Here is a 118,135-nt window from a genome sequence, read left to right as displayed (position 1 = left end):
ATGTATATACAAACTGAAACTTGTTTTTTTGCAAAAGAAACATTTTGATTTGTGTGATATCCTTCTGTCTCTGCAAGGGTTTGTCAAACTTTTTTTTTTTTTATTATTATTTTTATTTTTAATGTATGGAATTTTATTTGTGTATTTTGCACTTTAAGGCCTGTAGGTAGGTACGAGAGGATGCCATAAAGTATACAACGCTTTATGTATTAGTTTTCTGGTTGCCAATGAATGTGTTAATAAACTTTTTCCCATGTTACCTCCTTGGAGATTTTTTTTTAGTTGTGTACGTTCTTCCACATCTTGGTTTTATCAGTTTTCTAGGAAAATAGGATGGTAATACTGACGAGATATCCCTATATGTGGCCAGCATGTCATAGAGTGGGACGTATTAGGGGCAAGGAAACCCCTACTGTTGTCCCAAATAAAGGGACCCCCAAGGATTTAAAGGGGTATCTGAGATAATTACTTATCTTGAACAACCCTTAAAACCCCCTGCAGCCAATCACTGTCCTTGGTGAGGGTTTTCAGCTTTTTATTTTTTTTCTTCATCGTGTTTTTGCTGTGTTTTTAGGTAAAAATACTGGTTGCAGATATTGGCTTAAAGTCTATAGGAATTATAGAATGCAAACATGCATTTATTATGTAGTGCCCGTCTTCATTTGCAGTGCTTTCTTGGGAGGTTGTGACAGTTTTTTTGAAAATCCCAATATGCTGTGGCTATAGGAGAATGAATGCTGGTACCCAGAGGGTATGTTCACACTCTGCTGAAAAAAACCCTGTTCAGGATTCCTCATGTCTTTTTTTAGGATGTGGTTTTTCATCCTGCTAATTTCAATGGGCAGAATTATGGACCAAAAATGGACACAACTTTATTTTTTTTTTTTCGCGGCATGGTTTTTAAAGTCGCAAGTGAAAGAAAAAGCACCATATATATTAACAAGCAGTTTCCCCATTTAATTCAATGGAGATGAACTGCGAGCGTTTTCAGCATGGTCTTTGGGTATCAGACTTGGCTCCAAAATCCACGTTGGAAAAACTCTGTGAAAATACCCTTAATCAGAAGTAATCCTACTGGCTCGTAAGTAACGTGGCCATAAATTACAAAAGTAATAATTTAATTGTTTAAAGGGGTTGTCCGGGTTCAGAGCTGAACCTGGACATGTCCCCATTTCCACCTCTCCATGCCCTGATGCTCTCCCTTGCCCTGTGCTGAATTGCGCAGGACAATGGCTTTTTTGTTTTATGTTTTTAGACTGCTAGGCGGAGACTTTCGCCCAGTGTTCCCGATGACGTCACTGGTTCTGATGGGCCGTCTGTAGCACTGCCCTGCCCATTAGTGCTGGTGACGTCACCGAATATACCGCTGGGCATAAGTCTCTGTCTACCATTCTAAAAACATAAAGAAGCCCTAGCCCTGCGCGATACAGCGCAGAGCAAGGGAGAGCATCCGCGCATGAAATGCTCCGATGCTCATATCAAGGGGTCTGAGGGATGAAAATGGGGATATGTCCTAATGAGATACTGCAAGACTAGGGTCAGGTGTGAGTACGTCTTCACTACTTGGCCCTGTCAGTCAAAGTGGTGGGAACGCAGCCGTAAAAGAAGAGCGGAGCCTCCGAGTGCAATGAGGTGCAAGGGCATATTATTAAAAGGCTAAATTCTATGAATTGGGGGAACGAGTTGAGATGGGGCAAGAGCATTAGAATGTGCTCAGAAGTGCACATCCATCATGTGAGATGGATTTATATGAGGGGACAGATTCCCTTGAATTTGTGACTAATATTACTTCTATTGTCTGACAGTGTTTGCTGTCCGCATCTTTTGCATCCCCATTGAAATGAATGCAGATGAGATGTGAACTGAAAATACGGTCATGTGCATGGGGCCTTAAATTAATAAAATACATCGGCCCACATTTACTAATGTGAGTGAACGTAGAGGTTGTCATAAATTGTACAATGTAAAACATTGTTGGCGCATCTAGTTTTAGAATATCCACAGGGCCACAGTTTTGCTGTAAAATTACATTGAAGGGAACCTGTCGCCTCCCAAATACATCTCCACCTGCCAGCAGTACCTCATAGGAGCCCGCAGCCTGTTAATCATATGTTTCATCCTGTTGTCCGCTGCTGCACAAATAATCAACGCTGTATTGGCAGCAAGCTTGAAGTCTAGGGGACAGCGGCCTCCTTGCTTCAAGTCAAGGTAACCACGCCCCCTAACCGTCCCCTCTTGCCTGAGAGTGACAGCCTGCACTGCGGCCGCGTGTCTCTCAAGTTCCGCGCATGCGTAATGCGTGATCCCATCTCCTGCTGCCGCTGTTAGCCGGGTTTCAGCGGCACAATGTGCATGCGCGAGACTTGTGGAATCGCGGCCGCACTCCAGGCTGTCACTCTCAGGCAAGAGAGGATGGTTAGGCCCCTTTCACACGAGTGTGACGGATTAGGTCCGGATGCGTTCAGGTTGCGTTCATTGAAACTCGCACTATTTTGCCAGCAAGTTTAGTCAGTTTTGTCTGCGATTGCGTTCAGTTGTTCAGTTTTTTCGGCGCGGGTGCAATGCGTTTTGATGCGTTTTTCACGCGCGTGATAAAAAAAAACTGGAGGTTTACAAACAACATCTCTTAGCAACCATCAGTGAAAAACGCATCGCACCCGCACTTGCTTGCGGATGCAATGCTTCACGCAGCCCCATTCACTTCTATGGGGCCAGGGCTGCGTGAAAAACGCTGAATTTAGAACATGCTGCGATTTTCACGCAACGCAGAACTGATGCGTGAAAAACAACGCTCATGTACACAGACCGATTGAAATGAATAGGTCCGGATTCAGTGCGGGTGCTATGTGTTTACGTCACGCATTGCACCCGCGTGGAAAACTCGCTCGTGTGAAAGGGGCCTTAGGGGGCATGGTTACCTTGACTTGAAGCATGGAGAATAAAACTGTGTTTTTGTTTTTTTAACTTGTGCAGCATCGGACAACAGGATGAAACATGATCATTAATAGGCTGCGGGCTACTATGAGGTACTGCTGGCAGGTGTAGATGCATTTTTGAGGTGACAGGTTCCCTTTAAGAAGAAAGCCAACTGATATAGTAGTAGGTAAAAAGTTAGACACAAGTTTCTATTCATGCACCAAATTTACTATCCAGCCTTGGGCACAGTGATCAATCTGGTGTGGGTCTAGACATCCTAAGACCACCTTAACATGGATGAGGGCGAATGCACATAAGATCTGCCTCTGCCTGAGCCTCCTGGAGGGGGAACCAAGACTCATCAAAGCTGCTGCAGGCTGTATTCACACTCCATGGGCCCTCCAGGCAGTGAATAGGGATGGAACATGGTGGACTTTGTTCCTTACTGCGCAGTGTGCATCATGCTACGTCGTAGATCTCTACTGTGAGACTGGAAGGATACAGTCATTATGTGTTTGGTCAGGACACAGAAACTAGTCTTGCAGTGAATGACTGTGATTCACAGGATAGGGGATGGCTATTAGATCGATGGGGTTCCTACTGCGGGAGCCCCCAAAAATCATGAGAATGAGAACCTGTGAAATGAGTGGCAGGTCAGGCATGCCTATGGGAGTTCTGCAATAGCGCTCGGCTGTTTCCAGAACTTCCTTAGAGATGAATGAAGTGGCCGTGTGCATGCCCGACCTGCCACTCATGATCAGTGGGGGTCCCTGCGGTAGAACACCAACCTATCTAATAGTTAGCCACTATCCTGTGGATAGAGAAGACTTCACAGGCCGGAATACCCATTTAATGAAGGTGAGGAGTGGAATAGGTTGCCATTGGAACTTGAAGAAGTATATTGCTGTATAAATGCATAGTAATATAGCTGTAGCGCGGACTCGGCTCTCCACCATCTAAGGCTACTTTCACACCTGCGTTGGGTGCGGATCCGTCTGGTATCTGCACAGACGGATCCGCACCTATAATGCAAACGCTTAGATCCGTTCAGAACGGATCCGTTTGCATTACCATGAACAAAAAAAAAATATAATAATTTTTTTTTTTTTTGTTCATGATAATGCAAACGGATCCGTTTTGACTTTACATTGAAAGTCAATGGGGGACGGATCCGTTTGAAAATTGAGCCATATTGTGTCAACTTCAAACGGATCCGTCCCCATTGACTTACATTGTAAGCTGCGTTCAGGGGTCCGCCTGCGGAGCGGAGGACAAACGCTGCCAAACTGATGCATTCTGAGCGGATCCGCATCCACTCAGAATGCATTAGGGCTGGACGGATCCGTTCGGGGCCGCTTGTGAGCCCCTTCAAACGGAACTTACAAGCGGAGCCCCGAACGCTAGTGTGAAAGTAGCCTAACAGCTGTGCAGGACTAGTGGCAGGTATGAGGCCGCACAGCCGATCAGGTTTAATGTTTTGCACATAATGGTAGGGGGGCCCTGACAAAGTTTGCACTAAGGTCCACAGGAGTCTAGTGATGCCACTGCACAGACTTTTGGTAGCACTACTGATTGATCCCCTAATATATGAAGCCATAAACATAGTATAGCAGCACAAATACATTCAGACTCCAGAACAGACCCCTAAATAAATTCCCTCCCCTGATCATACCTCTTGAATTTTGCAGACCAGTTGTTAGTTCTCACCACAATCTATTAGTGTTCTGTGGAGGACATTACTGATGGGAAGTCCAGCAAATTGTCTTCCCCTAGAAATACTGCTTTACATCTCATTTTCAGAGACCTCTACATACGTCTTTGAACTAGATGAGCTGCTTGTCTTAAACACTAGTAATATCTGTGACCATATCAAAGAAGGGAGCTCGCTGGAATAAAACTCTGCCTGCTATACCACCTAGCGGCTAGCTGCTCAATAAAATGAATAATAAATGGCAGTTTTTTTTTTTTTTTTCAAAATAACCACATTTATTGTTAACTATTATGATACATATAAAATACTATATATTGTTGTCTGCAGGACCAATTATAGTATTAACAGATACACCACATCTGCTCACAATAATACACTCTATGTCCGCTACAAACATTTTACCCAAACTGAACTCGGCATGAACTCATCTCGGCCTGTTTCAATCCTACAGAAAGATTTTAGACTCTGGTTCAGTCTGACTTTACACTTAAAGGCAATGGACATTGATATTTAGACTATAATATCTTCAGATAAGACTGTACACTTATGAAAATGCATGACAATATAAACACTAACAAATTAAAATAATGTAAAGTCACAGTCCCCCTCTCGCACTATTTAAAAATGAGTACGTCACACAGCGGTATAGGAGGAGTTGATGCAAAGTCCCATTGATACATACTTTCTTATTGTAGCGTTCTTAATTAGTTTAGAATTTCATAATGACCACTCTTTCAAATAGTATCAAACGCAATATACGGTGATTGCGGGGTTTTTGTCTTCATATAGGGATTCACACTCCGTATATGCTGCTGTGTTTTCAACTGCCAAACGCGTTTCAAAACTGCACAGGTTTCTTCTTCAGAGGTGAAAAATATAATGAGCCCCCCGCAATCAAAGAGCAAAGCCAGCGTTACAAAGTGACCAACTCGCATGTGCCAGAGAACAGTACCGGCACTAGCGCATATGTAAGAAACTTGAATACAGCCACGTACGTACCAACCATCACTGAATACAGCGACAGGTCCGGTAAGCAGTGAACAGCATACTCTGCTTAACCATTTCACATAACTGCATTATTTGCTGAATGTGTCGGGTGGCAACAGTAAAACCACCTGAAAATCACTACACACCCTATATCAAGCAGTAAGCAGTCAACATCTTATTCTGCTTAATTATTGTGCAGTACCGCTGGCTGAATATATCAAACAGTGACGATATAACCACCTAATTATCACCGTATATTGCGTTTGATACTATTTGATAGAGTGGTCATTATAAAATTCTAAACTAATTAAAGGGGTTGTCCGGGTTCAGAGGTGAACCCGGACATACCCATATTTTCACCTAGGCAGCCCCCCTGATGTTAGCATCGGAGCGTCTCATGCTCCGATGCTCTCCCTTGCCACACGCTAGATTGCGCAGGGCACGGTCTCTTTTGTTTACAATAACACAGTGCCGGGTGGAGGTTTCCGCCCGTCAGTGTGTTGGGTGATGTCACCGGCTCTGATGGGCATGCTTTAGTGCTGCCCTAGCCGTTTTACTGGATAGGGCAGCGCTAAAGCCCGCCCATCAGTGCCGGTGACGTCACCGGGCTTCCTGGCAGCCCCATGGAGAGCCCGATTCGTAACCGTAACTCCTGAAAATGCCTTTGCCCTGCGCAATTTAGTGCAGGGCAAAAGAGAGCATCGGAGCATGAACTGCTCCAATGCTCAAGTCAGGAGGGGTAGTCGGGGTGAAAATGGAGGTATGTCCAGTTCAGCTCTGAACCCGGACAACCCCTTTAAGAACGCTACAATAAGAAAGTATGTATCAATAGGACTTTGCATCAACTCCTCCTATACTGCTGTGTGACGTACTCATTTTTAAATAGTGCAAGGCTGAGTTCACACGGGCGTTGCAGAAAAAATGTGCGGGTGCGTTGCGGGAACATGCGCGATTTTTCCGCGCGAGTGCAAAACATCGCAATGCGTTTTGCACTCGCGTGAGAAAAATCGCGCATGTTTGGTACCCAAACTTCTTCACAGAAGTTCGGGCTTGGGATCGGTGTTCTGTAGATTGTATTATTTTCCCTTATAACATGGTTATAAGGGAAAATAATAGCATTCTGAATACAGAATGCATAGTACAATAGGGCTGGAGGGGTTAAAAAAAAATAAAACTCACCTTAATCCACTTGATCGTGGAGCCGGCTTCTCTTCTGTCTTCATCTTTGCTGATTGCAGGAAAAGGACCTGTGGTGACGTCACTCCGGTCATCACATGATCCATCATGATGGTAAAAGATCATGTGATGACCGGAGTGACGTCACCACGGGTCCTGTTCCTGCACACTGCTAAGATGAAGACAGAAGAGAAGCCGGGCTCCGCGATCAAGTGGATTAAGGTGAGTTTAATTTTATTTATTTTTTTTAACCCCTCCAGCCCTATTTTACTATGCATTCTGTATTAAGAATGCTATTATTTTCCCTTATAACCATGTTATAAGGCAGGCATCCTCAAACTGCGGCCCTCCAGCTGTTGCAAAACTACAACTCCCAGCATGCCCGAACAGCGTACAGGTATCAGCCTACAGCAGGGCATTGTGGGAGTTGTAGTTTTACAACAGCTGGAGGGCCGCAGTTTGAGGATGCCTGTTATAAGGGAAAATAATAATGATCGGGTCTCCATCCCGATCGTCTCCTAGCAACCGTGCGTGAAAATCGCACCGCATCCGCACTTTTTCATGCAGCCCTATTCACTTCTATGGGGCCTGCGTTGTGTGGAAAACGCAGAATATAGAGCATGCTGCGATTTTCACGCAACGCACAAGTGATGCGTGAAAATCACCGCTCATGTGAACAGCCCCATAGAAATGAATGGGTCCAGGTTCAGTGCGGGTGCAATGCGTTCACCTCCCGCATCGCACCCGCTTGGAATACTCGCCCGTGTGAACTCAGCCCAAGAGGGACCGTGACTGTACATTATTTTAAGCTTATTTTAATTTATTGTGTTTATATATAGTATATGGTATTTTATATGTATCATAATAGGTAACAATAAATGTGGTTATTTTGAAAAAAAAAAAAGGCCATTTATTATTAATATTACTAGTAATATTTGTTCTGTAGGTTTCATATCATTTTGAATAAATATTCCACCACAATGTCTCCTTCCTCTCAATAAACATGTTACATTCTGTGTGGGATTAAAAAAAAAAAAAAAAAAAACTTTTTTGGGCCTCCCCCGAATGTTACCAAGTAACTAAGTTACCAAATAAGTATTGAGGTGGAACTGGTATTTGATGATAAATATGAAGCCGTCTGTAATTTGTATTGCTGATGCGGAAAATAAAACCAGCACACTTACACACGGTCAGTATTTGTAAGCCAAAACCAGGAGGGGGTCAAGAACGCAGAAGAGGCACACATCTTTCCATTATGCGTTTTCTCTAGGTTCCACTCCTGGTTTTGGCTTATAAATAATGACCATGTAACAATGGCTATAAAGGGGTATTCCAGTTGTTACAAGATAGCTACAAGATAAGATCAGTAGGGGTCCTACCGCTGGGACCCCCACCAATAACGAGACCGGGGACCTTTGAATGACTGGAGTGGCAGGTCGAGCTTGCACACTGCTGCTCCATTTATCTCTACAGAGTTCCGGAGGCAGCCGAGTATAGCGTTCGGCTATTTACAAAACTCCCATACAGATGAACAGAAAGGCTGTTCCTATTCTTGTGATGGGCAGGGGTCCCAGCGGTAGGACCCCCACTGATCTAATAGTTATCAATTATCCTGTAGATAGGAATAATGTGTAAAAAACTAAATACTCCTTTAACCACTTCCCATCTGGGCCCTTTGCCCCCTTCCTGACCAGGCCAAATTTTGCAAAACGGACATATCTCACTTTATGTGGTAATAACTTTGGAACGCCTTTATTTATCCAAGTCATTCAGAGATTGTTTTCTCGTGACACATTGTACTTCATGATAGTCATAAATTTGAGTCAAAATATTTCACCTTTATTTATGAAAAAATCCCAAATTTACCCAAAAATTTAAAAAAAATCGCAATTTTCTAAATTTCAATTTCTCTGCTTTTAAAACAGAAAGTGATACCTCATAAAATATTTATTATTTAACATTTCCCATATGTCTACTTTATGTTGGCATCATTTTGGAAATGTCATTTTATTTTTTTAGGACGTTAGAAGGCTTAGAAGTTTAGAAGCAATTCTTCAAATTTTTAAGAAAATTGCCAAAACCCACTTTATAAGGACCAGTTCAGGTCTGAAGTCACTTTGTGGGGCCTACATAGTGGATACCCCCATAAATGACCCCATTGTAGAAACTACACCCCTCAAGGTATTCAAAACCGATTTTACAAACTTTGTTAACCCTTTAGGCGTTCCACAAGAATTAAAGGAAAATGGAGATCAAATTTTTACATTTCACTTTTTGGGCAGATTTTCCATTTTAATCAATTTTTTTCTCTAACACATCGATGGTTAACAGCCAAACAAAACTCAATATTTATTACCCAGATTCTGCGGTTTACAGAAACACCCCACATGTGGTCGTAAACTGCTGTATGGGCACACGGCAGGGCGCAGAAGGAAAGGAACTCCACATGGTTTTTAGATGCCATGTCCCATTTGAAGCCCCCTGATGCACCCTTACAGTAGAAACTCCCAAGAAGTGACCCCATTTTGGAAACTAGGGGATAAGGTGCCAGTTTTATTAGTACTATTTTTGGGTACATATGATTTTTTGATCATTCAATATAACACTTTATGGGGCAAGGTGACCAAAAAATTGGTTGTTTTAGCACAGTTTCTATTTATTTATTTTTACAGCGTTCACCTTAGGGGTTCAGTCAAGTGACATTTTTATAGAGCAGATTGTTACGGACGTTGTGATACCTAATATGTATACTTTTTCTCATTTATTAAAGTTTTACACAATAATAGCATTTTTGAAACCAAAAAATTATGTTTTAATGTGTTCATGTTCTGAGAGCTATAGTTTTTTTATTTTCTGAGAGATTTTCTTATGTAGGGGCTCATTTTTTGCGGGATGAGGTGACGGTTTTATTGGTACCATTTTGTGGGACATACGCGTTTTTGATCACTTGGTGTTGCACCTTTTGTGATGCAAGGTGACAAAAATTGCTTGTTTTGACACAGTTTTTTTTTTTTTTTTTTTACGGTGTTCACCCGAGGGGTTAGCTCATGTGATATTTTTATAGAGCTGGTTTTTACGGACGCGGCAATACCTAATATGTATACTTTTTTTTATTTGTTTCACTTTAACACAATAATAGCATTTTTGAAACCAAAAAAATGATGTTTTAGTGTCTCCATGTTCTAAGAGCTATAGTTTTTTTATTTTTTGAGAGATTCTCTTATGTAGGGGCTCATTTTTTGCGGGATGAGGTGACGGTTTTATTGGTACCATTTTGTGGGACATACGCGTTTTTGATCACTTGGTGTTGCACCTTTTGTGATGCAAGGTGACAAAAATTGCTTGTTTTGACAGTTTTTTTTATTTATTTTTTACGGTGTTCATCCGAGGGGTTAGGTCATGTGATATTTTTATAGAGCTGGTTTTTACGGACGCGGCAATACTAAATATGTCTATTTTACTTTATTTTTTCTATTTTTAATTTTTTTTTTTTTATTCCTAACTTGGGAACTTTTTTTTTTTTTACATGTGAAACTTTATTTTATTTGATTTTTTCAACCCTTTATTTTTTTTATTTTTTTTTACACTTTTCGTCCCCCATAAGGTCATACAAGACCTCTGGGGGACATTTGCTTCACTTTTTCTTTTTTTTTTCACAGTTGATTTCTCCTGTAACTGGGGCTGAGATAGTAGCCCCAGTTACAGGACAAATGCACCCCTATAGAGGCTGTACAGCAGCAATCCAGCGCTGTACAGCCTCACAGCAGGGCTGATCGAGGTCTCTGAGAGACCTCACACAGCCCCTGCACTCTCCGGTCACGGCGGTCACATGACCGCCGGGCCGGAACAGGAAGCGCACAGCGCTTCCTTCTCTGCAGACACAGCGCTCGGTGAGCGCTGTGTCTGCAGCGATCGTGAAGGCAGGGACACCTGGGAACTGTCCCTGCCTTGTCTTAGGGTTGCCCTGCTGTCACTGACAGCGGGCAACCCGATCAGCAGCTGCACGATTAGCGTGCAGCTGCTATTTCTGACAGGACGTTTTAAAACGTGCTGTCAGAAATAGACGTCCACCCATAGGACGTTTATATCCTATGGGCGGACGTGAGGCGGTTAAAGGGGTTTTCCAAGATTGTAATATTGGTGACCTATCCTCAGGACCCCTGCCGATCAGCTATTTGAGTGCTGGTGAGCGCCATGGCCTCCTTGCAGCTTATCAAGCACAGCGCCATCCATTGTATAGTGGCTGTTCTTGGTATTGCAGCCATTTTCACTCTAATGGTACTGAGCTGTGCGTAGGCAACATGACTGATGAACAGGATGTCACTAGCCTAGGAAGCGGCCACTGCACTCACTATAGTGCAGGGGCCTCTTCAAACAGCTGATCAGCAGGGGTGCTAGGAGTCAGAACCCCGCCCCTTCTGATATTGACCTATCGTGAGAATAGGCCATCAATATCAGAATCTTGGAGAGCCGCTTTAACCCATTCTTGACCTCCGTCTTACATGTACAACGGAAGTCTGGTCTTTAAAGGTGGTGCCCACTAGTGAGTGCAGAGGGCGCCATAACCAAAAGGTTTATGCTGTTTTACACAGCAGAGGTCCAGGGCTAATGTAATCAGCGGTAATGCCAATCGTGGACGTTTAACCCCCTCAAATGTGACCACGGCATCTGGGAGTACTAAAACCGGGAGCTGCACGCTTTCTGGCCAGGGCCACCTTCCCTTGGCTGAGATCAGGGAAAGCGGCCCGTACTAGTAATAGGCCTAAGCCTGTACAAGGCTTACAGGCTGATTACTAGTATATTCCAATGCAGGCCTACAGGTGGCAGCACAGCGTTGGAATATAATGAATTCAGTATTCTGTAATGAATAAATATTCATTACAGAATACAAGATGCAATCTAATGATTGCTTGTTATAGTCACCTAGGTTGATTTTAAAAAAAAGTACAAAAAAAATTAAGAAAAGTTTTAAAAAATATTTCAAAAAATGTATAAAAATTCTAATCATTCTTTCCCTAGAATAAAAAATAAACAATAAAAAAATAAAACATTATGGGCATTGCCGCATCCGAAAACGCCTGTACTTTTAAAATAAAAAAAATATTTATCCCATGCGGCGAACAGAAAACAAAATTAAAATGTCCAAGTCACCATTTTTTCACACTTCACCTCTCCAAAAAAATTGAATAAGAAGTGATCAAAAGGTCGTAGACACTTCAAAATGCAACAAAAAAAAAAACACATAAAACTGTAGCGGAATTGCGTTTTCTTTTTCCAGTTTAACCCCATTTGGAAATGTCTTTTTTACTACATTTTATGCAATAGTAAATGGTTCCATTAAAAAGTACAACTTGTCTCGCAAAAAGCAGCCCCTTTTATACATCTATGTGAACAGAAAAATAAAAGCGCTATGGCTCCGGAAAGGCAGGAAGGGAAAAACGAAAACGCGAAAACAGAAAATGGCATGGTCCTGAAGGGGTTAACATCATTTGCTCCATTGAGGAGGGGTGGAGGGTCACCCTCTTGATGACCCCAATAGCTTGAATCGCTGATACATTGTAATACATCTTATTTATTACTTTTTCATGAATACAATTAGAATAACGGCACGCGTTTTCCTTCTTTTACTACACAGATGTCAAAAGAAGAATAACCCGTTTCTGACTCCTAATCATTCATTCATCCGGTCTTCGCGTTAAATCGTGTTTTTTTTTTTTTTTATCAGGCATTTATGGGGCAGCCTAAACTGAAGGCCCCTCTACGCTCTTCCGCAGGCACTTCCTGATAAGCGCAACCTACACTCTGTGCGTGACGTCAGCACACTCCCCTGATTGCTATGCTTATCGACCAATAGAAAATAAAAAAGGGCGGGCTCTGTGGCATAGAGCCTTCTGCCATTGTCCCAGGTCGCCGTGACGTAGGGCGTAGCTGTGCGAGGCTGAGTTGCATCGCGCGGCGCGTCCATGCTCGGCACAGCCGGGACCAGCTCATAAAGGGTCAACAGCGGCCGAGACCCGGACGGTGTGACGTCACAGGTGAGACGGGGGCGTTGACGTCACAGAGTGGGGTCACAGGTGAGACGTGGGGGAGGGGGTATAAGCGGACTACAGTTCACGTACATACATAGCTCACGTACGTGGATGTAGCGTTAGGTGGATGTAGGTCGGGGACGCCTGTGCACTTGTGCCGCACGCGTGTGAATGTGCGCTTGTAGGGTGGCAGGAGGCACCATGGGATCGCCATGTTTGTTTAGGGTTAACGCTGTGAGGCTACATTGTATCTGGGGCCAGTGCCCCTCTCTGTACGTCCTCCCCATATACTGTGAAGGACTGTACCCACTGGCATTGCACTTAGCGTGGGTCTGTGGGCCCCCAACTCTTGGGCGCTTGTGTAACGCCAGCAGGGTTGCCAATAGCGAATTATTCAAACGTGTGATTCGGCTGCTTCGCTGAATGTTACAGCTTCGTGACGAATGACTTTGTCACAAAGTGCACATCTTTGTAGGTAGTGAGTCCTCCTCCTCATTGTACCCCTCAGATGCCGCGTTCATACGTCATCGTGGCATCTGATGTCAATAAAGCATACTTACCTGATCTAGTTACTCGCGCCGCCATCTTTCTTGAAGGTCTGGCGTGAAATCTTGCACGGCCGGTGGTGACCTCAGACGTTGCCCCGCACAGGATTTCATGTGAGATCTGCAAGCAAGGCGACTGCGGCCGGCCCGTCATGAGCAAATAGATCGGGTAAGTATTTATTTACTTTTTATTTTTTTTACACTATTTTGGGTTAAATCTATTCACTTCTACGAAGCACGAGGAAATTTGGCTTCATAGTGAATCAGTCCTGAAAGTTGGATGGAAATCGCTCAACACTAGTGTCCAACCGTCCTGAAATTTCTAGGCAGTCCGTAAAAATAGGCGACTTTTTATTTTTCCTGTGTCTGTGGGGGAAAAAAAGTGTCTGATTCTTTTTTTCCTGTGAGGCTGGTGGTACATGGCTAGATGATTTTGGTGGTAATTCTCCTCACAGTGAAGGCTGGTAATGGGTTCCTCTCAGTAGATCGAGCTGTAGACATGGGTTAGTCAGAATCTTTATTATTCATTATCGTCTTTTAATTTGTCCGTAAAAAGTATTGGCCATCCGTGATTTTGGGTTAAGTTGTCCAGAAAAATTCTGACTGGCAACCCTGAATGCCAGTGAAGTTCCCCTGGTGACAGATGCCTCTAAGGGCACTTTCACACTAGCGTTATTATTTTCCGGTGTTGAGTTCCACCCTACTGACCAGTTTTATCCCCATGCATTCTGAATAGAGAGCAATCCGTTCAGTATGCATCAGTTCAGTCCCTCTTACGTGTTTTTTGGACGGAGAAAATACTGCAACATGCTGCAGTTTTCTGTCTGGCCAAAAATCCTGAACACTTGCATTAATTTCTATTGAAATGCATTAATGCTGGATCTGGTCCCAAGTGTTCCGGCAAAACGGATCCGGTTTTGCGGTCTGCGCATGCTCTGCAAAATAGCCCTTTAAAAATGAGAAAAAAATACCGGATCTGTTTTTCCGGATGACAACCGGATAGACGGATTCGCCTCACAAATGCATCTGTTTGCCTGATCCAGTGACTGAACTGCCTCCCGGAATCCTCTGCTGCAAGTGTGAAAGTACCCTCAGGTGACGGGCACATGGGGCAGCAGATTGCTGCAGATTTTTGAGCATTTCTGCAGCAAGATCCGCGGTGTATCGGTAATAAATCCTGCAGGTTTCAGCCCGTGCACTGAAAAGGGGCAAATCGGCGGCGTAAATCGACATGCTGTAGTTTTACAATTTACGCAACAGGCCGTTGTTTTTTTTTTTTTGCAGTGTTTGAGATTTCCTAAAATGTGCTCCACTTTGCCTGCACTGCTGCGCACATCTGTACGTGCCCGTTCTGTGCTCCTGATATTTACCGTAGAGCTCTGGATCCGGGCTGGAGTCTAAGGCCTCCTGCACACGAACGTGTGTGGCCGCAATGCACGAACACCGTCCGTGGGGCAGCCGCAGCGGATCACGAACCCATTCACTTTAATGGGTACGCGATCCGGCCATTCCGCAAAAAGATAGGACATGTTCTATCTTTTTGCGGAACGGAAGTACGGGACGAAACCCCACGGAAGCACTCTGTACTGGTTCCGTTCCGTGCTTCCGTCCCGCACCATTCCGCATCTCCAGATTTGCGGACCTATTGAAGTGAATGGGTCCGCATCCGTGATGCGGAATGCCCACAGAACAGCACCCGTGTATTGCGGATCCGCAAATGCGGTCTGCAATATTGCAACGGGGTGCACATGTTTGTGTGCAAGAGGCCTAAGGCTGCTTTCACACTTGTGTTGTTAATTCCGGTATTGAGATCCGGCAGAAGATCTCCGTACCGGAATTAAACGGGTCCGTTTAGATTTTTCACATCAGGATGCATCCGATTCATTAAAAAAGCGGTTGTGTGGGATCTAAACGGATCTGTCACTAAATACATTGAAAGACAATGGATGACGGATCCGTTTTTTTTTAGGCTCCATAAAAAACGGATCCATCTCGATTGACTTCCATTGTTTTCAGTGCCGGATCTGTTTTCGTGACTGGACACAAAGCCACAGCTTGCAGCAGTTTTGTGTCCAGTCACCAAACGCAATGCTGCCGGATCGGAAGACGTCCTGATGCATCCTGAACGGAATACAGATCCTCAATACTGGAAAACAACTGCACAAGCGTGAAGGTGTAAATCTACCTCTCCAGTACATTTCTAGGCCTGGCGGTGGTGGGAGGTGGGCTTTGTCCTGCAGTATTGTGTGGTGATAATGATGGCAGTAGGCAGATGTGACACATGGCCACATGACTGACTCCAAAACTACTGCTATACAGTGTGTGTGTGTATGTATATGTATGTATATATATATATATATATATATATATATATATATATATATATATATATATATATAGAGAAAATCCGCAGCACTCCTTGAAAAATAAAATGTGCTCTTTATTGACACATATCAATTGTTGACAACGTTTCGGTTCTCTCACAGAACCTTTCTCAAGTCCTGACACCTAGATGGAAATATTCAGATTCGTGGGGCTCGGAACCACTGTCCGTCCAGAGAAGAAAGGAGCTGAGGTCCACGGTTCCAGTAAGTCAGGCATGCTCAACCTGCGGCCCTCCGGCTGTTGTAAAACTACAACTCCCACAATGCCCTGCTGTAGGCTGTTCGGGCATGCTGGGAGTTGTAGTTTTGCAACAGCTGGAGGGCCGCAGGTTGAGCATGCCTGCAGTAAGTGGATCCGGCTTACTAACGAGTTAGGGCAGGTCATTACTGAAGGGGTTGTGGAACCCACAATCACTTCTCAGATCCCCTGTGTTCCAGGACTGGTCTCTGTCTAGGTGCTGGAATTGCTGCAGCCAGTCACAAGCGGGGGACTACCACAGCCTCTGCAGTGCAGAGCCTTTCACACCTAGAACCTCCTTCATCTGTTGTCCTTTTCTATGTTTTGTGCATTTGCCCTCTTACTGAGGTGTACCTACAGGGGCTTGCACTGCCCTTATATACTCCTACTGGCTTTCTGCTGGGCTCCCACTCATGGCAGGGACCAAGTACAGTATATAGGCAGCCTTCCTATCAGGTCCGCCGTGTCGCGACATTACAGGACACCACAGTATGTCACTATACCTGGTGTCATGAGATGTGTGTGAGTATATAGAATGTGTGTTATATGTTTATTAGATGAATGGGGCTGTGTATATATGCATGTATTAAATTAATGGCGCTGTGTGTATGTGTATATACACAGCACCATTAATTTATTATATATATATTATATACACACTGCACCATTAATTTATTATATATATATATATATATATATATATATTTATTATACACACAGCGCCATTAATTTATAATAATCTATATATTTCTATACACAGCACCATTCTATATTGTATACAGCGTTTGGCATGTGTGTGACTGGGGATAGGTGGCGGTACTAGGCGGAATTCCCCTTCTCCTAGACACCCGCTGTGTTTGCGTCCTGTACACCCGTGGTCACCAAGTAGCCATGCGTCTATTGGCACGGACGGTCCTTGCGTTGCATTGACATTTGCGAGGAAACCTCACTAAATGTGGCGCCCCCGCCCGGTGCAGTGTGGCAGCAGCCGTATCGGCCGTCAGCTTTGACGCTTTCATTCATTCTCTGACGCGAGCCTTCGTGAAATCGAGACTGGCTGCGCTTTTGCCTTGGATACGGCTAGGCCTCAGAGTGATGGGCGGAGCGCAAGTCTCAACCAAACGCAGCGCGGCTTGGCTTCTTTTGATGGACTGGAGAGGTGGCCAATGGCAGCGCGCTGCAGCTATGCGGGGCGGGGCCTGAGGCTGGTTAGGTTGCGCCGTGTGTATCTGTATGGGGAGGAGAACGCTGTGTGTGCAGCGGCAGCATGTGTGTTACCGGGAGATTACATGTGTGCCGCTGTACGCTAGGTAAATACACCAGCTGGAGGGCGTGTAAGTTCCGGGGAGGACGGCCTGCCTGGTGGTCATAGGTGAGTGTCAGACCACCAGTGTTACCAGCGGCTCGTGGACACATGACAGTTCTTCCTGGCTCTGACAGCTGATGTGGTGTCCTAGCTGTGGCTGCTTTGTTTCCTCCCTGTTACTTTGTTGCTGCTCATCCAGAAGGGATGTTTTCCCGTTTGATAAAGGTGCTGTAACTTTCTAATATATAACTTTATGTTTTAGCTTTTCCACCACTTTCAAGATCTCTGCCTGCTGTCAGTGAATGGGATGCTGAAGCCCCATTGCCGCCAAGAGTTTCCTACAGATGAGCTGCGGCACAATTCTTGTCCTGGTCTTCACAGTCGCTGCCGCGTATCCGTATAGTTGAACCGTTTCAGGCTGTTTAACGCGTTGGCAGCAGTCACACGTAGCAAAAATGCCGATTTCTTCTCATCCAATTCCTCGGGTGAAGAATACAGAGCTTTAAGGGGGCATTCCAGCACAGTACAAAAGCGCTGCCATGGCCTGCAAATGGTTAATATATACTCTCCTCGCTGATCCAACTGTGCCCAGGTACATGGTTGGGAATGCCACTCTGCCAGTCGCTAGCTGAGTCAGGTCGTCTGGCCCAAGCTGGAAGTGGAGTGCTGCGGCAGGGAGTTGGTGCGGTGAACATAAGCTCCTTTTTTTTTTTTATTAACCATTTGCTGCCCGTTTGTGTTGTGCTAGAATAGCCATTTAAAAAAAAAAAACGAATACACCTGCCCCATCAAATTTCCATATGTAAAATGACTTGCAGTCTGCCTGCAAAATTCACAGAATGTCGGTTCTTTCTGCAGATTTTCCCCTTTTGCAATGCATAGGATAAAACCTGCAAGAAAATCTTCGGGTAATGTATGTGGATTTTGATGCAGAATTGCGCACCGCCGTGGGGAGGACTAGGTCTGTACAGGTTCCTGACAGCAACCAGAGATTTATTAAAAGTGCACATTTCTTGATTTGGTGCATCTTAGGGCTGACTAACATGACTGGAAAAAGTTGGCCACGGCTCCCTTGACTCGAACTGACTGTATCATAGTGATTTATGATTGTTCCTATCTGCTGGGGGGTCTAATGTACTGTACGCATCTTCAGGTGAGCACAGTACACTAGAGCAGCTATCAGATAGGAACTGACTGATAAATCATTAAGATGCGACCGACACATGGGTAGTGTTTCCTGGACCCAGGACGGTCGTGTCAATCATGCACTCCAGGTTAAAGGGTTTGTCCTACATTTGGGTTTTTTCTTTGAAAGACCAATTTCACACAAGCACCTTAAGTCCAGGACGCACGCTTGTTATGAGAGCAGTATTTCAGCTGACCACCGCTCCTGTGACACAAACCCTCATGCACACGGCCGCGTTCCGCGGCCGAGAGGGGTCCGTGGTAACCCGGCCAGGATTCCTGCTGACAGCAGGAGCGCACGGCGTCATTGGTTGCCATGACGCCGTGCGCTTCATGCCGCTGCACTATAGTAATACACTCGTATAGATCATACCAGTGTATCACTGTACAGCAGCGGCAGCATGAAGCGCACGGCGTCATAGCAACCAATGACGCCGTGCGCTCCTGCTGTCAGCAGGAATCCTGGCCGGGTTACCACGGACCGCTCACGGCCGTGTGCATGAGGCCTTATAATGATTTATAATGCTTTGAATTCCAGTCTGACTGTGGAGGTACTAAATTGTACTTGAAGGATTATGCGAGTACTATTCAGTAGATCTGAGGTCCGGCAGAACATAAAGCATTATACGGAAGTATATAAAGTTTGTTTCACTGGAGCAGTGTTCATCTTGGGAAGGCCACACGGAGCGTGTTTCCTGGACTGAATACCCCTGTGTGGGGTGGTTAAAGGGCTTGTCTCATCATGGACAATGGGGGCATATTGCTAGGGTATTCACCCATTGTCTTATATGTGCGGGTCCCTCCAATGGGAACCGCGCCTATATTGAGAACGGATCCCTGAAAGTGAAGGAGGGTGCACTGCGCATGCGCAGCCGCCCTCCATTAATTTTTTATGGGGACACCGAAAATAGCCGAGCGCTAGCGATATGCCCCCATTGTCTATGATGAGACAACCCTTTTAAGGCCTCATGCACATGACTGTGGTTTGGGTCCGCTTCCGAGCTGCATTTTCCTTTTTTTTTTTGCGGCTCGGATGCGAACCCAATCACTTCAATGGGGCCGCAAAAGATGCAGACAGCACTCCGTGTGCTGTCCACATCCACACATCTGTTCTGGGGCCCCGCAAGTAAGATAGTACTGGTGCTGAAACCCGCACCAATGTCGAACGGAGCCTGGCAAGGTGGTGGCTTGAGGACTCCAGTTCAGCCACCACCTAGCCGGCTCCCTATCGAAGTGAATGGAGCGTGCAGCGCACGCGCTGCTCCCGCTCCCATTCATTTCTATGGGGCCGACGAAAATAGCCAAGCCAGCACTCTTCTTCACTTGTGGGGCTCAGTTCTCGATATAGGTGTGGTTACCAGCGGTGGGACCCACACCTATAAGACAATGGGGGCATATCCTAGCGATATGCCCCCATTGTCCATGATGAGACAAACCCTTTAAGCTCCAAAGTGCGTACTTTTTCCCGCTTCTGTTAGGCTCTATTTATTTTGGGCACTGCTTTTGGCCTGTAAGTCAGGAAATGCAGATAAACCTGTTGTTTAACTTGTTCTTGACCTGGAGTAGTCAGTCTGTGCATGATGGCCTCCTGACTGTATCTGATGTCTGGCATCAGCGACGCCGATTGCTTAGGATGCTTTTCGTGTTTCACCGGCCGTGCCTTCCTTTCCAGAGTGTGGAGTCTGGATCCCATATACTTTCAGAGCCAGTGAAAGCCTGAAGGTGCAGTCCTCTGAGACGTGTAGGGTTCCCTCTGAGATGGAATGGCATGAATGTAGCAAATATAGAAGTGGGATGCTTGTAGGTACAGTTGACCTTACAATGGCATTGAAATTATAGCGATTGTAATATTTTTGGTGGTCGGGAGGGTAAATTTGGCTATTGGTGAGAGGTGTGTTAATGGATTATGAATAGATACAACATTTTGGGGTCTCTTAGACATGATGGGGCGATGTGTGCAGTTCTGTGAGTTTCATATAATTGTTGGTAATGATTTCTCTTTTTTTTTCTCTCCATAGATTACCATCCTGGCTTCTTTCTCTTTCCATTCTCCTGCGACTGAAGTAAGTTTTCGCCTGCTCGGTATTCTCGGGGAAGGCTACTAGCCTTCCCCACAGAGTTTGGTTTAAGAAGAAGTCCAAGATGGCGGACCCTATTATGGACCTTTTTGATGACCCAAATCTATTTGGCCTGGATTCATTAACTAGTGATTCATTTACCCGTGATGGACCTGACACCATGGATGAAGCCCTTGGCCTGGGCAATGTTCTGGAGTCTCTGGAACCGCTCACCACTGATCGAGGTGAACATGCAATTCCAGATGGAATTGAGCAGCGACCAGAGCCACAGATTGTGCAGGACATTCCTGTCCCAGTTGCCGCAGTAGAACCAGTGCTTCCATCCCAGCCAGCTACTATTCCGGAAGCTATAAACCAAGGCAATCCCTTTATGGGAACTTCCACTAGTGGACAAGCAGCTCCTAAAATCATGATTTTGAAAGCGCCACCAGGAATGACAGTGAGTGGTTGTCCTGTGACTCAAATTCAGACACTGGCTCCTGGCCAGACAGCCAATGGAGGCAAAGTGACATTTGCTAAAGTCCTCACAGGGACCCCACTGAGACCTGGGGTATCTATTGTATCTGGGAATACTGTGTTAGCCAAAGTTCCAAACCCATCTGTCACTGGACAGCCAGGAGTGCGACCTGTTCGACAGTTACTACTTCAGCCAGTGCGGACTACAGCGGGCACCGACCCTCACACTGGCACTAAACCTACAGTTACTTTGGCCTCTGCACCTCAGCAGGTAGAGTACTTGAGATTTTTCCATCATTTTATTTCAGTTGATCTCGTTTTTCATGTTTGTGTGAAAATGAAATAAATTTGAGGGTGAGAGCCCTGTAGGCTGGTATCACAGAAGAAGATATCGTCTTATGGATTTATGAGAATTATTAAATAAGGACACCCCCCCCCCCTTAGTATTAGATCTGAAGAGGAATTGGGGGTGGGGTGTGCTCTGCTTTCGTTGGTAGTGCTCTGTATTAGGGCTCATGCACATGAACGTATTTTTTTTTCCGTGTCCATTGCGTTTGTTTTGCAGCCCGTATGTGGAACCATTCACTTCAATGTTGCGCAAAAAAAAAATGGAAATGACTCGGTGTATGTACACATGGCTGATCCGCCGAAAAATAGAACATGTTCACATTACAGACAAGGATAGGACTGTTCTATTAGGGGTTTTCGGTTTGGCAGAATGCACGCTGCCAGTATGCGGACCACAAAATGCATGATATGAAGGCTGCCATATATCCATCACTGGGTGAGCATAGAGCCCTTAGATGGTTAAAATCACAAGATCAATTAGTAATAAAAGTGGTGGACACGGAGGGAATGTAGTGGTGCAAGGACTACTATCTGAAGGAAGCTGTGCCTCACGTTAGATTGGAGAATGACCCTACTACAATAAGGACCAGCCGAGATCCGCCTATGACCACGAATGCACTATTCCATTTCCAAAGTCCTCACCCTACTCATGTAAAAAAGGCTTCACCATATGGCCAAGGCATATAAATGGAGTATGATGGCTTTTTGCGGCAGTCTTTGGAACTAGGTTGAGCGCTAGGGGCTATGAGGAGGTAGTGATTGTAAAGCCTGAACGCAGAAAACAATACTAGATTTGTATTCTTCTTTAAATATAGTCCAGTGTCCGATCACATTAGACAAGTTGTCAGGAAGAATTGGCATATAATCCCGGCAGATGTAGATTTGTCTGACGTGCGGTACAACCAGCTCTGGCGGCGTGCACATTAGTGCGGGGGTCCTTTTCAGACATTAGGAAGGTCTGCACCAGATGTGGTACCTGTACTTACTGTAGACAGATGTGCACAGATGAAGCGTTACGATTGGGAGCTATTCCTCATTCATTACATGCAAAGCAGACTTTATTGTACATGTCATATTTTGTTCTTGCAAATGTTTGTATTAGGGTTGTTTTGGGTATCAAATTTTCGATACTGGACAAAAGTATCGACCTCAATACCGGGATTTGCCATTTATCGATACTAGGCTGTGCTACTGCACAGTCTAGTATCACAGAGCATGGAGCGTGCTGCTATCTGCGTGCGTCATGTTCCCTCAGCAGCACAGGGGAGAAGTAGTCACTATTTCCCTCCCCCCACCCCTGCTGCTGCCACCAATGGGAAGAGAGGGGGGCTGGCGCACGCACTGCGCCACCAATGAAAGTTAACGTTTAATACAAATACAGGAGGCTGGGTGCAGAATCGCCTAGCCGTCGCCCATCCTCTATAAAAAGGAAGCTGCGATCAGTGGCAGTTAATCCGGTGATCACAGCTTCCTGTCATAGAGGCTAGGCGATTCTGCTGCCCGCACCCAGGCTCCTGTATTAAAGGGTTTCTGTCATAAGAAATAACGTTATGTAGCTGACTGACATTAGCGATGTGCTTATGTCAGCAGCACATGACAGTATGCTTTTCAACTCCCTGCCTGCCGCCGTTCTCTTAAAATACTTTTAAAATGTGCTAATGAGCCTCTAGGTGCTATTAGGGCGTTGCTTCAGCACCTAGAGGCTCCGTCTATGCACCCTTTTGGCACGGCCAGGTCCCGTTGATTGACTTTCGAGTTCTCCTCAGTGTCCCGTAAATCCCGCGCCTGCGCCGTCCCGTTTAGTATTCGGCGTAGTGAGTGAAGGATGCGCTCCTGCTGCCAGCTTCCTCACTGCGCCTGCACCGAAGGAAGGAAGCCGGCAGCAGGAGCGCATCCTTCACTCACTGTGCCTGCGCCGAATACTAAACGTGACGGTGCAGGATTTACGGGACGATGAGGAGAACTTTAAAGTCAATCAACTGGACCTGGGAATGCCAAAGGGTGCGTAAAAGCAACGCCCTAATAGAACCTAGAGACTCATTAGCATATTTTAAGTGTTAATTTTAAGAGAACGGCGGCAGGCAGGGATTTATAAAACATACTGTAAGGCTCCATTCACACGTCCGCAAATGGGTCCGCATCCGTTTCCGCAATTTTGGGGACGGAATGGATGCGGACAGCACACAGTGTGCTGTCCGCATTTGCGGAGCACGGCCCCGATCTTCGGGTCCCGCAGCTCCGCAAAAGCTAGAACAAGTCCTATTCTTGTCCACGGCTGCGGACAAGAATAGGTATTTCTATAGGGGTGCTGGGCGGGTGTGTTGTGGATCCGCAATTTGCGGGTCCGCAACACACCACGGACGTGTGAATGCAGCCTTATGCAGGGTGGATAAAAATCAATGATTGTTTTAAAAAAAAAAAAAAAAAAAATCAAAAAAATGCTTTTTGAGGAAAATATATTACCATCCAAAGGTTATTCCATCATGAAATAAAGATTAGTTTTTTAATTATGTAGAATAAGGCTGTATACATTTAATTTTTTTGGTAAATAAATTCCATTAATCCATTCACAATGGGAGGGAAGAAATGGAAATGAGCTCTTAACAAGCTCTGCCTCTAATGCCACCAGATGTAAGGCAGCTATCCTATAAGTCAATGTTCAGCTCTTAAAATAAGCCTTGAGACATTACTTGGATATTAAATAAGCCAGCACCTCATCTGCAGACAGCTGTTTCGGGGTGATTGCCCCTCATCAGTGCAGAGAGTACTGGCTTAACTGGGTAGGAGGCCTGTGTCCGAAACAGCTGTCTGCAGATGAGGTGCTGGCTTACTTAACCGCCTCACGTCCGCCCATAGACTATAAACGTCCTATGGGTGGACGTCTATTTCTGACAGCACGTTTTAAAACGTCCTGTCAGAAATAGCAGCTGCACGCTAATCGTGCAGCTGCTGATCGGGTTGCCCGCTGTCAGTGACAGCAGGGCAACCCTAAGACAAGGCAGGGACAGTTCCCAGGTGTCCCTGCCTTCACGATCGCTGCAGACACAGCGCTCACCGAGCGCTTTGTCTGCAGAGCAGGAAGCGCTATGCGCTTCCTGTTCCGGCCCGGCGGTCATGTGACCGGAGAGTGCAGGGGCTGTGTGAGGTCTCTCAGAGACCTCGATCAGCCCTGCTGTGAGGCTGTACAGCGCTGGATTGCTGCTGTACAGCCTCACTAGGTCAGCCCCAGTTACAGGAGAAATCAACAGCCTCACTATGTCAGCCCCAGTTACAGGAGAAATCAACAGTGAAAAAAAAAAAGAAAAAGTGAAGTAAATGTCCCCCAGAGGTCTTGTATGACCTTATGGGGGATGAAAAGTGTAAAATAAAAATAAAAGGTTGAAAATGAAAAAATAAAAAGTTTCACATGTAAAAAAAAAAAAAGTCCCCAAGTAAGGAATGAAAAAAAAAAGTTAAAAATAGAAAAAATAAAAGTATACATATTAGGTATCGCCGCGTCCGAATAAACCAGCTCTATAAAAATATCACATGACCTAACCCCTCGGGTGAACACCGTAAAAAAAAACTGTGTCAAAACAAGCAATTTTTGTCACCTTGCATCACAAAAGGTGCAACACCAAGTGATCAAAAACGCGTATGTCCCACAAAATAGTACCAATAAAACAGTCACCTCATCCCGCAAAAAATGAGCCCCTACATAAGAAAATCTCTCAAAAAATAAAACTATAGCTCTCAGAACATGGACACATTAAAACATAATTTTTTTGTTTCAAAAATGCTATTATTGTGTAAAACTTTAATAAATGAGAAAAAGTATACATATTAGGTATCGCCACGTCCGTAACAATCTGCTCTATAAAAATGTCACTTGACCTAACCCCTCGGGTGAACACCGTAAAAATAAATAAATAGAAACTGTGCTAAAACAACCAATTTTTTTGGTCACCTTGCCCCATAAAGTGTTATAAGGAATGATCAAAAAATCATATGTACCTAAAAATAGTACTAATAAAACTGGCACCTTATCCCCTAGTTTCCAAAATGGGGTCACTTCTTGGGAGTTTCTACTGTAAGGGTGCATCAGGGGGCTTCAAATGGGACATGGCATCTAAAAACCATGTGGAGTTACTTTTCTTCTGCGCCCTGCCGTGTGCCCATACAGCAGTTTATGACCACATGTGGGGTGTTTCTGTAAACCGCAGAATCTGGGTAATAAATATTGAGTTTTGTTTGGCTGTTAACCATCGATGTGTTAAAGAAAAAAATTGATTAAAATGGAAAATCTGCCAAAAAAGTGAAATTTAAAAATTTGATCTCCATTTTCCTTTAATTCTTGTGGAACGCCTAAAGGGTTAACAAAGTTTGTAAAATCGGTTTTGAATACCTTGAGGGGTGTAGTTTCTACAATGGGGTCATTTATGGGGGTATCCATTATGTAAGCCCCACAAAGTGACTTCATACCTGAACTGGTCCTTAAAAAGTGGGTTTTGGCAATTTTCTTAAAGATTTTAAGAATTGCTTCTAAACTTCTAAGCCTTCTAACGTCCTAAAAAAATAAAATGACATTTCCAAAATGATGCCAACATAAAGTAGACATATGGGGAATGTTAAATAATAAATATTTTATGAGGTATCACTTTCTGTTTTAAAAGCAGAGAAATTGAAATTTAGAAAATTGCGAATTTTTCAAATTTTTGGGTAAATTTGGGATTTTTTTTCATAAATAAAGGTGAAATATTTTGACTCAAATTTATGACTATCATGAAGTACAATGTGTCACGAGAAAACAATCTCTGAATGACTTGGATAAATAAAGGCGTTCCAAAGTTATTACCACATAAAGTGAGATATGTCAGTTTTGCAAAATTTGGCCTGGTCAGGAAGGGGGCAAAGGGCCCAGATGGGAAGTGGTTAATATCCAAGTCATGTCTCAAAGCTTATTTTAAGAGCTGAACACTGACTTACAGGATAGCTGCCTTACATCTGGTGGCATTAGAGGCAGAGCTTGTTAAGAGCTCATTTGCATTTCTTCCCTCCCAGAATTCCAGAGGAGCATGTATGGCCTATAAGTCTCCTCACACTGATTAAGGTGCTCTCTCCCTAAGGAGAGTTAGTTTCCCCCTTTGTCCATTCACAATGTTATGCTCTTCCAAAGGTTTTTGTAAGATTATTGGGCAGTTTCTCTGCCTACAAGATATTATCACAGATGCTTGGTTTACTTTTGCAGTTCTGAAAACTGAATTTGACTCGGCAGAGATCACATGCCTCTTCTTCACAGCAAAAATGTTATAACATGAGTTGAGAAAAAGACCTTTAAAGAGGACCTTTCACCGATTCTTACCCTATGAACTAACTATACAGACATGGAGAGCGGCGCCCGGGGATCTCTCTGCACTTACTATTATCCCCGGGCGCCGCTCCGTTCTCCTGCTATGCCCTCCGGTATCTCCGTTCCCTAAGTTATGGTAGGCGGAGTCTGCCCTAGCGCTGGCCAATCGCATTGCAGAGCTCACAGCCTGGGAGAAAATAACCTCCCAGGCTGTGAGCTCTGCGCTGCGATTGGCCAGCGCTAGGGCAGACTCCGCCTACCATAACTTAGGGACTGGTATCTCCGCCTACTATAACTTAGTGAGCGGAGATACCGGAGGACATAACGGGAGAACGGAGCGGCGCCCGGGGATAATAGTAAGTGCAGTGAGATCCCCGGGCGCCGCTCCACATGTCTGTATAGTTAGTTCATAGGGTAAGAATCGGTGAAAGGTCCTCTTTAAAGGGCTTCTGTCGCCCCACTAAACATTTTTTTTTTTTTTTTTTGTGTGTGTACTTATAATCCCTATCATGCGATATTGCTATACCTTATGTTATTAATAATTTTCGTTCAGTAGATTTTGCAAAAAACGTAATTGTATGATATGCTAATTACCCTTCTACCAGCAAGTAGGGCGTCTACTTGCTGGTAGCAGCCACAGAAAACCGCCCCCTCTTGTTGATTGACAGGGCCAGCCACGATCTCCTCCTCCGCCCAGCCCTGTCAGCATTTCAAAAATCGCGTGCCTGTGTTGATTTGGCGCAGGCGCTCTGAGATAAGGAGGCTCGGCTCCTCAGCACTCCCTCAGTGCGCCTGCACCGATGACGTCTTCTCTTTCGGTGAAGTCATCGGCGCAGGCACGCGGTGACGTCATCGCACAGGCACGCGATTTTTGAAATGCTGACAGGGCTGGCCGGAGGAGATCGCGGCTGGCCCTGTGAATCAACAAGAGGAGGGGGTGGTTTTCTGCGGCTGCTACCAGCAAGTAGACTCCCTACTTGCTTGTAGAAAAGTAATTAGCATATCATAAAAGTACGTTTTTAGCAAAATCTACTGAACGAAAATTATTAATAACATAAGGTATAGCAATATCGCATGATAGGGATTATAAGTACACAAAAAATAAAAATTAAAAATCAGTTTAGTGGGATGAGCCCTTTAATCCTAACTTCTACAAACCTATGAATACAGAATCAAACTAATATGAAAAGTTGTTATTCTAAAAATCTTCATCTACTTGCATATTATAAGTTATACCAGCATGTAGAAAACTATGATTTAAATCAAGCATTACTGACTAGTGATTTAAATCAGTTTGATTTAACTCAAATCCACCCTGCTGTTATGTACTGCTGACATCGGCACATCGCTAACGTCAGTCAGCTACATAACGTTATTTCCCATGACGGAAACCCTTTAAACGTTAATTATTATTGGTGTTGCAGTGCTCCCTCCCCCTCCCCTCCTCCTCATTGGTGGCAGTGGCAGCTTCTGATCCTGGTGGCAGTGTAATCCTGGAGCTCCTATCGGTTACCATGGCAGCCAGGACACTACTGAAGCCCTGGCTGCCATGGTAACCTCCCTGCTGCTGTGTGTACTATGCACAGGGCAGCAGGGAGAGTGCGAAGTCCTATTCACCCTAATAGAGCTCCATCAGGCTGAATAGGAAAAGGGATGAAAAGATCCCAGGATCTAGCCCCTAAGAGGGAAATGGTTATTAAATAAACAGTAAAAAAAAAAAATGAAAACAAAAAGTATAAATCTTACATATTTTACATATAAAATATATAAACAATAAATAAACATATCACATATTGCCACATCCGAAACGTCCAAACTGTTAAAATAAAATAAAAATCTCCTATGTGGTGAATGCTGTAACAGAAAAAGAAGAAATAAAAACTGCGCGATTCGCCATTTTTTTTTATAGGATAGGACTGTTCTATTATGGGCCGGACGTTCCATAAAATGCGGAATGCACGCTGCTTTTTTTTTGGTGTTTTTATTTTTTTCGCGTGGTTTAGAGTATTGCAATACTTTTTTTTATGGTATCGAAACCGAATAAAAAAAATAATAAAATTGGAATCGAAACAACCCTAGTTTGTATATTGAGAAACCAATTGTACAGTATGTTAGAAGTGGTAAAGGACGTTTGAGGCTGACAAATCATGTGGATTCTTCGCACTGGAGCTTTAGGTCCATACGTTTTAAATTAAAGAAATTATCTAATATCCCATCATGCTTTGAAAAAGCGTCCGAGGGCGGGAAACGGATGTAGGCTGTGCTTGTTGGAGCAGTTGATCCGTAAGACAATGGGCGCATATCCTAGCGATATGCCCCCATTGTCTTTGAGACCTTAAGAATTATTAGGAACACCATACTAATACGGTGTTGGCCCCCCTTTTGCCTTCAGAACTGCCTTAATTCTACGTGGCATTGATTCAACAAGGTGCTGATAGCATTCTTTAGAAATGTTGGCCCATATTGATAGGATAGCATCTTGCAGTTGATGAAGATTTGAGGGATGCACATCCAGGGCACGAAGCTCCCGTTCCACCACATCCCAAATATGCTCTATTGGGTTGAGATCTGGTGACTGTGGGGGCCATTTTAGTACAGTAAACTCATTGTCATGTTCAAGAAACCAATTTGAAATGATTCGAGCTTTGTGACATGGTGCATTATCCTGCTGGAAGTAGCCATCAGAGGATGGATACATGTTCTCATTCTGTTTACGCCAAATTCGGACTCTACCATTTGAATGTCTCAACAGAAATCGAGACTCATCAGACCAGGCAACATTTTTCCAGTCTTCAACAGTCCAATTTTGGTGAGCTCGTGCAAATTGTAGCCTCTTTTTCCTATTTGTAGTGGAGATGAGTGGTACCCGGTGGGGTCTTCTGCTGTTGTAGCCCATCCCCCTCAAGGTTGTGCGTGTTGTGGCTTCACAAATGCTTTGCTGCATACCTCGGTTGTAACGAGTGGTTATTTCAGTCAACGTTGCTCTTCTATCAGCTTGAATCAGTCGGCCCATTCTCCTCTGACCTCTAGCATCCACAAGGCATTTTTGCCCACAGGACTGCCGCATACTGGATGTTTTTCCCTTTTCACACCATTCTTTGTAAACCCTAGAAATGGTTGTGCGTGAAAATCCCAGTAACTGAGCAGATTGTGAAATACTCAGACCGGCCCGTCTGGCACCAACAACCATGCCACGCTCAAAATTGCTTAAATCACCTTTCTTTCCCATTCTGACATTCAGTTTGGAGTTCAGGAGATTGTCTTGACCAGGACCACACCCCTAAATGCATTGAAGCAACTGCCATGTGATTGGTTGACTAGATAATTGCATTAATGAGAAATAGAACAGGTGTTCCTAATAATTCTTTAGGTGTGTGTGTGTATATATATATGTGTGTGTGTGTGTGTGTGTGTGTGTATGTGTGTGTATATATATATATATATATATATATATATATATATATATATATATATATATATATATATATATATATATATATATATATATATATAGCGGTGATTGCTGTAGATGTATAGAAAGATACTTTGATACTAAATCGGGGTGGATTTGATTTAAATCACTAGTCACTCAGTAAGGCTTGATTTAAATCCTAGTTTTCTACATAAAGACTAATTCTTGCTGGTATAACTTATAATATGCAAGTAGATGAAGATTTTTAGAATAACAACTTTTCATATTGGTTGATTCTGCATTCATAGGTTTGTAGAAGTTAGGATTAAGGTCTTTTTCTCAACAAAAATGTTTAGTGGGGCGACAGAAGCCCTTTAAGGTCTTTTTCTCAACTCATGTTATAACATTTTTGCTGTGAAGAAGAGGCCTGTGATCTCTGCTGAGTCAAATTCAGTTTTGAGAAATGCAAAAGTAAACCAAGCATCTGTGATAATATCTTCTAGGCAGAGAAACTGCCTAATAATCTTACAAAAACCTCTGGAAGGGCATGACATTGTGAATGGATTAATGGAATTTTTTTACCAAACAAATTTAAACATATACAGCCTTATTCTACATAATTAAAAAACGAATCTTTATTTCATGATGGAATTTATAAAAGCATTATTAAAAAAATTTTTTTTTTTTTTTTTTTTTTTTTTTTTTTTTTTTTATCCACTCTGTATAACTAAATTTGCTTCAGGCTATACTTTTCGTACTTGCTGTTCAGTCCATCTAATCGACCCCCGACTACATCTTCTCGTCATTCTGTTCCCTAACAAATCTGGAGGGGTTTCATTCCCCCCCCCCCTCTCCCCCCTTAATGCCAGAAAGTGGGTCAGAAATCCCAGGAGCTGTACCCGCCCGATCAGCTGCAGGGGTCCGGCTGTCACGGATAGCGGGACCCCTGCTGTATGCGCCGGCATCGGTGAAAACACAGATGCCGGTGCATTAACCCTTGTACTGCTGCGATCAGTACGGGGTGTCCATCGGGATCCTGCGCTGCTGTGATGGGGACCCGATGGCAGGGAAGGCAGCCCGATTCCTTTCTAAGGCTACGTCTACACGACGACATTTGGTTGCACTAATGTCGCACGACAATTTTTATAATGGCAGTCTATGGTGTCTCACTGCAACATACTGCGACGCAACAGTCGCAGAAAATCCATTAGAGATAGATTAGTCGCAGCATGTTGCAGTGCGACACCATAGACTGCCATTATAAAAATTGTCGCGCGACATTGGTGCAACAAAATGTTACGCTACAAATGTTGCAGTGTAGTTGTGCCCTATCTGTCGCGCGACAAATGTCGTTGTGTAGACGTAGCCTTAGTCATCGTGGCTGCCTTCCATGTAACCCTGTGAGATCCAGCCCCCTGGATCTCACAGGCAGGAAGCTGTGAGTGATACACTTACAGCCAATGCATGACAATACAGAAGTATTGTCTTGCATTGTGAAGGGGATCAGACCCCCAGAAGTTTAAGTCCCAGAGTGGGACAAAAAATAAAGTTAAAAAAATTGTACAAAATAGGGGAAAAAAAGAAAAGTAGACATATTAGGTATCACCGTGTCTGTATCAACCGGCTCTATAAAAATATCACACGCTAACACCGAAAAAAAACAAAAAAAAAAACTGTGGTTAAAAAAACACCACTAAACCTTGCATCACTAAAAGTGCAACACCAAGCGATCAAAAATCGTACCAATCTAAGGCTACTTTCACACTTGCGTTTGGGGTTCTGCTTGTGAGATCCGTTTGAAGGCTCTCACAAGCGGCTTCGAACGGAACCGTTCATCCCCAATGCATTCTGAATGGATAAGGATCCGCTCAGAATGCATCAGTTTGGCTCCGTTCCGCCTCCATTCCGCTCAGCAGGCGGACACCAAAACACTGCTTGCAGCGTTTTGGTGTCCACCTGGCCGTGCGGAGCCAAACGGAACCGTCCTGACTTACAATGCAAGTCAATGGGGATGGATCCGTTTGACGTTGACACAATATGGTGCAATTGCAAACGGATCCGTCCCCCATTGACTTTCAATGTAAAGTCAGGACGGATCCGTCTAACAATTAGACTTGGACTTTTTTTTTACATAGAATGCAGACGGATCCGTTCTGAACAGAATATGGAGACACAATTTTATTTTTTTTTTTTTTTCAAAAATGCTTTTTTATGTACCACTAAAACAACCAAAAAAAAAGTCATATTTGGTATTGTCGCGTCCGGAACAACCTGCTCTAGAAAAATAGCACATGATCTAACCTGTCAGATGAACACTGTAAATAACAAAATATAAAAAACGGTGCTAAAACAGCTATTTCTTGTTACCTTGCCTCACAAAAAGTGTACTATAAAGCAACCAAAAATCATATGTACCCTAAAATAGTACCAACAAAACTGCCACCTAATCCCGTAGTTTCCAAAATGGGGTCATTTATTTTGGAGTTTATACTCTAGGGGTGCATCAGGGGGTCTTCAGATGTGACATGGAAACTTAAAATTATCCCTGTGAAACTGCCTTCCAAAAACCATTTGGTGTTCCTTTTCTTCTGCGCCCTGCCGTGTGTCCGTACAGCGGTTACGATCATATGTGGGGTGTTTCTGGTAACTACAGAATCGGGGTAATATTGAGTTTTGTTTGGCTGTTAACCCTTGCTGTATTACTGGATTAAAATGGAAAATCTGTCAAAGTGAATTTCTGAAACGTCATCTACATTTTCCTTTAATTCTTGTGGAACGCCTAAAGGGTTAGGCCTCTTTCACACTTGCGTTGTCCGGATCCGTCGTGTACTCCACTTGCCGGAATTACACGCCGGATCCGGAAAATCGCAAGTGTACTGAAAGCATTTGAAGACGGATCCGTCTTCAAAATGCTTTCAGTGTTACTATGGCAGCCAGGACGCTATTAAAGTCCTGGTTGCCATAGTAGGAGCGGGGAGCGGTATGCTTACAGTCCGCGCGGCTCCCGGGGCGCTCCAGAATGACGTCAGAGCGCCCCATGCGCATTGATGACGTGCCATGCGATCACGTGATCCATGCGCTTGGGGCGCCCTGACGTCACTCTGGAGCCGCACGGACGGTAAGTATGCTGCTCCCCGCTAGGGGTGGGCGATATAGGCGATATGCGATATAAATTTGTGCCATGATATGGATTTTGAGCATATCGCCTATATCGCCGGACCGCGATATGATCCTGAGCCGGCACAGTGGAGAAGGAGAGAGTCCCTCCCCACTGTGCGCGGCTGCCGCTGACCACCAATGACAAAAGAGGAGGAGGGGAGGGACTGACAGTAAATCATTGAGTTTTCACGATCTCAGTGAGCGCGTGAAAACTCAAATCCGATGGTATATTCTAACCCCCGGGCGTTCCCATGGTGACAGGGACGCTTGCCTGGGGGTTAGAATATACAGGGCCACGCCGCTTACAGTAGAACATTTAAAAACTAATCAGTAACTTTAACTTTATTAATTGCTGATCTCTTTACTGTATACCTTACTAGGTCTTGGCTCCGGTAACAACAGGCAGTGCGGGCGGGCGGCGCTCACTCACTGACGCCACGTGTCTGCTCCTCCCACTAGGCGGCGCAGGCGCGTGACGTCAGTGAGTGAGCGCCGCCCCCCGCACTGCCTGCTGTTATCGGAGCTAAGACCTAGTAAGGTATACAGTAAAGAGATCGGCAATTAATAAAGTTACTGATTAGTTTTTAAATGTATTCCTGTGAGCGTCGGGGGGGGGGGGGGGGGGGGGGGTCGGAATCTGTGGATGGCACCGTTTAGGGAGGGGGGGGAATCTGTGGATGGCACCGTTGAGGGAGGGGGGGGGGGGGATCTGTGGATGGCACCGTTGAGGGAGGGGGGGGGGGGGATCTGTGGATGGCACCGTTGGGGGGGGGGGGGGGTCTGTGGATGGCACCGTTGAGGGAGGGGGGGGGGGGGGGGGATCTGTGGATGGCACCGTTGAGGGAGGGGGGGGGGGGGGGCTGTGGATGGCACCATTTAGGGGAGGGGGATCAGCTCCCTGCTGCTGTGTGCACAAAGCACAGGGCAGCAGGGAGAGTGTAAAGTCCTATTCACCCTAATAGAGCTTTATTAGGGTGAATATGACAAGGGTTCTACGTTCTAGCCCTTAAGGAGACTAATAGTTATTGAATAAAAAGTAAAAAAAAGTTTAAACACGCCCCCCCCAAATATAGAAAACAATATATCGCAATATATATCGCATATCGCACATGCTTAAAATTATATCGCAATATAGATTTTAGGCCATATTGCCCACCCCTACTCCCCGCTACACTTTACCATGGCTGCCAGGACTTTAGCGTCCCGGCAGCCATGGTAACCATTCAGAAAAAGCTAAACGTCGGATCCGGTAATGCGCCGAAACGACGTTTAGCTTAAGGCCAGATCCGGATCAATTCCTTTCAATGGGCATTAATTCCGGATCCGGCCTTGCGGCAAGTCTTCAGGATTTTTGGCCGGAGCAAAAAGCGCAGCATGCTGCGGTATTTTCTCCGGCCAAAAAACGTTCCATTCCGGAACTGAAGACATCCTGATGCATCCTGAACGGATTTCACTCCATTCAGAATGCATTAGGATAAAACTGATCAGGATTCTTCCGGCATAGAGCCCCGACGACGGAACTCTATGCCGGAAGAAAAGAACGCAGGTGTAAAAGAGCCCTTAACAAAGTTTGTAAAATTCGTTTTGAATACCTTGAGGGGTGTTTCTAAAATGGGGTCATTTATGGGGGTGTTTCCACTAGGGATCGACCGATATTGATTTTTTTAAGGCCGATAATTTGTGAACTTTCAGGCCGATAGCCGATAATTTATACCGATTAATCTGGGAATTTTCATTTTTTAAGAAAAAAAAATTCCTACACAAATCTGCTGAAAATTAAGGTTTATTGTTAACGTGTATTTTTTTTATAAGAGCTCACATTGTCCCTGCTGCCCTGCGCTTTGTGCACACAGCAGCATGGAGCTGAACATGGCAGCCAGGGCTTCAATATCGTCCTGGCTGCCATGGTAACAGATCGGAGCCCCAGGATTACACTGCTGGGGCAACTATCGGAGGAGCAGGGGAGAGGGGATCCTGTGGCCACTGCCACCAATGATTAATACTGGGGGGGGGGGCTTGGGTGGGGGGTGCACTGCGTCACCAATGAAGATAAATCTCTCATTCATATACAGGAGGCGGGAGCTGGCTGCAGAATCACATAGCCGGCTCCTGACCTCTATGAGCGGTAGCTGCGATCCTCGGCACCTGAGGGGTTAACTCCCGCAGATCGCAGCTATTGCTCATAGAGGTCGGGAGCCGGCTATGTGATTCTGCAGCCAGCTCCCGCCTCCTGTATATGAATGAATGAGAGATTTCTCTTCATTGGTGGCGCAGTGGCCACAGCCCCGCCCCTCCTCTTGTCCTCCTTCCTCTCATTGGCGGCAGCAGCACAGGGGGAGGGAGACACTGCTTCCTTCTCCCCTGTGCTGCTGAGGGAACACTGAGAGCGCTGTCAGCAGAGCGATCTGTGTTCCCCATACGTTATCGGAATATCGGCAAAATAGATACCGATAACGTTCAAAATCCGGAATATCGGCCGATAATATCGATAAAACCGATAATTGGTCGATCCCTAGTTTCCACTATGTAAAGCCTCATGCACACGACAGGTTTTTTTTAGTTTTTTTTTTTTGCGGTCCGCAAAAACGGGTTCCGTAGTTTCGTGATCAGTGTCCGTTTTTTTTCTTCCGTGGGTCTTATATTCTAACACAGAGGCGTTCCCATAGTGATGGGGACGCTTTAAGTTAGAATATACTAAGAACTGTGGACATGACTGCTGCCTGGCAGCACCCGATCTCTTACAGGGGGCTGTGATCCGCACAATTAACCCCTCAGGTGCCGCACCTGAGGGGTTAATTGTGCGGATCATAGCCCCCTGTAAGAGATCAGGTGCTGCCAGGCAGCAGGGGGCAGACCCCCCTCCCTCCCCAGTATTATATTCATTAGTGGCCAGTGCGGCCTCCCCTCTCTTCCCCCCCACCCCCCCATCATTGGTGGCAGCGGAGAGTTCCGATCGGAGTCCCAGTTTAATCGCTGGGGCTCCGATCGGTTACCATGCCAGCCAAGACGCTACTGCAGTCCTGGCTGCCATGGTTACTTAGCAATTTTAGAAGCATTATACTTACCTGCGATGTCTGTGACCGGCCGGGCGCTCCTCCTACTGTTAAGTGAAAGGTCTGTGCGAAAGTAGCCTACGGATCACGGACGCGGATGACAATCTTGTGTGCCTCCGTGTTTTTTCACGGACCCATTGACCTTGAATGGGTCCGTGAACCGTTGTCCGTCAAAAAAATTGACAGACAGCAAACACGGCTCACGGACGCGGATGATAAACTGTGCATTTTCCGAGTTTTCAACGGACCCATTAACAGTCAATGGGTCCGCAGAAAATCACGGAACAACGGACATGGATGCACACGGTCGTGTGCATGAGGCCTAAACCTCACAAAGTGACTTCGTAACTGAACTGGTTCTTTTAAAGTGGGTTTTGGAAATTTTGGGCTTGGATAAGTAAGTGTTCTAAAGTTATTACCACGTAAAGTGACACGTCAGATTTGAAAAAATCGGTCTGGGATTTAAGGTTAAAAGTGGCTCTGTAGTGAAGGTGTCAATGCTGCATGTCTTTTGTCAGTGATATATTTTATTTTATTTTTTTCATTGTCTCATTTCAAGAGCCATAATTTATCTTTCAGTTGCTGTTTGAGGGCTTAGTTTCTGCGAAATACATTGAATTGCGTTTTTAGGAGATATTCTCCATCTCTATTTTGATTAGCCTTAATGCATTTTGTTCTGCTGTTTTATGTTCTTTTGCTTTCCAGCTTACCTCTGTATATATACGTTTCTGTTTTCTCAGGGGGATTCTAAACGTATCACACTTGTGCTTCAGCAACCCGCTCAGACTGCTTCTGGAGCACCGCAGGGTCAACGCCACGTGGTGCTTGGTGGTCTTCCGGGAAAGCTTGTCCTTCAAGGAAACCAGTTGGCTGCTCTGACCCAAGCCAAGACTTCTCAAGGACAACCAGCCAAAGTGGTGACAATTCAGCTGCAAATGCAGCAGCCTGGTGTGGCCGGACAAATGCCACAGAGGTTTCAGATTATTCAGCAGGGACCAGGTGGCCTGACTATTGGAGGACAGCAGGCGCATGTTATAAGTCAGCAAGGTGCTCAGAGGCTTTCAGTACCTCTCAAGGTTCTCTTACAGCCACAGGTGAGTGGAAAAACAGTTTGAACCATAATTCTAAGTGATCCGAAATAAAAGGAGGCAAAGTGGTTTTTATGCATACTGGGTTCAGATGATGGGAATTGTATTAACTGCTACAATTGATGGGACTGATGACTGAAACCAATGGGATCTGTCAGGCACTGTTCATGTTCGTTAGGCTTCAGTGGAAATAACATGATGTTAGGGGTGGGCGATATGGCCTAAAATCTATATTGCAATAGAATTTGAAGCCTGTGCGATATATATTGCGACGTTATTTTCTTTATGTATACAAAAAATTCAAATTGCAAAACTTTTCAAGAAATTTCTAATGTGTATTGTGTAACAGATCTTTTTCCAAACAATGTAAAGATGAAGAATAAGTGTTAGTAAAACACACATCTCATACATGTCCGTCAGAGCCAGTGCCATCAGCCCCATGGCATTTGCCGCCATCATCATACATGTCCCCCAGTGCCATCAGCCCCATGGCATTTGCCATCATCAGACATGTCCTCCAGAGCATGTGCCATCAGATCAGCCCTATGACCATCCTTTGCAAATAGATCTCCAGAAGAATCGCTGTTATTATACTTGCCTTTCCTGCAGGGTGCTTGGCAGCAGCTGGCTGGAGTCCGCAGGTGTTGCGTCTTCTTCCCAGCATGCATTGGGCGGGACCTGACGTCACACACACACACACAGCGTCAACCAGCAGGCTGACGCTGTGTGCACGCCAGGCCCTGACCAGTACAGCGCGGTGCGGAGTCGGGAGGCCACGGAGCGGTGAGTGAGAAGCTTCTTCAATTCACTACCGCTCCGTGGTCATATTGCGGTCCGGCAATATAGACCAAATCGCCCACCCCTACCTGTGACTTAAATTTCTAAAAATGCCACCTGTCTAGGCTTACACAATACACACAGGACTTTGTACTGCCCCAGCTGTGATGTGAAAGCCCCCGACTGCTTCAGTAATGACGGTGTGTATATCGGGCATCCTCCATGGCCATAATATACAAGATGCCTCCAGTACTCTGTTACAGGAGCTCAATCGCCCCTATCGTCCACTTGCTTCTGCACCAGCATCAAAGTACTGGAAGCCAGGAACGGCCTGAAGCAGTCAGATGACCACCTCCATCATTGACGCGGAAGAGGTCTGGGCTGTATGTGTACATCATCTATACCAGGGCAGCCAGAGGCCTGCCCTATCACAGCTAGGTGACCGTCCAAAGTCCTGTATACTTGCATTAAGCAAACATGGCTGCTTAGGCCATTGTTTCAAATTGAAGTCTTAATTGGCCAGTGCAGAAACCATGATTAGGCTTTTTATCAAAGCCATTACCCAGACATTTATCATCTTCCAGATCATAGAGCCAAACAAGTCCTACCAAATACACCACAAACATCGATAAAGTTTACATTTTTAGGACGCTTTCGTACAACCATTTTCAGACCAGAAACCTGGTATCCGCAAAACTGAGGCACCAGCCATATGCACCTCGCATCATGGTGTGAAACCATTGACTTCAGTGGTTCCGCGATCAGTACGATGCGGCCAAAAATAGGACATGTCCTATGGAACTACATGCTAAATCCTAATATTTGCATGTGAAAGTTGGTTGGTGTATTACTACGGTCTTGGCATTTAATTCACATTCTTTGGATTTCTTTAAGGGGTTTGTGTCATTAGCTTCTCTTCATTCTAAAGTTTATTTTCATCAGTTCCTCTTTTTTTATATATTTTTTTTTAATTTACCTCATTTACAGTTCTCTTATTCCCCGTGCTTGAATCCTATTTCCTGGTTTGTCATGCCTTATAGCGGTGAGATGTGTCCTACCATCAGCAGATCACGTGGCCCTAGCCACGCTTCCTACGTTACAGGGCTCCAACAGTGGCTGATTTGTCAGAGGGCGCAGTTGTAGGCTAACTACTTTAGGTAGTATTTAGGGAAAAATGATATAACGGTGATATCCATTGGTTGTGAGAGTGGCACAACCCCTCTAACCTATGCAGCACTGAGCGTAGATGTGTGGTATGTATGAACTCCTCACATCTTAGTTTTTTGCAGACTACATTTTATTGTGCAGAAGAACTTTTGCATTTTAGTCGCAAATTTGAATTGTCCAATTTTTGCTTCTAATCTGTTTGCTGTGGAGTGGGCATTGTAATAAAGTGGTGACATGTCCCCAAGCGGCACAAAACCCAGCGGTGATGTGCTCCTTGTATACACGTGACGTCTGAGGCCAGCGCATGGCTAATGTGGTGCACGGATGAACGGGCCCTCAGCGCAGTAAAAATTCAGGGGGCAGATGAGTGTGGGTTTCTTTTTCTTTAGGTACAACTACAACGGTGTCCTTCCAGTTATTCATACATTTCTAGCAGGAATAGCAGAGTACCGTCACTACACAGACTTGGGAGACGAGTAGTACAAGCCATTTGTTATGTCCAGCTGTATGTAGCGTAGAATCTTTTTCTTATAGGTCCAAATGCCGTATTGGTGAAGATATAGAAAATGTGAATTCTCTGTGGCCTCACTAAGAATCTCCGCAGGTCCACGTCGGTTCTGAACAGGAGTTGAAAGGATATATTTACTTTTGCAAACAATTTATTGCTCCAGTGCATCTTACATGAAAAATGAAACCACTTTGAAATAAGTCTTAATTGTAGGGCTGCAACCATTAATCGACGTTATCGATTGTATTCGATAACTGGATTTGTTGTCAACGAATCCCGTTATCAAATAATCGGCCGATTCGTTGCTATGTGGGAGCGGGCGGTCAGGCGCTATGCCTGCGGGTCCTTGAACTTTAAATCACCGCATCTTTATTACCTTACAATGAAGTTCCAGTAACAGGCAGAGCAGGCGGCGGCATAACATCACTTACTCACGTGACGCGCAATCTCCGCCTGCTCCATGCATAAAGTGGGCAGAGCAGGCGCATCACGTGAGTAAGTGACGTTACACCGCCGCCTGCTCTGCCTGTTACTGGAGCTTCATTGTAAGGTAATAAAGATGCGGTGATCTAAAGTAAAAGTTACTGCCGATTAAGGAATACTGCTGTGAGCGGCGGGGCTGGGGCTGTTATGGGGAGGGGGGATCTGTGGATGACACTGCTATGGGGGAGATCTGTGGATGATACACATAGCATAAGATGCTATATAGTGTCATCCATAGATTCTCCCCCCCCCCCCCCACCAATAGCATGGTCATCCACAGGTGTGTGTCGTCGTCCCCCATAGCATGGTCATCCACAGTTTGTTTTAATATGGCCTTTGAACATAATTTTTCAAGTAAAATCATATAAACCCATTTTTTATTTATTTTTTTGGTGTATTTTTCCCGATTAATTGATTAAATTATCGGCAACTAATCGATTATTCAAATAATCGTTAGCTGCAGCCCTACTTGATTGCAAACTATCCTATCATTGATGCTTCCAGCTTGTCTGCGGAGCTATGGTAGCATCCGAGTAGTCTGGTCCTGCTCCTGCTTCTCTATAACCTCAAGTTTAGCTAAGTGACTGCAGGACAGAGACACAGCATGCTGTTCAAATGGGTCCGCAAATCCGGAGATGCGGAACGGAGCACTACGGAGTGCTTCCTGTGGTTTCCGTTCCGTGCCTACGCACCACAAAAAGATAGAGCAAGTTTTATCTTTTTGCGGAACGGACGGCTCGTGGACCCCATTCAAGTGAATGGGTCCACGATCCGCATGCGGCTGGCCCACTGTCTTTGCCCGTGCATTGCGGACCACAAATCCAGTGATCCTACTTGGGGATTGGCACTTATCACTATGCACAGTCATATAAGGAAGACTGTCAATCAGTGATGGACCAACCACTGGACTCCATTGCATAAGAAGGGATTTTAGTAAATAAATGATGAGTTCTACTGAATCATTTCCTATAAAACTATACAACCATGTGGTCCCCCCCCCCCCCCCCCCCAACTCCTGCTGCTCTATTGCATGAGCCTTCATGATTAGCACTATACAAAATTTCAAAATGACCAACCAATAGGAGGCGCTTGACTGCTTTCTGAAGATGCATTGAGTTCAATGGAAGCCGTATAATCCATGTTTCTGTTCTCCCTAGTGGAGGATGCAGCCAGAACTTCGTTATTTGAAGCGGTTGGCCACTTTAAGATAACTTACACAAATGCGCTGTAAACAATATTATATAACCGCCCACCTCCAGTGTCCTATGCCCCCACAGACTGCACAGTGATCCGACCTTAAACCTGGTAGTCGGGGCACATGCCCTTAGATGTCCAGCAGCAGCCTCCATTGAATAATGCCGCCTTTGGCATTGGAAGCTACTGCATGCAAAGTGTTTTTCAGTGGGTCCTGCAGGTATAGTCTGAGATGATCTGCAGTGTCTGTACTAATACTAATAACTTGTTGTTTAATGAAGGTTTTCTGATGTCTGCCACCAACCTTTGTGTTTCCTTCCAGGCTGGTTCTTCACAAGGTGCTACACAAAGTCTGTCTGTGGTAAAGGTTTTGAACGCAAATGAAGTGGCAAATCTCACAGCTGGCCAATCTATAGTGAAAGTCGGAGGTATGTTCTACAAAGCTAATATCTTTACTTATTTACTGTAGATTCCTGAAATATGACTCCATTCAAAATACATATTTCCCGTATTAAAAAAAAAAAAATGTTTATACACCCTTCACGACAGATGTCAGACGTTTAAAGATGATTGTACCGGCTCGACCTGTGCCATAGCCTGCTGGTCACGTCTGTGTTGCACACCCATAAATAAGTGTCCCTGGTCATAGAGAACTTACACCTAACCCCCTTAGATACCACAGTCAGTAGCAGATGCAGCATCTGAGCAGTTAGTTGGAGTAATTAGGGTCCCCCTGAAACCCCGATTGGCACCACTGCAAATTTGGAAGCCTGGGACCTTGTGAAGGCTCCAAGATCTGCCTCAGCAATTCTTCTATTAAGTCCTATCTGACTTGGTGATACCTATGATGTGTATTTAAAAACTTTTTTTTTTTTTTTTTTTTTTACTTCTCATTTTAGGAAAAGGAGGTGATTTAAACTTTAAATTATTATTATTTTTTTGTTCCGATAGGGAAATATAACAATCAAACATTTGATTGCTATTCTCATATACTCCAATGCACTTGGTACTTTCCTATGGAGCTCCATAAGAAACACTGTGCAGCAGCCTCCTGTCATTGACAGGGGCTGCTGCACACAAGCTCCGGCTTCTCCGATCTCCACTGGAAGCGTGTGCTTCTGGTTTTCAGTGCGCTCAGATGCCGTGGTCAGGTTTGGTAACTTTCATATACTACATATTGGTGAGTTATCCTGGCAGACTTCTCAGTCATGATGGGATATTGTAGTCAGGATCACATCATTACCATCTAATGTAGAGCAGTGTGGATAGGCCCCATCCCCTTGTCCTTCCCTTGGTAGCTCTGCAAATGGTGGCAACCAGTTCTGTTCAGATTGTAGGACAGGTTGATGGTGGCCATTTTAAATCCTTTGTGGAGAACCCCTTTAATACAAAGACGTTATAATTCCGATATACTGCAATAGTAAACTGTTGTAGTCTGTGCTGGAAGTGATCAAACAAGTGAAAAGAAATAAAAAATTTAAAAAATGTCACCCCTTTTCCCAGTTTTACATATAAGAATAAACAATAAAAAAAATTAATCATTTTGTATCGTTGCATCCAAAATTGGCCAAATTAACACATAAATGTTTTTTACCTGTACAGAGGACGCTATAACTGAAAGTCGTCGGTCATATGAACTCCAAAACAGTACCAATAAAAACTGCATTTTGCCCTGCAGAAAACAAACATACATCTCCTTTAGATGGAAATATAAAAAAGTTATGGATGTCAGAATATTGTAAAAGTAGTAAAACAAATATAAAACCTATAAATTTCGTACCGCTGTAAAGGTAAGATGCCAGTTTTTACACAGTGAGCATCTTAAAGGGCACATGTCAGCAGATCTGTACCTATGACACCGACTGACCTGTTGTTACATGTGCACTTGGCAGCTGAAGGCATCTGTGTTGGTCCCATCTTCATATGTGCCCTTATTGCTGAGAAAAATTGTGTTTTAATATATGCAAATGACCCTCTAGGAGCAATGGGCTTAGCTCTCTAAAAAATGACAACATCCCCGTTGCTCTTAGAGGCTCATTTGCATATAATAAAACATAATTTTTCTCAGCAATACGGGCACATATGAACATGGGGCCAACACAGATGCCTTCAGCTGCCAAGTGCACATGTAACAGGTACAAATCTGCTGACAGATGCCCTTTAAACACAAAAGCAATGGCAGAGTTATTTATTTTGTTTCCCCAATTTTTGTCTTCACACCACAATTATTATTTATTTTTTTACCCATTTTTGAATACATACATACAACTAAGGCTACTTTCACACTTGCGTTCAGAGCGGATCCGTCTGGGGTCTGCCCAGACGGATCCGCTCATATAATGCAGACGTTTGGATCCATTCAGAACGGATCCGTCTGCATTATAGTTCAGAAAAAATTCTAAGTGTGAAAGTTGTTCAGACGGATCCGTCCTGACTTTACATTGAAAGTCAATGGGGGACGGATCCGTTTGAAAATTGAGCCATAGTGTCAAATTCAAACGGATCCGTCCCCATTGACTTACATTATAAGTCTGGACGGATCCGCTTGCCTCCGCACGGCCAGACGGACACCCGAACGCTGCAAGCAGCGTTCAGGTGTCCGCCTGCTGAGCGGAGCGGAGGCTGAACGCTGCCAGACTGATGCATTCTGAGCGGATCCTTATCCATTCAGAATGCATTGGTAGCTGGACGGATGCGTTCGGGGCCGCTTGTGAGCCTCTTCAAACGGAGCTCACAAGCGGAGCCCCGACGCTAGTGTGAAAGTAGCCTAAAATGGTGCCATTTCAAAAATACTACTTGTCCTGAAGAAGAAAAAAAAAATCCTTATTCTAACTGAATTAGAACAGGTTGAAATGAGAGCTGCGTATACTGTACTTCCATCTCTGACTTCAGCTTGTGCGGAGCAGTAGGAGAGGGTTTGGAGGAGGACGAGCAGGTAGCTTGCCCAGAGAGGAGTCGTCTCGCAGACCTTCCTCCAGTCCCTGTATGGCTTTAGACATTTAGGCAAGTCCATTGCGGGAATCGCGCTGTGTGTGTGACTTGCAGAAGCGCACCGCATTATCATGATTTATAATGCTGTGCCTCTGCTTGACCTTACTGCTAGAGGATTATACTGACATAAAGCTGTCACTGTGATTCTGTAGAAATAAGGTCAAGCAGAGGAACACAGCATTATAAATCATGATAATGCAGTACTTTCCATTGTCCTCTAAGTGGTTTTTATAGAAAATTTAAAATTTTTAAATAATCTTTCAAAATCCGCTAAGGGCCCATGGACTAGCCAGTTGACCCGGTTAGACGTCAAGGATATACTAGACCATGCTGAAATGAAATTCTGTATTGCTATATGACTCTTATCGGACTGTATTGTTGATGTTTTCTCCATAGGGTTTGCATTATGCAGCTAATACAATCTAACACGTCCTCCTCTACTACATGCCCCTGTCCCCACATAAACCCCTTAATGTAGATCTTTGGGAATGGCCTTGTATTCTAACGGTGTGGGAGGAACTTGAGTAATCTTTCAGTGCGTCACAATCCAATTATCTGCTGCGTGGGGACTGTTTATTATTTCAGATGACCAAACCACTGATAGATTTAGTGCTGCGGAGCGGAAACTGTTCTTTATTTGGGCAGCGGCCATAGTACCCTTCACTGCTGCGTACTACCAGACCCCTCCAACGAGCAATGTGGAATTCTTGTATGTATCTGTACAATACTGGACTGCTTCCAGTTTACATCATGTTGTATTCTGGAGCAGTTGCACAGATGCAAACTTATCCGTCCTAGCATCATATATAATATGTGTTGTATTATTTTTTTATATTGTTTATCAAAACTAAAAAAAATGGTCACATTGGGATTTCTGCTTCACAACGATGATGTACGTTGTCCTTTTGTTTTATGCTTTCGACCTATTGAAATAGATTTAGATAAAAAATATGTTTTCCCATAGACTGTGTCTTATTGAAAATCCAGAATCTATGCTGCATCTGCAACAACTTGTACTATAAGCTTATACATTATCGGTCACAGTGAGGAAAAAATACTGGAACTGCTGTTTTTTTTTATTCCTCTCACCTACCCAAAACTGTATCAATGAGAACTGCAAATTGTAAGGCTGCTGTAAAAATACTAATGTTCTGGGTTTTAGAATGCAGCAACACAAAAAGTATTTAGTAAAAAAAAGACATTGCAAGTTATATACCACAATAAAAAGTATAAAAATTAATATTTCTACCACACAGTGAACAGTCAAAATAAATCTCAAAACTGATGCTGACATTGCTGCCCCCCCCCCCCCCCCCCCCCAAAAAAAAATGCTAAGTTATTTACATTATGCATAATCTCATGACTTTGAAGGGAAAAATGTTTAATGGTCCTTAAAGGGGTTGTGGATGGTTATGATATTGGTGGTCTAGCCTCAGGATAGGCAAGCAGTATGAGATCAGTCGGGGTCCAGCGTCCTACACCTGCCGATCACCACTTTTTTTTTTTTTTTCTCCTGGCTCTGGTGCTGGAACTGCACAGCTCCATCCATTGTGTAGTGGATGTGCTGCTCTCATTCCCTTCAGTGGGGGCAGTGCCGCTGCTACCAGGTCTGTCCTTTTTACACAATGGGCGTAGCTGTGTAGATCCAGCACTGGAGCTACAGAAAAACAGCTGATTGGGGTGTGCAGGGTGTTGGACCCTGTCTGATCTGATGGCCTAGCCTTAGGATAGGCTATCAGAATCCTAGAAAACCCATTTAAGGCTAAAGTTAGTTAAAGGGGTATTCCGGTAGGTACAAGTTATCCCCTATAAATACAATAGGGGATAACTATTAGATCGGTTGGGGTCCTACCACTGGGACCCCCACCGATCACAAAATAGGGCCCCGTACCCCTTGCAGGCCCCTTGCTGTTCCTGAAATGACCCGAGTGGCCGGCCACACATGCACGCGGTTGCTCAATTAATTTCTATGGGAGTCTTGGAGATGGCCAAGTACAGATCTCACAAATCTCTGGAACTACCGTAGAAATGAATGGAGCGACCAGCCGGCTCCGTCATTTTAGGGGTGCAGCAAGGGGCCTGCAGGGGGTATGGGGCCCCCATTCTCGTAATCGGTGAGGTTCCCAGCGGTAGGACCCTCACCGATCTGATAGCTATCCCCGATCCACATGACTTGTACTTACCGGAATACCCCTTTAAGTTGCTAAGAACTTAAAATGTGCCTAAAGAGAACCTGTTACCTCTATTATAATGCCCTTTCTGAGGACAGTATAGTATAGTGACGTACCCACTTTCACAGTACTGACAGGGTGAGCCTCGCAGTGTGTGCCAGACCTGGGAGGAAGGTGTCTAAGATTTGTGGCTCTGCCCTGCCCCATCTCCTGCCCATGATTGGCAGGTTTCTTTCATTTAAGGCTACTTTCACAGTAGCGTTTTTTTGTGGATCTGCAAATCGTGGATCGTCATGAGCGGATCCGGTTGTATTGTGTCTTCTATAGCCATGACGGATTCGTCTTGAACACCATTGAAAGTCAATGGAGGACGGATCCGTTTTCTATTGTGTCAGAGAAAACGGATCTGTCCCCATTGACTTCCATTGTGTGCCTGGACGGATCCATTTGGCTCAGTTTCATCCGATGCAAGCAGCGTTTTGGTGTCTGCCTCCAAAGCGGAACGGAGGCAAACTGATGCATTCTGAGCGGATCCTTTTCCATTCAGAATGCATTAGGGCAAAACTGATCCGTTTTAGACCGCTTGTGAGAGCCCTGAACGGATGTCACAAACTGAAAGCCAAAATGCTATTGTGAAAGTAGCCTTATGCATAGGAGAGTAACCTGCCTGTCATGGGCAGGAGATGGTGGAGGGTGAGGCCATGAGTCTCATCAGACTTGTCTCCGTTGCAGGGCTGGCGCACGCTGTGAGGTTCGCCCTGTCAGTACTGGATTCTAGACAAGAAGCGACAGGCCACAGAAAACAGCGGGTCTGTCACTATACCGGGCATGCTCAACCTGCGGCCCTCCAGTTGTTGCAAAACTACAACTCCCATCATTCCCTGACAGCCTACAGAAGGGCATCGTGGGAGTTGTAGCTGGAGGGCCGCAGGTTGAGCATCCCTGCACTATACTATGCTGCCCTCAGTGAAGCTAGCATAGTAGAGGTGACAGGTTCCTTTTAAAGGGGTATTCCTGTTGTGAGAAGTTGTCCCTACTGACAGAATAGGGGATAATTTATTAGATCAGTGGGGGTCCTACCACTGGCATGCACACTGCTGCTCCATTCATTTCTATGGTCGTTCCATAGAGCTGTACTGTCTCCAGGGCTCCCATAGAGGTAAATGGAGTGGCAATGTGCATGGCTCACCTGCTACTCCGTTCATTTTGAGGTGTGGGGTGCAGGTTCCTGTTCTTGTCATCAGTGGGGGTCCCAGCGGTAAGACCCTCGCCAATGTAATAGTTATCCCCTATCCTGTGGAAAGGGGATAACGTCTCACAACCAGAATACCCTTTAAGTTGTGTGCCATCTATATTTATTTGAGACATAAATTCAAAATCTGCATATGTTTTTCGGAGTTTTTTTTCCAGTTTTAATGTGATTGTTGGGGGGATAAGAGGCACTTTCGAAGTGCTATTAATGCCACATGTCAATAAATACAGATTTTCTCTTTTATTCTAATACTTTGTGCTTATATCTGTGGGTATATACGTTTAATAATCAGTACTGGTGCATTGCATCACGTGCTAACATGTGAACCAGCTCTAAGGTTTGATCCAACTGAAAATGGATGCATGGACCTGGACTAATGGAGGTCCTACAAGCCCAGTACCCAGGAGATGTGTTTCAGGAGGGTTGGCTACCCTGGGGACAAACTGTTGGTTCTACATGTAGCTCATCTGTCCCAGACAGTCCCCTAGTAGTCAATTCAGTGGGGTCAGGCATAGACAGTAGCATAGGGGACCCTGGGGATCTCTGCATTTTCTAACCTTTTAGATTGGGGGGGGGGGGGGGGGGGTTGTTATATTGAAATGTCATTCTGAAAACAATACACGTATCAGTAGTCCGGTAGTTATGACCAGTGAGAACCAGTAGTTGTAGTTCACTTTATTTTTTTATGGTAAAATCTGAAATTATTTTTCCGTCTCTAGCTGGTGAATCGCGTAAACTGGATCATCAGAAGAAACAGGAAAAAGCAAACCGTATTGTGGCAGAGGCCATTGCCAGGGCTCGTGCCCGAGGACAGCAAAATATTCCCCGTGTCTTAAATGAGGATGAACTTCCAAGTGTCCATGCTGATGATGATGATGGAAGTCGGAAAAAGAGGAAGAAAAAAAAGGGTGAACCGGGAGATGGTGCTAACGACAAGTCCAAAAAGTCTAAATCGTGCAGTAGCTCACGGTCTAAGAGCAAATCGAAGCCTAGGTGATTAACCACGCGCTGACATCTTTACCACCATGTCCACACATGGATTTTAGGACTGGCCATATAGCCTAATCTAATTTCATGTCCTGAAGTGTTTTTCTCCTTTAGTAGGCCGCCTAGACAAAGCCTGTAGGGACTTGGGTCTCAGCACAAAGTATGACATAAGCAGAAGGGACGAAACTAGAAATTGCTGCCATCCAAGCCCAATGGCCGTTTACATTGATCGATAATCAGGCCAATTATCGGGGGTGAGCGTTTGTAGAAACACTTGTTCCTGATGATTGGCCTATATAAAAGGAGCTGACGATCACCTGGTGAATGAGAAAACGCTCCTTCATTAGGTGAGCGGTTCTTTCAGTCGCACCAAAATGACCCTTTTGTGCTGCCCAGAAACAATGATTTTCTATGGGAATGAGTAATCCGTGTAATGATCTGTTATCCCCAAATGTAGCCTGCAACCTCCACTGACGATTGGGAAATATCTGTTCATGTGAAAAGACCTTAAGGCTGGTTTCACACGGGCGTTGCGGGAAAATGTGCGGGTGCGTTGCGGGAACACGCACAATTTTTCCGCACGAGTGCAAAACATTGTAATGCGTTTTGCACTCGCGTGAGAAAAATCGCGCATGTTTGGTACCCAAACCCACCCACTTTACAGAAGTTCGGGCTTGGGATCGGTGTTCTGTAGATTGTATTATTTTCCCTTATAAACATGGTTATAAGGGAAAATAGCATTCTGAATACAGAATGCATAGTAAAATGGCGCTGGAGGGGTTAAAAAAAAATAAAATTATTTAACTCCCCTTAATCCACTTGCTCGCGTAGCCCGGCATCTCCTTCTGTCTCCTTCTTTGCTGATTGTAGGAACAGGACCTGTGGTGACGTCACTCCGGTCATCACATGGTCCATCACCATGGTAAAAGATCATGTGATGACCGGAGTGACGTCACCACGGGTCCTGTTCCTGCACACAGCTAAGATAAAGACAGAAGGAGATGCCGGGCTGCGCTATCAAGTGGATTAAGGTGAGTTAAATCATTTTTTATTTTTTAACCCCTCCAGCGCTATTTTACTATGCATTCTGTATACAGAATGCTATTATTTTCCATTATAACCATGTTATAAGGGGAAATAAATAATGATCGGGCCTCCATCCCGATGGTCTCCTAGCAACCGTGCATGAAAATCGTACCGCATCTGCACTTGCTTGCGGATGCTTGCGATTTTCACGCAACCCCATTCACTTCTAGGGGGCCTGCGTTGCGTGAAAAAAGCAGAATATAGAGCATGCTGCGATTTTCACGCAACGCACAAGTGATGCGTGAAAATCACCGCTCATGTGAACAGCCCAATAGAAATAAATGGGTCAGGATTCAGTGCGGGTGCAATGCGTTCAACTCGCGCATCGCATCCGCGCGGAATACTCGCCCGTGTGAAAGGGGCCTAAGGCTTTGTTCACACCTGTCTGTCTTGGAGGCTCACTTAGGAGTTGCAGATTATGTAAAATAAAATAATGCCAGACAGAATAGCACAGTGTTCTGCACTATTTTATCCTGTGAAATGGTGGACGTGGTCTTGTGACATATCCTGTTTGGCTTGTATTCTGTTTTTCTGTGCCTACGAGGAATAGAATTTGTGACACCAATATGAGCAAAGTAGGGTTGTTTCGATGCCATAAAAAAAGTATTGCGATACTCTATCATTCGATACCACGCAAAAAAAATAAAACACCAAAAATTGGGAAAGGGGGAGATTTATACTTAATATTTTGGTGGTTTTTTTAAATTATTTTTTTACTTTTTTATTTAATAACTATTTCCCCCCTTAGGGGCTAGAACCTTGGATCTTTTCTTCCCTTGTCCTATTCAGCCTGATAGAGCTCTATTAGGGTGAATAGGACTTCACACTCTCCCTGCTGCCCTGTGCATAGCATGGCAGCCAGGGCTTCAGTAGTGTCCTGGCTGCCATGGTAACCAATCAGAGCCCCAGGATTACACTGCTGGGGTTCCGATCAGAAGCTGCCACTGTTCCACCGATGGGGGGGGGGGGGGGCCCCTGTGGCCACTGCAACCAATGATTTTAATACTTGGGGGGGGGGGGGGGGGGGGACGCATTGCATCACCAATGATTATAATAGTGGGGGGGTTGAGGGGGGGGGGGTGCACTGCGCCACCATTGATAATTAACATTTAATACAGGAGGCGGGTGCAGCACCTGAGGGGTCAACTGCTGCTGATCGCAGTTCCCCGCCAGCACCCGCCTCCAGGAATTGTATTAAACATTTACTTTCATTGGTGGCGCAGTGCGCCCGCCCCTCTCTCTCCTCATTGATGGCAGCGGCACAGGGGGAGGGAGAGACTGCTTCCTTCTCCCCTGTGCTGCTGAGGAGAACACGGAGCGTGCTGAGAGCAGCGTGCTCCATGTTCTCTGATACTAGACTGCGCAATAGCGAAGCCTAGTATCGAAAAAAAGGCAAATCCCGGTATCAAGGTCGATACCAGACAAAAGTATGGATTCGGTATCGAAAATTTGATACCCGAAACAACCAAAGCCTTTACATTTATCATTTCAGTCAAAACTGCCTCCCCAGCAGCGAGTGTGTGTGTGCCTCACAGTTTAGAACATGAAGTAGGCCTATTTTGCTGTAAAATTTAGCACATCATGGCCCTACATCTTAAAGGGGTTGTGCCACCTTACACATTGGTGCCATATCCCTTTTGGGACCCGCACCAATCTCTAAAACAAAGCCCCCAAAGTGAATGAGAGCGCACCATGCATGCGCTTCATTCATTTCTATGGGAGTTTCAAAAATAGCTGAGCGCATCCTCCTATCCATTCACTTCTATAGGACTGCCCTGTAACCCAGGCAGCGCTCAGCTATTTTTTGGAACTGCCATAGAAATGAATGGAGGGTGTCCGCACATGTTTACTTTGGGGCCTTCGTTACAGAGATAGGTGCAGGTCCCACCTCTGGGACCCACACTTATGTGACATTAGTGGAATATCCTAGTGATATTCCACCAGTGTCATAGATGATGCAACCAGTTTAAGCTAGGTTCACACAGTGATGCAGGTTTTCAACCCCAGTCAGCATAAAGCTATCCATAGTTTACCACAGTGACTCACGCTGGCTTATAAATTTTGGTGCATCTTTAGAGGCTTATTTTTTGGCTACCTTCACACCTGTTGGTTGCTTATAAGCTGCCCCTTTCTCGCTAAACGACGACCCGTTCTAGCTAAACATTGCCCCTTTGTCTATTGAGGAGCAAAAGTGAAGTCCTTTGATTATAAACTGTCTTCATTTTGTTTCCAGTACCATCACTCCTATTGTAAGTAAGAAAAGAAAGCGCAACCCATCATCTGATAACTCTGATGCTGAAGTGGGGGCATCTCAGGCTTCTCCAGCTGAGGATGAAGATAGTGTCCAGGTACTGTGCTCCCAATGCTGAGGCCTCCGTCTGTAAATGGTGTCCAAATGGCTTTTTATGCAGAGATGTCGGTATACAACGCAGAAACGTTCCTCCCAGAATAAGAATTAAGGGGGTGATATATTAAGACCGCAGTTTTAGACGCCTGTCTTAATAAAGCGCTGGCGGTGGATCTCCGAAGTTATGAAATAGCGCCTGCCTCCCCATAACTTCGGCGCATCCAGCGCCGCTTCCAAATGTAAGACAGCTTCCTAGTTTTCTTACTTTTAGACTATTTTCTACGCCTAGGCATAGAAAATGGTGAATGAGACATTCCTGTCCCCTTCTCCACCCACTTTTTTTTAGACCTGGCATGAGCGGGGAGAAGTCTCAGATAGTGGCGCAACTAACCATTGCGGTTATAGGTGTATTTCAGGTTAATAAATGACCCCCTAATTCTTCAGGTCAGAACTCTAACTCTGGTTACAGAAACAACATTGAACACGTAGAAAGGCCTGCGCTGCAGGGCAGGTAGATGGATGGCTGCGAAGGCTGAGTGGCCAAATGACCTCATGACTGGCAGTTTAGGAGGCCAAATAGTGGCTAGGTCATGCACTTGTCGGAAAACTCCCTCGCATCAGATTTACTCTTTCCTTTTTATGCTATTTTATTGCTAACTGTTACATTTCAGGATAAATGTACAGTACTTAAAATAGTTGTCGCATTCATTATTTTTTTTTTTCCTTGACTTCAGAAGAGACGATCAAATCGCCAAGTGAAACGTAAAAAGTACACTGAAGATTTGGACATTAAAATTACCGATGACGAAGATGATGAGGAAGTCGATGTGACTGGTCCTGTCAAAAACGAGCCTGTCCTTCTGCCTGAACCCATCCTGATGCCTGACAATGAAGCTGTCCCTTCCATGCAGTTCTTTGTTGTGAGTATTACAGCTTCCTTTACAAGTATTGTTGCCCCTCCAATATGAAGAAGCATATTCTATACATAGTGTGTGTATAGACCTTCCCCTACACATACTTGTTGCCAAAAAATATTTCAAATCCTTTATGCTTCTCGTTTCTTAGAAAATACTCTAATGGTTGGTCTAGTATAGTATTTAAAGGTGTATTCCGGTTTTGCAGTTTTCAATCGACAGGAAATAACACGTTATCACTAGGGATGAGCGCATCGACTTCGAATGCTTCATCTGAAGTCGATTCGCACAAAACGTTGTTGTAATACTGTACGGAGCGGCTCCAATGAGACTTTGTGTAATAACTTTGTGAATGAATTATTACTGTAAAGAACCTTGATACCGAGCTAGGGTTCAGTTCCAAGGTACCAGTCTCATGACACTTCGCGAAGCAATAACTTTGCCTCATCAGAGCCAATACATTCTAATACTGTTCAGAGCTCCTGCTCCATACAGTATTACAACGGAGTCTTATGCAATGTCAATTCGCTCATCCCTAGTTATCACTTACTAATAGAGATTGTTTATATGTAATCCCCCGTTTTCCTGATCTCCGTCTTAGGCTCCTTTCACATCACCGTTTCTCCTTTCCGTTCTCCGGCTCCATTGACGAGCAGGAGAACGGAAAGGACGGATTCTGCAGATAACTGACGCCTAACTGAGCGTAAAGGAGCCTAAAGACCCCATAGACTATAATGGGGTCCGTTCCGTGTCCGCTCAGAATATGATGCATGCAGGACTTTAGTCTCCGCTCAAAAATCATATTCTGAGCGGACACCGAACGGACCCCATTATAGTCTATGGGGTCTTCAGGCTCCGTTAGGTCTCGGTTATCTGTAGAATCCATCCTTTCCGTTCTCCTGCTCCTCAATGGAGCCGGAGAACGGAAAGGAGAAACTGTGATGTGAAAGGAGCCTTAGTCACATGACACTTCCTACTGTGTTGGTTCCCTGTCCTGATGACCTCATATCTATCTGAGCCGTAGTAAGGCTTGTAAGGCTATGCCCTGTCGACACCGCATCATCAATGACCTTACCTCTGACGGTGGTGTTCTGCGTATTCTTCTGGACCCCACCCCATGGACTTGATGCTGTGTATTAGGGCAGGGCTTCAAGCAGGCTTGGATGTGTAATGTTCAAGCTGGGAGGGGAAGGAGAGGCAGAGACCTGATGCTTCAGACGCTCCCCGTGAGTCGTGTGCAGGGATGTAAACGCAGACCTCAGGCCAAAAATGCACTCAGAAATTCAGCATCTGACTTCTGTATTGCAGTAAAGTTCAATGCTGGTGTTTTATTTATTTTTTAATCTTTTTTTATGAAACCGGAAAAACCCTCTTAAGCTAGGTATCTAAAATAATAATAATTTCTTAAAGGGGTTGTCTGAGATAATTAACCCTTTTTCACCTTCCTGCCCAGGCCATTTTTTGCAAATATGACATGTCACTTTTCGTGGTAATAACTTTTACTTATCCAGGCCATTCTGAGATTGTTACTTATCCAGGCTATTCTGAGATTGTTTTCTCGACACATTGTACTTCATGACGGTGGTAAATTTGAGTCAATATATTTTTCCTTTATTTATAAAAAAAAAAATCCAAAATTTACCAAAGATTTGGAAAAATTCACAATTGTCAATTTTAATTTCTCTACTTTAAGACAGATAGTAATGCCTCATGAAATAGTTATTATTCCCCATATGTCTACTTTATGTTGTCGTCATTTTGTAAATGTCATTTCATTTTTTTAGGACGTTAGAAGGCTTAGAAGTTTAGAAGCCATTTTTTTTAATTTTCAACAATTTCCAAAACCATTTTTTAAGCACCAATTCAGATATAAAGTGATTTTGAGGGGCTTACATAATGGAAACCACCCATAAATGACCCCATTTTAGAAACTACACCCCTCAAATTATTCTAAACTGATTTTACAAACTTTAACCCTTTAGGTGTTCCACAAGAATTAAAGGAAAATGGAGGCGGAATTTCAAAATTTCATTTCTCATTAATGTCATTGGGGGACACAGCACCATGGGTATAGGCCCAGCTACCACTAGGAGGCGACACTAGATATCAAAAAGGTTGGCTCCGCCCAGGTGGGCTATACCCTCTCCACAGCCACTAGGCTAATCAGTTTTAGTCTAGTGTCTGTAGGAGGCAGACATGACCTGCTGTTTTTTTGCAGGTCTTGCTGCTTTTGATTTTTTATTTTATTCTTTTTTCATTTCTTCTGCAGGTCTCTGCCTGCTGCAGGATGGGGCTCCATCGTGGGTATCCACTTTAGTTGCACCCCCTGCAGGCGCGTACTCTGAGTACCTTGCCGGTCACCCAGTCCCCCATTACTGCATCCGCAGTGGTATGCCGGCAATCCCACGCAAGTGTTTGCCGAAGGGGTGACCCTGAAGACGCCGGATAGTATCTCCCCTGTGTCCCTGCCCCAGGGGGTTCCCCCGGGTTAGCCCCCCCCCCCTTCCTTTTTCCTGGCCAGGGGATGGGATTCAACCCATTAGAGGGACCTGGGTAGGTTCCTACTTCCCCTTCCTTCCTTGGATATCCTTCTCCTCCCTGCCCACCCATGCCACTCCCGGCCCTTCCCTCACCTCTTTGGGGACACGGCTACTTTAGTCCCTGGCTTCTGCTGGGACTAGGCCGCATCTTCTCTGGCCTGTCCTCTGGCCCCAGGTGCTCCTTTTGCCTAGTTTCTTCCCTCCCTGAGCGTCGCTCCTCCTCAGGAGGCCCCCACACCCATTTTTTTTTTTTTTTCTGTTCCGGAGGGCCCCTGGTCTCCCGCGGTTCCGTCCCGCCGACGGTGCACCTTTTCCGGCCACTTCATTAATGGAGGCCCTGGCTGCTTCCACGCCTAGGCTGCGTTTTCTCTCACTCACATCCCGGGCTTTTTCCTGGCCCCTCTCGGCTTCTGGGAGGGGTTCCCCCTCCTCCTATGCCAGCCAAGTGTAGGTTTTCACCCTGTGGGTGCTGGTTTTCACCTAACTTCTGTTTCTAGCAGAAAGAGCCTCCATCTTGCCAGCAGGGGGGTCCTTTCTTCCTGCGGAGTGATGATTCCATCCCCAGACGCTGTATTCATCACTCTTGTTCTGGTTATGAGCGGTGTAGAGTTGCAATTGTTAGAACCAGTATATGGCTGGCCTGTTCAGATCTGACACTCGGTGCAGTACCTCCTGAACCCGGCCCCTTGAGTGCACCAAGTCTGGTTGTCCTTGTACCAGGCATGATTTTTACTTTATTGCTTGATGCACTATTTAACAAGACTTCTCAGTCCTATTATGCACCAGACAACCACTCTCCCTCCTGGGCAGGTTGTTGGCTGTAATGCTAAGTTCGTTCTTTGTCAACCCTATAAAGTGTTGTTGTATTCCGCACAGTCACGTTACTCCATTTCACTATGGAGTACTCGTGTTGTTGTTACTGCCTCTCTGCTTTGTTTTCAGAGTTACATGGCCCAGTCCTGGCAGAGTACCTGGATCACCACTGGATGTTCTGTCCTGCAGGGGTACAAAGCATTGCGAACACCAGCCGCTACTGCAGATTTCGGGTCATTGCTGGGCGTCCTCTCTGATATGGCTATGACAGGACTAGTGAGCGCCACTCGCCTACCTAGTGGGTGGAATTTTCCGCTGCTCGCTCTGGTATCTGATATGGTCGCATGGTCCAGGCGTTCTGGTACACCTTTATGCTCTCTGATTAGTGGTGCTACATGACAGAAGTGCCGTTCGCTTGGGCCTTGCCGTTGTCTGCACCGGTCAGTTTCTTCCCCCTTCCTTGGGGGTTATATTGTGCTCTGCTGGTAGCTGGTTTCTACATGTCAGTGTAGTCTCTCCCGGCTTCCCCTGTGTCTTCTGCATACTTGCTGACATATGGGTTTCTGGTGATTCTTTTACAAAATCAGGGTGCTGTACTTGCCCCTTCTGGTACAGTGTTATACAGATTGCTAGTCACTACATTTGGGACGGTTGGTTAACCATGGCCAATGTTTTTTTTTCCCCTAGAGTGGATACATTTTATTTTCCCTTGATTTTCTGGCTATTGTCCTCAGGTGGTCCAGTTCTATGGACCCTTCTTGAGCCTCTGACTGGGTAATCCTGCTTGGAGTCCCTGCCCCAATGATTCTTCCACCATGTAGCTGGCTGGTTCCCTCTGGGGAAGCTACTCACGGCATCTCTGACTGCACATGCTCTGTATGACAGCTGCTTCTTTGGCACCGGTTTGTTTTTTTTCCCTCCTGGGTCCCCATAGGCTTGTTGCCCTATTGAGATTCTAACCTTTCTTACCGTTCCCCCAGGTCAAGTACCTGGTATCTGTGAGTTTATGGCTATGGTTTGCAATTTACATCGTATTGGTCACTTTTGAGATGGAGCTTTCCCTCGTTTTGAGAACTGTTTCTCCTTAGGCTGTTTGGAGTCCTCTCCCTTCTACTCCAATATCTTTCAGACAAGTGTGTCTCTGCTTGTATTACCGGGGCCTGCTACTGGTTTCCTTTTCCCTGACACTTCATGTGACCAGGGATATCTTTGGTTTTACATTTCACAGCAATATTTTGTTTTTCTGAGGCTTGATCCTCGCCTCCTTTTTATGGGAAGCAGGTCTTTACGTTCCCTTCTCCTGGCCTGGCCATTACGTAGGACCCCCTCCTTCCCCAGGGGTTGGCTGCTTTCTCTAGCAGGATGGAGTTTCCACCTTCTCATAAGGTGTTTCTCTTTTCCCACCTGCCTTGCTGTGGAAGGAAGCTTGCTCTCTTCCCATGATTTCTCTCAATCGTTTAGCCTCCAGTGCTTCCTTGTTACCTCTCTACCCTGGCCTTTAAATAGGTTGGCCATGGACTGCTGTGTTTTTAGTCTGAGACAATTTAGAGTTTTTCCTTGCTAGGTCCTATTACTGGCCGGGTCCCTGTGCTTCCAAGCCTTCTGAATCGCCTTTTTTTTGCCGAGGGGTGATCCACAGGGTCTTTTATCCTGTTTCCAGGAAGTTTTTTTCCTTGGTTAAGGACTGCTTCCGTCCTTTTTCCAGGCATTTTCTCTCCTGCCAGGCACTCTCATAGTCTATTTTTTATTTTTGGGTCTGTCCTCTTATGGATTCTCCTCCTGGAGCATACTTCTATATGCAGAGCGCTAGGTCTTTAACAGACGTTGCTGTGCTGCTCTCTTGTTTCTTCAGGGAGAGCCCTGGTTCTTCCGGATCCTTCCTCGGGCTCTCTAGTGCGCCTTTGTTCAGTTCTTGGTCCTAGTGCAGGACATCCAGCCCTGTCCCTATCCTCTAGCGCTTTATTTTTACCTTGTTTCCTTTTTGCAGGCCTGGTTTCCCAGGCACTTGTCATGACTGTCTCCCATATTTTTTCCTTTTCTTTGGAACCATTTCATGCTATGGCCTCTCATGGTCTGGTTGGGTCACGGGGTTCTCCAGCACCTGTGCGTCCAACTTTTTGCATGAGATTTCCTTCCCACCCTCGGGGGACTGCTTTGGGACATCCCATGGTGCTGTGTCCCCCAATGACATTAACGAGAAAATTGGATTTTGGTGCTTACCGTAAAATCCCTTTCTCGTTCAGTTCATTGTGTCCCCCAATGAATTGAACGAGAGAGGGATTTTACGGTAAGCACAAAAATACGATTTCTATGCAGATTTTTTATTTTGATCAATTATTTTCTTGCAACACAGCAAGGGTTAACGGTATGCATTACTCTGATTCTGCAGTTTACAGAAATACTCCATATGTGGTGGTAGACTGCTCTATTGGCACGTGGCAGTGGTTATAAGTAAAGGAGCACCATATGGATTTTGGAGGCACTTTGACCCCCTAAGCGTTTTACGGAATTTGGAAACACTTGGCTGTGAAAATTAAAAGTTTTATTTCTTACAATAAAACGTTGCTTTAGCCCTAAATTTTTCATTTTCTCAAGGGGTCACAGGAGAAAAAGCACCCCATAATTTGTTACCCATTTTCTCCTGAATACAGCAACACCCCATATGTGGTGGTAAACTGCTATGGGGGCACATGGCAGGATTCAGAGCAGAAGGAGCGCCATATGGCTTTTGCAGCGCGGATTTTGATGGATTGGTGTACGGGTGCCATTGGTTTTTATTTTTTGAGTGATTGTCTTATGTGGGGGCTCAAATTTTGCGGGTTGAGATGATTTTTTCATTGGTACCATTTTAGGGTACATCAGACTTTTTGATCACTTGGTATTAAACTTTTTGTGCGGCAAGGTGAAAAAACCTGCTGTTTTGGCTATTATTATTATTTATTATACATTTTTTATTATACTGCGTTCACCTGACAGGCTGGATCATGTGATAATTTTTATAGAGCCGGTCGATACGGATGTGGCGATACCTAATATGTCTAATATTCTTTTACAATTTTATTATTACTTAAAGGGAACCTGTCACCTGGATTTTGGGTATAGAGCTTAGGACATGGGTTGCTAGATGGCCGCTAGCACATCCGCAATACCCAGTCCCCATAGCTCTATGTGCTTTTATTGTGTAAAAAAAAACAACGGTTTGATACATATGCAAATTAACATAAGAGTCATATCTTGTGTGACCAGAGAAGAGTCATATTTTCAAGCTCTGACTCATCACGGGTTAATTTGCATATGTATCAAATCGGTTTTTTTCCACAATAAAAGCACACAGAGCTATGGGGACTGGGTATTGCGGAAGTGCTAGCGGCCATCTAGCAACTCATGTCCTCAGCTCTATACCCAAAATCCAGGTGACAGGTTCCCTTTTAATTATGGGAAAAGAACACTTTTTTTTTTTTTTCTTCTTCCCCTTTTTCCCCCCACACAACTTTTTGGGGTCTGATCCCCTCTCCAATGCATTACAATACTTCTGTGTAATACACTTGAAGCCTTCCTGCCTGTGAGATCCAGGGGAACCAATGGAAACGGGGAGGGAGCTCCCTCCCTCCACACACCCCGCACATGCCACGGTCAGACCTGCGGCATTGCAAGGGTTAGTGCGCCGGCATCTGTGTTTTCACCGATGCTGGTGCATATAGAAGGGGTGCGGCTAACGGGAACAGCCGGTCCACTGCAGCTGGGTGGGCGCAGCTCCTGCACCCTCCCGATCAGAGCGCCGTAGTACTACTCTGCTGGTCGGGAAGTCACTTTCCGCAACGCTGTACTATTACGCCGATGGTCGGGAAGGGGTTAAAAAAATCTTGGACAAGGACTTGAGTGTTCTAAAAAGGATGTCATACTTTGCTATTTCTTTCAGTGTTGTTCTCGCAAAGAGGCAAGTATAGCAGCATCCATTTTACTTTAGACCACCCATGGGGCTTGTCCAAGATATTTAATTATCTCTAACAACCCCTTTCAAGCAGTCTTATGTTCATGCATGCATGCATGCATCTATTTCAGGATAAATCTAAGTCCAAGATCCAGGTGTAAAATGCTATATGACCAGATCAACTTGGTTGAGGGGAATTAACCCCTTCATGACATAGTACATCATAGCGGCAGGTGACTTGCCGCAATTTGACGTACTATTACGTCATGGTGATCGGGTGGGCTGACCGCAGCATAGAAGGTGTTTGCGGTCAGTAAGGGATCTTATTGGGTCCCCACTCTGCGTTGGTACCCGATGGGTGAGAAGGCAACCCGATGCTTTGCAGAGGCATCGGGACCTGCCTTCTACTGAAGCCGAGGAGGTCCAGCCCCAGACTGGGTCTCCTAGGCAACTTGTTAGTGTATTACACTGAGTAATACACTAACAGGCAATGTATGTATTGTAATGCATTACGGAGGGGATCAGACCCCGAAAGTCTCCGAGTGGGACAGAAAGAAAAAAAAAGTTAAAAAAAGTATTTTTAATAATAAAAAAAAAAAAATTGTTTCAAGTAAAAAATAAAAAACAACGCACCTTTCCCCTGATTTTATAATAAAAATATCAAATAAAGAAAAAACGCATATTAGGTATTGCCGCGTCCGTATTGACTGGCTCTATAACTTGCGTTTTGGCTTTCCGTTTGCGAGATCCCTTCAGGGCTCTGACAAGCGGTCCAAAACGGATCAGTTTGCATTCTAATGCATTCTGAATGGAAAAGGATCCGCTAAGAATCCATCAGTTTGCATCAGTTCAGTCTCCATTTCGCTTTGGAGACTGACACCAAAACGCTGCTTGTCCGTCTGATGAAACTGAGCCAAACTGATCCGTCCTGGCATACAATGTAAGTCAATGGGGACGGATCCGTTTTCACTTGCATAATAGAAAACGGATCCGTCCTCCATTGACTTTCAATGGTGTTCAAGACGGATTTGTCTTGGCTATGTTAAACACAATACAAACGGATCCGTCCACAACGGATCCGCACAAAACGCGAGTGTGAAAGTAGCTTAAATGTATCACATAATATACCCTGTCAAATAAACACAGTGGAAAAAAATATAAAAACTGCCAAAAAAGCCCTTTTGTCACCTTACATCAGAAAAAGTGTAATGCCAAGTGATCAAAAAGTCGTATGTCCTCCAAAATGGTACTAATCAAATACTCACCTCATAACACAAAAAATGAGACCCTACTCAAGACAATCGGCCAAAAAAATAAATAAATATGACTGTCAGACTATGAAGACACAAACATAATTTTTTTTTTGTTTCAAGAATGCTCGTATTGTATAAAACTTAAATAAGAACAATAAAAAAAGTACACATTAAGTATTGCCACGTCCGGTGAACACCGTAAAACAAAAACAAAAAAAAACAATTTTGTCACCTTGCCCTATAAAGTGTAATATTGAATGATCAAAAAAATCATATGTACCCAAAAATGGTACCAATAAAAATGGCAACTCTTCCTGCAAAAAACGAGCTCCTGCACAAGATGATCAGCAGAAAAATTTAAAAATATGGCGTTCAGAAAATGAAGACGCAAAAACTATATATTTTTTTTCATAAATGCTTTTATGTAAAACTGAAACAAAGAAAGCAGACCTTTTTGATATTATCGCATCCGTAACAACCTACTCTATATAAAATAGCACATGATCTAACCTGTCAGATGAACACTGTAAAAAAACAAACAATGAAAACTTTGCCAGAACAGCCATTTTTTTGTATTACCTTGCCTCACAAAAAACGGAATATAGAGTGATCAAAAATCATATGTACCCCAAAATAGTACCAATAAAACTGTCACCTCATCCCTTAGTTTCCAAAATAGGGTCACTTTTTGAGAGTTTCTACTCTAGGGGTGCATCAGGGGGGCTTCAAATGGGACATGGTGTCTAAAAAACAGTCCAGCAAAATCTGCCTTCCAAAAACCATATGGCGTTCCTTGCCTTCTGCCCCCTGCAGTGTGCCCATACAGCAGTTTACGACCACATATGGGGTGTTTCTGTGAACCGCAGAATCAGGGTAATAGATATTGAGTTTTGTTTGGCTGTTAACCCTAGATGTGTTGCAGAAAAAAAATGGTTAAAATGGAAAATCTGTCAAAGTAAAATTTTTAATTTTCATCTCCATTTTCCTTTAATTCTTGTGGAGCACCTAAAGGGTTAAAGTTTGTAAAATCTGTTTTGAATGACTTGAGGGTGTAGTTTCTAAAATGGGGTCATTTATGGGTGGTTTCTATTATTATGTAAGCCCCACAAAGTGACTTCAGACCTGAACTGGTCCTTTAAAAAGTGGGTTTTGGAAATTTTCTTAAATTTTAACAATTGCTTCTAAACTTCTAAGCCTTCTAATGTCCTAAAACAATAAAATGACATTTACAAAATGATGCCAACATAAAGTAGACATATGGGGAATAAGTAATATATAAACTACAAATTGGCGTGGTAATGAAAAGCAGAAAGTGCTCAACCTCATATGCAGTGGTGCATCCTGTACTTGTGGTCTGCTGCTAATAGCAAGCCCCAGCAAAATTCATACAATGGAGGATGCCCGCAGCAGACCACAAGTACCACAATAGACATCCTACACAGGATAGCAAACGTGTGGATGTGATAATCAAACAAAATAACAATATCTTTTACAAAGACAGGTGCACTCTGCGGTCTTACTAAGCCCTCATACTGATGTAAAATAGAGAGATTAGCCAACATATCCTACTGTGGAGGACATGTCTCCACAGTAGGATATGTTGGCTAAGCTCTCCATTTTACATCAGTATGAGGGTTTAATAAGACCGCAGAATGTTATAAATATTACATAAATAATTATTTTATGAGGTATCAATTTCTGTTTTAAAGCGGAGATTTTTTTTTTTTTTCATAAATAAAGGTGAAATATATTGACTCCAATTTATGACTCTCATGATGTTCAATGTGTTACGAGAAAATCTCAGAATGGCTTGGATAACTGTTCCAAAGTTATTACCACATAAAGTGACACATGTCAGAAGGTGAAAACTGGCCAACCCTTTAATCTACAAGGTGAAACTCAAAAAAATCTAATATCGTGCAAAAGTCCATTTTATTTCAGTAAAGTAATTTAAAAGGAATTGCATTAATGCAGCTTAAAATTAGAATATTGTGAAAAGGTTCAATATTCTAGGCTCAGTGTCACCCTCTAGTCAGGTAATTAATCCATACCCCCTGAGCAAAGGGGACCTCAAAATTGTGACTTTGGGGTTTCATAAGCTAGAATCCATAATCATCCAAATTATACCAATTAAATGCTTGAAATATCTCGCTTTGCATGTGATGAGTCTCATATGTTAGTTTCACCTTTTAAGTTGCTTTACTGAAATAAATGAACTTTGCACGATATTCAAATTTTTCGAGTTTCACCTGTATACTTATCAAAAAACTAGGATATGCAAGCCTCGACTGTCTCTTGAGGTGTTAAAGGGCTTCTGTCAGCCCAACGGCGTATGCACGAGATTTTGAATGCAGACAGGGCCAGCCAGAGGACGAGCGCGTCCGCTGTCCCTGTCAATCAACATGAGGAGGGGGTGTCATTATGAAAGGAGGATGCGGCTGCTACCAGCAAGTAGCCGCCCTACTTGCTGGTAGAGCGCTCATTTACATATTATAAAAGTAAATTTTTTGAAGAAACTACTGAACGAAAATGAGTAAGAGCACTAAACTGTATATTGATAAATCGCAGCATAAGGATTTTAAGGAGCCAAAAAAAATATGACTTTAGGGGGGTGACAGAAGCCCTTTAACTTCCCCTCAGTAGTCACAATAGAGTTCCCCTAGGCAGCTGTGTATAAATCACGCATGCAGTTTTTACACTTTTTTTTTTTTTTTTTTTTTTTCCGTAAGCAATGGGCTCCTTCCCACAGATTAATTTTCTAGCTTTTTAAGTGGTTGTTAAAAGCTTGCAAAAGTCATACCTAGAACATTCTTAAAAAAAAAAAAAAAACTCCGGAAACCAAAATTCTTTATATCTTCACTTAACACTTTACAGTGACATTTGGCCACAGTAACATAGTAACATAGTGCATAAGGCCGAAAAAATACATCTGTCCATCCAGTTCGGCCTGTTATCCTGCAAGTTGATTCAGAGGAAGGCAAAAAAAAAAAAAAACCCTGTGAGGTAGAAGTCAATTTTCCTCACTTTAGGGGAAAAAATTCCTTCCCGACTCCAATCAGGCAATCAGAATAACTCCCTGGATCAACGACCCCTCTCTAGTAGCCATAGCCTGTAATATTATTACACTCCAGAAATACGTCCAGGCCCCTCTTGAACTCTTTTAGTGAAATCACCATCACCACCTCCTCAGGCAGAGAGTTCCATAGTCTCACTGCTCTTACCGTAAAGAATCGAGTTTTTTTTTTGTTTTTTTTATCTAAAAAGTGGATATGAAAAAAAGAGGAGATCTTTCCTTTACTCGTTTACAATACATGTGTGAATCCATCCAGGTTTGTTAAAACTTGTTTCCTTCACTTCCCCAGACGTCACAGCGGTATCTAACCACTTCCCCAGGTTTTTCTCTCACTCTCACTCTCACTCTCACTCACTCTCTCTCTCTCTCTCTCTCTCATACAATATTTAATAATATGCAGTTTTGATTGTTTAGTAAAAAATAATTTGCATTATATCAAACATTATCGTTCAAATAATTCTTTTTTCAGGAGAACCCAAGTGAAGAAGATGCTGCAATTGTAGACAAAATCCTGTCTATGAGAGTGGTGAAGAAAGAGGTAAGGAAATGTCCATCGTTATTAGATTTACTTTTTTTTTCCTTCCTCTTCTGACGTAGCTTTGATATTTTTCTGTCTTCTCAGCTTCCTACGGGAGTTTATATTGATGCGGAAGAATTTTTTGTCAAATACAAGAATTAGTGAGTATGCCTGAATTCAGCACTTTATAATTGCACACATCTTCCTACTTTTATGCCAACTATATTTCTTTTAGCTCTTATCTGCACTGTGAATGGGCAACAATTCAGCAGCTGGAGAGAGACAAACGCATCCACCAGAAGCTCAAACGTTTCAAGACCAAGATGGCTCAGATGCGCCATTTCATGCCTGAGGATGAGGAGCCCTTTAATCCAGACTATGTTGAGGTTGATCGAATTCTAGATGAATCACATAGTGTTGATAAAGACAATGGGGAGGTATGTTACATTGTTTGAGAATTATTACTTAGGCTGCGTTCATATGAGATTTCCGCACGGGTGCAATGAGGTAGGTGAACGTATTGCACCCGCACTGAATCCCGACCTATTCATTTCAATGGGGCTGTTCAGATGAGCGGTGATTTTCATGCTTCACTTGTGCGTTGCGTGAAAATCGCAGCATGCTCTATATTCTGCGTTTTTCACGCAACGCAGGCCCCATAGAAGTGAATGGGGTTGCGTGAAAATCACAAGCATCCGCAAGCAACTGCGGATGCGGTGCGATTTTCACGCACGGTTGCTAGGAGACGATCGGGATTATTTTCCCTTTTATAACATGATTATAAGGGAAAATAGCATTCTGAATGCGTATTGAAAAACAGCGCTGGAGGGGTTAAAAAAATAATAATAATAATTTAACTCACCTTAGTCCACTTGGTCGCGCAGACCGGCATCTCCTTCTGTCTCCTTTGCTGAACAGGACCTGTGGTGAGCATTCATTACATGAACAGGACCTTTGGTGACGTCACTCTGGTCATCACATGATCCATCACATGATCCATCACATGATCTTTTACCATGGTGATGGATCATGTGATGATGGGAGTGACGTCGCCACAGGTCCTTTTCCTGTAATGAATGCTCACCACAGGTCCTGTTCAGCAAAGGAGACAGAAGAGAAGCCGGACTGCGCGATCAACTGGACTAAGGTGAGTTAAATTATTTATTTATTTTTTTTAACCCCTCCAGCGCTATTTTACTATGCATTCTGTATTCAGAATGCTTTTATTTTCCCTTATAACCATGTTCTAAGGGAAAATAATACAATCTACAGAACACCGATCCCAAGCCCGAACTTCTGTGAAGAAGTTCGGGTTAAGGTACCAAACATGCGCGATTTTTCTCACGCGAGTGCAAAACGCATTACAATGTTTTGCACTCGCGCGGAAAAATCGCGGGTGTTCCCGTAACGCACCCGCACATTTTCCCGCAACGCCCGTGTTTACCCAGCCTTTAAGGGAGTCTCCTCTTTGTACTCTCCCTTTCTATGTGTCCCACTAGAGCTTCTCATTGAGAGTATCTCACTTGTGTACTTTACAAAGCTGAACATTGACTTCGTAACTTTCTCTACATGATCAATACCATTTGCTGAAGACAATCCCTTTAAAAATAAAGATGCCAGATAACATAAAAGCTAAATTTCAGTTGTCTGCACAAGACTTTACCTGCATTGCTGGAATCTCTGAAGCCAGACATTATAGGTTGTGTTCTGTAAAATCTGTACAATAGAACCTCTTGGACAAGACTACCACCTTAGGGCTCATGCACACGACTGTATGTATTTTGCGGTCCGCAAAATAATACTTATGACATCTGTGTGCATTCCGTATTTTGCGGAACGGAACAGCTGGCCCTTCATAGAATAGTACTAACCCTGTCCATAATGTGGACATTAATAGGACGTGTTCTATTTTTGGCGTAACAGAAATACGGACATACAGAAACGGATTGCACACGGAGAAACTTCTGTGTTTTTTTTTATTTATTTTTTGCGGACCCGTTGAAGTGAATGGTTCTGCATACGGTCCGCAACAAAAAAACGGAACTGACGCGGAAAGAAAATATGTTTGTGTGCATGAGCCCTTATCCACATTTCCTGAGATTTTTCAGTTCCACCATATATTATATAAACTGGTCATTTTCTTTGTAGGCCACCGTGAGGGACTACTTTTCCATGCAGTTTTGGTTGGTCACGTCTAAGATGTTTCACTGTAAGGTGGTGATGCAGATTACAAAGGGAAGAAAAGCAGTGCTATATTCTGTCAAAATGGCAGACCCTGCAGCAGAATGTAGCGGACCCCTTCAGAAGTCAGCGGGGAGCAGCAGTTGCTGCCACGCGCATTTTGCTTTCCATTTATAACAGAAACCACAACGCAGATGTGAACAGAGCCTTACAGCTGAATAAAAAAAAAACTGTGACTTAGGGTTGTATTACACCAACAGATTATCTGACACATTTTCCGACCAATCATTGGTCAGATGGCCGTTTACACACACCAACTATTGGTCAGATAATCTGTCGGTGTGATACAGCCCTTAGACCTGCTTGCTTCCTCTTTCAGCCCGTGGTGTATTATCTGGTGAAGTGGTGTTCATTGCCTTACGAAGACAGCACTTGGGAACTTAAAGAAGATGTAGATGAAGGGAAGGTTGAGGAATTTAAAGTTATAGAATCTCGTCTGCCCAGTCTGAAGCGTGTGGTGAGTAGCAGCTCTGTTGGTAAAGTAAATCTTTCAATCTGTAGATTTCTTTGAAGTAATTTGATTTAATTTGTTCCCATTAAGGCAAGGCCGGCCTCTACGTCTTGGAATAAATTAGATCTGTTGCAGGAATACAGGCATGGAAACCAGCTGAGAGAATACCAGTTAGAGGGGGTGAATTGGCTGCTCTTCAATTGGTACAACAGGTGCAGCTTATGGCTTTCATTATTACATCAGTATTTGAAATACTTTCTTGCATGTTCATGTAGTACTTAAGATGGGCCTTCAAAGAAAATCTTTGTAACCGTATTCATGTTTCTCTTTGCAGGCAAAACTGTATCCTGGCTGATGAAATGGGCTTGGGAAAGACCATCCAGTCCATTACATTTTTGCAGGAATTGTACAATGTAGGAGTCCAGGGGCCTTTTCTAGTTATTGCTCCGCTTTCCACCATTACCAACTGGGAGAGGGAGTTTGCAAGTTGGACTCAAATGAACACCATTGTATATCATGGCAGCTTGGCGAGTCGACAGATGATTCAGCAGTATGAGATGTACTGCAAAGACTCTAAGGTCAGTTCCCTCAGTAATTGGATGACATTGAGTGCATGTATCTGACAGCAGCATACCACCAATTTCAAGTTCTTTCCTTAACCTGTTCAGTACGGCGCTGGCTACTGTGTTTATAATACCAGCGGCGTAGCACTACAGCACGCTCATCGGCAGTCACTTATAGCCAGACCCCTGCTGAATGTGCCGGCACCAGTGAAAACACTGATGCCGGCGCATTAACCCTAGATGTGCTCCGGTCAGCGCTGACCACGGCACGTGTGATGTCTGTAGAGGGAGTGAGCTTCCATCGGGTCCCCGCGCTGCTGTGACGGGGACCCAATGGCAGGGAAAACAGCCCGATGACTTCCTTGGGCATCGTTTCTGCCTTCCTGTGAGCCTGTGAGATCCAGCCCCCTGGATCTCACAGGCAAGCTGTAAGTGTATTACAGATGTATTGTAATGCATTGTACAGGGGATCAGAACCCCAAAAGCTCAAGTCCCAGAGTGGGACAAAAAAAAGCCCAAAATTTATTTAAAAATGTTAAATATAATTTTTTTAAATAGGGAAAAAAAGAAAAGTAGACATATTGGGTAACGCCGCGTCTGTATCGACCGGCTCTATTAAAATATGACATGTTCCACCCCTGTCAGGTGAACGCTGTGTAAAAAAAAAAAAACTGTGCCAAAACAGCCATTTCAATTTCAGAATGGCTTGGATAAGTAAAAGCTTTCTAAAGTTATTACCACATAAAGTGACATATGTCAGATTTGCAAAAATCGGCCTGGGATTTAAGGTGAAAACTGGCTTGGAAGTGAAGGTGTTAAAGGGGTTTTCTGAGACTTTTATACTGATGACCTATCCTGATCAGTCAGGATCGGACACCCGAGACGACCCCCCCCCCCCCCCCCCCCCCCGATCAGCTCTTTTGAGAAGGCAGTGGCGCTCACAGTAGCGCCTCAGACCTAGGCCAGTGACGACACGTTTGTTGGTCACATGGCCGAGGCGCTTCTCAGTCCCATAGAATTAAATGGGGCTAAGCGTGATAAAAACACAGCCGCTATACAGCTGATCCTGGGTGTCGGACCCTCACTGATCAGATACTGATGACCTGTCCAGAGGAAAACCCTTTTAAGGATAACTACAGACTAGTTAATATCAATCTCGGCACATTACCAGCCCTTGGATATGATTGGTGAATTTTTCTAACATCACAGTTGCTCTGCACAAAACATTCTCCACCCCAGTTGCATAACTGGACTTGCTGTCCATAGGCCAGGCTCCTTGGACACCCAATGGGAGTCAGTCACCAGTTTTATGTCCTATCTGAGAAATATCTGGTGCCGTACAACGGGTTGCTTACTTTTTAGTGTTTTTGCTAAAATAATCTCACTAGAGATGTGCAAATTGATTAATCTCCATAGTAGGACTTCTTCAATTGTTGGGGGGTTGTCCCAGCAGTTGAAATGCCAACCTGCTGCTAGATTACGCCCAGCCCTGACAATTTCCTGCCTGCACCACTGCTCCAATTAAGAAATCGGATAAGACCTCAGAAAAAGAACTGTGGACCTCTGGTAGACTTGTACATCCTTGAGAGCAATTTTCATATGCATGAGCTAGGAGCTCAGGAATATGAGGACACAGCTTGTTCTGGAGTTAATATAAAGATGAGAAGCTCTGCCTTGGAGCAGCAACTGCAGGTACCACTACACTTCCAGGCAGCGGCACCTGCGCAGTCGCTCCTCCAAAGCTGAAAGCTGAAATAGAGCATGTGTCCTTGCTCAGCCACAGGTGAAGAAGTCCCTCTGATGAGAAGAATCTATTTGTTAGAATAGAATTTATATGATTCACCACAATAAATTTATGGAGGTTTTATGGCTTTGTAATATTGCTACATAGCTACTCCATGTAAACTTCTCTTTATTCTTCTGTATATTTGGAAACCTTATTTAGTCTGACTGTGGACTTACTGGTTTCAATCGACAGGGTCGCCTGATTCCCGGAGCTTATAAGTTTGATGCCTTGATCACAACATTTGAAATGGTGCTTTCTGACTGCCCTGAGCTGCGAGAAATAGAATGGCGCTGTGTCATCATTGATGAAGCTCATCGTCTAAAGAACAGAAACTGCAAACTGTTGGATAGCTTGAAGCACATGGACCTGGTAAGTATAAAAACATGGGTGTCTCAAAAGATATATGGGAATTGGAGTGCTAGTCAGTATGAACAGAGAATGATATCATTGCAACTCCACGGCGACTGAGTTTTAAGTATTCAGTTTTCACAATGTATGGACTGCATGCTCCAAAATTCTCAATTTCGTTTAATTTAAAAAATATATATATATTTTTTTTCAGGAGCACAAAGTTTTATTAACTGGAACGCCATTGCAGAACACAGTGGAGGAGCTTTTCAGTCTGTTACATTTCTTGGAGCCAACGCAGTTTGCATCAGAGGCAGAGTTTCTGAAAGACTTTGGAGATCTGAAAACAGAAGAGCAGGTACATGAAGCATGGCTTTTCTAGCTGATTGTTAGGAGTGAATGCCTATGTATTTACAAGCTTGCACAAACCATATGCACCGAATTCCTCCCTTGTCTCAATTATTCTAGAAATAAAGGGGGTCATTTACTCAGATATATGCCAGTTTTCTGGCGTAAATCTGTTGCAGATTGCAGTGCAAAAGAAGCTGGCATATGTTTAGACTGGCATTGGATGCGCCAAAGGTATGTAGTTATGATCAATGGGTTCCCCTGCCAATCTAATAGTAAAAATGTAATATTTGGAATACCCCTTTATATTTGAGAGGACATATAAGGCTTTATATTTATCAGGGTTTTTGTGAGTTGTTTGTAGTAAACCATATTTATAAAGCATGGTTTTCTGGCTGCAATGATGGCGTTCCTGTATATCGCATGGCTATACCACATACTGGTCTCAGAGGTGTATGACATGACACCCTTGAGAGCAGTGAATTGTAGCAGTGCCCACATACAGTATACGGGCACTATAACACATCCGGCAAACAAAGCTGCAATGTACTATGAAACATAACTGCTGAAGAAGCCAAACGGTGCAACATTGTTAGGCTACTTTCACACTTGCGTTCGGTGTTCCGCTTGTGAGTTCCGTTTGAAGGCTCTCACAAGCGGCCCTGAACGGATCCGTACAGCCCCAGTGCATTCTGAGTGGATGCGGATCCGCTCAGAATGCATCAGTTTGGCACCGTTTGGCCTCCGTTCCGCTCATCAGGCGCACACCCGAACGCAGCTTGCAGCGTTTTGGTGTCCGCCTGGCCGTGCGGAGCCAAACGGATCCATCCAGACTTGCAATGCAAGTCAATGGGGACGGATCCGTTTGACGTTGACATAATATGGTGCAATTGCAAACGGATCCGTCCCCTATTGACTTTCCATGTAAAGTCAGGAGTCCCTATTAATATACCATCAGATCGGAGTTTTCTCCAATCCGATGGTATATTTTAACTTGAAGCGTCCCCATCACCATGGGAACGCCTCTGTTAGAATATACCATCGGATTTGAGTTCGATCGTGAAACTCAGATCCGACAGTATATTCTAACACAGAGGCGTTCCCATGGTAATGGGGACGCTTCAAGTTAGAATATACTAAAAGAACTGTGTACATGACTGCCCCCTGCTGCCTGGCAGCACCCGATCTCTTACAGGGGGCTGTGATCCGCACAATTAACGGCACCTGAGGGGTTAATTGTGCGTATCATGGCCCCCTGTAAGAGATCGGGTGCTGCCAGGCAGCAGGGGGCAGACCCTCCCTCCCCTGTATTTAACTCATTGGTGGCCAGTGCGGCCTCCCCCCCCCCCCCCCCCCCCCCAATTAAAATGACCGACCCCCCCCCCCCGGCGGCGGAGAGTTCTGATCGGAGTCCCAGTTTAATCGCTGGGGCTCCGATCAGTTACCATGGCAGCCAAGACGTTACTGCAGTCCTGGCTGCCATGATTACTTAGCAATTTTAGAAGCATTATACTTACCTGCGATGTCTGTGACCGGCCGGGCATTCCTCCTACTGGTAAGTGACATGTCTGTACTGTAAGCAATGCGCCGCACAGACCTTTCACTTACCAGTAGGAGGAGCGCCCTGGCTGCCATGGTAACCGATCGGAGCCCCAGCGATTAAACTGGGACTCCGATCGGAACTCTCCGCTGCTACCAATGATGGGGGGTCGGTCATTTTAATTAGGGGGGAAGGGAGGGGGGGCCGGCCTCACTGGCCACCAATGAGTTAAATACAGGGGAGGGAGGGGGGTCCGGCCGCACTGTCCACCAATGAGTTAAGTACAGGGGAGGGAGGGGGGGGGGGGCACTGGCCACCAATGAGTTAAATACAGGGGAGGGAGGTCTGCCCCCTGCTGCCTGGCAGCACCCGATCTCTTACAGGGGGCCATGATACGCACAATTAACCCCTCAGGTGCGGCACCTGAGGGGTTAATTGTGCGGATCACAGCCCCCATGTAAGAGATCTGGTGCTGCCAGGCAGCAGGGGGCAGTCATGTACACAGTTCTTTTAGTATATTCTAACTTGAAGTGTCCCCATCACCATGGGAACGCCTCTGTGTTAGAATATACTGTCGGATCTGAGTTTTCACGAAGTGAAAAATCTGATCTGAAAAAAACAGTTATGCAGACGGTTCCGTTCTGAACGGATTCAAGTGTTTGCATTATAGGAGCGGATCCGTCTGTGCAGACACCAGACGGATCCGCTCCGAACGCAAGTGTGAAAGTAGCCTTAATAAAAACCTTTTAAATAAATGTCTTTTGCCCAAAATACATCTAAATCGATAAGGAAAATTGTTACAAAGGTGTCCAAAGCCTTCAATGGGAACTCTAGACAATGAGCCGACTACATTACCCAAAATAAAAAAAAGATGTGTCGGTGTCTCGTTCCCCATGCTGCATCTTTTGCTGAGTAAGTCTACAGTTGTGTTCAAAATTATTCAACCCCCAATGCTGTAAAGGGTTTTAGGGAATTTAGTGTACATTTGTAATTGTGTTCAGAATGAAATCTTACAAGGACTTTTTAAAGAACCAAATGCAACTAAAATGACATCAATTGTTTTTGTAATAAAGTATTAAATGTTTTTTTTGTGATTTCTTCATTGACACAATTATTCAACCCCTTAAAGACTACCACTCTTAAGAACAGAGGTTCATTCAAGTGTTTTCGATCAGGTATTGAAAACACCTGTGGATGTCAAGGAGCAGCAATCAAGCATAATAAGCACCAATTAGGCAGATTTAAAAGGACTGTGATACTCAGCTCCTTCTAGACATTTACTGGTGTGTTTACAAACATGGTGAAGTCAAGAGAATGGTCCAGGAAGACAAGAGAAGAGGTAATTTCTCTTCACAGGAAGGGCAATGGCTATAAGAAGATTGCAAAGATGTTAAACGTACCAAGAGACACCATAGGAAGCATCATTCGCAAATTCAAGGCAAAGGGCACTGTTGAAACGCTACCTGGTCGTGGCAGAAAGAAGATGCTGACTTCGACTGCTGTGCTCTACCTGAAGCGCAAAGTGGAGAAAAGTCCCCGTGTGACTGCTGAGGAACTGAAAAAGATTTGTCAGATGTGGGTACTGAAGTTTCAGCTCAGACAATAAGGAGCACACTGCGTAATGAAGGCCTCCATGCCAGAACTCCCAGGCGCACCGCCTTGCTGTCTCCAAAGAATAAGAAGTCGACTGCAGTATGCCAAAAGTCATGTGGACAAACCACAAAAGTTTTGGGATAGTGTTCTGTGGACTGATGAAACAAAATTAGAACTGTTTGGGCCCATGGATCAACGCTATGTTTGGAGGAGGAAGAACAAGGCCTATGAAGAAAAGAACACCTTGCCTACTGTGAAGCATGGCGGGGGGGTCAATCATGCTTTGGGGCTGTTTTGCTTCTACAGGTACAGGGAAGCTTCAGCGTGTGCAAGGTACCATGAATTCTCCAGTACCAGGAGATATTGGATGAAAATGTGATGCAGTCCGTCACAAACCTGAGGCTTGGGAGACGTTGGACCTTTCAACAGGACAATGATCCCAAGCATACCTCCAAGTCCACTAGAGCATGGTTGCAGATTAAAGGCTGGAACATTTTGAAGTGGCCATCGCAGTCACCAGACTTAAATCCGATTGAGAACCTCTGGTGGGACTTAAAGAAAGCAGTTGCAGCGCGCAAGCCTAAGAATGTGACTGAACTGGAGGCTTTTGCCCATGAAGAATGGGCGAAGATACCCGTAGATCGCTGCAAGACACTTGTGTCAAGCTATGCTTCACGTTTAAAAGCTGTTATAACTGGAAAAGGATGTTGTACTAAGTACTAAGATTGAATGTCACTTGGGGGTTGAATAAAACTGATAATGATGTGAGCACAGAAAAGACATTTGTGGTTATTTCATTATAAATGTTATGTTATATTTGTCTGACTTACAAGTGCCTCTTTGATTTAATTGTAAACAAGATGACTGAAATGATCAAAATCAATGTCAAACTGGCCAAAACACTCAATTTCAGTGGGGGTTGAATAATTTTGAACACAACTGTATCTCCAAACTGTGTGTAAGGAGTTCATGTATGGTAGCTACTAACTGGACAACCTGCAGGACTTGAAATCTTAGGATAAGCTCATGGTACCAATGGTTTGTACAGCTTTGACTTCTGTTGCTGCACCATATAAAGCAGGCATCCTCAAACTGCGGCCCTCCAGCTTTTGCAAAACTACAACTCTAAGCATGCCCGAACAGCCTACAGCAGGGCATTGTGGGAGTTGTAGTTTTACAACAGCTGGAGGGCCACAGTTTGAGGATGCCTAGTATAGAGACTGTGTGTACATATCGGGTCCTATAGCTTCATTTGGATGTGATATATCTACCTCAGAAGCAAAAGCATATAAGTGGCAATTTTCTTTGAACCCACTTTTTCTATAAATGAGTTGATGCTCGCTAGAAATCCTATATTTAAATAGGATAAAAGTCTACAGACTTCATGCAGGAACAGCCATGGCCTCATCAAAGCTATGGGATTTGTCTATGGGCCAGTTAATCCTAATGTATATCTTTGATCTTTAGGTACAAAAGCTTCAAGCCATCTTGAAGCCAATGATGCTGAGAAGGTTAAAAGAAGACGTAGAAAAGAATCTTGCTCCTAAGCAGGAAACCATTATTGAAGTTGAATTAACCAATATTCAAAAGAAATATTACAGGGCTATTCTGGAAAAGAATTTTTCATTCTTGACTAAAGGTGCCAGTCAGTCCAATACACCTAATTTGCTTAACACCATGATGGAACTGCGGAAATGTTGCAATCACCCCTACCTCATTACTGGTATGTGTGTAACCTATATTGACTATATATTTGCCTGGTTTTCTTTCATTTTTTTGGTCACTGTTGTGCTTTTATTTTTGTCCACTAAGGAGCGGAAGAGAAGATACTATCTGACTTTAGGGAAGCAACCCCTGTGATCCCTTCAGACTTCCACTTACAAGCTATGGTGCGCTCCTCTGGCAAACTGGTGTTAATAGACAAGCTTCTACCCAAGCTTCGAGCTGGAGGCCACAAGGTTCTGATCTTTTCCCAGATGGTTCGATGTTTGGATATTTTAGAAGATTATCTCATCCAGCGCAGGTAAGCATCGTAGGTCTTCTCATCTGTTGATAAAATACATTTACCTGAAATCCATACACTTTCCTTCAATAATATATTAGCTGTAGGATCCATTTTTCAAGTTGTTTTCACAACTGTTCCCACCGTTTTATAGCTTTTAAAGAAATATTTTGGTTTTAATTGTTTTACTGTATTAAACAAGACCTGGCATTTAATTCCCATATCTTTAGGTACCTCTATGAAAGAATTGATGGTAGAGTTCGTGGGAACATGCGACAGGCTGCAATTGATCGTTTCAGTCGGCCAGACTCTGACCGCTTTGTGTTCTTGCTGTGCACACGTGCTGGTGGACTTGGGATCAACCTGACAGCTGCAGATACTTGCATTATCTTTGACTCTGACTGGAATCCTCAAAATGATCTCCAGGTAGAAATGATTTTTCTGCATTATATAAATCCACCTTTTTCGTGTTGTGATATTTTTCTAGTTTTGTTTGCCTTCTTTGACTTGCCTGCAACCAGTGGCTCTCAAAGCTTGCCGAGAAAGACAGTGGCAAGTGAGTGACACGGACTGCAGTATATTCGGTCTGCAGTTCAGTAGCTCACAGGGTGGATTTGATTTAAATCAAACTGATTTAAATCACTAGTCGGTAAGGCTTGATTTAAATCATAGTTTTCTACATAAAGACTAATTCTTGCTGGTATAACTTATAATATGCAAGTAGATGACGATTTTTAGAATAACAACTTTTCATATTAGTTTGATTCTTTATTCATAGGTTTTGTAGAAGTTAGGATTAAAGGTCTTTTTCTCAACTCTGTTCATGTTATAACATTTTTGCTGTGAAGAAGAGGCATGTGATCTCTGCTGAGTCAAATTCAGTTTTGAGAACTGCAAAAGTAAACCAAGCATCTGTGATAATATCTTGTAGGCAGAGAAACTGCCCAATAATCTTACAAAAACCTCTGGAAGAGCATAACATTGTGAATGGATTAAGGCTGGGTTCAGACTTGAGCGTTTTACAGCGTGTTCCTACGCGCTTTAAAACGCTCAACAGGCAAAAACCAATGTTTCCCTATGGGCATGGTTCTCACCCGAGCGTTTTACAGCGCGTACGAACGCGCTGTAAAACTCCCTACGCCTCAAGAAGTACAGGAGCTTCTTTTGGGGTGTTTTGTCGCGCATTCCCGCCCATAGACTTCAGCGGCAACGCGCCTAAATGGGCGTTTGCTTGTGTCCGCCCATTAAAAACGCCCGATACAAACGCCCGATAAAAAGTCTGTAAAAAGAGCATATCGAATACGCTCAGGTCTGAACCCAGCCTTATGGAATTTATTTACCCAAAAAATTTAACATATCCAGCCTTATTCTACATAATTAAAAAACTAATCTTTATTTCATGATGGAATAACCTTTGGATGGTAATATATTTTCCTCAAAAAGCATTTTATATAAAAAAAAAAAATCTGATTTTAAATAAAAAAAATCTGATATTTTTATTTTATTTAAAAATCATAGATTTTTATCCGCCCTGGTAGCTCATAAGGACGCAGCTGGCATACATTAGATGTACATAGTTTCTTGTGCTCTTTGTACTGACCGTTTATATATTTGTCATTGTTTTGTTATTTTGCTTTTCACAATATTTAAACATTAAACATTGGCTTTTTCATATTATTTAAGGCACAAGCTCGCTGTCACCGAATTGGGCAGAGCAAAGCAGTTAAAATTTACCGGCTGATAACCCGAAACTCCTATGAGAGAGAGATGTTTGACAAAGCTAGCCTAAAGTTAGGGCTGGACAAAGCCGTGCTCCAGTCCATGAGTGGTCGAGACAACCACCTTAGTGGGGTGAGTATCTGTTGAAAGAAGCAGTGCATATCTTATATTGATGGGTTTATACAAGCTAACCTTTAATCTGATTCTTTCAGCCAATCCAACAGTTTACAAAGAAAGAAATTGAAGACCTACTCAGAAAAGGAGCTTATGCGGCCATCATGGATGAGGATGATGAAGGTTCTAAGTTTTGTGAGGAAGACATTGACCAGATTCTCTTAAGACGAACCACCACAATTACTATAGAGTCAGAGGGCAAGGGCTCAACCTTTTCCAAGGTTTGCATCTCTACAGATCTTCAGTATATGTGCTGATTAGTGTTATCTCTTATAAAGAGATGTTTGGATGGAAAATTATATATAAAATAGGTTAATTTTGAAATTTTTGGATTGAAATGGAGTAACTTATTTAAAAGATTGACGTTAAAGGGACAGTAATGATGTATGGTGCGACGCACACACTTCTGCACACTTAGTTTATCAGCGTTGTATTTTGTGGCCCTATAAACTGCGGCTTACAAGCCAAGGTAAATGACTGCAGTATCGGCCTTATATTTTTAGCCAGTTCAGCCCTTTTCCAGTTAATGCACAAATGGCGTGGTGACTGATATATTTGGTACATTGGTCAATTCTGCTGGTTCTGAAATGAAAATCATGGTTGCTACACAGCCTTTGGGTTAATTTAATGTGGCTTAAAGGGAACCTGTCACCTCCAAAAACCATTCCAAGCCGCCAGCAGTACCTGACAGTAGCCAGCAGCGTGTTTCCGACGATAATTTTCTTCCTGAGGGCAGATGCGGCTAAAGCTCAGAAAACTTTCTTTTATCCCCTGCCGGCGCGCTTCTCTAGTCATGCTTGAAGTCAAGGGGGCAGCGGCCTCCTTGCTTCAAGTCAAGATAGCCACGACCCCTTCCCTGCCCCTTCGCTGTGACTGACAGCCGGCAGTTCGGCTGGCTTTGCCGAACTCTCTGCATAAGCGCTTTCAGTCACAGTGAAGGGGGCGTGGTTATCTTGACTTGAAGCTAGGAGGCCGCTGCCCACTTGACTTCAAGCATGACTAGAGAAGCGCGCCGGCAGGGGATAAAAGAACGTTTTCTGAGCTTTAGCCGCATCTGCCCTCAGGAAGAAAATTTATCGTCGGAAACACGCTGCTGGCTACTGTCAGGTACTGCTGGCGGCTTGGAATGGTTTTTGGAGGTGACAGGTTCCCTTTAAATTTTACAATTGGGACTCAACAACAAACCTATAAGGAATGAGCTAAAAGCTAAATGCTGTGCCACTAAATACAAAAACTACCTAGAAGATAGGACACCTAGCAAAATAAAAATAATTTTATATTTATAGGATGTTTTTCATTAATTGCAAGTTTAAAAAAACGACTCATTTCTTGCCCATTTTCCTTGGGGGACACAGACCTTGGTATAGCTCAGCTCCCTAGGTGTGACACTAAGTGAAAACTGTTAAGCCCCTCCTCCAGCAGCTATACCCTCAGCCTGGAGAGAGAGACTGCCAGTTTTTGCTTAGTGTCCAAGGAGGCAAAACACTCCCTCTCCTCCCCTCCTGGCCTCCATAGGACATGCAGCTGGCTGTCTCCCCACCGCTAGCTGCAGGATAGGTTCAGCCGCAGTGCCTCCCTTCTCCTGGCATATTATCCCCTTAGCTAACACTGTTGTTGTCCATCCCCCTTACCGGTGCGCTGCTCAGGGCCAGGGGCCCGCTCCTGACAGCCGAGGTGTAAGGCCTCGCCTCCGGCTCACGGGGTGGGCACCCGCGGCCGGCATGGACTTAGCGCGATGCTCCAACAGACCCCGGCCGACTGTCGGTGCATTCCGGTCGGCCGGGCGCCGCAAATTTTGACCCAGGTTTCGCGGCCTGCTGGGCCGCAACTCCGGCGCTCTTTCCCGGCACCCTGACTCTTCCGGCCCGCGGGGTGGACACCCGCGGCGGGTATGTACATGCGCCACTCCGGCTCAGGTCCCGGCCGGTACCTCAGATACTGTGCTGCCCCGGTTGGCCGGGCGCTGCAAAAATTTAGGGCCCGGCTTCGCGGCCTACAAGGCAGCAAAATTCCGGCCTCGGTTGGAGGGGGCAGGTTCCTCCGCCCCCATTGGATCGCAGCGCCGGCCCCCAGGACGGATCCCTGTTAATCCTTTGGGTACGGGCCGGCTCCCATCTAGAGGAGACCCTCTCAGATCTGGGCTTCCTCATGGGCCTGTATGGCTGGCCCCTTTTCCTGCCTCTCAGAGGCTGTGCCCCTGTATGGTGGCCCCCTTCCTGCCTCTGAGATGCTGTGTTATAAAAAAATATATATAATAAATTAAATAAAAATAACGGATTTCTTGTGGGCTGCGCAGGGCGCTGCAGCCTGATCTCAGTAGTGCAGGCCGTACGCATGCCCCCCTTCCATAGGCGGCATGTGCTCCCCGGCTGCGGCGCTGGCCAGGTGCATGTTCCCCTTTCTAGGCGGTTTCTTGCCCTCTCCCGGGATACGGCACTGGCCAAGTACATGCTGCCCTTTCTATAGGCAGATTTAGTCACCCTCTCCAGTTATGGTGCTGGCCATGTGCATGACCCCCCTTCCTAGGCGGAATACTGCACTCTCCCTGGCTGCGGGGCTGGCCTTGTGCATGACCCCCTTTAGGCGGAATACTGCACTCTCACCGGATACGGTGCTGGCCATGTGCACGACACCCTTCCATAGGCGGAACGCTGCACTCTCACTGGATTCGCTGCCGGCCATATGCATGACCCCCTTCCGTAGGCGGAATTCGGCACTCTCTCTGGATTCGCTGCCGGCCCTGTGCACGACCCTCTTCCGTAGGCGGTAGGCCTCACTCTCACTGGATTCGCTGCTGGCCTTGGGCATGCCTCCTTCCCTCAGGCGGCATACATACACTCTCACTGACTGGGGTTGTTCTCTCGCCGGTAAGTTGCTGGCCATGTGCATGACCCCCTTCCATGTATATGCTGTGCTGGACTCGTACATGTCCCCCTTCATTGGCGGAGTAGTTGCACTCTCACGAAATTCGGTGTTGGGTGGATTATTGCACAATCACTTAATGCTAGGATAACCCTGTGCATGTCCCCCTTTCACTAAGTGGACCTCCTGCGTTCCTGCTGGATACTGTGCGGCCATGTGCATGGCCCCCTTCTGGGCGGAATATGGTATGTCCTACTTCTCTGAAGTTGGTACTGGCCTTGGACATCACCCTCTTTTGGGGCGGGCCTTTGCACTCTTGCCGACTGCAGTACTTGACTGCAGTTTGCCAGGTACATTTCCCCCCTTTCTGGGCGGACTGCTTGCGTTCCATCGCATGCCGTACTAGTCTTGTGCATAACTCCCTTTCAGGCTGCACTTTGCACTTCCGTAGATACTGTGGGACTCTGTGGCTGGCCCCCTTCGCTGAGTGACTATTTTGCAGTGAGCGGACGTTCTTGTGCGCTCTGTACGTTGTTTAGGCCGTGTATGCCTTCTCCTCCCGTAGGTGGGTTGGCCTTCTCACTGCTTACGGGGCTGCTCGTACGTATGCCTCCCTTCCTCCTGCGACATACTTGTTTCTCTTGGGATACGATGCTTGCCTCTTCTCTGAAAAGATCATTCTGTCGACCTCACCCGGACGGGCTCTACTTGCTCTCTACTGTACCGAGCTAGGTGGTACTCATTCTCGGGTTTGGATTGTATATTGCGTTTCCGTTTTGACTGTTCGTGGTTCCTAGATGCGTACCCATTCGTCCTCCCGCGGCATTGCTTTCCTGCGCAAGCGGTCACATGGACGAGAGTGCTATCTGCAGCGCCCCTCGAATTCTACGTTGGCTCTGGCGGGACTACGGTTCCCTCACCTACTACCATTTCCTCCTCTTCTGATGCAGTGTGGTATGAGTCCTTTTTTTTTGGTGCCCTCTGCGCTTCAGTTCTGCTCTGCTACCAGGTTCAGGCCGCTCTTCTCGGGAAGGTCATCCAACTTCTCTTGGGTGCTTGATTATCCAGGTCCGGGGGACCTCCACTTTGGGTTCTTCAGGGTATTCGCCTTCTGCGAGGCGGTGAGCCGAGCGTCTCACAGAGTAGCGGGTGTTCTGCTTTTGGGCTGTCCTAATATGACTTCCCTGTTGCCCACTCCTCCTTTCGGTTGGAGGGTGTTATGCCATCCTCTGTCTCAACTGCCTTTTCTCGCCGGCTCTGTTTTGGCTCCTGCTCGGGGCATATCTCTCCGATGTGGCTTCTGCCCCGCCATGCTTCAGGGGCTGTTCCTTCACTGCCCTCCCCTTTGGGCAGAGCATGGTTGTTCACTTGGATGGTTCCGGTGTTCCTTGTGGCCTCGTACTGTCTCCCTCGTTCACACTGTCTGTACTAGCTGTGTGCCTATTTACCGGGAGCTGAGCTATACCCAAGGTCTTCTGTGTCCCCCAAGGAAGAGCGAGAAAGAGATTTTACTGGTAAGTTATACAAAAATCTAGTTTTTTAAGTTTTTAAACTCGCCAGCCTAACTTTTCAGGATTTCAGCTTTTCTTGCTGGCTGTAATTGACAACTTCTGTTTTCTCTAGGAAAATACCTAATGGTTTTCTATTCTTTTTTTAAGGCAAGTTTTGTGGCTTCTGAAAACAGGACAGATATTTCACTTGACGATCCTAATTTCTGGCAGAAATGGGCAAAGAAAGCTGATTTAGACCTAGTCCTCCTCAGTAGTAAGGTAAGTTCACATATCTTTTTGGCATGCGTGTTTAAAAAAAAAAGTTTTATATTATATACTGTATTTTTCGCCCTATAAGACGCACTTTTTCGCCCCCAAAAGTGGGGGGGAAATAGCAGTGCGTCTTATGGGGCGAATGCTGCAATTTACAATAATACACGGCCGCAGCAATGCCGCACATCAACTGAGAGGGAGGAGGGGCTGGGGGCCGGCATCTGGATTAGGAATGACAGCGGAAATGACAGCATTCCCTGTATTCTATTGCACCGACCCCGCTCACTGTTGTATATTCTTATCTAACCTGCACTGTTAAGATATAATAATCATGTGTAATCCATCTGTATTACTTACAACATTAAGTTCCGTAGCAGGGAGGAGGCAGGGCGGGCGGCGCGTCACTCACTACGTCATGCGCCTGCGCCGCCCGCTTTATGAATGAAGCAGGCGGCACGTGACGTAGTGAGTGACGCGCCTCCTCCCTCCTTTCTGCTATGGAACGTAATGTTGTAAGTAATACAGATGGATTACACATGATTATTATATCTTAACAATGCCTACAGGTTAGATAAGATTATATAACAGTGAGCGGGGCCAGCGCATTAGAACACAGGGACTGCACCGTTCCCCGCTGTCATTCCTAATCCAGATGCCAGCCCCTGTATTGGGGGTCATTCACACTGCAGGGACACTGTTATGGGGGATATCTGTGGATGGCACATAGCATAAGATGCTATATATGTGTCATCCACAGGTGCCCCCTCCGTAGCAGTGTGTCATCCACAGGTGCCCCCTCCGTAGCATTGTGTCATCCACAGGTGCCCCCTCCGTAGCAGTGTGTCATCCACAGGTGCCCCCTATTAGTTCAAAAGCACACCTTTTGGTTAAAAATATATTTTTTTCTTATTTTCCTCCTCCTCCTCAAAAACCTAGGTGCGTCTTATGGGCCGGTGCGTCTTATAGGGTGAAAAATACGGCATTTTACTCACTTATATAGCACTGACATTTTCCACTGCACTTTACAGACATCATCATCACTTGTTGTCCCCAATACAGCTCAACAATCCAAGTTCCGTATCAGTATGGGAGGAAACCAGAGTACCCGGAGGAAACCCACAAACATGGGGGGGAACATACAAACTCCATGCAGATGTTGTCCTTGGTCCGATTATAACCTAGGGCCCCAGTGCTGCAACTCACTGACAACTCACATTTCATGCATATATTTTAGTATCATCAGTATCAGATCATGACCGAATGAGCAATCCTTAACGTACCATCAAACAAGCTAGAGGTAAAAAAAAAAAACACAAAAAAAAAAATTGTAAAAAAAAACTAATTTTTTATAATATAAATATATATTATAAAAAATTTGTTTTTTTTACAATTTTATTTTTTAGTGTTTTTTTTTTTTACCTCTAGCTTGTTTGATGGTACGTTAAGGATTGCTCATTCTGTCATGGTCTGATACTGATGATACTAAAATATATGCATGAAATGTGAGTTGCAGCACTGGGGCCCTAGGTTCGAATTGGACTAAGGACAACATCTGCATGGAGTTTGTATTTTCCCCCCATGTTTGTGGGTTTCCTCCGAGTACTCTGGTTTCCTCCCACACTGATACGGAACTTGGATTGATGAGCTGTATTGGGGACAACAAGTGGTAATGATGATGTCTGGAAAATGTCAGTGCTATATAAGTGAATAAAATACCGTATTTTTCACCCTATAAGACGCACCTAGGTTTTTGAGGAGGAAAATAAGAAAATATATATTTTTAACCAAAAGGTGTGCTTTTGGTGGCTTTTGAACTAATGGTGGTCTGTGCCTGACACTACTATGGGGGATCTATGGGTGGCACTGTTATGGGGAGGGGATCTGTGGATGGCACTGCTATATATGTGTCACCCACGGATCCCCCACCCCATAATAGTGGCATCCACAGATACCCTAATATACCAGAACTAAACCTGTGGGAGGGAGGAGGGGCCGGTGTCATGCAAATGCGGCGGGGCCGGTGCGGTCACTGTACTCCTGCCCCGCCTCTCCTTCGCTGCTTTGACTAAACCTTTTCTATTAATAACCTTAATTTAAGTTCCGATTCCCAGCCCCATCTGTACTACTTACTAAATGTCCTGTAGCAGGCAGGGCGGGCGGCCGGCCGTAACTCACTGATGTCACGTGACGTGCCTCTGCCGCCTACTTTATTAATGAAGTAGGCGGCGCAGGCACGTCACATCAGTGAGTTACGGCCGCCCGCCCTGCTCTGCCTGCTACAGGACATTTAGTAAGTAGTACAGATGGGGCTGGGAATCGGAACTTAAATGAAGGTTATTAATATAAAAGGTTTAGTCAATAAAGCAGTGAGTGAGCGGCGGGGCCGGAGTACAGTGACTGCACCGCCCCGCCGCATTTGCCTGACACTGGCCCCTCCTCCCTCCCCCCTCCAGCTGATACATCGCAGACTGCGATGTAAAATGGAAGCATTCACCCCATAAGACGCAGGGGCATTTTTCCCCCACTTTTGGGTGGGGGAGTGCGTCTTATGGGGCAAAAAATAAGGTAAGAGTTTTCCCACCATAGAGTTACATGCCATCTCAGCTAGAGTGCCCAGTTCCCATTTCTGGTGCAGATGTGGCTGTGCTTTACAGTCACTTTCTGCTAAAGTGAGTGGGAGATATGGAAGCAACCCGGAATTTTTCGTCTTGAGATTAGTGGGGAATCTAGCAGTTAATGAATGTGTTACTAAAATGTTTGGTAAGAAGCCAATTTTAAACATTTGATTTGCCTTTTATTAGAATTGCCACATGTGGAACTACCAGGACTAAACCTGTAGAGTTCTGTAAATTAGCTTTTTAGTCCCCCATAAATTATACACAACCCTACCCAGTGTTCGTCTGTAATTCTGGAAACCCGCGTTATGAGCAGTTTTTATAACCTCATCTCTCACTTCCAGAACACCTTGGTAATAGACACGCCACGTATTAGGAAACAGACTCGGCACTTCAGTAACAAGGATGATGATATGGTAGAGTTCTCAGATTTGGAAAGTGATGACGAAGACCGTCCAAGAGCTCGGCGTCAAGATCGTAAAAATGGATATGGCCGTACAGACTGCTTTAGGGTGGAGAAACATCTGTTGGTATATGGGTGAGGCGCTATATAATTTTGAGGTTTTATAGCTTGTGCAGCTTATGGCTGATATGTTTTTCCTGGTGATTTTTACTATGGCCAAAAGTAAAATATACTATGGTGTTTCATGGCAAAGGTTATTTTGTGTACTTTCAAGTCTTTCAGGTTTTTATTGTTTTCTTTCAAAGCTTTCAGTGTTGTACTTAAATTAACCCTTTTCTGAATTAGATGGGGACGTTGGCGGGATATTTTATCACATGGTCGCTTTAAGCGTGGAATGACCGAACGGGATGTGGAGAGAATCTGCAGAGCCATCTTGGTCTATTGCCTGTTACATTACAGAGGAGATGAGAACATAAAAAGCTTTATCTGGGACCTCATCACTCCTGCAGAGAATGGCAAAACTAAGCAGCTGCAAAATCACTCTGGTAATTCTGCTGGCTCATTTGGTGCCTTATGCAATTATTAGAATTTTAATCGCAATTAAGAATTCAATCAGCAAATTATTTAAACTGCCTTTATGTATTATTACAGGTCTTTCCATCCCAGTCCCTCGGGGACGCAAAGGGAAAAAAATAAAATCACAGAGCAGCTTTGACATTCATAAAGCAGACTGGATTCGGAAATACAACCCAGACACCCTTTTTCAAGATGATGGCTATAAGAAGCATCTGAAGCACCAGTGCAACAAGTGAGTATACTAAGGGTACTTTCACACTAGTGGCAGGGGAGTCCGGCAGGCTGTTCCGGCGGGTGAACAGCCTGTCTGATCTGTCCTGCCGCTAGTTCACGTGTGCCACCAGACTGCTGCTCCGTCCCCATTGACTATAAGGGGGGCAGGACGGAGTTCCGACGGCAGCGCACGTCGAGAGGCAGCCGGACTAAAAGTACTGCATGCAGTACTTTTAGTCCGGCTGCCTCGCGCCGTGCTGCCGCCGCAACTCCGCCCTGCCCCCCTTATAGTCAATGGGGACGGAGCAGGAGTCTGGGGGCACACGTGAACTAGCAGCAGGACAGATCAGACAGGCTGTTCACCCGCCGGAACAGCCTGCCGGACTCCCCTGCCACTAGTGTGAAACTAGCCTTAGACAAGAGTAAAATGGTTCTTAGGGTCTTTACTGACACTCATTTAATCAAATTCCTATTACAGAGATGGCCAAAAAGTATGCAATATAGCTTACTCTTTATTTTCATCCCTAGGGTACTGCTGCGGGTGAGAATGTTGTATTATCTCCGACAGGAGGTGATTGGGAGCCAAGCTTCAAAGGTGCTGTCAGCGGTTGATGCTAGGTGAGCGTTTTTCTGGTTGATGTAATACATGTATTCCCCAATATACTTTTTAGTTTTAAAGGTTTATTCCCATCTAAAAATGATGTGTCGCTGTGATATGCCAACACTTTATCGGATGGGAATAACCCTGTAAAGAGGACCTGTCAGCACTCCTGCACACGTCTGTTTCATTTAATGCCTGTATTTCCATGAATTCATTCCAGAGCATCTTTTCTTAGGCTCATGGATTAAATTGATGTATCTGCCGGGACCTTTCTTGGTGTATACATCAAACAGGTCACTAAAATTAGGACTCTCCGTTGTGCCGTTCCTGTTTATACCTCCTACAAATTCATGAGTAAATTAACAAGTGGGTGTTGTATTCCTATAGTCCTACATGTCTCCAGAGAGTCACAACTGACTGGATCGCACCTGAGTGTGTAGGGGTAAAACCCTAACTGGTAATAACTAGAGATGAGCGAATTTCATGTTTAAGTAATTAATTAGTTCACGCTTCGTTTGGTGGTAAAAGCAGAATTGCGTTATGGATTCCGTTACCATGGACCATAACGCAATTCTATGACGGAGCGCCTTTAGAGGCATTACGTTATTCATTCCGTCATAATAGAATTCTATGGCCTGCAAAACAGATCCATCCCGTTTCCGTTATGCAGGGGAGTCCTCTCCTGCATAACGGAAACGGGACGGATCCTTTATGCAGGCCATAGACTTCTACTATGACGGAATGAATAACTGCCTCTAAAGGCGCTCCGTTATGCATTCCGTCATAGAATTGTGTTATGGTCCATGGTAACGGAATCCATAACGCAATTCTGCTTTTACCACCAAACTAAGCGTGAACTAATTTCTTAACATGAAATTCGCTCATCTCTAGTAATAGCCATGTTAGTTTTTGCATACATTACTATTAGGAATAACAGAGGAATAGCACCTGTTCAGAATTGTTATATTTGGGCAATGCAAGTATTTTATTTTTATTTTTTTTTAAATCAGATAGTTTTTATTAAAGTATTCAAGATACAGAAAAAAAAAAAAAGTGAGTATAGACAATCAAGTTTGGCATTCGGAAAATTGTCAAGACTATTTTCATAATTGACATCTATATTTCAATAGTGAAATCAAAAGAAACAAAAATATACTCTTTCAGATGCAACACAAAATAAAATACCCCCATCCGCCCCCCCCCAACCCACCTCCCAGCGATGATACTATATGGGTACTATAACACTTGTATAAGTAGCGTGTGTCAGCACATTGAAGATAGAACTGTCACCCTGGATAAGGTCAAAGCCCCTTCACTTTCCATGATAAACTTGTCTTTCAACTCCTCCACCCCAGATCACCCACCATAGTTATCATTCCCAATCTTGGTCTCGTATATGCAAACTCAGAAACCTAGCGCAGCTTCGAGACCACTCCTCCCATCCACATCTAAGGCAACCATAAGCCAAACTATGCCGCATTGATCCTATAAGATACCCACTTGTCCCAAATTTTTGTGAACTTGGCCAAGCACTGCCTTTTAATATATACTTTTTCCAGATGAATAATCTCGTCCATTCTGTTAAAAAATTCAACCCTAGAAGGGGGCTGGGGTCTAAGCCAGTATTTAGCAAATAATTTCCTGGCCTGGAAGAACAAACGCTGCACCCCCAGGCGCGAATTGTGATTTGAAATGTCAAACAGTCCCAACACACATGTACTAGGACTAGGTGGGACCATAATGTGATAAGCATCTTTAATACAGGTTAGCACGCCTGTCCAGAAATTCCGAAGCTCCTCACAGTCCCAGAACATGTGCATCAGGGATGCAGGACTCTCCCCACATCTAGGGCAGGAGGCAGCATTTCTAACCCCGATCTTGAACAGAAAGGATGACGTCTGGTATACACTGTGAATAAGAAGTAATTGGGACATACGCTAGCCCCCAAAGACTCTGATATATAACCAACCTCCCCCTCCCATTTTTGTTTGACCACCAAGGAGTCATGCCTCACGCCAATGCAAGCATTTACTACAAGAGATATGTCAGGAGAGCAGACATGTCCTCTTCAATATACATGGGTGTAGAAAACCCTTTTAACTGTTATAATATTGCATTTTTCTAATCTATATTGTGTAGTCTTTTATATTGAAAAATATGGTAACAAAAAATTTTGGTTTCCCCACTTTCAGTTTGTAATTGTGGTAATGTGTGACTCTTCTTCTTTACAGAGAAATAGATATATGGGTCCCTCAGGTTGATCAAGCAGATGCCCCCTCACTCTGGTGGGACAGAGAGGCGGACAAATCTCTTCTCATTGGTGTTTTCAAACATGGTGAGTCTGGGTAGGAATCACAACATGTTATGCTAATAATATGTAGTGGCCCAATCTAGATTGTACGTTTACCAAATCCTTCAAGTGGCATATTTGGAGATTAAGGGTACGGCGACATTGGTTAACCCTTAGGTACCGGAGTTGTTGTTGTTTTTTTTTTTTTTTTGGTTTTTTTTCCCCTTCTCTATCTTCCTTGAGTCAGAACTTTTTTTTATTTTTCTGTTCACGTAGCTGTATGAGGGCCCTTTTCCAAAAAAAAACGCAATTCCTCCACAGTTTTACCGGTTTTGTTCCCACATCGTTTCTTTTGCCCTTTATTCTCTGGGTCAGTACAATTACAACGATACCACATATAGGTTTTTTATGTCTAAATAGTGTAAAAATAAATGTAAAGTTTGAAAGAAAATTTTTTCACCATATTCTGACCCCCATAACTTTTTTTTATAGTTATATCTACTGAGCTGTGTGGGGGCTCATTTTTTGTGGGACAATCTGTAGTTTTTATTGATTTCGGAGTGTGTGTGACTTTTTGATCACATTTTATAAAAATTTTTTGGGTAAGAGAAGCAATGAAAAAATTGCAAATTGGCCATTTTGACCCTTTTTTTCCATTCGCCATATTGGAAAAATATTTTTATATTTTAATAGTATGAACGTTTTCAGTCGCGGTGATACCCATGTTTGTTTCGTTATTTATGTATTTATTTTTTTATTATACAGGAAGGGGGGTGATTTGAAAAAAATAAATAAAAAAAATAAAAAAATATATAAAATATATCTATCTATCTCCGAAGTCGATTTGCATAAAACTTTGTTCCAATACTGTACGGAGCAGGAGCTCCTCACAGTATTAGAATGTATTGGCTCTGATAAGCCGAAGTTATTGCTTCATGAAGTCTCCCGAGACTTCGGGTAATAACTTCATAAATTGTACTGTAAAAAAAATATATATATATATTTTATGATTTTGAAGCTCATATTTGAGCATACAAAATCCAGAAAAAATAAAAAAAATTATTATTTTTTTATTATTGAAAATTGCTCATTTCTTATGTTGGCCTGCCATCTGGTGGCCAAAATAAGAATTGCAGCTTCAATATCCTGGGTCTCTTCAGCGAGACCCAGAGCATTGAAATCAATTACCGGCATCCTCATTGGCTGCAGAAGATGCCGGAAAGAAGCCCGGAAGCACGAGCTTCCGGGTTTTTCACCCTTTAGATGCCGTGATCTCACTTGATCACGGCATCTAAAGGCTTTAATTACCGTGTTCGGCATTATAATTAGTCGCTGGTCTCTGCTGTTTGAAACAGCAGAGACCCACTGGCCATGACGCCCGCTGCATGTGTGAGCAGGCGCCATATTTGCACATTAATCCAGCGCCGTACATGCACGGTGCTGGTAACGAAAGAGTTAAGTCCAGCATCGCTGTGTAGTGGTGATACCATGGAAATCAATGGGTCACAGTGAAAGTTGCATGTGTGCTGTGACTGCGCCCCCTGCATCACACACAAGCCAACTCTGTTGTACTTTTTGGGACTCAGGGGTCACAGTCATGTAACATTTGCAACTCTCACTGCAACCCTGTTCATTTCTATGATATGACCACTACACTGCAATGCCACTATGACCCTGGCCTCGACCAATGTTGCAGTGTAACCATACCCATAACATGTTAATTAAAGGGGTTCTGCACTTTCATTTAACTGATGATCTATCCTCTGGATAGATCATCAGCATCTGATTGGCGGGGGTCGGACACCCGGGACCCCCGCGACCCCCGCCGATCAGTTGTTTGAGAAGGCAGCGGCACTCCAGTAACGCCGCGTCCTTCTCACTGTTTACCGCCGGCCCACTGACGTCACGACTAGTATCAACTAGCGTGGGCGGGGCTAAGCTCTGTTCACTTGAATGGAGCTTAGCCCCGCCCACGCTAGTTGATACTAGTCGTGATGTCACTGGGCCGGCGGTAAACAGTGAGAAGGACGCGGCGCTACTGGAGTGCCGCTGCCTTCTCAAACAACTGATCGGCGGGGGTCCCGGGTGTCCGACCCCCGCCGATCAGATGCTGATGATCTATCCAGAGGATCATCAGTTAAATAGTGCAGAACCCCTTTAAATGTCCTATTGAAATGAGAATATTCGAATAAAAAAATATTTTTGATATGTAGATGGAACAAAGACTGCAGCCTAGGTTTAAGTAATTCAACTCCTTCCCCATCATCTAGGACTAACATGCATTAATTAGGGCAAATAAAATGTTAGTAAGTGAATACATTTGTATGTAGTATGTGTTTCCATATTGAATTAGATATTAAAATGGAACAAAAATGTGCATAACTGACTACATTGTACTTTTTTTTCTCTAAGCAGTACGTTCCTTGAACTGTCGTACTACAACACTCAGTGACCCCTTTACTTTCCATGCAGGTTATGAGAAGTACAACACCATGCGTGCTGATCCTCTGCTTTGTTTCTTGGAAAAGGTGGGAGGACCAGATGAGCAGGCAATTGCAGCCGAGCACCATGCACAAGACTTTGCTGAATTGCCTGAGAGGTGAGAATGGTTTGCCAAAATCTAACAAGGGTAGAACAAAACAGTGTATGGTGCTGTCAGTGATGAATTGCCATGCTAATACCGACGCAACAGCCAGGGCCTTGAAGGACCTGTGCTGGGGGCGAGTGAGTTAAATCCGCTTCTCAATCTGTGAGTGCTGAAGGCAGCTAGAAATAAGGTTAAGCAGATGCTTAATATTCTGTGTTTAGTAACCTATTGCAACTCTTCTGAATCCTTCAGTGGAGACTTTGATAGGGATATTGAAGATCCAGAATACAAACCACTACATGGCCAGAAAGATCCTGAGGATGAGGTAGGCTATGCCATCTTGGGCTCCTTTCCCTCTTCTCACTTCATTTTCTACTACTTTTTGTTTTTATTTCTGTAAAATTGCTGTGTTTCTGTAGATGGACCCTTTAATGATGGATGAGGAAATATCTGTAGTTGATGGTGAAGAAGGTGAGTTAATTATAAATGTACCCTAATGTCACTGTGCCATCGCCACTAGCTGATGATGCGTTGCTATCTGCCAAAATAAAATAAAAAACGGAGAAATAGATTTGTCTGCTATGCTTGGCTCATTGATAATGACCTTTTCAGCCAGGTAAGGCTACTTTCACACCTGCGTTAGGTGCGGATCCGTCTAGTAGGATCCGCACTTATAATGCAAACGCTTAGATCCGTTCAGAACGGATCCATTTGCATTACCATGAACAAAAAAAAAATTATATATATATATATATATATATATATATTTTTATTTTTTTTTATGATAATGCAAACGGATCCGTTTTGACTTTACATTGAAAGTCGATGGGGGACGGATCCGTTTGAAAATTGAGCCATATTGTTTCAACTTCAAACGGATCCGTTCCCATTGACTTTCATTGTAAGTCTGGACGGATCCGCTTGCCTCCGCACGGCCAGACGGACACCCGAACGCTGCAAGCAGCGTTCGGGTGTCCGCCTGCTGAGCGGAGGCTGAACGCTGCCAGACTGATGCATTCTGAGCAGATCCGCATCCACTCAGAATGCATTAAGGCTGGACGGATCCGTTCGGGGCCGCTTGTGAGAGCCTTCAAACGGAACTCACAAGCGGAGCCCCGAACGCTAGTGTGAAAGTAGCCTTCGAGAACCTCAGAGAGGTGCATGGTCAAAGAATCCTAGAAATAACTGTGAAACATGAGAGCAACTTTCAGTGTTCTCTTCTGAGGTTAGATGTTGGGACTTAATACTGTGTACACCATTAGCAAACTAACATCGTCAGTTTCGAACATTCTTCAACTCGCTCATGCCCTTTTACTTTTAGCAACACCAATGCCAAGTGGCATGTTATGGCCACCAGGGTCTGCTCTCACAGCTCGTCTCCGTCGCCTTATTACTGCCTGCCAACGTAGCTACAAACGTGAACAACTAAAGATGGAAGCTGCAGAAAGAGGTGACAAACGGAGGAAACGTTGTGAAGCCGCTTTCAAACTGAAAGAAATTGCACGTCGAGAGAAGCAACAAAGGTTAGCACGTCAGATGACTTTCAATAAGGGCTTATTGTATCCACTAATGGGTATAGAGAGCAGCTATCGTAGTTTCCACTACACTTATTCTTGTATTCATTCCTTTCCCTAGCTTTGTACTATTGTATATTTTCTTTTCACAGGTGGACACGGCGTGAGGCCTGTGACTTTTTCCGTGTGCTATCCAGCTTTGGAGTGGAATATGATCCAGACACACAACATTATGACTGGCATAGATTTCGTAGCTTAGCAAGATTGGACAAGAAAACAGATGACTCTCTGCTTAAGTATTTTCATGGTTTTGTGGCAATGTGCCGGCAAGTGTGTCGTTTGCCACCAGCCGCAGGAGATGGTGAGTAAAACTGGTGCTTGTTTAAACTCTAGATCCTTTTGTATAAATGCTGGTTGTGGGAAATAGAAGGGTATCCTGTGTCTCATAGTTTATTTAAATCCTTTCTTTAGAACCACCAGATCCATCTCTGTTCATTGAACCCATATCAGAAGAACGTGCCTCACGAGCTTTGTTCCGTCTAGACCTCCTGCGTAGGGTGCGCGAACAGGCCCTGTGCCATCCTTTACTTCCTGCACGTTTATCTCTTTGTCGGCCAGACTCAGAACTGCCAGAGTGGTGGGAAAGTGGCCGTCACGATAAAGAACTACTTGAAGGAGCAGCTCGCTATGGTCTGAGCCGCACTGATCTCACGTTAATGCCAGACCCCTCGTTTTCGTTTTTAAGTTGCCGCCTCAGCTACCTCCAATCTCTGGATGTGGCTAATCACTCCCGCCCATCCACTCCCACGTCTGTTGCTCCTTCGCTGCCTCCCCAAGAACTTAATCAACCTCATATGCTTTCGCTTTCCTCATCTGTGAGCTCTTCTCCAGCTCCACGCAGATCCTCTTGTTCTTCATCGTCTTCATCATCTAGTTCAGATGATTCCTCAGATGAGAATGAGAACAGATTATCCAAACTTAATGGTGAGTATATGCAAGTAGAGTCAGTTAAATATAAAATTAAACGTGCTAATAGATAATGTACATGCATACAGAATTCTCTTTTTTGTTAGTACAGCTGACCATCTCTCACTTTAGAGAACCTGACCTGGTTTCAGGGGGAACTGTGTAATGCTTTATTTCCCCTGTGGTTGGCACTACAGGAGAATAGACTTGTTGGCATCTTCCCCCACATGTTACACCTGATAGCCAGGGGTGGATTAAGTGGCCCTAAGGCCTGGAGCCGTTCCTCATGCTTGTGCCCCACGAGAAAAAAAAACTGGTATACTGTGATGCAGGCCTGTGTTACCAGTTCCCGATGCGGGCCGTCACGATGACATCATCATGCACATCTGTGCCTCCCTACGGCCTCATAGGCTTCAGGCCTAGTGTCTTATTACCTATGAGACTGAACGGTGGGCATGGGAGCTATGGACACCTGTACCCTGCTGTAGTAGTCAAACGCGGGGCACTGGGCAAAACATCTGGGCCCCAAGCCCTGAATGTTTGCCCAGAAATATTGGGCATTTTGTGTGGCCATAGGCCCCTTAGCAGCATCAGGTCCGGGGGGGCCAACCCAAACATCTGTTGTAATCCACCATTGCTGCTAGCTATTGATTCCTGTAACTCCTTGTAATCAGGAACATTGGTTGCATAGTCATTACTCTGTTATGTTCTCTTTTTAGCAGGCCTGCCACATTCTCGTTTATTTGATGAAGAAAGTCGCTTGTCTCTCACTGCCTCCCCTGCTGACCTCAACACAGAGGACAGTGCTCAGACGGTTCTGGAAAATCCACACAGTGCAGAATGGCCAAAGGTAACCCCCAGACAATACTTCTTTTGAAAGCCCATTGCACCTGGTGATCATATTTAGTGATCTGCAATAACTACTGTGTTTATAGGACCGAGTTCTAATCTGTCGAATTGAACAAGTTTGTAATGCGGTGTTGACTGGAAAATGGTCTTCACCACGAAGAATAACCGACCCACTAAGTGACAGTCCTGACAGCCTCTCTCCGACACCAGAAGAACGGAGTCCTGCCTCTTTTACACACATACGCTCTGTACCTGACCCAAAGGAATTTACAGTACAAATCAGAAGTGTGAGTAAATGGATCTCTTGTAGCAGCACCTTTCTTGGCTCTTGACTGGTGGTATACAGCTGCAACTCAGCCAGTCCTGAAACCACATGTTTCCAAAAGCCATATCTAACATAAAGTATGATCTCCCACCAACCCGTTATTCTTCCTTTCCTCCTCTAGGAAGAAGGGCTGAAAATCAAGTTTCAGAAACACAAGCTTCTAGGTAATGGAGCAGTGGAGTCTGTACAGCATGTCCATAAGAAGAAAAGTAAAAAGAAGCTGGCACAAGTAAGTAGTTTTCATGATGGTAACCACAGAGAAAAAAGGATATGAATGTGAACGGCTTGCTTTGGATTTGAGAAATTCCGTGTATTGAGGGGACCAAAGCGGCACACAACAGTTTCCCCCAGCAGGTCTCTGGAATTATTAAAATCAGAGATTTGACTTGGACCATATCTGGTATTAGTAATTCTACTGTATTTGTTGTGTAGTGATCCATGTCTGACCATCTACTCGTTACGTTTCAGATGGATCTAGATATGGATGCTCGAATACCAGTTGTGAATCAGAGGGATGGCACGGTGCTTCTTGGAGAGGAAGCCCCAAAACGCTGTCAGTTGCATGAATGGCTGCATAGACACCCGGACTACATTGTGGATCCCCGCTTTATAGCAGTAAGGCTTTTTTTCCTCCATGTTCCATATCAATGCATGTTTTATTCATTGTAGCTGTCCAAAGAGGAGAATTTTGGACTTGGCTGCAGGGTTTTCCAACTTTATATTGTGAGTTAGTCAACTTCTAGTGCTCTCCTTTTATATGAGGCCACATGCAGGCATCACTTTTGCTCCTGTTGGTTTATAAATGCAGGGGCATTTGCTATATTCTAAAATGTGTAGTTGTTTGTTGATGGGAGCTTTATCATTAGAAAACCGCAGTCTCGGGAATGATGTCCTCAGTTTCTCGCCCATATTCCTTGGGGGACACAGGAAACCATGGGTATAGCTCTGCTCCCTAGGAGGCGTGACACTAAGTGAAAGCTGTAAGCCCCTCCTCCATCAGCTATACCCTTCAGCCTGGAGAGAGAGACTACCAGTTTTTGCTTAGTGTCCAAGGAGGCAAGACACTCCCTGCTTAGGCAGGGTTGTTTTCCTATAATTTTTTATTTTTTGCGTTATTTGTTGTTTTTAATTCGTTTTTTTTCTACTTACAGGGACAACAGAGGCGCACTAGACCCCTCTGTTTTCTCCCGGGGTTGAGTCGCGCCAGTGCCGGTAATACCGCACTGCCGCCTCCCCCACAGAAGACAAGGTGGACCAGGGCAGCCTCGCTCCCCTGCGTCCCGCCAGCTCAAGGGTCGCCCGCACGCCAAGTCCCTCCCCCGGCTTCCTGCCACTGCGGTGCCAGTGGCTGAAGGGGCGACCCTGCTGGATGGATTGAGGGCGAAGACAGCGTATGGTGAGAGTGGCTGCTCCAGCCTCCCCTTCCCTCCCTCCCACCGCTGCTACATCTCTCCGTGGTGTCCATCAACCCCCCCCCCCTCCCCCATGGGCATATCTGGGCCGGCAACTTTACCGGCCATCATTTGGGGGGGACTTCGTTCTGGTGTTGCAGACCCAGGACAAGGTGGTTCTTAGGGGGGTGATTACCACTTCAACGGCAGGGCAGTCAGGGGGACGGCTGTATGAGGAGTCGTCACATTCAGGCGGGGGGCCGCTTACTTGGCGCGAACGGCACCTTTTCATGGCCGGCACTTCATCTACCTAGGGGGTTAAATCATTTTGCCGCGCGCGCGCGGCTCTGCTTCTCCTTCAGCGCGACAAGGGGGGGGGGGGGGGGCGGAGCTTCCTACATGCGCTCCGCTACTTCCTGGTTCGTCGGGCTCCACATCTCAGGTGCTGCGTGGAACCCTCTCTGCCGTCCGATCCTGAAGCTATTCATCTCCGTGCCTGCCGCCTCTCCTCCACAGCCTCCCTTCAGTCTGCTGCCCTTGCTGTCTGCCGCTTGCATCATCTGGGTCTGGTAGGACTGTTAACCCCCTCCGTGCCACCAGTACTGTTACTTGGGTGTGATCCCCGTTTTTCACCTGGGGTCTCCCACTTTAAGTGCAACTTTTTTTCCACCATGTCAGACCCTTCTGCAGCTGCCAAGCCTTGGTACCATGCCTGTACCGCTTGTAGGGAAGCCTTTCCCCGGGGGCAGTCTGATCCGCACTGTCCTGCATGCCGAGCTCCACCGCAGCCTCAGTCGCCCGCTGTGTCGCTCCCTGCTTCCTCTGACCCGCCTGACTGGGCTAGATCCCTGTCCTAGGCCGTGGAAAGCCTCACTCATGTCGTGGGCCGCCTAATAGACAGGCCGCCTACCCCGCAGGACGCCACTCTTACTGTCGCGCCCTCCGGGTCCATCGCTTCTGCCGCTGCGGCGGGTTCACCCTCTCTTAGTGACCCTTCCCGAGCTAGGCACTCTCAGAAGCGTTTTAGAGTAGAGCGAGCCTCCTCCTCGGATGCCTCCCTCTCCCCGCCACACGTGCGCACTCAGACGGGCCTCTCCTCTCCAAAGGATTCGCTCTCTGAAGGTGAATTGGCGGTTTCAGATTTGGAAATGGACTCGGCCCTGCCATCCAAGCTAGCCTCAGCGATGGGTCAACTCATCTCTGATATTCGTGACACCTTTAAGGTGCAAGATGACCCCCCTAGCTCTGACGCAGCTAGCGTCTCCTTTATCAGACCCAGGCAGGCCTCAAAAGTTTTTCCAATCCACTCTGATTTCTCCTCCGTGGTGTCTAAGGCTTGGGCTCGCCCGGACGCCCGTTTTGTCAACCCCAAGAAGCTGGACATTTGCTATCCTTTTCCGGCCGATGTCGTGGCCACCTGGTCGTCCCCACCCAAGGTGGACCCCCCTGTGGCCCGTTTGTCAAAGAACACGGCCATCCCTGTTCCCGACGGGTCCTCTCTTCAGTCAGCGGAGGACCGTCGCATGGAGACCCTTTCCAAGGGCATTTTTGCTGCCTCCGGTTCTGCCCTCAGACTGGTTTTTGCCTCTGCTTGGGCAGGTAAAGCAATTTCTGCTTGGGGTGCGCAGCTGGAGCAGGAGTTGGACTCGGACGTCCCCATCCAGGACCTACGTTCCTTGGCCCAGCTTATTATTCGGGCCGGGAATTTTGTTTGTGAGGCCTCCCTTGATGCGGGAGCCCTTATAGCACGCTCCTCCGCCCTGGCAGTTTCTGTCAGGAGGGAACTCTGGCTGAAGGTTTGGAAGGCGGACGCTGCCTCCAAACGTTCCTTGGCGGGGCTACCGTTTGCGGGTTCCCGCCTTTTCGGGGTCCTCCTAGACGAGCTTATTTCGGAGGCCACGGGTGGTAAAAGCACCCATCTTCCTCAACCCCAAGCCAGGGGCGTCCCCCGCGGACGACCTAGTGCATCTCGTTTTCGGTCCTCCCGCAGGACCTCTGGGGCTCCCCCCACAGCTGCCGCTTCAGTCCCTCCCCAGGATAAGCGTAGGAAGCCGTTTTTTCGGGCGCAGCCCTCCTGGCGCAGGCCGCAGGCTGCCCGCACACCCGCAGCAAAACAGTCCTCTGCCTGAAGGCGCGCCCCCACCCACCCGGGTGGGGGGCCGGCTCCTCCTTTTCAGGGACGTCTGGATGGCTCACGTCTCCGACGCCTGGGCTCTCGAAATTGTGTCCTCCGGATACAAAATCGAATTCGCGTCCTTCCCTCCAGATCGGTTCTTTCACTCCCGCCCGCCGCGGGACCCGAAAAGCGCGGCTGCGTTCTCCGCGGCTGTTCAAGCCTTACTGGACAGAGGGGTGATTACCCCCGTTCCTCTAGAGGAAAGGTTCCAAGGGTTCTATTCGAACCTCTTTGTAGTTCCCAAGAAGGGAGGTTCGGTGCGGCCCATTTTGGACCTCAAAAAGCTCAACCGTTTTCTCCTCCTTCGACGGTTTCGGATGGAGTCCCTCCGTTCCGCGGTGGCTTCCCTGGAGCGGGGAGACTTCATGTCTTCCATCGATATACAGGATGCCTACCTCCATGTTCCGGTAGCCCGGTGTCACCATCGCTTCCTCCGATTCGCCGTGGGGGACCTCCACTTCCAATTTGTCGCCCTTCCCTTTGGGCTGGCAACAGCCCCCCGGGTGTTCACCAAGGTCCTGGCCCCGGTTTTGGCCTTACTCCGTTCCAGGGGTGTTTTTCTGCTACCGTACTTGGACGATATCCTCATCAAGGCTCCGTCCCTTTCTCAAGCGGTTGCCAGCGTGGATCTCACTCTAGAGACTCTGGCGAGGTTCGGTTGGGTCATCAACTTCCCCAAGTCCTCCCTTCCCCCCTCCAGACAACTGGTCTTCCTGGGAATGCTTTTAGACACGGGAGCGGCGGAGGTACGTCTTCCCTCGGAAAAACGATTGACCCTCCGCCGGGCGATTCGGGGTCTCCTTCTCCACCGTCGACCGTCCTTCCGCTTCTGCATGCGGGTCTTGGGGCAGATGGTTGCCTGCTTCGAGGCGATCCCATTTGCGCAGTTTCACTCCCGCCCTCTCCAACGGGCGATCCTCTCCTCCTGGGACAAATCGCCGCAGTCTCTGGATCATCCCTTCCATCTATCGCCTCCGGTGCGGTCATCTCTCCGCTGGTGGTTACAGTCCCCTCTTCTGGGCAGGTCCTTTCTGCCGCTCAACTGGTTGGTGGTTACAACCGATGCCAGTCTCTTGGGCTGGGGAGGCGTGTTTCCTCCCCGATCCGTCCAGGGCATTTGGTCTCCATCGGAGTCCAAACTCTCGATCAATGTCCTGGAGCTGAGAGCGGCCCTTCTGTCTCTGCGACACTGGACTCATCTGCTGAAGGGTCATCCAGTTCGTGTGCAATCGGACAACGCCACGGCCGTGGCATACATAAACCACCAGGGGGGCACTCGCAGCGCTGCAGCGATGCGGGAGGTCACCAGCATTCTCCGTTGGGCGGAAGCCCACGTCCTGGCTCTATCGGCAATTTTTATTCCAGGGGTGGACAATTGGGCGGCGGACTTCCTCAGTCGCACCACTGTCGACCCCGGCGAGTGGTCTCTTCACCCGGAGGTATTCGAGGCCATTTGCCTTCGTTGGGGCATGCCGGACGTGGACCTCATGGCCTCCAAGTTCAATCACAAGGTCCCCGCCTATCTGTCCAGGGCCAGGGATCCGGGAGCTTGCGGAGCCGACGCCCTCGTTCGTCCTTGGCGAGGCTTCGCGCGTCCGTACATATTCCCTCCCATCCCACTCCTGCCCAAAGTCCTTCGGAAGATCGCGGCGGAGGGCGTCTCGGTGATTCTGGTCGCTCCGGACTGGCCCCGCCGGTCTTGGTATGCCGACCTCATGCTGCTCCTGGCAGACGCGCCCTGGCCGCTGCCCGCCAGGGAAGATCTTCTCTCTCAGGGACCGATCTTCCACCCGCGTTTAAGGTCCCTACGTTTGACGGCGTGGTTGTTGAGACCACCGTCTTGACACGTAGGGGTTTTTCTGCGGACGTCGTCCGCACCATGATCCGTGCCCGCAAGCCGTCCTCTTCTAGGATCTATTATAGGACCTGGAGGACCTATTTGGGGTTCTGTGCCGATCTGGGGATTCCTCCGCTCCGCTTTTTTCTCCCCACTGTTTTGTCCTTCCTGCAGAGCGGACTCGCCCAAGGTCTGGGTCTTAGTTCTTTGAAGGGTCAGGTGTCTGCGCTGTCCATTTTGTTTCAGCGCCCACTGGCCCCCCTTGGTCCTGTCAAGACCTTCCTTCAGGGCGTGGCTCACGCGGTTCCCCCGTACCGCCCTCCGGTACCGCCCTGGGATCTGAACCTGGTTCTCTCAGCGTTCCAGGCTTCTCCTTTCGAGCCTCTGCGGACGGTTTCCTTGCGACTTCTGTCCTGCAAGGTTATTTTCCTTGTGGCCGTCACCTCTCTTCGGAGGGTGTCCGAATTGGCTGCACTCTCCTGTCTGGAACCTTTCCTAGTGTTCCACCAGGACAAGGTGGTCCTTCGTCCGGTCCCTTCCTTCCTTCCTAAGGTGGTCTCCGCCTTTCATCTGAACGAGGACATCGTTCTCCCCTCTTTGTGTCCTTCCCCTTCCCACCCCCGGGAGAGGGAGCTTCATCGCCTGGACGTTGTCAGGGCGCTCAAGGTTTACCTGGAGGTGACCAGCTCTTTCAGGCGTACTGACTCGCTCTTTGTGGTTCCGGAGGGGTCGCACAGAGGGATGGCGGCGTCCAAAGTTACTATCGCCCGTTTGGTCAAGATGGCTGTTACTGAGGCTTATCTCGCCAAGGGCAAGGTTCCGCCCCTTGGTGTTACCGCTCACTCCACTAGAGCGATCGGAGCTTCCTGGGCTCAGAGGAATCGGGCTTCTACGGAGCAGATTTGCAAGGCGGCCACGTGGTCCTCCTTGCACACTTTCACCAAGTTCTACAGGGTGCATACTCATGCGTCGGCTGACGCTGCTTTAGGCCGTCTGGTGTTGCAGGCGGCAGTTGATTGATGCCTCTGGTGTTGGTCTAGTTGTTCTGGTCCCTCCCTTCTGGGACTGCTCTGGAACGTCCCATGGTTTCCTGTGTCCCCCAAGGAATATGGGCGAGAAAAGGAGACTTTTGTATTACTTACCAGTAAAGTCTCTTTCTCGCTCTTCCTTGGGGGACACAGCACCCACCCTTCATTTGGGTTTACAGTTGTGGTTCCGGCTTGGTTGCCCCCGTTGGGGCTTGACAGTTCTTTTTTTCCGGTTGGTGGTTATCTTTCACTACTTGGACACGCAACTGGTAGTCTCTCTCTCCAGGCTGAAGGGTATAGCTGATGGAGGAGGGGCTTACAGCTTTCACTTAGTGTCACGCCTCCTAGGGAGCAGAGCTATACCCATGGTTTCCTGTGTCCCCCAAGGAAGAGCGAGAAAGAGACTTTACTGGTAAGTAATACAAAAGTCTCCTTATCTCCTGATTCAGCTTCACAATTTCTTCGTTGCACATTAGCTTTGGTGATCCCTTTTAAGACCATGTTCATATGTTGTGGACTCATGGTGCGTCATTCACATACCTCAGAAAATCCGGTCTATCTTTATTAAACTTCAGCGGAGCTAAATCCGTGTGCGGATCGTATGCCGATCTGTTCACTTGATGGTGATCCTTCGCAGGAATTCAAACTATGATTTCTGCTGTGGATTATCATCAGAATTTACCATGAATGTGTCCAGTGTCAACACATGAATGGTTTGGTTTGAATTTGTCTTCTCTTGTAATTTTTATATGCAAGTATACTAGACAACCGCAGACAAAAGCCTGAATAGTCAGAAAATGTAAATTGTAGAATAAAAACATGTCAAATAATACTCGTGCATAATTACCATGTCCTCAGTTTTAGATTAGTCAGGGACTGATATAAAATACTCTAAACTGACCGCAACGACAAATACGGACTTCTACAAAGATAATACTATATGTGAAACATGCTGCGAATATAACGACTTGGTAAGCGATTTGTATGCTGTTCGCGTCATTCATTATCAAGATCCATCATTTATTTATCTTCTCCATTTTTTGCCCACAGTATATGGAAGACCGAAGGAAACGCAAAAAGAAGAGTAAGAAAGCAAAATCTTCCTCAACAGCGCTTGGAAGTGGGGGCACTGTGCAGCAATCTCACCATCATAATGGTAAAAAGGTAAAGTAGCTAGCCCCTGAGGGCTGAAAATCTTCAACTATTTAAATGTCTGCAGGATGTAATTCTACCTTACTGGGACACTAAACCTAGATACTAATGATGAAAGGGTTATCTTGCCATCCCGTAGGATTATCTGTATACTCACAAAACAGTCTTAAACGCTATGGACACCTTCAGGATTATTTTTTTTAAATGACATTTTACTCATTTTTGGGCTAAAAATAAAATAATCAGTTTGTTTGCAGAGGATTACTTCTCAGTCCTGTCAGCTGACGGCTCATGTGAAGCCCAGTCAGGAGATCAGAGACCACATAAACATTCATTATAGCTGAACTTTTATCAGACTGATAAGAATATGGCTTAAATGTGTGAAATGTAATCGTAAAATAAAATAGATTGCCCCGAAGGTGTTCATAGCCTTTAAATAAGGTCTGCTCAGAACAAAAAACTGGTTAGAGAGATTGTTGCATCTCGCCGTTTCCAGTGGCAAGATGGGACTAGGCGCTGTCCCCAGGTAGCTGGGTTTGTGGAAACTGCCGAGTGGACCGGCACGGTTTCCGTAACTCTTATTGCAGTGGATGGGAGCTAGGTAAACAGTGGCAGAAGAAGCTGTACTGCTGTTACAGAAACAGTGGAGTGCCGACCCGCTCGGCAGTTTCAGTAATCCACCTGTGTGCCGCACTTAGTCCCATCTCTTCATGGAAACGGCAAGATGGGACAACCCCTTTAATTTCCTGCCTTGTGTTGTGTTTTAGGCTACTGATGGGTGGGGTTTGGCCATGGGGGTGTGGCTTAACAATCTTTCGGTCCTAGTGCAGGCAGAGCTGTGAGGGATGGTGGCATGTGTTCTAGGGAATTATACTGTGAGGATCAAAGGAAAGGAGATTTTGTGAGGCGTTTGCTGTAACTTTTAGTATTTAGTGCTCTTTTAAAGCCTAAGTAGGCAACCAGTAATTTGAGATGTACTGGGAGATCTGACAGGTCCTGAGTAGATTACCGAATTCTAAGTTCACCAGTGAGCAGGGGAGGACTGGGAACATAGTGGCCCTGGAAAAAAAAAAAGTGGCCCCATGTTATAGGCGGGTCCTAAAGTAGCCTTACAAGTGGGCAGTGTCATCAATACCATAGTGCCAAATACTGTCCCATCAGAATCGTATCCCACAGTGTAGCAAAATATATTGCCCCAAAAGCTGTCCCCCTGTGGTGGTCTAGTTGTCTCTGATTAGGATATGGAGCCGGCTTAGGAGGGGAGATGCGGGCCATGACTTGAGTACCTGATTCCCACAGCTTTAGTTATCCCTGAGAGCTCATTATGTACCTGGGCAGCGGCAGAAAGAAGGGCTTGGGCCCATCAGCCCACTGGGAAACTTCCCTGTAAGGTCTATGGCCAATCTGCCCCTGCCAGTGAAGAAGCCTCATGCTGTAGTATCACACTCAGTAGATTGAAGAGTTGGATTAAAGCTCCACTAATTCTTACTACTTGAGACCTCTAATTTTGATATAATATAGACATTTCCTTTCCGCCTTTGATCTGCAAAATTCAGATTTCTGTGGTGTGACTTGTCTACGAATATCTTTTTGTCTTTGGTCCTTTTTTTTAGAAAACATTTGCAGGGTTACAGTGACTGCAGTACAAAATAAAAATCTTGTAAAACTTTTAGAACAGATCTTTTTAAAGAAAAAAGAATTATGGGGCACATTTATTAAGACCGACGTTTTAGATGCTAGTCTTAATAAGCCCTATACCTGGCGGTGGATCTCTGAAGTTATGTAGAAGCGCCAGACTCCTCGACGGTTTTAAATGTAAGACCACTTCCTTGCTGTGTTACGTTTAGACCATTTTCTATGGCTAAAACAGGCATAGAAAATGGTCAATGAGACTGGCCTGTTGACCTTCCCCGCCCACGCCATGCCCACTTTTTTTTTATTTATTTTTTTTGAGACCTGGCAAGAGTGGGGAAGAAGTGCGACAGAAACTGCTCCAGATATACGCCACTCGTATATCTCATCACAAATGACCCCCTGTGTTTGAAAATTGGTCTTGTAATGATGAAGCAAGTCTGAACCTACTCTTGTGCCATTGCTCATTATGTCTTTCTTTTCAGTCTTCTCTTCCAGAGACTACATTTGATACTCAGCATCTTCCCACAGCTGCTAAAAAGAGGAAGAAACGTCCTCCTTCCAAGATAATAATGCCACCTGTGATGCACACAGCTGGGGACTCTTCTCATTCCTTTACCCGGGACCCTAGACCAGAACCCGCTAATGCTTTGCGGGCTATGTATGGAGCAGCAGGGGGAGGAATCCTACACCAGTCTGGACTTGGAGGAATGGGATTACCCCGTTTCCACTCTCTGCATGCAGCGTCTGCAAGCAGAATTCAAGGACCTACATATGGAGATGATTTACCTGGCTATGAGCCCCCACAACAACATTTTTCTTTGCTGGATGACCCTATGATGCCAGCAAATTCTTCTTCTAGTGACGATGATTTGGACAGACCCTGATAAGACCATTCCCATTGTGGGAACTATGAACAACTCAGAGATGCAGGGCCAAAACCTCTCTTTAGAGCCTTCACAATTTTCTCATCGGTAGCCTGTTTTTTTTTGTTTTTTTGTTCTCCCTTCTCCTTATCAGAACTCCAAACAGTTTCCAGCTTCTAGTCCCAGGATCCCCCGCGGCAGGATTCACGCTGGATCACAAAGGACAAATGATATATATATATTATTTTTTTTTATTTAATATTAACTCTCTTGCTGGAAGGGGCCTTGTACCACACTAGCACAGAACAGGTTCTGGAACATGAGGAACAGTCTTAAAGTGCAATAAAGCACTTGGGATCTGGGTGGCAAGGTCCCTGTCCCATTTTGGGGTTCTCCACTATTCACCCAGCCCTGATGTGCATCACTCCCATAGGTCACTGTTATGGGGATAAGATGAATTGGATGTGTTGCGGTCACATAACTGCAACTTAAGTTGCACAGGACATAAGAAAATCTTTGCAAAGCAGAGTTAGATCTGTGTAACATCTGTATGAGGGAGGGGATGGGCACTTTCTGTTTGTGTGTACATGCGGGACCTGACACTGAGGAGCAGAAAATGAATTTTGTAGGGTGCAGGAAATGTGAGGAGCCAGCCCTCACGTTGCCTCCTCAGACATCCATAAGAAATTAATAAATTACTTGATTTAATAGAATGTGTGTGTTGTGGAATTAATATGTACGGTGTATTAATCATTACTGCATATTGAACCACTTGGCTTACCCTGCCTTTCATCTTTTCAGATCTCTGTGCTGCTCGTTTAAACTCTTACATCAAATCAAATTCAGGCCAAGGCTACACAATGACTTGAGTGTGAGACTGACTGCAATGTAAGGCCCCTTTCAGACGAGCAAGTGTCACGCTCTGGACTCGGAGCACAGCAGCCCGTCATGAACTTTCAGCACTGCCTGGGTTACATAGCATTGTATTGATTTATGATGCTATGTAACCCTTAGAGGTCTGGAATGTACTGGATAACACTGACATAATGCTGTCAGTGTTATCCAATACATTCCAGAACTGTAGGGTTACATTGCATCATAAATCAATATAATGGTATGTGACCCCAGCAATCGTCTGATACCAGCCTAACTCTCCTTAAAGCACAGCTAATCGTAGTGGATGTGTTTGTACTGAAACCCAGCAGGTTTGGCTTTCTGCTGGTGGTCATACAACAGCTGCTGTACCTTGTGGGTCGCAACCCAAATGAATTCTTCAGCATCCTCTGTCACATGACAAGTTGCTGTATAGCCCTAGAATCTCAGACATGTACGCTAAATATTTTACTGCAAGTTTCAGAGCCAATGGACAAATGATCAGTGCTTTTTAATGGCGTCATTTAAAGGGGTTTTACCATCTCATGGCTGCAGTAGGATTAACCAACAGTAAGCAAGGGCCCCAGGAGGCATGGCTGTGGAGTCTGTAAACTGCATTTTATCACACTCCTGCTCCAACTTCATAAATGGCCAGTAATTTATACTTAATACATTTTCTGTAGTAAAATGATAACCTTGCGCTTTTTCTCACCATCATGTAAGTAATTAGGCTACTTAAATGGAACATGAACTATATTTCTCGCTCGTATCATTGGGGGACACAGGACCATTGGTATAGCTTCTGCTGCCACTAGGATGCGACACTAGGCTGAAAAGTGTTAGCTCTTCCTCTGCCGGCTATACCCCCTACAGCCTGGAGAAAGCATATTCGTTTTAAGCTTCGTGTCGTAGGAGGCAGACCTCCCTCCTTACAGGGCAGCTTCCTTTTGTTATTTTTTTTCTTTTTTCCCTTGTAGGTAGGGGAAACAGAGGTGCCTAGCCCCTCTGTCTACCCTGGGAGCAAGGCTGGTGTCTGATTCCCTCACCACCCGACCTCCCCCAAGAAGAAATTGTGGACCAGGGCATCCCAGCTCCCCGCCAGCCTAAGGGTCACCTGGATCCTTCAAGACGCCTCCCCCTCCTGCCACTTCGGGTGCCAGCTGCTGAAGAGGTGACCCTGCTGGACTCTGAGGAGGGGTGAAGAGAAGAGGATGAAGATGGGGTGAGTACTCTGGATTAGGTGAGTATTATCTGCACCTTCCATTCCCCTCTCCCCTTCCCTCTCCATTCTGCCACCGAGTTGGGATGGAAGCTTTCCATCCTTTTATTTTTCTCGGGGGCACTGGGAAACATCCCTGGGAGGGCTTACTCATCTTACTGGGCCCTATTTTACATCCCCCCCACGGATTCCTTTCTGGCCTACCCAGATTTCAGGTTCCAGCCCTCTGGATTCTTCCCGGGCCGCAGGGTGAGCACCCGCGGCCAGTATGTGCAAGCGGGCGCCTCCCGCACACTGCCCTGGGTCCCTCCGTTCTCCGGCCGACCGGAAGTGCCACCCAGTCGACCGCGCACCACAAACTTTAGGCCCCTGCTTTGTTCGGGCCTACCCGCGATTCGGGTTGCGCCCGCTCCAGGATTGTTCCCCGGGGGGGCCTCCGCAGTCGTTCCCGACAAGCGGGCGGCCGCCCGCACCGCTCAGGGTCCCTTCGTTCCCCAGCCGACCGGAAGGACCCTTTACATTCCCGCGCAAGCTTCTACTGGGAATACTTGTCCTGCAATTTCCTGGAAGCTGGTAGGACGGTTACTATCCCTCTCCAGCCCTGCGACCAGTATTGGGTTCGGTTAAGCAGCCATGTCCAAACCCACGAGCGACCCCCTGCATACACCAGCCGCCACTTTTTATGCATGTACTAAAAGCCGGACTCTGTATGTTCCGCATGCTGTGCGCCCAGACGGCATGGCCGTCCTGACAGTGTGGAACTAGACTGGTCCTGTGCCCTATCCAGGGCAGTGGAAGACCTATCCAAAGTATCCCAATCCACCCTCATGGGTCATTTGGTTGATAAATCCCCACCTACACAGTCCGCACCTTCCTTGGGGCGAGCAACTTAGGGGCAGACCTAGGCACAAGCGGCCCAGAGCAGGACATCATTCCTCCTCTGTCGCCTCAGCATCTCCATCTCCCCCTGGGCCACGTTCGGACGCATCCTCCATCCCAGGGGAAGTTCTGTATGACGGGGGGATTGGGGACTCAGACTCTGATATGGATCCGGAAAAATCTTTCAAGATTGCTTCTATGGTGGACAGCCTAGTTACTGCTGTCCATGACACCTTCCAGGTGCAGGGTGACTCCCTCTCCACGAGCCACCAGGGAGTGTCCTTCTCCGCTCCAGGCAAACTCATAGGCCTTTCCCTTACATGACAACTTTTCGGTTGTCATTGCCAAGGTGTGGAATCGTCCAGATCGTCGCTTTACCACGTCCAAGTGACTTGATCTACTCTATCCCCTTTCGGCGGACTGGGGTGGATAAATGGTCCTCTCCTCCTAAAGTGGATCCTCCGGTCGCATGCCTCGCCAAACATTCCGCCATTCCTGTGGCCGATGGCTCATCCCTCCAGGACCCTGTAGATCGGGCGAGCATGTGCAGTGGGGCTTTCTTCTGGAGATGAGAGCAGCTCCCAGAAGTGGGACCTGTACATGTCTGACGTTGTTGTATCCTAGCAATCATCAATGGGCCACCCCTTTAGCCGTATGGAGTCTTTTTTTTTTTTTTTTTTTTTTTTTTAAGTCCGTTTTCGCGGAAAGTGGCTCAGCACTTAGCCCCATTTTTGCCTCCACCTGGGTGGCTAAGGTGGTCTCGGATTGGGCGCTCCGGTTAAATCAGGACTTGGCGGCGGACCTCCCTCTAGCTGAGCTCAAGTCTTTGGCCTTGCAAATCTCACAGGCCAGGAAGTATCTCTGTGAGGCTTCCTTGGACACGGGTGCACTGGTTGCCCGTTCATCGGCTCTCGCCGTAACCTTACGCCACAAGCTGTGGCTTAAGGTTTGGGCAGCGGATTAATCTTCAAAGCGTTCCCTTACAGGCCTTCTTTTTTTTCCGGCTCCCGATTATGCGGGGCCCAGTTAGATGAAATCCTCTCTGAGAGTACGGGCGGTAAAAGTACTCTCCTCCCAAAGGGCAGATCCAAGAGCATGTTTGCGCTAAGCCTTTAAATGCCCGAGCCCATTCCTTTTGCCACTTCCCTTGTGGTACACGACCGGCAACAGGAGCCCCTCCCAGGGCCTCCATGCAAGATCAGAAGCATCTTTAGGCCTCAACCAGCCCAGCGCCCGCGAGCACAGCCCGCTAGTTCCTCGGCCAACAAACAGTCCTCCGCATGAGGAAGCACCCCACCCTCTTGGGTGAGAGGGTAATATCCTCCTCTTTCAGGAAAGTTTGGCGGGCCCACATTAGTCGCGTGGTCCCTTGAAATCGTAACCTTGGGTTGCAAGATCGAGTTTAGCTTCTCCAGGCGATTCGGTCTCTCCTCGCTCGAAGTATGATCTCCCCGGTTCCCCTAGTGGAACAATTCACAGGTTTATATTCCCTTTTGGATTGGCAATGGCACCGTCAGTCTTCACGAAAGTGCTCGCTCCTCTCCTTGCCCTTCTTCGTACCAGAGGCATCACCCTGGTTCCCTATCTGGACGACCATCCTAGTCAAAGCAGCGACCTTCAGTCAGAACGAGGACAGCCTACGTATCACTCTGGACACCCTGGCACGCTTTGGATAGCTGGTGAACTTCCAGAAGTCTTCTCTACGTCCCACCAGGTGGATCACTTCCTTGGCATGATCCTCGACATGGCCGCAGCGTTAGTTCGCCTCCATCTAGACAAGCAGCTAGCCCGTCTGCGGTCGGTTTGCCTTCTCCTCCGGCGCAGGTACTGTCAACTCCGGCCCATTCATCTAACCCTTCTCCATTGGGCACCTCTCATGAGGGGCCGGCCGATCCGGATCCAGTCAGACAACGCCACGGCGGTGGCTTACATCAATCACCAAGGGGGAACCCGCAATCAAACGGTGATGGAGTCGTCCAAGATCCTGCAGTGGGCGGAGACACATGTACCAGCTCTATCGGCGGTCTATGTTCCGGGAGTGGAGACGACCATGGACCCGGGAGAGTGGTCTCTGCACCCGGAGGTGTTTGACTCTATCTGTCTCCGTTGGGTCCAACTGGAGGTGGACTTGATGGCATCCAGACTCATCCACAAACTCCCCGCCTTCTTCTCTCGAACAAGAGATTCCTGGGCGCGCGACATAGACGCACTGGCACCATGGGGCGGGTTCTCTCTATTCTATGTATTCCCTCCTCTTCCTCTCCTGCCCCGAGTCCTGTGCAAGATCAGGATGGAGGACATCGACGATTCTCATCGATCCGGATTGGCCCCATTGCGCGTGGTACACAGACGTCATGCTCCTTCTAGGAGACACGCCGTGGCCTCTTCTGCTCAGTCGATCTCTCTCAGGGTCCTGTCTTCCACCAGCATTTAGAGTTGCTACGTTTGCCGGCATGGCGGTTGAAACTGCCATTCTGAAGCAGCGAGGTTTCCCTGACAAGGTCACCTAAACCATGATTAAGGCCAGGAAATTTATTATAGGACTAGAGGTTTTTTTCTGCGCTTCTGTGGGGAACGTAGCCTCCCTCCACTGCGCTTCTCACCATCCTTTCCTTTCTGCAATCTGGGCTGGATTTCGGTCTGGCTCTTAGTTCTTTTAAAGGGACAAGTGTCGGCACTGTCAATTCTTTTTTTCCAGCGTCCGTTAGCAAGACAGGCCCCGGTTAAGACCTTCTACAATTAGTGGCTCGCACTGTCCCTCCGTATAGCCCCCCCTTTGCCCTCTTGGGACTGGGATCTTGTCCTCAGTTCCCTCCAATCTGCTCCTTTGGAGCCTCTAGACGCTGTTTCCCTCCATATTCTCCTGGAAGGTTGCATTCCTGGGGGCAACCAAATCCATCTGGTGCGTTTCGGATTTGGCAGCGCTTTCTTGTAAGGAGCATTTTCTTGTTTTCCTCCAAGATAAGGCAGAGCTCTGCCCAGTACCTTCTTTTCAGCCAAAGGTAGTCTCTGCCTTTCACATCAACGAAGACCTCTCCATCAGCTGGATGTGGTTCGGGCTCTGAGGATTTACCTGTCCATTCTAGTTCATTCCACCGTACGGACTCCCTATTTGTTGTTCCTGAAGGTCCCCGCAAGACTTGCCAGCCTCTAAGATGACTATGACCAGGTGGATTCGCTCGGCAATCGCTGAGGCATACCGCTCCCGGGGCAAGTCACCGCCCCTCGGTATCACGGCCCTGACTTCACAGCTGTTCACCAAGTTTTACCAGGTGGGTCTTGCAGGCAGCAGTGTCTTAAGCTTCCGCAAGGACATTTTCCATTGGCGTGTGGTTCTTCCCTCCCGGTGGACTGCTTTGAACGTCGCACTGTCCTGTGTCCACAAAAATCTTGTTTTCTCGCTCGCATCATTGGGGAAGTCAACTGTAAAATTTTTCTTGTTTTCTCGCTTAGTTCATTGGGGGACACAGCTCTCACCCATTGTTTTCTATATTGCCGCAGACTATGGCGGTTGGTTTGCCAGTAGGATCCTCAGTTCTGGTTCGGTACTACTGGCATTAGTTGTGTTTTGGGTGCTTTTATGTATGTTTTTCTCCTACTGCTTGGGCACAAACTGATTTGCTCTCTCCAGGCTGGAGGGGGTATAGCCGGCAGAGGAGGAGCTAACACTTTTAAGCCTAGTGTCGCCTCCTAGTGGCAGCAGCAATACTCACGGTCCTGTCAATGAACTAAGTGAGAAATAGATTTTACAGGTGAGTTCAGAAAAATCTTGTTTTATTCGAATACAATTTTTGAAATTACTGATATTTTTCTAAATTCCTGTAAGTAAATATGCAATGCACTGTGCATTTAATAACTGAAAAACACTGTTATACACTTGTACGAAATCTATAAATGTGTCCTCAGAAAATTTGAAAAGCTCTATGTATGTCCTGGAAACGCAGAGAATCATGTGCAGGTCTAAATAGGAATAAAAGAAACCTATTAAAAGTGCAGCTCCGGTCCTGCGCACTGGTTTTCGTGTGTCTGTCTTATGGTCCGCGGCTTGTTTACTTCCTCTCCGCCATGATCATGTGTTCCTCTACAGCCAATGAGTGGATTTAGCGGTGACGTGTCCACAAGAGACGCATCATACATGCAGGAGACTAATTAAACAAGCCGCGGACCAGAAGATAGACACATGGGAGCCAGGGCGCAGGACCAGAGCAGTGGGAAATAGGTAAGTATTCTTTCCATAGCAGAGGCAGGTTGTTGGCTCCTGTGAAGTTGCTCATTCCCTGTTGTCCTGTTCTGTCTAGCAGTTCGGAGACTACTGCAGGCATGCCCAGTAGTAAACGTCCTCCTCTGGTCTTTTAGAGGAGGAACTTGCTACTGAGCATATGCAGCACAGTTTCAGGCATTGTAACTAAGGGCCTTGGATCAGGATGAAGATGCCTAGTATAAGAGACAGTAGAGGTGAGAACTGATTACGGTATCTATGTTGTATATCAAAGTGTGTATCCCATGGACTAATATCAGCTAGTTCTTTATTTTAAAACCGCAAATGTACTATCCTATATAAAGAAGTAAAAAGTCCTTAAAACATCACATTTTATCTTTCCGTGCCCAGACTGCCACGTCTCCATGCATTCCAGTCCATGTGCACTCAGTTAATGCTCAGTTAACGGCTCAATCGGACATCAAATGAGTGCACATGGACTGGAATGCACGGAGACGCATTGATGAATTATCGAATGTGATGAATTAAGACTTATGTGCAATAGTCCGTTTCCTGTCTTAAAATAAAGGATTGATTGAGAACTAGTGGATATTAGTTAGTGGGATACACAAGTTGGATGAGTAGCTAGTGGAGCTGCAGTGTATGAGGACTTTGCCACATATTTTCTATATTTTGTATTCACTGATTATCACCACAAGGTAGGAGTAAACGTCTGTTTTCAAGTTCAGCATGCAAGTTTCGGGTTATCTCAGAATTCCATTATGGATTCTGCTACCACGGACCATTTATTTATTTATTTTTTCTCTTATAAATAATCTTTATTATTTTTCACACAAGTTATCCTTTACATTGCAAACCCATTTACAATATTATTCAATCAAACATTTTATTTTTTCCATCCCCACCCAACCTCCCTTTAGCCTCATCAGAGAGGAATAGAGGGAGAATGCCGAGAAGAGGAAAAAAAAAAAAAAAGAAACCTAAATTATACCTTCCTCTCCACCCCAGCTTCCCCCGACGCCAATCACTCCATCCACTTCTTCCATTGCCTATCAAATATCTCTTTTTTACTGCGGGAACCAATGCTGTATTGTTCACACTTAACCACACATTTTACTTGATTTTCCCATTCTTTTAATGAAGGGACTCTCTTATATACCCAGTATTTAATTATGGAGCGCCTGGCCTGGAATAATAATTTAGCAACAATCTCCTGATTGAAGCTGTCTCCCTGTTCTCCTATCTCTCCCAGGATACATGCTGCTATATTTCTAGGGATTTTAACCGGATAGTCTTTCTCTATCTGTAAAATCACTTTCTCCCAAAATACCTGTATCCATGTACACTCCCATAAATATGTACATCATCTACTCCAGTTTTTCCACATTTTTGACATTTAAATTCTTTATTTTTATAGAACCTCAAACTTTTTGGGCGAGTAGTATAATCGATGCAACACAAAAAATTGCGTCGTTCTGTGGAATGGGTTTCTTGAGGTTCTTCTTCTATCTCCTATTATATGCTCCCATTTTTCTTCAGTCATCTGAGCCACTATTGTCTCCCAATTACGCTTTATATTTAAAATCCCTATTTCTTTCAATCTTTGAGCTATTAATATGTTATATACTTTTGATATCTGCTTCTTCTCTGTTGTTAAGTTTTATTATTCTTATTACTATTTGGGGTAACCTCTTAATTTCCCCCGTCCCTCTTAATTTATTCAGAGCATGTCTCAGCTGGAAATAGTAAATAACTTCCCTATCCAGAAATCTATACTTTTCATCCAGATATTTTTATCTATTAGTTCCAGTTCTTCAAATCTTGAATTGTACCATATTAGTGTATCTTCATGTATCTCACTCTCTTCCCATAGGGATTTTATCTCTTGCCAGCTTTTTACCATTACTTTTGTTGTTAAAGCTTCTGAGAACTGTTGCTTCTGTAATACCCCTGCCTCCAATATCAAGCACATTTTACAATCTAATAGATTTTTGTTTATCATATTTGATTTGTAAATCTGAAGAGTATTGAGGGTCTGGATCTTTTTTATCTGTGCTGCTAAATAATACAGTCTTAGATCTGGAACTGACATAACCCCTTTCCCCTCTGGACACTGCAATATCTGTCTCTTAATTCTAGGTTTCCGTCCTCTCCATATTCACTCAGCAATTCCTCTATTATCTTAAAGACACTTCTTGGAATTTCTATTGGGGAGTTCCAGAGGACATCATTTATTATCGGTAATAAACACATTTTAATCAAAGAGATCCTCCCGGCCATGGAGAGAGAAATTCCTTTCCATACCTTTTAATCTTGCTTTTGACTTTCGCTATTAGAGGGATAACATTTAGTCGAGTATAATCCCGTATTTTAGCAGAAATATTTATACCCAGATATTTTATACTTCCACCTTCTTCCTTTATTTCTAATGGTCCAGGTATAAAACTACCCAGAGGGTCCAGTGGGATACACGCAGATTTTTCCCAGTTAATCTTCAGACCTGCTAACTTACCATATTTTTCAAACTGGGCCAATATATGAATCAGTCATGTGAACCTACAAACAGCATTATATTCTCCGCATACATGGAGATTTTTTCCTCATGGTTCCCATGTCCAAATCCTTTGATGCCATCATGCTGCCTTATTATTGCAGCAAGAGGTTCCACTGCTACCGCAAACATTAGAGGGGAGATAGGGCAACCCTGTCTGACCCCTCTACCTATCTGAAATGATTCCATCAGGTCATCGTTTACGATTATCCTAGCCCTTATTTGAGTATACAAGAGTTCGATCCAGGAGACGAAATAGTCTCTGAACCCTATTCTCCTCAGGGTAGCAAACAGAAAGGGCCACTCTACAGTGTCAAACGCTTTAGATGCATCAATTGAGACTATTATCCGTTCCCCTCTGTTATTAGGTATTATCTGCATGTTCATAAAACATCTCAAAATGTTCTCTGACTTTGTTTTACCTGGAATAAATCCCGTTTGATCCTCATGTATGATTGTACGAATTATATTTCTTAGTCTAACTGCTAACACTTTGGCAAGAATTTTATTATCGGTATTTATTAATGATATTGGACGGTATGAGTCCATCATCGTAGGGTCTTTCCCTGGTTTTAAGATGAGTGATCAGGGCTTCCCGCAGGGAATCCGGTAATGTTTTACTTATCCTTGCAGCATTCCACATATTTAGGAGTTTTGGGGTCTATATCTTTTATATTCTTGATATGCCTCAAAGGGAATTCCGTCCAATCCTGGAGATTTATTTTTCCCTACATTTTGCAATGTCTTAGGCTACTTTCACACTTGCGTTTTTCTTTTCTGGCATAGAGTTCCGTCACAGGGGCTCTATACCGGAAAAGAACTGATCAGGTATGTCCCCATGCGTTCTGAATGGAGAGTAATCCGTTCAGTTTGCATCAGGATGTCTTCAGTTGAGTCGTTTAGCATGCTACGGTTTTATCTCCGGCTAAAAAAACTGAAGACTTGCCTGAATGCCGGATCCGGCATTTTTTCCCATAGGAATGTATTAGTGCCGGATCTAGCATTCAGAAGGCATTGAAATGCCGGATCAGTCTTTCCGGTGTCATCCGGCAAAAACGGATCCGGCATTAATTTTTTCACCTTTTTTTCAGTCTGCGCATGCGCAGACTGAAAAAAAGGTGAAAAAATAAATGCCGGATCTGTTTTTGCCGGATGACACCGGAAAGACTGATATGGCATTTCAATGCATTTTTTCGACTGATTAGGCATTTTTAAGACTGATCAGGATCCTGATCAGTCTTACTAATGCCATCAGTTAGCATACATTTTGCCTGATCCGGCAGGCAGTTCCGGCGACGGAACTGCTTGCCGGATCTCTCTGCCGCAAGTGTGAAAGTAGCCTTATTTATTTCATCTATATTTATCTCTTTTTCGAGGTAATCTTTCTTTGCTTTCATCAGAGCATTCATTTTTATGTTATCCAAAAACTCCTCTATTTCCTTTACATCGGCCTCTAATCTACTCCTGTATATAGCTTTAAAATATTCTCTGATTGCATCCTTTTTTTTTCTAATTGTTTTTCCACTGTTTGCCCTGCACTGTTTACCAATCTTTGAATAAAGTTACGTTTACGTTGGGCTGCAACAATAGCTGCCTGTTTCTTTCCTGGTGTATGCCCCTGGGTATAGTGATCATAAATATAGTTCACTCTTTGTTGCTCTGCTAATAGAAACATTATGTCTGAATATTCATTTTGTTTGTCTCTCCATGTCTGGAAGTTTCCCTCGTTTGGGTTAGCAATGTACTCTTTTTTTCAGTTATGTCTAGCTCCTGTTCTATTTTCTGTATCTGTTGCCTTTTTTCTTTTTTACAAATGGCTATATGTTTCATAAATATCCCTCTCATATATGCTAGCCAGCCTCCCATACAATTTTGGTGTCTGCCGTTCCTTCATTAGTGTCAAAATATTCTCGGAGTTCCTTTTTTATTTTTTCGTGATTTCCATTTATATCTATCCAACCTAATTTAATTCTAATCTTATTTTCTTTCTTTTCCCCGGAATCCCTTATATTTACTACCATTGGACTGTGTTCTGACACTCCTCGCTGTGTGTACGTAACCTTTAGTGATTTTGTGACTTGTACTATAATCTATAAGTGCCATGTCAATCCGAGACAGGCAATTATATGTTTTAGAAAAACATGAATATCTTTTCCCCATAGGGTTGTGCAACCTCCATATATCCACCATAGGTTATTATCCGTGGTAGCAGAATCCTTAATGGAATTCTTGGATAACCTGAACCTTGTACGCTAAACTTGAAACCACAAGTTCGCTCAACACTAATCACCCTGTTCATAGTATAAGGGACAGGGGAGAACACAGGAAAAGTGACAACTGATTATCTATCACCACTAGAGGCCATGAACCGAGGCTTGCTGAAGCAGGCGAATGGTGAGCAGTATGTGCAGTGTTAGAAGGTGAGCAGCCTAATGATGGCTTGCTTCACTGATAGTGATAGCTTTTTGGATCATCTTGAGAGTTGACAGCAACAGATTCCAGATGCAAATAGCCCACTTGAAATGAACTCTGGACCTTCTATCTGCTCATTGTAACTGGGATAATGAGGGAATAACACA

General features: G+C 45.3%; 1 protein-coding gene and 1 non-coding gene across 6 annotated transcripts; both read left to right on the top strand.

Annotated features, from left to right (window-relative positions):
- The first annotated feature begins 12,723 nt into the window (after positions 1-12,723).
- On the top strand, positions 12,724-106,523 carry CHD8 (chromodomain helicase DNA binding protein 8). 5 transcript variants are annotated; one of them, XM_040416825.1, is made up of 38 exons: positions 12,724-12,825; positions 20,496-21,282; positions 37,053-37,406; positions 41,852-41,957; positions 48,663-48,936; positions 52,250-52,364; positions 53,098-53,283; positions 65,357-65,425; positions 65,510-65,565; positions 65,640-65,841; positions 67,965-68,102; positions 68,187-68,308; positions 68,431-68,674; positions 70,638-70,814; positions 71,008-71,151; positions 75,742-75,997; positions 76,087-76,297; positions 76,507-76,702; positions 77,960-78,127; positions 78,208-78,390; positions 82,690-82,800; positions 85,754-85,947; positions 86,158-86,357; positions 86,464-86,620; positions 87,130-87,219; positions 89,434-89,537; positions 91,965-92,091; positions 92,332-92,404; positions 92,499-92,550; positions 93,401-93,602; positions 93,746-93,954; positions 94,065-94,577; positions 95,279-95,409; positions 95,495-95,695; positions 95,855-95,962; positions 96,202-96,348; positions 103,216-103,329; positions 105,435-106,523. In XM_040416825.1, exons 2-38 carry the CDS (start codon positions 20,620-20,622, stop codon positions 105,834-105,836), a joined length of 6,999 nt encoding a protein of 2,332 aa, XP_040272759.1. In that variant the 5' UTR covers positions 12,724-12,825; positions 20,496-20,619; the 3' UTR covers positions 105,837-106,523. The 5 variants fall into 5 exon arrangements, with proteins under 5 accessions (XP_040272759.1, XP_040272758.1, XP_040272755.1 ...); XM_040416824.1 differs by having other exon boundaries at positions 70,605-70,814; positions 95,282-95,409; XM_040416821.1 differs by having other exon boundaries at positions 70,605-70,814.
- On the top strand, positions 92,146-92,258 carry LOC120992651. The gene has a single exon (XR_005777048.1). It is a non-coding gene; the product is annotated as a small nucleolar RNA U6-53/MBII-28 (small nucleolar RNA).
- Positions 106,524-118,135: the final 11,612 nt, after the last annotated feature.

This window comes from Bufo bufo, chromosome 2 (assembly GCF_905171765.1).
Source record: "Bufo bufo chromosome 2, aBufBuf1.1, whole genome shotgun sequence".
NCBI classification, from domain to species: domain Eukaryota; kingdom Metazoa; phylum Chordata; class Amphibia; order Anura; family Bufonidae; genus Bufo; species Bufo bufo.
The sequence above is the reverse complement of the archived record's forward strand: the minus strand, read 5'-3'. Positions and strand labels throughout refer to the sequence as shown.

Bases quoted from the DNA above. Each gene is read 5' to 3' on its own strand.
- CHD8 (XM_040416821.1), top strand. From the start codon at position 20,620: ATGGCGGACCCTATTATGGACCTTTTTGATGACCCAAATCTATTTGGC. The intron at 86,621-87,129 runs GTGAGTATACTA...TTTCATCCCTAG, and splicing joins CTGAAGCACCAGTGCAACAA to GGTACTGCTGCGGGTGAGAA. The intron at 103,330-105,434 runs GTAAAGTAGCTA...CTTTCTTTTCAG, and splicing joins ACCATCATAATGGTAAAAAG to TCTTCTCTTCCAGAGACTAC.